The following is a 144,179-nucleotide window of genomic DNA, read 5'->3' as shown; positions in this document are numbered from 1 at the left end:
AACAGCACGACATGCGGCACTTCTTCTAGGCAACAAGGACAATCTTTGGACCTCGGTCGATAGGTCTAAACCCCATCAGGTCACATAATGGATCCCAGCTCCTGAAGGACGACAATGCCATATGTCAATGCTGGAAAGAGCTTTTCGCACAGCTCCTGAACAGGGAAAATCCACCGTGATGGATGAAACCCTCAAAGCCATACCGCAACACCCCACAGAGCACCGCGTCGGCGAGCCACCAACCGTCGGTGAGCTGAGGCGTGCCATCAAGAAGATGAAGTCCAACAGAGCCTGGGATCCCAGCTGAAGTCTTCCGTCTTGGCAGCCACCCGCTCGCTCCAAGGCTCCACAAGCTGATCCTCCAGATCTGGCACGAAGAAGTCCTCCCCGGCGACCTCAGGAGTGTGACCATGGTAACATTCTTCAAGAAGTCTTGCTGTGGAAACTACAGGGGGATCTCCCTCTTGTCCGCAGCAGGAAAGATCCTGGCCCTCATCCTGCTCCTCATCCTGCTCAGACGTCTCAGTCCTGTTCCTGAGAAGGTCCTGCCGGAGACACGGTGCGGATTTCGACCATCCCGGGGCACTGCAGACATTGACTTTGCTGCCCGACAGATTCAAGAAAAGCGTCGAGAGCAACATCAAGAACTGTTCTCGGCATTCACTGACCTAAACCAAGGCATTTGACTTCCTCAACTGGGAAGCCCTTTGGAGTATCCTCCACCGCCTTGGATGTCCAGAGAAGTTTGACACCATCCTGCGGCTCCGACACGACCGCCACCGTGCCGAGTGGGGGGATCTTAAACGGGTGGCTTTCAGATCTGAACGAGTGTCAGACAGGGTTACGTGATCCCCCCCCCCCCCCCGCCACCTTATTCACCATCGATATTATCACGGTCACCCTCCTCGTCCGCGGTCGCCTTCCGTCTGGCGTCAGCATCCAGTACCGTCTGGACGGAAAGCTCTTCAACCTCGGACGTTTTCGGGCAAAGATGAAGCTGAGCACGGGGGACATCCACGACCTGCAGTTTTGAGCGGTGGCTCGCTCTGCGCAGGACATCCAGATGACCCTCGATACATCAAACTCTGCATATAGGGGACTCTGTTTAACCCTGAACATTACCAAATCTAAGGACCTCCACCAACCGCCATCCAACCAGCCAAACGTCCCCCCCCCCCCGACTGTGTCAATGGAGAGGCCCCTGAATACGTGGAGTGTTTCTCCCTTACCTCTGAAGTCATCTCTCCCAAACGGCCACCGTCAACGAGGAGTACCAACGCAGAGTCTGGTGCGCCAGCGCCGCCTTCATTGACAAAGATCTCCGCAGGGCAGCAAAGCTCCGAGTTTTACCGGCGCGCCGTCGTCGTCCCAACACTGTTCGACCGCAGCGAAACGTGGACAGCCAACCGGCGCCACGTCGCCACGCTCGAGCGGCTTCCATCGGCGGCGTTGCCTCCGTCAAATCCGGGGGATCGAGCGGGAAGATCGCTGCACCGATGCGAGTGGCCTCCTCCAAGCTGACGCCGCCAGCATTGAAGCGACACTTCTTTAAAAAAAAAAAAAAACTCCGATGGACCGGCCGCTGGATCCGCAAGCCTTTTCTCCCAGCTCTCAAATGGTCAGCGGAGGAGGGGACGACAGAGGAAGCGGTTCAAAAATACCCTCCCTGAAGCACGGAAAAATTCGCCTTCAAGACTAGGAGGAGCAGGCTGCCGACCGCCCAGTGTGGCGCCGCTGCATCCACCAGGCCGCGGCCCGAATCCGAGACCCAAGGTCTCGATGCCCAAGTGGATCGCTGCCAAAAAATAAAGGAAATGAATACCAACCCGGCACTGTGGTGCCCTGAATGCCCAAAAATCTGCGGTTCCAGAATTGGACTCCTCTGCCGCCTCAAGAGCCACCACTAAACCTGATGGACGTCATATTCAATCCCCGAGGGACTGCCGACGACGAGGTCAATGTATAGTAGTGTAGTGGAAAGTAGTATGTAATCGTGTAGTGTGTAGTGCATAGTAGTTGTTATGTGTGTAAGTTAAACTTCTTTTTGCGCACCGCCTTACGTAGCCAACCGTGCTAATTGGAAGTGCCGGGGGGCAGGGGGGAGGCAGGTGAAAGACAAGAAACTAAACACAACAAGCAGGTTTTTTTATATTTATAAGTGAGTTTGTCAATCTGAATGATGTAAAAGTGCGTAGCTCCGAATGGATTCCTAATATCGGAAGGAAGAGCGTTCCAGACAGCCGTAGAAGAGCGTTCCAGACGTCCGCAGAGCAACGGCTACAGTTTCACATTCATGTGGTCAAGCCCAGACAACCGCGTCAGGAGCAAGCGGGGTAGCGTATCATCATCGCTGTGATGTCTCCCTCGTACTTGTGGATGGGGCCATTGCGTCGTTATACGTTGTGTACGGCCTCTGTTCTGGGTGACCACAGTCGCACCACTACTACTGGAGCGTTTCTAATTTTCCATTTGTGCATCAGGTATCCGCGTCTACTGCCATGTTTTGTATGGATGCGGGTTAGGCGGTGGACCATGAGCGGCTTCGCGGAAGATCAAAACCCCAGGTGGGGGTCTTTTGCTTTGGGTATTTCACACCAACGTGGCGTTTGATTGTTTCTGAGTTAACTTTCAAACCGGTGGTGAGTGCAGCGGTGACAAAGGGCAAGGGTTTTCATTATTTGTCCCGCTGCATTTTAATGGCGATGCAGACTCCCACAAGAGAGAGGAAGAGAGCGGCCACAAAAGGACATCTGAGAGCATCCGCCCGTTTGCCCATGCAAGAAGAGTTAGCTGCTGCCCAAGGTTCTCCTTGGATACTGGCCCGTCACGTAATTTAACACGGGCGATTCGCACACAATGCTACCATAATTTCGACGGTTGTAAGACTGCTCCTGTCGATGTATTCAAAGTCATTAAGCCGGTGTTATTTGCCGCAGAACCGGCAGGCCACCAGCTGTCGACTCGTTGCCCAACTCAAACCGACCGCTACAGCCTGCCCAAGATGACGCACCATTCAGTGAGGTCACGCTCGTCAAACGCGCGAGGTTCTTGCCACAAATTAATCACGACAGCTCGCCGATCTTCTCGTGCAGCGTAAACCATCATCGCGCAAAACCTGCGGCCACGAGAGTTAGCTGCTGCCCAAGGTCCTTATTGGATACTGGCCTGCCTATATCATTGAAAACGACCACCTCATTCAAAGCTACAGTGAGGGAAAAAAGTATTTGATCCCCTGCTGATTTTGTACGTTTGCCCACTGACAATGAAATGATCAGTCTATAATTTTAATGGTAGGTTTATTTGAACAGTGAGAGACAGAATAACAACAAATAAATCCAGAAAAACGCTTGTCAAAAATGTTATAAATTGATTTGCATTTTAATGAGGGAAATAAGTATTTGACCCCTCTGCAAAACATGACTTAGTACTTGGTGGCAAAACCCTTGTTGGCAATCACAGAGGTCAGACGTTTCTTGTAGTTGGCCAACAGGTTTGCACACATCTCAGGAGGGATTTTGTCCCACTCCTCTTTGCAGATCTTCTCCAAGTCATTAAGGTTTCGAGGCTGACGTTTGGCAACTCGAACCTTCAGCTCCCTCCACAGATTTTCTATGGGATTAAGGTCTGGAGACTGGCTAGGCCACTCCAGGACCTTAATGTGCTTCTTCTTGAGCTACTCTTTTGTTGCCTTGGCCGTGTGTTTTGGGTCATTGTCATGCTGGAATACCCATCCACGACCTATTTTCAATGCCCTGGCTGAGAGGAGGTTCTCACCCAAGATGTCATGGTACATGGCCCCGTCCATCGTCCCTTTGATGTTGTGAAATTGTCCTGTCCCCTTAGCAGAAAAACACCCCCAAAGCATAATGTTTCCACTTCTATGTTTGATGGTGGGGATGATGTTCTTGGGGTCATGGGTAGCATTCCTCCTCCTCCAAACACGGCGAGTTGAGTTGATACCAAAGAGCTCCATTTTGGTCTCATCTGACCACAACACTTTCACCCAGTTGTCCTCTGAATCATTCAGATGTTCATTGGCAAACTTCAGACGGGCATGTATATGTGCTTTCTTGAGCAGGGGGACCTTGCGGGCACTGCAGGATTTCAATCGTTCACGGCATAGTGTGTTATCAATTGTTTTCTTGGTGACTATGGTCCCAGCTGCCTTGAGATCATTGACAAGATCCTCCCGTGTAGTTCTGGGCTGATTCCTCACCGTTCTCATGATCATTGCAACTGCACGAGGTGAGATCTTGCATGGAGCCCCAGGCCGAGGGAGATTGACAGTTCTTTTGTGTTTCTTCCATTTGCGAATTATCGCACCAACTGTTGTCACCTTCTCACCAAGCTGCTTGGCAATTCTAGATTTAAAGCTTTCGTGACTGCTAGGATCCATACTCTTTGGTTCTATTGGGTAAAGTCACGTAGGTGAAAATAAAATAATAACAAAAAAAATCACGACGTTTCGGCCACAACACAAGCGGCCTTCATCAGGTGAAGGGACGAGACTGTCTGGAGGACAGCGCTGGAGTGGAAGAAGCCTTTAAGCTGTGTGAGAAGAAAAAAACCTCAAGCGCCTTGACAAAGGAATTAGCATATAATTTAGCATTGAAATGGCTCATTGAAATAGCTAAGTTAAAGTATACACATCCGCAGAGGTACCCCTTGACAAAGGAATTAGCATAGAATTTAGCATTGAAATAACTGAGTGATTAGCTTGTGACTGGTCACAGAAATAGCTATGTTAAAGTTAGAGCATATACATTCACCGAGGCACCTAGTACTCATCAAACAGGAGAATTTAGCGAAACACGACCACGCTCAGACAGCGGACCTTTAAACTGTGTGCGAGCAAACAAGGTGTTCTGACAAAGAAATTAGCATAAAAATTAGCATTTGATTGGCGGATTTTAGGAAAGAGGTGGTGTACGTGCCGGTGGACTTGCCGTTTGGCGCGGGGGGGGGGGGGGGGAAAGGGGGGAGGGGGAGTTTACCTATTGATGGTGTGAAAAGGGAATTTATAAGAGCTGCGAAAGTTTGGGGTACCACTACTTGAAAAATATACTGTACCATTGAAATTAGTTTAATGTTTAGTTCGATTTAGAACATCTTTCCAATGGTTGCTTAATTTGAAACCATCCTCTCGGTTGAAATTGTCTGTGTTTGTAGATCTGAATTGCCTCGTGAACAAATCTCTGATAAAAACCCGTGGGTTTGCAAAGAACCTTGGTATCGGAGAAAATTATATCGTGATCACCCACAGCGTTGTAACAGTGATCAGCTACGGCAGAATAATTCGTTCTGCCGTGTTTCAAATCTGATTTGTGCTCGCGAATTCGGTCAGAGACATGTCGCTTTGTCTCACCGATATAGCAATCACCGCAGGTACAACTCAATTTGTAAACCCCGGGGTACTGTAAATCAGGAATGACATCCTTCACGGATGGGATCAGATCACGAATTTTGTGTACTGTATTGAACCAGACCTGGATCTTGTGTTTGTTTAGAATTTTGGAAATCTTTTTAGTAACGCCTGCTATATATGGAAGTGTGATGGTTTTGACTGGAGTATCAAGTGGTTGTTTCTGTATGGAGGGAGAGACAGCTTGGCGGATGGTACGGTCAGAGTAACCATTCCTTTTGAGGGCCAGGTGTACATGTTTTAATTCACTGGTCAGGTGGTGTTGGTCCGAAATGCAATGAGCCCTATGGTATAAAGTTTTGATGAGAGAATTATTTTGGGCTGGGTGGTGGTGGGAATCAGGTTTCAAGTAGGAATCTGTGTGGGTGGGTTTCCTGTAGACAGAATGCCCCAATGAGCCATCAGGTCTCCTCTCAAACAGAACATCTAAGAATGGTAGCTTGCCATCTTTCTCCACTTCCGTGGTGAATTTGATGGCGGGATGTCTGGAATTGATGTGTAGGAAAAGGTTCAGAGCTGGGAGGCCATGTGGCCAAATGACGAAAGTGTCATCCACATATCTCTTCCACAGGGAAGGTCTGAGGGTGGAAGTCTGGATGGCGTCTGATTTAAATTTCTCCATGAAAATATTGGCTATCACTGGTGATAAGGGGGATCCCATGGGGGTACCCTCATTTTGTTTGTAGAAGGAGCCATTCCAAGTAAAGTAGGTATTGTTGAGGCAGTGCCTAACTAGTGCAGGTGTGTCGGGGTCTAGTCCATGTTGGACCAAATTTTCAATTATTTAAATGGTATCAGGTACTGGGACTTCGGTGAACAAAGAGACCACATCGAAGCTGACAAGGATATCGTCAGGGGACAGTACAATGTCTTTGACCATAGAGACCAATTGGGCTGAGTTTATTACTCGTGAGGCGTTCTTGCCAGTGAAAGGCAGCAAGGTATCTGACAGAATACGGGCTAGTCTATAGGTAGGGGAGTTGATCGTGGATACGATGGGTCGTAGTGGGGTGCCTTCTTTATGAATCTTGGGAAGACCATAGAATCTAGGGAGTCTTGCAGCAGAAGGTTTTAGGGAGGGACGTTTAGTTGGGTCGATTAGGGAGGTCGAACTTGTGATGAGCTTGTTGGTTTTTATCGCTAGGCTATTAGTAGGGTCATTTTTTTATTTTTGAGTAACTTCCATCGTTGAGCAGATTCTGGATTTTGTTGTTGTATGAATCTTTATCCATAATAACAGTAGCGTTGCCTTTATCTGGCTGAGAGGATGACTATATCACTTCTGTTTTTTTAAATTCGCGAGTTCAGAGCGTTAATTTTTGCTGATGTTACTAATGGGTTTCTTAGCATTCTTAAGAATAGTGGCTTGGCAATGGTCTTGTAGCCCATTCCAGCCTTGTGTAGGTCTACAATCTTGTCCCTGACATCCTTGGAGAGCTCTTTGGTCTTGGCCATGGTGGAGAGTTTGGAATCTGATTGATTGCTTCTGTGGACAGGTGTCTTTTATATAGGTAACAAACTGAGATTAGGAGCACTCCCTTTAAGAGTGTGCTCTTAATCTCAGCTCATTACCTGTATTAAAGACACCTGGAAGCCAGAAATCTTTCTGATTGAGATGGGGTCAAATACGTATTTCCCTCATTAAAATGCAAATCAATTTATAACAATTTTGACATGCGTTTTTCTGGATTTTCTTGTTGTTATTCTGTCTCTCACTGTTCAAATAAACCTACCATTAAAATTATAGACTGATCATTTCTTTGTCAGTCGGCAAACGTACGAAATCAGCAGGGGATCAAATACTTTTATCCCTCACTGTACCTCCGATTAACACCCCCAGCACCATCGATTGAGCATGGTCGGCTACGTACGGGTGTGAAAGAAGGTCAATGTATGTACGTATTTTGTGCAGATATTTGGTGTAGTTAGCCGGGCAGTGGTGGCTATGCACCTGGCCTCGTAATCCAGTGCTGTGAAGGTTGGAGGCTCGCACAGATATACTAATAACTAGTAGACTCTCGATTATGCACGCTAATGATGGGGAGGACGGCTGCGGATAATACAAAATCATGAATAATACAAAAATAGAACAATTTTCCAAAATGAAGCACAAATTCGATTATTACTCTTTCGATGTAGAATGAATACTAACAATCGACCGATCGATGATGCGCTTCCTCAGTGGTCATAACACTTTTCTCCTCCCGTCCAGCAGAAGACTCGGCCCACGAAGTGGGTGACAGCAGAGCCACATCCAATCAACGTCAATCAAACTCAGGCCACTGCCGTAAATATATTGCAACTACTGTACTGTAGAGGCGATCACGTGGATTGCAGTTTAAGCACCGTGACTTGGTAATAAACATTTCCAAGAATAGCAATGTAAAGCTGTTTTTAGATTACTAATGTGAGCATAAGGGAAAATCCATGAGTTTTTAATGCATGTCAAAATCTCAGGTGCGCGGTTAATCCGCCATGGATTTTGACTTAACGCTACAAATTGTTGACGTTACTTTACGGCGTTAACGTTATATGTGCACGCGTTGGTTGCCAATTTCGGCCAATCGGAGCGAGTATTTGAATTGTAAATGTTTTGGATTTACTCTCCAACACACCGGTGTGCTGAACTTGTAACTAAATTGGCACGTTTTGTTGACGTGCCAAACCTTTACTAATTGGCCGTGACGGGTGGTGGCGAGTTTAACGACACATTTATATTTACGCGATCTAGCCCAAAGACCTCTTGTAAATAGCACCCAAACAACAACGCGACAGTAGAAATTGGTCCATGAGGTCTACTGCACAACCCAAAGCACACTGCCCCAACTTGAGGAGGGGCAGCGGTGGAGTGGCCAGAAAGTGAACGGCTCATTGTGAAACTCCCCCTTCCACCGGTCGGGGAAAATCCACGGGTTTATTAATTTACATCAAAATGTCAGGCGCGGGGTTTAATCCGCAAATCGGATAAACCGCACGGCGGATCGTCGGGAGTCTACTGTGCTGTAATTTCACGTGCAGGGTGTTTTAAAAAAATGTTAACACTTGCATGGGACCATCGTTTTTGATGGAGATAAGAAGAGATAAGATTCACCAAATGTGATGTTAACAGCTTCAAAAAGTCAACGAGTCTCCACTTGTTCGCCGTCGTTGGTCAACACATGAGCTGGAATCGTATCCAGGTGGTCTCCAGAGCCCCGGAGGCAGCAGCAGCAGCAGCACATTTCTCGTTGTATCGTTGCAAATTCTCAAGTTAACATTTTTTTTTTCAAGCACCCTATACACATACATATATATAAAAAAAAACCCCACATAATTCATGCTTGATAGCATCCCATAATGCTGTACATCAATCGTATAAGAAAATCCAACACGCCGTTCGCACACGTTAGGGGATAGAACAAAAAAACGCTGGCGAGCCCAACCCTCACCGAGTGGCTCACGCCTGAGCTCAGTGCTGCTCTGAGTCTCCGGGTGCTTTCGCCTTGCAGGCTGGGTGTACTCGCGTCTCGCATGGCCGTTGTTGTTCACAGTTGCACCCCCCGAGAAGAAGAGGTACAAAATAATCGCGCGCCACCGATCAACCACGACAGCGCCCCGCGGATCTCGTCGAGGAACCTTAAACCCATCGTCGCGCGAACTCCGTTAGTCTCTCGCGGCGGCGGCTTTTGGCTGGCCGTCGGACGAAGACTTGTCACCGCATCGCGCGCTTTCAGATGCTATATACACTACACTATACACTACTATGCACTACACTATACACTACACTATACACTACACTATACACTACTATGCACTACTACTATACACTACACTATACACTACACTATACACTACTATACACTACACTATACACTACTATACACTACACTATACACTACTATACACTACTACTATACACTACACTATACACTGCTATACACTACACTATACACTCCTATACACTACACTATACACTACACTATACACTACTATACACTACAATATACACTACTATACACTACACTATACACTACTATACACTACACTATACACTACACTATACACTACTATACACTACACTATACACTACTATACACTACACTATACACTACACTATACACTACACTATACACTACTATACACTACACTATACACTACTATACACTACACTATACACTACTATACACTACACTATACACTACACTATACACTACACTATACACTACTATACACTACACTATACACTACACTATACACTACACTATACACTACTATACACTACACTATACACTACTATACACTACACTATACACTACTATACACTACACTATACACTACATTATACACTACTATACACTACACTATACACTACACTATACACTACTATACACTACACTATACACTACACTATACACTGCTATACACTACACTATACACTACTATACACTACACTAGACACTACTATACACTACACTATACACTACTATACACTGCACTATACACTACACTATACGCTACTATACACTGCACTGCACTATACACTACCCTGCACCCTATACTACACTGCACTATACACTAGACTACTACACACTACTATACACTAATTTTCGTTTTAAAGCTTCTGTGACTGCAGGGATTCATACTCTTTGGTTTTTTCGGTAAAGTCACGTAGATATAAAAACAATAAAATAATAAAAATAAAACAATAAAATTCTCACGACGTTTCGATTGCAACACAAGCAATCATCATCAGGTGTGAAAACCACAGGGAGCTATGGCAACTGTTAAAGAATCTCGATTGAAAAACTAATTTATTTATAAATGCTAGCTGTTGTTTAGATTGTCCTTCCCCCCCCCCAGCACCTCGGTGATAGCACAGTTGGATACATACGGTGCGAAAAAGAAGTTCAACATACACACAGCACAGCAAATAAGTTAACTCCACCGGTTTCGTCTACAGGGATAGAGCGTTTCCCCCTCGCCTGTGCGGCTTATCTGAGTGCTCCGGTTATCTCCCGCGTGTAAAGACTGATACACTTTCACGTGATGATATCATCCCACTTCGTTGAGCTATCATTACGTGCGTCCAGTTTCTTCTCACGTGTAAGCACTCATTAATTTCTAAGTGATTGTAAGCCCCATTTCATTGTGTAAACACTCATGAATGTCTACGTGGTGATGATAAGCCGCTTCATGGACGTTTATATGCATACATTAACACCACCCCCCCCCACCTCACAAGTGACGACATCAATTTCACCCATCCCTCTATTTAAGACCGAAACAGGAGGAGGATTTCCCCACAACTCTGTGGCTGTCACCTGATGGTGCTTGTTGCTGTTGTAATTACTGGCAAAATGTCACGGCTACTCGATTTGTAAACGTTGTAGTGGGTTTACTCTCCCAACACAACCCCAACACTGCAAGGATCCATACTCTTTGGTTTTATTGGGTAAAGTCACCACGTAGGTAAAAAAATAAAATAACAAAAATCACGACGTTTCGGCCACAACACAAGCGGCCTTCATCAGGTGAAGGGACGAGACTGTCTGGAGGACAGCGCTGGAGTGAAAAAAAGCCACGCTCAGATCACACAGCTTAAAGGTCGCGATCTGAGCTAGGGCTGTGTTCGCTCCGGCGCTGTCCTACCAGACAGTCTCGTCCCTTCACCTGATGAAGGCCGCTTGTGTTGTGGCCGAAAACGTCGTGATTTTTGTCATTTTATTTTTTTTACCTACGTGGTGACTTTACCCAATAAAACAAAAGGGTATGAAACGTGGACAGCCAACCGGCGCCACGTCGCCACGCTCGAGCGGCTTCCATCGGCGGCGTTGCCTCCGCCAAATCCGGGGGATCGAGCGGGAAGATCGCTGCACCGATTCGAGTGGCCTCCTCCAAGCTGACACCCCCAGCAGTGAAACGACACTTCTTTAAAAAAAAACAACTCCGATGGACCGGCCGCTAGCATCCGCCTGCCTGAGAACCGCCTTCGCCGCCAGATGCTATGTACACTACACTATACACTGCCTTATGATGATGATGCTTGTTGCTGTTGTAATTGCTGGCGAAATGGCACAGCTACTCCAATTGTAAATGCTGTAGTGGGTTTACTCTCCAACACAGCCGGTTGTACTAGTAACTAATTGGCACGATTTGTTTACGTGACAAACCCCTTACTATTCTTAGTTTTTTCGGTAAAGTCACGTTGAAGAGAAACAACAAAATAACAAAATATATATAAAACAATAAAAAATTCTCACGACGTTTCGACCATAACTCAAACCTGATGATGACCGTTTGAGTTATGGTCGAAACGTCGTGAGAATTTTTTATTGTTTTATATATATTTTGTTATTTTGTTGTTTCTCTTCAACGTGACTTTACCGAAAAAACTAAGAATATGAATTACTGCAGTCACGAAAGCTTTAAATCAAAATTTAAACCCCTTACTGATTGGCTGCGCCTCAGTGTGATGGATGCGGGTATAACGACACGTGTATGTTCACGTGATCTAACGTGAATATAAAACTTGATGGATTATAAACGTAATGTTAAACAAAGCCACGTCGAGGTCTCAACCCGCTCACGAATGGGACGTCGCTGATTGGTCTAGGGCACGGTCTCAGCCCCCCGCACTTTACGAGCAGCTCTGATTGGCCGAAATTGACACCACCGCGTGCGCACGACGTCAACGTGTACCCCTTAGTCAACAATTTGGCCACAAATGCTGTCATTTGTGATGGCCAGGTCGCTACTGAAAAAGAGATGCGCAGCTCGGCGAGGCCCTTACCTGGTCAAATAAAAAAACATGTTTAGTTTCTTAAATAGGTTAACAGATTAGTTTAACATCGAATCGAATTCACTTAAACTTGAAAATCACTGAGGTTGCATGCGGCTCACCCCTCCCCCCCCCCCCCCACACTTTACGAGCAGCTCTGATTGGCCGAAACTGCATGCCTCCACGTGAGCATGACGTCAACGCGTGCCGTCACATCAACAAGGCGGCTCACTACGGGAGGCATAGCGGTGGCCCCCGCAAAAAAAAAAGTTCTTTATTTAGCCAATGCTATTTCACGTGGCTTCCGACAGTCAATGACGCCAGATACATTTACTAAATTTAGATAAATAAATCAACGTTCTTTGAGTGGACGTCAGCCACCCCCCCACACATTGCCACGAAACTACTTTGGATCCACCTCCAGCACTTGCATGGCCACCAATCCGCCCGGCACTCCCACACGGCTTTACCGCGTGTTCTTGTACGGGGAAATTGACTGTTCAGCTCCATACGGCGTAACAGCCGTTTCAATACGTGCAAAAAATTAAATGCATATTTGTGTTTCTCCCTTTGTGATGGGACTTTGTGGGATGAACGTTGAGATTTATGAGGGCACAGGGTGACCAATAAGGTCTGAATTGGACTGTAATAAGGTAGGGCGCTGATATGGGGCTGTGTTAGGGAGACTGCCCCCCCCCCCCCCCCCCCCGTCTCCCCGTTCTCCCGTGACCCACCGTCCTCCTGCTCTCTCCCCCCCCCTTCGCGGCTGCTCCTCGGGGCACGATTTAACTGGCTGCGCTAACCCCTTGACAGTCACGGCGAGCTGCGCACGGCTCGCGGGTTAACGTGCCACGTGTGTGAGCGCGCACACGCGGGCGAAATTACACACCCATGCGTGAACACAGAAAACCACAGCGCGCAGGCTCGCCACACCACGCACTCCCCTTCGCACTCACAGGGACAGCACGACACGGTTTGTACCCTACTGACGATTTATTCCCCACGAATAAACAAACCAAACTGCGCGTGTGTCAGTGCGGACCAGCGGGACAGGTCGAACCTATCCCTCTACTGCCTGATACTTAATTTGGCCTGCCCGCCCTCTCTATTTTCTCTCTCAGAATTTCGCCCCTCCGTCTTACCGCTCTCCCTCGTGCTTACGGTCCGACCTCGCTGCGTTGGCGGTCGCGGAAAGGTGATGCTGTGAACGGAATCCGGCTGTTCTCTGACACGTCTCGCGGACGTGCGAGTAACAGCGAGGTGACGGCTCCTCGATCCCTCTCTCCGGTTGATCCCCAGCGAAAACGACCCCGTGCTTTCCCAAATCGTCCCTCTTTATGCTCGGCTTCAAAAGCATGCGCCCCGCCGACCCGTTAGCCTCTTATCCAATCCGATCACCCCCCCCCCACCCCCTCTCCGACGCTCCGCCCCCCCCCCTCCCATTGTTTAACCAAGTGCACCGCTCAATAAGCGAGCCGGTGCCGCTTCATCGCCGTTAACCCGCACTGCATCACGCGCAGGGACGTTAAACCCGTGGTGCATCACGGGTAGAGACGTTTAACCCGTGGTGCATCACGGGTAGAGACGTTAACCCGTGGTGCATCACGGGTAGAGACGCTAACCCGTGGTGCATCACGGGTAGAGACGTTAATCCGTGGTGCATCATGGGTAGAGATGTTAATCCGTGGTGCATCACGGGTAGAGACGCTAACCCGTGGTGCATCACGGGTAGAGACGTTAGTCCGTGGTGCATCACGGGTAGAGACGTTAACCCGTGGTGCATCACGGGTAGAGACGCTAACCCGTGGTGCATCACGGGTAGAGACGTTAACCCGTGGTGCATCACGGGTAGAGACGCTAGCCCGTGGTGCATCACGGGGAGAGACGTTAGTCCGTGGTGCATCACGGGTAGAGACGCTAACCCGTGGTGCATCACGGGTAGAGACGTTAACCCGTGGTGCATCATGGGTAGAGACGTTAACCCGTGGTGCATCACGGGTAGAGACGTTTAAACCGTGGTGCATCATGGGTAGAGACTTTATTCCCGTGGTGCATCACGGGTAGAGACGTTTAACCCGTGGTGCATCATGGGTAGAGACGTTAACCCGTGGTGCACTATGGGTAGAGACGTTAACCCGTGGTGCATCACGGGTAGAGACGCTAACCCATGGTGCATCACGGGTAGAGACGTTAACCCGTGGTGCATCACGGGCAGGGACGTTAACCCGTGGTGCATCTCGGGTAGAGACGTTAACCCGTGGTGCATCACGGGTAGAGACGCTAGCCCGCGGTGCATCACAGGCAGGGACGTTAACCAATGGTGCATCATGGGTAGAGACGTTAATCCGTGGTGCATCACGGGTAGAGACGCTAGCCCGCGGTCCATCACGGGTAGAGACGTTAACCCGTGGTGCATCACGGGTAGAGACGTTAACCCGTGGTGCATCATGGGTAGGGACGTTAACCCGTGGTGCATCACGGGTAGAGACGTTAACCCGTGGTGCATCACGGGTAGAGACGTTAACCCGTGGTGCATCACGGGTAGAGACGTTAACCCGTGGTGCATCATGGGTAGGGACGTTAATCCGTGGTGCATCACGGGTAGAGACGTTAACCCGTGGTGCATCACGGGTAGAGACGTTAATCCGTGGTGCATCACGGGTAGAGACGTTAACCCGTGGTGCATCACGGGTAGAGACTTTAACCCGTGGTGCATCATGGGTAGGGACGTTAATCCGTGGTGCATCACGGGTAGAGACGTTTACCCGTGGTGCATCACGGGTAGAGACGTTAATACGTGGTGCATCACGGGTAGAGACGCTAGCCCGCGGTGCATCACAGGCAGGGACGTTAACCAATGGTGCATCATGGGTAGAGACGTTAATCCGTGGTGCATCACGGGTAGAGACGCTAGCCCGCGGTGCATCACGGGTAGAGACGTTAACCCGTGGTGCATCATGGGTAGGGACGTTAATCCGTGGTGCATCACGGGTAGAGACGTTAGTCCGTGGTGCACCATGGGTAGAGACGTTAACCCGTGGTGCATCACGGGTAGAGACGTTTAACCCGTGGTGCATCATGGGTAGAGACGTTAACCCGTGGTGCATCACGGGTAGAGACGTTAACCCGTGGTGCATCATGGGTAGAGACGCTAACCCGTGGTGCATCATGGGTAGAGACGCTAACCCGTGGTGCATCATGGGTAGAGACGCTAACCCATGGTGCATCACGGGTAGAGACGCTAACCCGTGGTGCATCATGGGTAGAGACGCTAACCCGTGGTGCATCACGGGTAGAGACGTTAACCCGTGGTGCATCATGGGTAGAGACGTTAACCCGTGGTGCATCACGAGTAGAGACGTTAATCCGTGGTGCATCATGGGTAGAGACGTTAACCCGCGGTGCATCACGGGTAGAGACGTTAACCCGCGGTGCATCACGGGTAGAGACGTTAACCCGTGGTGCATCACGGGTAGAGACGTTAACCCGTGGTGCATCATGGGTAGAGACGTTAACCCGTGGTGCACCATGGGTAGAGACGTTAACCCGTGGTGCACCATGGGTAGAGACGTTAATCCGTGGTGCATCACGGGTAGAGACGTTTAACCCGCGCTGCCCCGCTCCTCACCTGCCTGCTGGTCCGCGTGTGTCTTGGGCATCTCCTCACTGCGGTTCTCGCCGTGGTCGTTTTACTTTAAGTTAAGCCACGGTGCCGCAGTGGGGGGGGTGGGTGGGGGCTGCCAATTCCCTGGCCCTGAGAAACCGTGGAGCACCCCCACGAGGGGGTCTCTCGGATAGAAACTCAGGGCAGGTGCCCCCCCCCCCCCCCCACGAGGCCCTTTGTGAGAGTGTGAGTGTGTGTTTATGTGGGGTCGGGAGAGCGCTGTGACGGGAGCCGGGTGGCTTCTCGGTCGCAGCAGCACAGCGACGGCCCCGGTTTCGGCGGAGCGGCTTCGCTGTTGTGGCACCACAGCTGACAGGTATGTAGTACTGTAGTGTAGTGTATAGTGTAGTGTATAGTAGTGTATAGTGTAGTGTATAGTAGTGTAGTGTATAGTGTAGTGTATAGTAGTGTATAGTGTAGTGTATAGTGTAGTGTATAGTGTAGTGTATAGTGTAGTGTATAGTAGTGTAGTGTATAGTAGTGTAGTGTATAGTGTAGTGTATAGTGTAGTGTATAGTAGTGTAGTGTATAGTAGTGTAGTGTATAGTAGTGTAGTGTATAGTAGTGTAGAGTATAGTGTAGTGTATAGTAGAGTATAGTAATGTAGTGTATAGTAGTGTAGTGTATAGTAGTATAGTGATAGTAGTGTAGTGTATAGTAGTGTAGTGTATAGTAGTGTATAGTAATGTAGTGTATAGTAGTGTAGTGTATAGTGTAGTGTATAGTAGTGTATAGTAGTGTAGTGTATAGTGTAGTGTATAGTAGTGTAGTGTATAGTAGTGTAGTGTATAGTATAGTGTATAGTAGTGTAGTGTATAGTGTAGTGTATAGTAGTGTAGTGTATAGTAGTGTAGTATATAGTAGTGTAGTGTAGTAGTGTATTATATAGTAGTGTAGTGTACACTACTATACACTACACTACTATATACTACACTACTATACACTACACTATACACGACTATACACTACACTATTATAGACTAAACTCCTATACACTACACCATTATAATCTTGATTTGAAGCTTTCGTGACTTCTGGAATCCATACTCTTTGGTTCTTTCGGTGAAGTCACTTAGTAGGTATAAAGTAAAATCAATCACCACCACGTTTCAATCGCAACACAAGCGGTCGTCCTCAGGCGAAACAAATAAAATCCAGCAGTCACAACAACAAGGAGGTTATTTACGTGGCGATGGGCAAGCAAGCCGGGCCAGAGCTGGAAAGGAATTCCATCCGCGGACGCTAGCACGTCAGTTGTGTTAATGGGGGAGATTCGGGAGAGAGGGATTAGGGAGGGAGATTAACATGGAATGAGCTTCCGTCGCCGCATAAGAGTATCGTGCCCCCATGTGCGCACAACAGCAGTGTCGATGAGAGACTAGCACCGTGAGAGGTGCAATCCAAAGGACACGTGACCATGAGAGTGCAATCCAAAGGTCATGCGAGCATGGGAGTGCAATACAAAGGTCACGTGAGCATGGGAGTGTAATCCAAAGGTCATGTGAGCATGGGAGTGCAATCCAAAGGTCATGTGGGCATGGGAGTGCAATCCAAAGGTCACGTGAGCATGGGAGTGCAATCCAAAGGTCATGTGAGCATGGGAGTGCAATCAAAAGGTCATGTGAGCATGGGAGTGCAATCCAAAGGTCATGTGAGCATGGGAGTGCAATCCAAAGGTCATGTGAGCATGGGAGTGCAATCCAAATGTCACGTGAGCATGGGAGTGTAATCCAAAGGTCATGTGAGCATGGGAGTGTAATGCAAAGGTCATGTGAGCATGGGAGTGCAATCATACATTATTATACACTACACTATATTACACTACTATACACTACTATACACTAGAGTACTATACACTATACTACGATACACTACACTATACTACACTATATACTACACTACTATACACTATACTACTATACCCTACACTATAAAGTACTACTAAACACTACACTATTATACACTACACCACTATACACTACACTAATATATAGTACACTACACTACTATACACTACACTATTATACACTACTATACACTACACTACTATACACTACACTATTATACACTACTATACACTACACTATACACTACACTAATATACACTACATTACTATACACTACACTGTTATACACTACTATACACTACACTACTATACACTACACTATTATACACTACTATACACTACACTATACACTACACTACTATACACTACACTATTATACACTACTATACACTACACTACTATACACTGCACCACGATACACTACTATACACTGCACTACTATGCACTACACTACTATGCACTACACTACTATACACTACACTACTATACACTACACTATACACTACACTATACACTACTATACACTACACTATACACTACACTATACACTACTATACACTACACTATACACTACACTATACACTACTATACACTACACTATACACTACTATACACTACACTATACACTACTATACACTACACTATACACTACTATACACTACACTATACACTACACTACACACTACTATACACTACACTATACACTACTATACACTACACTATACAGTACACTATACACTACACTATACACTACTATACACTACACTATACACTACACTATACACTACACTATACACTACTATACACTACACTATACACTACTATACACTTCACTATACACTACTATACACTACACTATACACTACTATACACTACACTATACACTACACTATACACTACACTATACACTACTATACACTACACTATAGACTACACTATACACTACTATACACTACACTATACACTACTATACACTAAACACTACTATACACTACACTATACACTACACTATACACTACTATACACTACACTATACACTACACTGTACACTACTATACACTACACTATACACTACACTATACACTACACTATACACTACTATACACTACACTATACACTACACTATACACTACTATACACTACACTATACACTACTATACACTACACTATACACTACTATACACTACACTATACACTACTATACACTACACTATACACTACTATACACTACACTATACACTACACTATACACTACTATACACTACACTACACTATACACTACACTATACACTATACACTACTATACACTACACTATACACTACTATACACTACACTATACACTACACTATACACTACTATACACTGCACTATACACTACACTATACACTACTATACACTGCACTGCACTATACACTACCCTGCACCCTATACTACACTGCACTATACACTAGACTACTACACACTACTATACACTAAATTTCGTTTTAAAGCTTCTGTGACTGCAGGGATTCATACTCTTGGTTCTTTCGGTAAAGTCACGTAGATATAAAAACAATAAAATAGTAAAAATAAAACAATAAAATTCTCACGACGTCTCGATTGCAACACAAGCAATCATCATCAGGTGTGAAAACCACAGGGAGCTATGGCAACTGTTAAAGCATCTCGATTGACAAACTAATTTATTTATAAATGCTAGCTGTTGTTTAGATTGTCCTTCCCCCCCCCCCAGCACCTCGGTGATAGCACAGTTGGATACATACGGTGCGAAAAAGAAGTTCAACATACACACAGCACAGCAAATACGTGAACTCCACCGGTTTCGTCTGCAGGGATAGAGCGTTTCCCCCTCGCCTGTGCGGTTTATCTGAGTGCTCCGGTTATCTCCCGCGTGTAAAGACTGATACACTTTCACGTGATGATATCATCCCACTTCGTTGAGCTATCATTACGTGCGTCCAGTTTCTTCTCACGTGTAAACACTCATTAATTTCTAAGTGATTGTAAGCCCCATTTCATTGTGTAAACACTCATGAATGTCTACGTGGTGATGATAAGCCGCTTCATGGACGTTTATATGCATACATTAACACCCCCCCCCCCCCTCACAAGTGACGACATCAATTTCACCCATCCCTCTATTTAAGACCGAAACAGGAGGAGGATTTCCCCACAACTCTGTGGCTGTCACCTGATGGTGCTTGTTGCTGTTGTAATTACTGACAAAATGTCACGGCTACTCGATTTGTAAACGTTGTAGTGGGTTTACTCTCCCAACACAACCCCAACACTGCAAGGATCCATACTCTTTGGTTTTATTGGGTAAAGTCACCACGTAGGTAAAAAAATAAAATAACAAAAATCACGACGTTTCGGCCACAACACAAGCGGCCTTCATCAGGTGAAGGGACGAGACTGTCTGGAGGACAGCGCTGGAGTGTAAAAAGAGCCACGCTCAGATCACACAGCTTAAAGGTCGCGATCTGAGCTAGGGCTGTGTTCGCTCCAGCGCTGTCCTACCAGACAGTCTCGTCCCTTCACCTGATGAAGGCCGCTTGTGTTGTGGCCAAAAACGTCGTGATTTTTGTCATTTTATTTTTTTTACCTACGTGGTGACTTTACCCAATAAAACCAAAGGGTATGAAACGTGGACAGCCAACCGGCGCCACGTCGCCACGCTCGAGCGGCTTCCATCGGCGGCGTTGCCTCCGTCAAATCCGGGGGATCGAGCGGGAAGATCGCTGCACCGATTCGAGTGGCCTCCTCCAAGCTGACACCGCCAGCAGTGAAGCGACACTTCTTTAAAAAAAAACAACTCCGATGGACCGGCCGCTAGCATCCGCCTGCCTGAGAACCGCCTTCGCCGCCAGATGCTATGTACACTACACTATACACTGCCTTATGATGATGATGATGCTTGTTGCTGTTGTAATTGCTGGCGAAATGGCACAGCTACTCCAATTGTAAATGCTGTAGTGGGTTTACTCTCCAACACAGCCGGTTGTACTAGTAACTAATTGGCACGATTTGTTTACGTGACAAACCCCTTACTGATTGGCTGCGCCTCAGTGTGATGGACGCGGGTATAACGACACGTGTATATTCACGTGATCTAACGTGAATATAAAACTTGATGGATTATAAACGTAATGTTAAACAAAACCACGTCGAGGTCTCAACCCGCTCACGAATGGGACGTCGCTGATTGGTCTAGGGCACGGTCTCAGCCCCCCGCACTTTACGAGCAGCTCTGATTGGCCGAAATTGACACCACCGCGTGCGCACGACGTCAACGTGTACCCCTTAGTCAACAATTTGGCCACAAATGCTGTCATTTGTGATGGCCAGGTCGCTACTGAAAAAGAGATACGCAGCTCGGCGAGGCCCTTACCTGGTCAAATAAAAAAACATGTTTAGTTTCTTAAATAGGTTAACAGATTAGTTTAACTTCGAATCGAATTCACTTAAACTTGAAAATCACTGAGGTTGCATGCGGCTCACCCCCTCCCCCCCCCCCCCACACTTTACGAGCAGCTCTGATTGGCCGAAACTGCATGCCTCCACGTGAGCATGACGTCAACGCGTGCCGTCACATCAACAAGGCGGCTCACTACGGGAGGCATAGCGGTGACCCCCGCAAAAAAAAAAAGTTCTTTATTTAGCCAATGCTATTTCACGTGGCTTCCGACAGTCAATGACGCCAGATACATTTACTAAATTTAGATAAATAAATCAACGTTCTTTGAGTGGACGTCAGCCACCCCCCCACATTGCCACGAAACTACTTTGGATCCACCTCCAGCACTTGCATGGCCACCAATCCGCCCGGCACTCCCACACGGCTTTACCGCGTGTTCTTGTACGGGGAAATTGACTGTTCAGCTCCATACGGCGTAACAGCCGTTTCAATACGTGCAAAAAATTAAATGCATATTTGTGTTTCTCCCTTTGTGATGGGACTTTGTGGGATGAACGTTGAGATTTATGAGGGCACAGGGTGACCAATAAGGTCTGAATTGGACTGTAATAAGGTAGGGCGCTGATATGGGGCTGTGTTAGGGAGACTGCCCCCCCCCCCCCCGTCTCCCCGTTCTCCCGTGACCCACCGTCCTCCTGCTCTCTCCCCCCCCCTTCGCCGCTGCTCCTCGGGGCACGATTTAACTGGCTGCACTAACCCCTTGACAGTCACGGCGAGCTGCGCGCGGCTCACGGGTCAACGTGCGGCGTGTGCGAGCGCGCACACGCGGGCGAAATTACACACCCATGCGTGAACACAGAAAACCACAGCGCGCAGGCTCGCCACTCCACGCACTCCCCTTCGCACTCACAGGGACAGCACGACACGGTTTGTACCCTACTGACGATTTATTCCCCACGAATAAACAAACCAAACTGCGCGTGTGTCAGTGCGGACCAGCGGGACAGGTCGAACCTATCCCTCTACTGCCTGGTACTTAATTTGGCCTGCCCGCCCTCTCTATTTTCTCTCTCAGAATTTCGCCCCTATGTCTTACCGCTCTCCCTCGTGCTTACGGTCCGACCTCGCTGCGTTGGCGGTCGCGGAAAGGTGATGCTGTGAACGGAATCCGGCTGTTCTCTGACCCGTCTCGCGGACGTGCGAGTAACAGCGAGGTGACGGCTCCTCGCTCCCTCTCTCCAGTTGATCCCCAGCGAAAACGACCCCGTGTTTTCCCAAATCGTCCCTCTTTATGCTCGGCTTCAAAAGCATGCGCGCCGCCGACCCGTTGGCCTCTTATCCAATCCGATCACCCCCCACCCACCCCCCCTCTCCGACGCTCCGCCCCCCCCCCCCCCCCCATTGTTTAACCAAGTGCACCGATTCAATAAGCGAGCCGGTGCCGCATCATCGCCGTTAACCCGCACTGCATCACGCGCAGGGACGTTAACCAATGGTGCATCATGGGTAGAGACGTTAGTCCGTGGTGCATCACGGGTAGAGACGTTAACCCGTGGTGCACCATGGGTAGAGACGTTAACCCGTGGTGCATCACGGGTAGAGACGTTAACGCGTGGTGCATCATGGGTAGAGACGCTAACCCGTGGTGCATCACGGGTAGAGACGTTAACCCGTGGTGCATCATGGGTAGAGACGTTAACCCGTGGTGCATCATGGGTAGAGACGTTAACCCGTGGTGCATCACGGGTAGAGACGTTAACGCGTGGTGCATCACGGGTAGAGACGTTAACCCGTGGTGCATCACGGGTAGAGACGTTAACCCGTGGTGCATCATGGGTAGAGACGTTAACCCGTGGTGCATCATGGGTAGAGACGTTAACCCGTGGTGCATCACGGGTAGAGACGTTAACGCGTGGTGCATCATGGGTAGAGACGTTAACCCGTGGTGCATCACGGGTAGAGACGCTAACCCGTGGTGCATCATGGGTAGAGACGTTAACCCGTGGTGCATCATGGGTAGAGACGTTAATCCGTGGTGCATCACGGGTAGAGACGCTAACCCGTGGTGCATCACGGGTAGAGACGTTAACCCGTGGTGCATCACGGGTAGAGACGTTAACCCGTGGTCCATCATGGGTAGAGACGCTAACCCGTGGTGCATCATGGGTAGAGACGTTAACCCATGGTGCATCACGGGTAGAGACGTTAACCCGTGGTGCATCACGGGTAGAGACGTTAACCCGTGGTGCATCATGGGTAGAGACGCTTACCCGTGGTGCATCATGGGTAGAGACGTTAACCCGTGGTGCATCACGGGTAGAGACGCTAACCCGTGGTGCATCACGGGTAGAGACGTTAACCCGTGGTGCATCATGGGTAGAGACGTTAATCCGCGGTGCATCACGGGTAGAGACGCTAACCCGTGGTGCATCATGGGTAGAGACGTTAACCCGTGGTGCATCACGGGTAGAGACGCTAACCCGTGGTGCATCACGGGTAGAGACGTTTAACCCGTGGTGCACCATGGGTAGAGACGTTAACCCGTGGTGCATCACGGGTAGAGATGTTAACCCGTGGTGCATCACGGGTAGAGACGTTAACCCGCGGTGCATCACGGGTAGAGACGCTAACCCGTGGTGCATCACGGGTAGAGACATTAACCCGTGGTGCATCACGGGTAGAGACGTTAACCCGTGGTGCATCATGGGTAGAGACGTTAACCCGTGGTGCACCATGGGTAGAGACGTTAACCCGTGGTGCACCATGGGTAGAGACGTTAATCCGTGGTGCATCATGGGTAGAGACGTTTAACCCGTGGTGCATCATGGGTAGAGACGTTAACCCATGGTGCATCACGGGTAGAGACGTTAACCCGTGGTGCATCACGGGTAGAGACGCTAACCCGTGGTGCATCACGGGTAGAGACGTTAATCCGTGGTGCATCATGGGTAGAGACGTTTAACCCGTGGTGCATCATGGGTAGAGACGTTTAACCCGCGCTGCCCCGCTCCTCACCTGCCTGCTGGTCCGCGTGTGTCTTGGGCATCTCTTCACTGCGGTTCTCGCCGTGGTCGTTTTACTTTAAGTTAAGCCACGGCGCCGCAGTGGGGGGGGGGGGGGGGGGGGGGGGGTGGGTGGGGGCTGCCAATTCCCTGGCCCTGAGAAACCGTGGAGCACCCCCACGAGGGGGTCTCTCGGGTAGAAACTCAGGGCAGGTGCCCCCCCTGCCCACGAGGCCCTACGTGAGAGTGTGAGTGTGTGTTTATGTGGGGGGTGGCTAGGAGAGCGCTGTGACGGGAGCCGGGTGGCTTCTCGGTCGCAGCAGCACAGCGACGGCCCCGGTTTCGGCGGAACGGCTTCGCTGTTGTGGCACCACAGCTGGCAGGTATGTAGTACTGTAGTGTAGTGTATAGTGTAGTATATAGTAGTGTATGGTGTAGTGTATAGTAGTGTAGTGTATAGTGTAGTGTATAGTAGTGTAGTGTATAGTGTAGTGTATAGTAGTGTAGTGTATAGTGTAGTGTATAGTGTAGTGTATAGTAGTGTAGTGTATAGTGTAGTGTATAGTAGTGTAGTGTAGTGTATAGTGTAGTCTATAGTGTAGTGTATAGTAGTGTAGTGTATAGTGTAGTGTATAGTGTAGTGTATAGTAGTGTAGTGTATAGTGTAGTGTATAGTAGTGTAGTGTTTAGTAGTGTAGTGTATAGTGTAGTGTATAGTAGTGTAGTGTATAGTGTAGTGTATAGTAGTGTAGTGTATAGTGTAGTGTATAGTAGTGTAGTGTAAAGTAGTGTAGTGTATAGTAGTGTAGTGTATAGTGTAGTGTATAGTAGTGTAGTGTATAGTGTAGTGTATAGTAGTGTAGTGTATAGTAGTGTAGTGTATAGTGTAATGTATAGTGTAGTGTATAGTAGTGTAGAGTATAGTAGTGTAGTGTATAGTAGTGTATAGTAGTGTAGTGTATAGTGTAGTGTATAGTAGTATAGTGTAGTGTATAGTAGTGTAGTGTATAGTAGTGTAGTGTATAGTGTAGTGTATAGTAGTGTAGTGTATAGTGTAGTGTATAGTAGTGTAGTGTATAGTGTAGTGTATAGTGTAGTGTATAGTAGTGTAGTGTATAGTGTAGTGTATAGTAGTGTAGTGTATAGTGTAGTCTATAGTGTAGTGTATAGTAGTGTAGTGTATAGTGTAGTGTATAGTGTAGTGTATAGTAGTGTAGTGTATAGTGTAGTGTATAGTAGTGTAGTGTATAGTGTAGTGTATAGTGTAGTGTATAGTAGTGTAGTGTATAGTGTAGTGTATAGTGTAGTGTATAGAAGTGTAGTGTATAGTGTAGTGTATATTGTATAGTAGTGTAGTGTACAATGTAGTGTATAGTAGTGTAGTGTATAGTAGTGTAGTGTATAGTGTAGTGTATAGTAGTGTAGTGTTTAGTAGCGTAGTGTATAGTGTAGTGTATAGTAGTGTAGTGTATAGTGTAGTGTATAGTAGTGTAGTGTATAGTGTAGTGTATAGTAGTGTAGTGTAAAGTAGTGTAGTGTATAGTAGTGTAGTGGATAGTGTAGTGTATAGTAGTGTAGTGTATAGTAGTGTAGTGTATAGTAGTGTAGTGTATAGTGTAATGTATAGTGTAGTGTATAGTAGTGTAGAGTATAGTAGTGTAGTGTATAGTAGTGTATAGTAGTGTAGTGTATAGTGTAGTGTATAGTAGTATAGTGTAGTGTATAGTAGTGTAGTGTATAGTAGTGTAGTGTATAGTGTAGTGTATAGTAGTGTATAGTGTAGTGTATAGTAGTGTAGTGTATAGTGTAATGTATAGTAGTGTAGTGTATAGTAGTGTAGTGTATAGTAGTGTAGTGTATAGTGTAGTGTATAGTAGAGTATAGTGTAGTGTATAGTATAGTTGTGTGTATAGTATAGTGTATAGTAATGTAGTGTATAGTAGTGTAGTTTATAGTGGTATAGTGTATAGTAGTGTAGTGCATAGTAGTGTAGTGTATAGTAGTGTAGTGTATAGTGTAGTGTATAGTAGTGTAGTGTATAGTGTAGTGTATAGTGTAGTGTATAGTAGTGTAGTGTATAGTAGTGTAGTGTATAGTGTAGTGTATAGTAGTGTAGTGTATAGTAGTGTAGTGTATAGTAGTGTAGAGTATAGTGTAGTGTATAGTAGAGTATAGTGTAGTGTATAGTATAGTGTATAGCATAGTGTATAGTAATGTAGTGTATAGTAGCGTAGTGTATAGTGGTATAGTGTATAGTAGTGTAGTGCATAGTAGTGTAGTGTATAGTAATGTAGTGTATAGTAATGTAGTGTAGTATAGTAGTGTAGTGTATAGTGTAGTGTATAGTAGTGTAGTGTATAGTGTAGTGTATAGTATAGTGTATAGTGTAGTGTATAGTAGTGTAGTGTATAGTAGTGTAGTATATAGTAGTGTAGTGTATAGTAGTGTAGTGTATAGTAGTGTAGAGTATATTGTGTAGTGTATAGTAGAGTATAGTGTAGTGTATAGTACAGTGTAGTGTATAGTATAGTGTATAGTAATGTAGTGTATAGTAGTGTAGTGTATAGTGTAGTGTATAGTAGTGTAGTGTATAGTGTAGTGTATAGTAGTGTACTGTATAGTAGTGTAGTGTATAGTAATGTAGTGTATAGTAGTGTATAGTGTAGTGTATAGTAGTGTAGTGTGTAGTAGTGTATAGTAGTGTAGTGTATAGGGTGTAGTAGTATAGTATATAGTAGTGTATAGTAGTGTAGTGTATAGTAGTGTAGTGTATATTAGTGTAGTGTATATTAGTGTAGTGTACAGTAGTGTAGTGTATAGTAGTGTAGTGTATAGTAATGTAGTGTATAGTAGTGTAGTGTACAGTAGTGTAGTGTATAGTAGTGTAGTGTATAGTAGTGTAGTGTATAGTAGTGTAGTGTATAGTAATGTAGTGTATAGTAGTATAGTGTATAGTAGTGTAGTGTATAGTAGTGTAGTGTATAGTAGTGTAGTGTATAGTGTAGTGTATAGTAGTGTAGTGTATAGTAATGTAGTGTATAGTAGTATAGTGTATAGTAGTGTGGTGTATAGTAGTGTAGTGTACAGTAGTGTAGTGTATAGTAGTGTAGTGTATAGTAGTGTAGTATATAGTAATGTAGTGTATAGTAGTATAGTGTATAGTAGTGTAGTGTATAGTAATGTAGTGTATAGTAGTGTAGTGTATAGTAGTGTATAGTAGTGTAGTGTATAGTGTAGTGTATAGTAGTGTAGTGTATAGTAATGTAGTGTATAGTAGTATAGTGTATAGTAGTGTAGTGTATAGTAGTGTAGTGTATAGTAGTGTAGTGTATAGTGTAGTGTATAGTAGTGTATAGTAGTGTAGTGTATAGTAGTGTAGTGTATAGTGTAGTGTTTAGTAGTGTATAGTAGTGTAGTATATAGTAGTGTAGTGTATAGTAGTATAGTGTATAGTAGTGTAGTGTATAGTAGTGTAGTGTATAGTAGTGTAGTGTATAGTGTAGTGTATAGTAGTGTAGTTTATAGTAGTGTAGTGTATAGTAGTATAGTGTATAGTAGTGTAGTGTCTAGTAGTGTATAGTAGTGTAGTGTATAGTAGTGTAGTGTATAGTAGTGTATAGTAGTGTAGTGTATAGTGTAGTGTATAGTAGTGTAGTGTATAGTAATGTAGTGTATAGTAGTATAGTGTATAGTAGTGTAGTGTATAGTAGTGTAGTGTATAGTGTAGTATATAGTAGTGTATAGTAGTGTAGTGTATAGTAGTGTAGTGTATAGTGTAGTGTATAGTAGTGTATAGTAGTGTAGTATATAGTAGTGTAGTGTATAGTAGTATAGTGTATAGTAGTGTAGTGTATAGTAGTGTAGTGTATAGTAGTGTAGTGTATAGTGTAGTGTATAGTAGTGTATAGTAGTGTAGTATATAGTAGTGTAGTGTATAGTAGTATAGTGTATAGTAGTGTAGTGTATAGTAGTGTATAGTAGTGTAGTGTATAGTAGTGTAGTGTATAGTAGTGTAGTGTATAGTAGTGTAGTGTATAGTGTAGTGTATAGTAGTGTAGTGTATAGTGTAGTGTATAGTAGTGTAGTGTATAGTAGTGTAGTGTATAGTGTAGTCTATAGTGTAGTGTATAGTAGTGTAGTGTATAGTGTAGTGTATAGTGTAGTGTATAGTGTAGTGTATAGTAGTGTAGTGTATAGTGTAGTGTATAGTAGTGTAGTGTATAGTGTAGTGTATAGTAGTGTAGTGTATAGTGTAGTGTATAGTGTAGTGTATAGAAGTGTAGTGTATAGTGTAGTGTATATTGTATAGTAGTGTAGTGTACAGTGTAGTGTATAGTAGTGTAGTGTATAGTAGTGTAGTGTATAGTGTAGTGTATAGTAGTGTAGTGTTTAGTAGCGTAGTGTATAGTGTAGTGTATAGTAGTGTAGTGTATAGTGTAGTGTATAGTAGTGTAGTGTATAGTGTAGTGTATAGTAGTGTAGTGTAAAGTAGTGTAGTGTATAGTAGTGTAGTGGATAGTGTAGTGTATAGTAGTGTAGTGTATAGTAGTGTAGTGTATAGTAGTGTAGTGTATAGTGTAATGTATAGTGTAGTGTATAGTAGTGTAGAGTATAGTAGTGTAGTGTATAGTAGTGTATAGTAGTGTAGTGTATAGTGTAGTGTATAGTAGTATAGTGTAGTGTATAGTAGTGTAGTGTATAGTAGTGTAGTGTATAGTGTAGTGTATAGTAGTGTAGTGTATAGTGTAGTGTATAGTAGTGTAGTGTATAGTAGTGTAGTGTATAGTGTAATGTATAGTAGTGTAGTGTATAGTAGCGTAGTGTATAGTAGTGTAGTGTATAGTGTAGTGTATAGTAGAGTATAGTGTAGTGTATAGTATAGTTGTGTGTATAGTATAGTGTATAGTAATGTAGTGTATAGTAGTGTAGTTTATAGTGGTATAGTGTATAGTAGTGTAGTGCATAGTAGTGTAGTGTATAGTAGTGTAGTGTATAGTGTAGTGTATAGTAGTGTAGTGTATAGTGTAGTGTATAGTGTAGTGTATAGTAGTGTAGTGTATAGTAGTGTAGTGTATAGTGTAGTGTATAGTAGTGTAGTGTATAGTAGTGTAGTGTATAGTAGTGTAGAGTATAGTGTAGTGTATAGTAGAGTATAGTGTAGTGTATAGTATAGTGTATAGCATAGTGTATAGTAATGTAGTGTATAGTAGCGTAGTGTATAGTGGTATAGTGTATAGTAGTGTAGTGCATAGTAGTGTAGTGTATAGTAATGTAGTGTATAGTAATGTAGTGTAGTATAGTAGTGTAGTGTATAGTGTAGTGTATAGTAGTGTAGTGTATAGTGTAGTGTATAGTATAGTGTATAGTGTAGTGTATAGTAGTGTAGTGTATAGTAGTGTAGTATATAGTAGTGTAGTGTATAGTAGTGTAGTGTATAGTAGTGTAGAGTATATTGTGTAGTGTATAGTAGAGTATAGTGTAGTGTATAGGACAGTGTAGTGTATAGTATAGTGTATAGTAATGTAGTGTATAGTAGTGTAGTGTATAGTGTAGTGTATAGTAGTGTAGTGTATAGTGTAGTGTATAGTAGTGTACTGTATAGTAGTGTAGTGTATAGTAATGTAGTGTATAGTAGTGTATAGTGTAGTGTATAGTAGTGTAGTGTGTAGTAGTGTATAGTAGTGTAGTGTATAGGGTGTAGTAGTATAGTATATAGTAGTGTATAGTAGTGTAGTGTATAGTAGTGTAGTGTATATTAGTGTAGTGTATATTAGTGTAGTGTACAGTAGTGTAGTGTATAGTAGTGTAGTGTATAGTAATGTAGTGTATAGTAGTGTAGTGTACAGTAGTGTAGTGTATAGTAGTGTAGTGTATAGTAGTGTAGTGTATAGTAGTGTAGTGTATAGTAATGTAGTGTATAGTAGTATAGTGTATAGTAGTGTAGTGTATAGTAGTGTAGTGTATAGTAGTGTATAGTAGTGTAGTGTATAGTGTAGTGTATAGTAGTGTAGTGTATAGTAATGTAGTGTATAGTAGTATAGTGTATAGTAGTGTAGTGTATAGTAGTGTAGTGTACAGTAGTGTAGTGTATAGTAGTGTAGTGTATAGTAGTGTAGTATATAGTAATGTAGTGTATAGTAGTATAGTGTATAGTAGTGTAGTGTATAGTAATGTAGTGTATAGTAGTGTAGTGTATAGTAGTGTATAGTAGTGTAGTGTATAGTGTAGTGTATAGTAGTGTAGTGTATAGTAATGTAGTGTATAGTAGTATAGTGTATAGTAGTGTAGTGTATAGTAGTGTAGTGTATAGTGTAGTGTATAGTAGTGTATAGTAGTGTAGTGTATAGTAGTGTAGTGTATAGTGTAGTGTTTAGTAGTGTATAGTAGTGTAGTATATAGTAGTGTAGTGTATAGTAGTATAGTGTATAGTAGTGTAGTGTATAGTAGTGTAGTGTATAGTAGTGTAGTGTATAGTGTAGTGTATAGTAGTGTAGTATATAGTAGTGTAGTGTATAGTAGTATAGTGTATAGTAGTGTAGTGTCTAGTAGTGTATAGTAGTGTAGTGTATAGTAGTGTAGTGTATAGTAGTGTATAGTAGTGTAGTGTATAGTGTAGTGTATAGTAGTGTAGTGTATAGTAATGTAGTGTATAGTAGTATAGTGTATAGTAGTGTAGTGTATAGTAGTGTAGTGTATAGTGTAGTGTATAGTAGTGTATAGTAGTGTAGTGTATAGTAGTGTAGTGTATAGTGTAGTGTATAGTAGTGTATAGTAGTGTAGTATATAGTAGTGTAGTGTATAGTAGTATAGTGTATAGTAGTGTAGTGTATAGTAGTGTAGTGTATAGTAGTGTAGTGTATAGTGTAGTGTATAGTAGTGTATAGTAGTGTAGTATATAGTAGTGTAGTGTATAGTAGTATAGTGTATAGTAGTGTAGTGTATAGTAGTGTAGTGTATAGTAGTGTATAGTAGTGTAGTGTATAGTAGTGTATAGTAGTGTAGTATATTGTAGTGTAATGTATAGTAGTATAGTGTATAGTAGTGTAGTGTATAGTAGTGTAGTGTATAGTAGTGTAGTGTATAGTAGTGTATAGTAGTGTAGTGTATAGTAGTGTAGTGTATAGTAGTGTAGTGTATAGTAGTGTATTGTATAGTAGCATACCTGTAAACCCACACGATTTTACCCCGTATTCTTGTACAGGGAAATCGTTTTCAGGACCATACCGCGTTACAGCCGTTTGTGATGGGACTTTGTAGGATGAACGTTGGGATTCATAAGGTGCACGGGGTGACCAATGAAGTCTCAATTAGTCTGTAATAACGTAGGGGCACTACTACACACTGCACTACTATAAACTACTACATACTACACTACTATACACTACTATATACTATACTACTGCACCCTATACACTACACTACTATATACTACACAACTATACACTACATTATACGCTACTATATATTACACTACTATACACTACACACCACTATACACTACACTATACACGACTATACACTACACTATACACTACACTACTGTACACTACACTATACACGACTATACACTACACTATACACTACACTACTATACACCACACTATTATAGACTACACTACACTATACACTACTATATACTACACTATACACTACTATACACTACACTACTATAAACGACTATACACTATACACGACTATACACTACACTACTATACACTACACTATATACTACACTACTATACACTACACTATACACGACTATACACTACACTACTATACACTACACTATATACTACACTACTATACACTACACTATACACGACTATACACTACACTATTATAGACTAAACTACTCTCACTACACTACTATACATTACACTATACACTACACTATTATAGACTACACTACTCTACACTACACCATTATAATCTTGATTTGAAGCTTTCGTGACTGCAGGAATCCAAACTCTTTAGTTCTTTCGGTGAAGTCACTTCGTAGGTATAAAGTAAAATCAATCACCACCACGTTTCAATCGCAACACAAGCGGTCGTCCTCAGGCGAAACAAATAAAATCCAGCAGCCACAACAACAAGGAGGTTATTTACGTGGCGATGGGCAAGCAAGCCGGGCCAGAGCTGGAAAGGAATTCCATCCACGGAGGCTAGCACGTCAGTTGTGTTAATGGGGGAGATTCGGGAGAGAGGGATTAGGGAGGGAGATTAACATGGAATGAGCTTCCGTCGCCGCATAAGAGTATCGTGCCCCCATGTGCGCACAACAGCAGTGTCGATGAGAGACTAGCACCGTCAGAGGTGCAATCCAAAGGTCATGTGGGCATGGGAGTGCAATCCAAAGGTCATGTGGGCATGGGAGTGCAATCCAAAGGTCATGCGAGCATGGGAGTGCAATCCAAAGGTCACGTGGGCATGGGAGTGCAATCCAAAGGTCATGTGAGCATGCGAGTACAATCCAAAGGTCATGTGAGCATGCGAGTGCAATCCAAAGGTCACGTGGGCATGGGAGTGCAATCCAAAGGTCATGTGAGCATGGGAGTTCAATCTAAAGGTCATGTGAGCATGGGAGTGCAATCCAAAGGTCATGTGAGCATGGGAGTGTAATCCAAAGGTCATGTGAGCATGGGAGTGCAATCCAAAGGTCATGTGAGCATGGGAGTGCAATCAAACATTATTATACACTACACTATATTACACTACTATACACTAGTATACACTAGAGTACTATACACTAGACTACGATACACTGCACTATACTGCACTATATACTACACTACTATACACTATACTACTAAACCCTACACTATACACTACTATACACTATACTGTACTACTAAACACTACACTACTATACACTACACCACTATACACTACACTAATATACAGTACACTACACTACTATACACTACACTATTATACACTACTATACACTGCACCACGATACACTACTATACACTACACTACTAAGCACTACACTACCATACACTACACTACTATACACTACTATACACTACACTACTATACACTACACTATACACTACACTATACACTACACTACTATACACTACACTAATATACACGACACTACTATACACTAAACTACTATACATTGCGTTATGCGCTCCTATACCAGTGTCTAAGTGAGTATCTAAGTGAGCTGGCTTGTTGTATCTCACAGTCCACGGTGTCGAAGTGAGCCAGTCTAAGTGAGTGTCTGAGTGAGCTGGCTTGTTTAATCTTGCAGTCCACAGTATCCAAGTGAGTGTCTGAGTGAGTGTCTGAGTGTGTAAGTGACTCAGTGTCTAAGGCAGTGTCTAAGTGAGCCAGTGTCTAAGTAAGTGTCTAAGTAAGACAGTGTCTAAGTGAGTGTCTAAGTGACCCTGTGTCTAAGTGACCCAGTGTCTAAGTGAGTGTCTAATTGACCCAGTGTCTAAGTGAGTGTCTAAGTGAGCCAGTGTCTAAGTGAGTGTCTAAGTGAGCGTCTAAGTGAGTGTCTAAGTGACCCAGTGTCTAAGTGAGTGTCTAAGTGAGCCAGTATCTAAGTGAGTGTCTAAGTGAGCGTCTAAGTGAGTGTCTAAGTTACCCAGTGTCTAAGTGAGTGTCTAAGTGACCCAGTGTCTAATTGAGTGTCTAAGTGAGTGTCTAAGTGACCCAGTGTCTAAGTGACCCAGTGTCTAAGTGAGTGTCTAATTGACCCAGTGTCTAAGTGAGTGTCTAAGTGAGTGTCTAAGTGACCAAGTGTCTAAGTGAGTGTCTAAGTGAGTGTTTAAGTGAGCCAGTGTTTAAGTAACCCAGTGTCTAAGTGAGTGTTTAAGTGAGCCAGTGTTTAAGTGACCCAGTGTCTAAGTGAGTGTCTAAGTGAGTGTGTAAGTGACCCAGTGTTTAAGTGACCCAGTGTCTAAGTGAGTGTCTGAGTGAGTGTCTAAGTAACACAGTGTCTAAGTGTCTAAGTGAGTGTCTAAGTGACACTGTCTAAGTGACACAGTGTCTAAGTGAGTGTCTAAGTGAGTGTCTAAGTGAGTGTCTAAGTGAGTATCTAAGTGTCTAAGTGAGTGTCTAAGTGTCTAAGTGAGTGTCTAAGTGTCTACACAGTGTCTAAGTGAGTGTCTAAGTGAGTGTCTAAGTGACACAGTGTCTAAGTGTCTAAGTGAGTGTCTAAGTGACCCAGTGTCTAAGTGTCTAAGTGAGTGTCTAAGTGAGTGACACAGTGTCTACACAGTGTCTACACAGTGTCTAAGTGAGTTTCTAAGTGAGTGTCTAAGTGACACAGTGTCTAAGTGACCCAGTGTCTAAGTGAGTGTCTACACAGTGTCTAAGTGACACAGTGTCTAAGTGTCTAAGTGAGTATCTACACAGTGTCTAAGTGTCTATGTGAGTGTCTAAGTGCCTATGTGAGTGTCTATGTGAGTGTCTGAGTGTCTAAGTGAGTGTCTACACAGTGTCTAAGTGTCTGAGTGTCTAAGTGTCTAAGTGAGTGACACAGTGTCTACACAGTGTCTACACAGTGTCTAAGTGTCTATGTGAGTGTCTACACAGTGTCTAAGTGACTGTCTAAGTAACACAGTGTCTAAGTGTCTATGTGAGTGTCTACACAGTGTCTAAGTGACTGTCTAAGTAACACAGTGTCTAAGTAAGTGTCTAAGTGAGTGTCTAAGTGAGTGTCTACACAGTGTCTAAGTGACACAGTGTCTACACAGTGTCTAAGTGACACAGTGTCTACACAGTGTCTAAGTGTCTAAGTGAGTGACACAGTGTCTACACAGTGTCTATGTGAGTGTCTAAGTGTCTAAGTGTCTGAGTGTCTAAGTGACACAGTGTCTAAGTGTCTAAGTGACACAGTGTCTAAGTGTCTAAGTGAGTGTCTAAGTGAGTGACACAGTGTCTACACAGTGTCTATGTGAGTGTCTAAGTGTCTGAGTGTCTAAGTGAGTGACACAGTGTCTACACAGTGTCTATGTGAGTGTCTAAGTGTCTGAGTGTCTAAGTGACACAGTGTCTAAGTGTCTAAGTGACACAGTGTCTAAGTGTCTAAGTGAGTGTCTACGTGAGTGACACAGTGTCTACACAGTGTCTATGTGAGTGTCGAAGTGTCTGAGTGTCTAAGTGAGTGACACAGTGTCTACACAGTGTCTATGTGAGTGTCTAAGTGTCTGAGTGTCTAAGTGAGTGTCACAATGTCTACACAGTGTCTAAGTGTCTGAGTGTCTAAATGTCTAAGTGTCTAAGTGAGTGATACAGTGTCTACACAGTGTCTACACAGTGTCTAAGTGTCTAAGTGAGTGACAGTGTCTACACAGTGTCTATGTGAGTGTCTATGTGAGTGTCTAAGTGTCTAAGTGACCCAGTGTCTAAGTGAGTGTCTAAGTGAGTGACAGTGTCTACACAGTGTCTATGTGAGTGTCTAAATGAGTGACACAGTGTCTACACAATATCTAAGTGTCTATGTGAGTGTCTAAGTGTCTAAGTGACACAGTGTCTAAGTGTCTAAGTGACACAGTGTCTAAGTGTCTAAGTGAGTGTCTAAGTGAGTGTCTAAGTGTCTAAGTGAGTGTCTAAGTGTCTAAGTGAGTGTCTAAGTGTCTAAGTGAGTGTCTAAGTGTCTACACAGTGTCTACACAGTGTCTATGAGTGTCTAAGTGTCTACACAGTGTCTACACAGTGTCTATAATTGTCTAAGTGTCTAAGTGAGTGTCTACACAGTGTCTATGAGTGTCTAAGTGTCTAAGTGAGTGTCTACACAGTGTCTATGAGTGTCTAAGTGTCTAAGTGAGTGTCTACACAGTGTCTACACAGTGTCTATGAGTGTCTAAGTGTCTACACAGTGTTTACACAGTGTCTATGAGTGTCTAAGTGTCTAATTGAGTATCTACACAGTGTCTATGAGTGTCTAAGTGTCTAAGTGAGGCGTCTTGCTTCCTGCTTGCAGTCGCCGCCGTGCAGCCTGAGCTGGCCCCGCGGGGAGGAGGAGGAGAGACACGCCCCTCAGGCTCCTCTGTCGTGGGGCTCCTCCGTCAGGCGGCTCTGTGAGGCTCCTCCGTGAGGCCCCTCAGGCTCCTCCGTCGTGGGGCTCCTCTGTGAGGCTCCTCCGTCAGGCGGCTCTGTGAGGCTCCTCCGTGAGGCTCCTCCGCCGTGGGGCTCCTCCGTGAGGCTCCTCCGTGGGGCTCCTCCGTCAGGCGGCTCTGTGAGGCTCCTCCGTGGGGCTCCTCCGGCAGGCGGCTCTGTGAGGCTCCTCCGTGAGGCGGCTCTGTGAGGCTCCTCCGTCGTGGGGTTCCTCCGTCAGGCGGCTCCGTGAGGCTCCTCCGTGAGGCTCCTCCGTCAGGCGGCTCTGTGAGGCTCCTCCGTGAGGCTCCTCCGTCAGGCGGCTCTGTGAGGCTCCTCTGTGAGGCTCCTCCGTGGGGCTCCTCCGTGAGGCTCCTCCGTGAGGCTCCTCCGTCAGGCGGCTCTGTGAGGTTCCTCCGTGCGGCTCCTCCGTCAGGCGGCTCTGTGAGGCTCCTCTGTGAGGCTCCTCCGTGAGGCTCCTCCGTGAGGCTCCTCCGTCAGGCGGCTCTGTGAGGCTCCTCTGTGAGGCTCCTCCGTGAGGCTCCTCCGTGGGGCTCCTCCCGTCAGCTGCAGGTTTGTGATGTTCTGGGTGACGCTCAAATGAGCTCGCGTCGTCGTAGAGACACCCACAGACTCATAGAGATACATAGAGATACATAGAGACCCATAGAGATACATAGAGATACATAGAGACCCACAGGGATACATAGAGACCCATAGAGATACATAGAGACCCATAGAGACCCATAGAGATACATAGAGACCCACAGAGACCCATAGAGATACATAGAGACTCATAGAGACGCATAGAGATACATAGAGACCCACAGAGACTCACAGAGACCCATAGAGATACATAGAGATACATAGAGACCCATAGAGATACATAGAGACTCATAGAGACCCATAGAGATACATAGAGACCCACAGAGACCCATAGAGATACATAGAGACTCATAGAGATACATAGAGATGCATAGAGACCCATAGAGACCCATAGAGATACATAGAGACCCACAGAGACCCATAGAGATACATAGAGACTCATAGAGACGCATAGAGATACATAGAGACCCACAGAGACTCACAGAGACCCATAGAGATACATAGAGATACATAGAGACCCATAGAGATACATAGAGACTCATAGAGACCCATAGAGATACATAGAGACCCACAGAGACCCATAGAGATACATAGAGACTCATAGAGATACATAGAGATACATAGAGACCCACAGAGATACATAGAGACCCACAGAGACTCACAGAGACGCATAGAGATACATAGAGACTCATAGAGATACACAGAGACCCATAGAGATACATAGAGACCCACAGAGACATAGAGACTCATAGAGACCCACAGAGACATAGAGACTCATAGAGACCCATAGAGACTCATAGAGATACATAGAGACTCATAGAGACCCACAGAGACCCATAGAGACATAGAGACTCATAGAGACATAGAGACCCACAGAGACCCATAGAGATACATAGAGACCCACAGAGACTCATAGAGACCCATAGAGATACATAGAGACCCATAGAGACTCATAGAGACTCATAGAGATACATGGAGACCCACAGAGACTCATAGAGACCCACAGAGATACATAGAGACCCATAGAGACCCATAGAGATACATAGAGACCCACAGAGACCCATAGAGATACATAGAGACCCATAGAGACATAGATACCCACAGAGACCCACAGAGACTCATAGAGACCCACAGAGACATAGAGACTCATAGAGACCCATAGAGACCCACAGAGACCCATAGAGACCCACAGAGACATAGAGACTCATAGAGATACATAGAGACCCACAGAGACCCATAGAGACTCATAGAGACCCATAGAGACTCATAGAGACTCAACACTCATAGAGACCCACAGAGACTCATAGAGACCCACAGACTCATAGAGACCCATAGAGACCCACAGAGACCCATAGAGATACATAGAGATACATAGAGACTCATAGAGACCCATAGAGATACATAGAGACCCACAGAGACTCATAGAGACCCACAGAGACTCATAGAGACCCCTAGAGACCCACAGGGATACATAAGAGACACCCACAGACCCATAGAGATACATAGAGACCCATAGAGACTCATAGAGACTCATAGAGATACATGGAGACCCACAGAGACTCATAGAGACACACAGAGATACATAGAGACCCATAGAGACCCATAGAGATACATAGAGACCCACAGAGACCCATAGAGATACATAGAGACCCATAGAGACATAGATACCCACAGAGACCCACAGAGACTCATAGAGACCCACAGAGACATAGAGACTCATAGAGACCCATAGAGACCCACAGAGACCCATAGAGACCCACAGAGACATAGAGACTCATAGAGATACATAGAGACCCACAGAGACCCATAGAGACTCATAGAGACCCACAGAGACTCATAGAGACCCACAGACTCATAGAGACCCATAGAGACCCACAGAGACCCATAGAGATACATAGAGATACATAGAGATACATAGAGACTCATAGAGACCCATAGAGATACATAGAGACCCACAGAGACTCATAGAGACCCACAGAGACTCATAGAGACCCCTAGAGACCCACAGGGATACATAAGAGACACCCACAGACACATAGAGATACATAGAGACCCACAGAGACCCATAGAGACATAGAGACTCATAGAGACCCACAGAGACCCATAGAGACATAGAGACTCATAGAGACCCACAGAGACCCATAGAGACCCACAGAGACCCACAGAGACCCATAGAGACTCATAGAGACCTATAGAGACCCACAGAGACCCACAGAGACTCACAGAGACTCATAGAGGCCTATAGAGACCCACAGAGACTCACAGAGACTCATAGAGACCCAAAGAGACCTACAGAGACCCACAGAGACACACAGAGACTCATAGAGACCCACTGAGACACACAGAGACTCATAGACACCCACAGAGACACACAGAGACCCAGAAAGACCCATCTAGACTCACAGAGACCCACAGAGACCCATAGAGACTCATAGAGACCCACAGAGACCCACAGAGACCCACAGAGACCCACAGAGACTCATAGAGACCCACAGAGACTCATAGAGACTCATAGAGACCCACAGAGACACACAGAGACTCATAGAGACCCATAGAGACCCACAGAGACCCACAGAGACCCACAGAGACCCATAGAGACTCATAGAGACCCACAAAGACCCACAGAGACTCATAGAGACCCACAGAGACCCACAGAGACCCATAGAGACTCATAGAGACCCACAGAGACCCACAGAGACTCACAGAGACACACAGAGACCCACAGAGACCCACAGAGACTCATAGAGACCCACAGAGACCCAAAGAGACCCACAGAGACCCGCAGAGACCCATAGAGACTCATAGAGACACACAGAGACCCACAGGGATACATAAGAGACACCCACAGACCCATAGAGATACATAGAGACCCATAGAGACTCATAGAGACTCATAGAGATACATGGAGACCCACAGAGACTCATAGAGACCCACAGAGATACATAGAGACCCATAGAGACCCATAGAGATACATAGAGACCCACAGAGACCCATAGAGATACATAGAGACCCATAGAGACATAGATACCCACAGAGACCCACAGAGACTCATAGAGACCCACAGAGACATAGAGACTCATAGAGACCCATAGAGACCCACAGAGACCCATAGAGACCCACAGAGACATAGAGACTCATAGAGATACATAGAGACCCACAGAGACCCATAGAGACTCATAGAGACCCATAGAGACTCATAGAGACTCAACACTCATAGAGACCCACAGAGACTCATAGAGACCCACAGACTCATAGAGACCCATAGAGACCCACAGAGACCCATAGAGATACATAGAGATACATAGAGATACATAGAGACTCATAGAGACCCATAGAGATACATAGAGACCCACAGAGACTCATAGAGACCCACAGAGACTCATAGAGACCCCTAGAGACCCACAGGGATACATAAGAGACACCCACAGACACATAGAGATACATAGAGACCCACAGAGACCCATAGAGACATAGAGACTCATAGAGACCCACAGAGACCCATAGAGACATAGAGACTCATAGAGACCCACAGAGACCCATAGAGACCCACAGAGACCCACAGAGACCCATAGAGACTCATAGAGACCTATAGAGACCCACAGAGACCCACAGAGACTCACAGAGACTCATAGAGGCCTATAGAGACCCACAGAGACTCACAGAGACTCATAGAGACCCAAAGAGACCTACAGAGACCCACAGAGACACACAGAGACTCATAGAGACCCACTGAGACACACAGAGACTCATAGACACCCACAGAGACACACAGAGACCCAGAAAGACCCATCTAGACTCACAGAGACCCACAGAGACCCATAGAGACTCATAGAGACCCACAGAGACCCACAGAGACCCACAGAGACCCACAGAGACTCATAGAGACCCACAGAGACTCATAGAGACTCATAGAGACCCACAGAGACACACAGAGACTCATAGAGACCCATAGAGACCCACAGAGACCCACAGAGACCCACAGAGACCCATAGAGACTCATAGAGACCCACAAAGACCCACAGAGACTCATAGAGACCCACAGAGACCCACAGAGACCCATAGAGACTCATAGAGACCCACAGAGACCCACAGAGACTCACAGAGACACACAGAGACCCACAGAGACCCACAGAGACTCATAGAGACCCACAGAGACCCGCAGAGACCCACAGAGACCCGCAGAGACCCATAGAGACTCATAGAGACACACAGAGACCCACAGAGACTCATAGAGACCCACATAGACCCACAGAGACTCATAGAGACCCACAGAGACCCATAGAGACCGACAGAGACCCACAGAGACCCATAGACACTCATAGAGACTCATAGAGACCCACAGAGACCCACAGAAACCCACAGAGACCCACACAGACCCATAGAGACCCACAGAGACCCATAGAGACGCATAGAGACGCACAGAGACCCACAGAGATCCACAGAGACTCATAGAGACCCACAGAGACCCACAGAGACTCATAGAGACTCATAGAGACTCATAGAGACCCACAGAGACTCAGAGACTCATAGAGACCCACAGAGACTCACAGAGACCCACAGAGACACACAGAGACCCAGAAAGACCCATAGAGACTCACAGAGACCCACAGAGACCCATAGAGACTCATAGAGACCCACAGAGACCCACAGAGACTCATAGAGATCCACAGAGACCCACAGAGACGCACAGAGACTCATAGAGAACCACAGAGACCCATAGAGACCCACAGAGACCCGCAGAGACCCATGGAGACTCATAGAGACGCACAGAGACCCACAGAGACTCATAGAGACCCACAGAGACCCACAGAGACTCATAGAAACCCACAGAGACCCATAGAGACCCACAGAGACCCACAGACAATCACAGAGACCCACAGAGACTCACAGAGACCCATAGAGACTCATAGAGACCCACAGACACCCACAGAGACCCACAGACACTCATAGAGACCCACAGAGACCCACAGAAACCCACAGAGACTCATAGAGACCCACAGGGACCCATAGAGACCCACAGAGACCCACAGAGATCCATAGAGACGCACAGAGACCCACAGAGACCCACAGAGACCCACAGAGACTCATAGAGACCCACGGAGACCCACAGAGACTCATAGAGACCCACAGAGACCCACAGAGACTCATAGAGACCCACAGAGACCCACAGAGTCTCATAGAGACCCACAGAGACCCATAGAGACCGACAGAGACCCACAGAGACCCATAGACCCTCACAGAGACCCACAGAGACTCACAGAGACCCATAGAGACTCATAGAGACTCATAGAGACCCACAGAGACCCACAGAAACCCACAGAGACCCACAGAGACCCATAGAGACCCACAGAGATCCATAGAGACGCATAGAGACGCACAGAGACCCACAGAGACCCACAGAGACCCATAGAGACTCATAGAGACCCACAGAGACCCACAGAGACTCAGAGACTCATAGAGACTCATAGAGACCCACAGAGACCCACAGAGATCCACAGAGACTCATAGAAACTCGTAGAGACTCATAGAGACTCACAGAGATCCATAGAGACGCATAGAGACGCACAGAGACCCACAGAGACACACAGAGACCCATAGAGACTCATAGAGACCCACAGAGACACACAGACACTCATAGAGACTCATAGAGACTCAACACTCATAGAGACCCACAGAGACTCACAGAGAACCATAGAGACCCACCGCGACCCAAAGAGACCCACAGAGACACACAGAGACTTATAGAGACACACAGAGACACACAGAGACTCATAGACACCCACAGAGACACACAGAGAGCCAGAAAGACCCATAGAGACTCACAGAGACCCACAGAGACCCACAGAGACCCATAGAGACTCATAGAGACCCACAGAGACCCACAGAGACTCATAGAGACCCACAGAGACTCATAGAGACTCATAGAGACTCATAGAGACCCACAGAGACACACAGAGACTCATAGAGACCCACAGACCCATAGAGACCCACAGAGACCCATAGAGACCCACAGAGACCCACAGAGACCCATAGAGACCCACAGAGACCCACAGAGACTCATAGAGACCCACAGAGACCCACAGAGACCCACAGAGACCCATAGAGACTCAGAGACCCACAGAGACCCACAGAGTCTCATAGAGAACCACAGAGACCCATAGAGACCCACAGAGACCCGCAGAGACCCATAGAGACTCATAGAGACCCACAGAGACCCACAGAGACTCATAGAGACCCACAGAGACCCATAGAGACCCACAGAGACCCACAGAGACCCACAGACACTCACAGAGACCCACAGAGACTCACAGAGACCCATAGAGACTCATAGAGACTCATAGAGACCCACAGAGACCCACAGAAACCCACAGAGACCCACAGGGACCCATAGAGACCCACAGAGACCCATAGAGACGCATAGAGACGCACAGAGACCCACAGAGACCCACAGAGACTCATAGAGACCCACGGAGACCCAAAGAGACCCACAGAGACCCATAGAGACTTATAGAGACCCACAAAGACCCACAGAGACTCATAGAGACTCATAGAGACTCATAGAGACCCACAGAGACCCACAGAGACTCATAGAGTCTCATAGAGACCCACAGAGACCCATAGAGACCCACAGAGACCCAAAGAGACCCATAGAGACTCAGAGACCCACAGAGACCCACAGAGACTCATAGAGACTCGTAGAGACCCACAGAGACACACAGAGACCCACAGAGACCCATAGAGACCCACAGAGACCCATAGAGACTCATAGAGACTCATAGAGACCCACAGAGACCCACAGAGACCCATAGAGACTCGTAGAGACCCACAGAGACCCACAGAGACTCACAGAGACCCACAGAGACCCATAGAGACCCACAGAGACCCACAGAGACTCATAGAGAATCGTAGAGACTCACAGAGACTCATAGAGACCCATAGAGACCCATAGAGACCCACAGAGACACACAGCGACCCATAGAGACCCATAGAGACGCACAGAGACTCACAGAGTCCCAGAGAGACCCACAGAGACCCATAGAGACCCACAGAGACTCATAGAGACCCACAGAGACACCCACAGAGACCCACAGAGACTCATAGAGACCCACAGAGACCCATAGAGACCCACAGAGACCCACAGAGACTCACAGAGACCCACAGAGACCCATAGAGACCCACAGAGACTCATAGAGACCCACAGAGACCCACAGAGATTCATAGAGACCCATAGAGACTCATAGAGACCCACAGAGACTCATAGAGACCCACAGAGACCCACAGAGATTCATAGAGACCCATAGAGACCCATAGAGACTCATAGAGACCCACAGAGACCCACAGAGACTCACAGAGACCCACAGAGACTCACAGAGACTCATAGAGACCCATAGAGACCCATAGAGACCCACAGAGACCCACAGAGACTCACAGAGACCCACAGAGACCCGTAGAGACCCACAGAGACTCATAGAGACCACAGAGACACCCACAGAGACCCACAGAGACTCTTAGAGACCCACAGAGACTCATAGAGACCCACAGAGACCCACAGAGACTCATAGAGACCCATAGAGACCCATAGAGAATCATAGAGACCCACAGAGACCCACAGCACTCACAGAGACCCACAGAGACTCATAGAGACCCATAGAGACCCATAGAGAATCATAGAGACCCACAGAGACCCACAGCACTCACAGAGACCCACAGAGACCCATAGAGACCCATAGAGACCCACAGAGACTCATAGAGACCCACAGAGACCCACAGAGACTCATAGAGACCCATAGAGACCCATAGAGACCCATAGAGACCCACAGAGACCCTCAGAGACCCATAGAGACTCATAGAGACCTATAGAGACCCATAGAGACCCATAGAGACTCATAGAGACCCACAGAGACCCATAGAGACTCATAGAGACCCACAGAGACCCACAGAGAATCATAGAGACTCGTAGAGACCCACAGAGACACACAGAGACCCACAGAGACCCATAGAGACCCACAGAGACCCATAGAGACTCATAGAGACTCATAGAGACCCACAGAGACCCACAGAGACCCATAGAGACTCGTAGAGACCCACATAGACCCACAGAGACTCACAGAGACCCACAGAGACCCATAGAGACCCACAGAGACCCACAGAGACCCACAGAGACTCATAGAGACTCGTAGAGACCCACAGAGACACACAGAGACCCATAGAGACCCATAGAGACACACAGAGACTCACAGAGTCCCAGAGAGACCCACAGAGACCCATAGAGACCCACAGAGACCCATAGAGACCCACAGAGACCCACAGAGATTAATAGAGACCCATAGAGACCCATAGAGACTCATAGAGACCCACAGAGACTCATAGAGACCCACAGAGACCCACAGAGATTCATAGAGACCCATAGAGACTCATAGAGACCCACAGAGACCCACAGAGACTCACAGAGACCCACAGAGACTCACAGAGACTCATAGAGACCCACAGAGACCCACAGAGACTCACAGAGACCCACAGAGACCCGTAGAGACCCACAGAGACCCGTAGAGACCCACAGAGACTCATAGAGACCACAGAGACACCCACAGAGACCCACAGAGACTCTTAGAGACCCACAGAGACCCATAGATACCCACAGAGACCCACAGAGACTCAATGAGACCCACAGAGACCCATAGAGACCCACAGAGACTCATAGAGACCCACAGAGACCCACAGAGACTCATAGAGACCCATAGAGACCCATAGAGAATCATAGAGACCCACAGAGACCCACAGCACTCACAGAGACCCACAGAGACCCATAGAGACCCATAGAGACCCACAGAGACTCATAGAGACCCACAGAGACCTACAGAGACTCATAGAGACCCATAGAGACCCATAGAGACCCATAGAGACCCACAGAGACCCTCTGAGACCCATAGAGACCCATAGAGACCCATAGAGACTCATAGAGACCTACAGAGACCCACAGAGACTCACAGAGACCCACAGAGACTCATAGAGACCCATAGAGACTCATAGAGACCCACAGAGACCCATAGAGACTCATAGAGACCCACAGAGACTCACAGAGACTCACAGAGACCCACAGAGACTCATAGAGACCCATAGAGACCCATAGAGACTCATATAGACCCATAAAGACCCATAGAGACACACAGAGACTCATAGAGACCCACAGAGACCCACAGAGACCCACAGAGACTCATAGAGACCCATAGAGACCCATAGAGATCCATAGAGACCCACAGAGACCCACAGAGACCCATATAGACCCACAGAGACCCAGAGAGACCCAGAGAGACCCATATAGACCCATAGAGACCCACAGAGACCCACAGAGACCCACAGAGACCCACAGAGACTCATAGAGACCCATAGAGACCCATAGAGACCCACAGAGATCCATAGAGACCCACAGAGACCCACAGAGACCCATATAGACCCACAGAGACCCAGAGAGACCCATATAGACCCACAGACACCCACATAGACCCATAGAGACCCATATAGACCCACAGACACCCACAGAGACCCATAGAGACCCACAGAGACCCATATAGACCCACAGAGAATCATACTAAAAATAAGCTAGGTTTATGTTACTTGATGTAAGGCCCCACTGAGCGACTGTGTAGCTCCTGTTTTAGAAGCGACGTTGCCATCATCGCAACAGCAGCAGCTCACACACGCACACAGTCCAATGGAATCTACGGTTGAAATCCACCACTTTACAAATAGTAATATTATTCATTATGCCTGCGTTCTCAGGCGTGGGATGAGCGAGGAAGCTCTTCCACCGTCGTCGTCGTCACGCTAAGAGGAGGAGGAGAAGTCTCCATCATCATCGCCGTCGCCCGTCCAGCGAGGAGTCGCATTGGACCGCGGGGGCCGTGAGATGTCTCACAGAGGGGACGCTCGGAGTGGAGACGAAGACACCGCTGGGGGTGAGGACTCCATAGACTCAGCACTGCCATAGACTCAGCACTCTCATAGACTCAGCACTGCCATAGACTCAACACTGTCATAGACTCAGCACTGTCACCATAGACTCAGCACTGCCATAGACTCAGCACTGCCTATAGACTCAGCACTGCCACCATAGACTCAGCACTGCCACCCATAGACTCAGCACTGCCATAGACTCAGCACTGCCATAGACTCAGCACTGCCATAGACTCAGCACTGTCATAGACTCAGCAATGTCATAGACTCAGCACTGCCATAGACTCAGCACTGTCATAGACTCAGCACTGTCATAAACTCAACACTACCACCCATAGACTCAGCACTGCCACCCATTGACTCAGCACTGCCACCCATAGACTCAACACTGCCACCCATAGACTCAACACTGCCGCCCATAGACTCAGCACTGCCACCCATAGACTCAGCACTGCCACCTATAGACTCAACACTGCCGTAGACTCAACACTGCCACCCATAGACTCAACACTGTCACCCATACACTCAGCACTGCCACCCATAGAATCAGCACTGCCACTCATAGACTCAGCACTGCCACCCATTGACTCAGCACTGCCACCTATAGACTCAACACTGCCATAGATTCAACACTGCCACCCATAGACTCAACACTGCCACCCATACACTCAGCACTGCCACCCATAGACTCAACACTGCCACCCATACACTCAGCACTGCCACCCATAGAATAAGCACTGCCACTCATAGACTCAGCACTGCCACCCATTGACTCAGCACTGCCACCCATAGACTCAACACTGCCACCCATAGACTCAGCACTGCCACCCATAGACTCAGCACTGCCACCCATAGACTCAACACTGCCGCCCATAGACTCAGCACTGCCACCCATAGACTCAGCGCTGCCACCCATAGACTCAGCACTGCCATAGACTCAGCACTGCCACCCATAGACTCAGCACTGCCACCCATAGACTCAGCATTGCCACCCATAGACTCAGCACTGCCACCCATAGACTCAGCACTGCCACCCATAGACTCAGCACTGCCATACACTCAGCACTGCCACCCATAGACTCAGCACTGCCACCTATAGACTCAACACTGCCATAGACTCAACACTGCCACCCATAGACTCAACACTGCCACCCATACACTCAGCACTACCACCCATAGACTCAGTACTGTCACCCATAGACTCAGTACTGCCACCCATAGACTCAGCACTGCCACCCATAGACTCAGGACTGCCACCCATAGACTCAGCACTGCCACCCATAGACTCAGCACTGCCACCCATAGACTCAGGACTGCCACCCATAGACTCAACACTGCTACCCATAGACTCAGGACTGCCACCCATAGACTCAACACTGCTACCCATAGAATTAGCACTTCCATAGAATCAACACTGCCACCCAGACTCAGGACTGCCACCAATAGACTCAGCACTGTCACCCATAGACTCAGCACTGCCACCCATAGACTCAACACTGCCACCCATACACTCAGCACTACCACCCATAGACTCAGCACTGCCACCCATAGACTCAACACTGCCACCCATAGACTCAGCACTGCCACCCATAGACTCAACACTGCCACCCATAGACTCAGCACTGCCACTCAAAGACTCAGCACACCGAAGCCACGTGCTTTACTGGAGGCTTGGGCTGATCTACAGTGAGAGAGACATCATCATGAGCAGCATCAGCAGCAGCAGCAGTGTGAGTCTCTCTCTCCTGCGCTGCGTTTCGCTCGGCACAGGCGACGTGAAGGAGGTGGGGGGGGAGGAGGAGGAGGTCGCCCTTCACCTGCCCATGGAGCCGCTCGTCCGGCGGGAAGGCACGGGCGAGGAGCGCGGGCGTGAGACGTTCCTCAGGGTGAAAGAGGAGAGAGAGGAGCAAGATACCGGTGAGTGGCAGTAGTGGCGGTAGTGGCGGTGGTGGTGGTGGTGGTGACGATAACGATAACGTAGAGCGCTGTGCGTTGGTGTCACTGGGGAGTGCCGGCTTGGGACTTTTTTAATCGGCGGGATTTGGCAGCTTTCGGTTCCCACGTTTGGTCATGTGCAGCTCCTCCTCACCTCCATCGCATCCCCATGCCACCTACGACACCGCCACCAGCATCTCCATGCCACCTACTATACACTACACTACTATACACTACACTATTGTACGCTACACTATACACTACACTACTATACACTACACACTACACTATTATACACTATACACTACACTACTATACACTACAATACTATACACTACACTATACACTACACTAATATACACTACACTACTATACACTACACTATACACTACTCTACTATACACTAAACCATACACTACACTATTATACACCACACTACACTATACACTACACTATACACTACACTACTATACACTACGCTACTATACACTACTATACACTATACTACTATATACTCTTAAAGGGAGTGCTCCTAATCTCAGCTTGTTACCTGTATAAAAGACACCTGTCCACAGAAGCAATCAATCAATCAGATTCCAAACTCTCCACCATGGCCAAGACCAAAGAGCTCTCCAAGGATGTCAGGGACAAGATTGTAGACCTACACAAGGCTGGAATGGGCTACAAGACCATTGCCAAGCAGCTTGGTGAGAAGCTGACAACAGTTGGTGCGAATATTCGCAAATGGAAGAAACACAAAAGAACTGTCAATCTCCCTCGGCCTGGGGCTCCATGCAAGATCTCACCTCGTGGAGTTGCAATGATCATGAGAACGGTGAGGAATCAGCCCAGAACTACACGGGAGGATCTTGTCAATGATCTCAAGGCAGCTGGGACCATAGTCACCAAGAAAACAATTGGTAACACACTACGCCGTGAAGGACTGAAATCCTGCAGTGCCCGCAAGGTCCCCCTGCTCAAGAAACCACATACATGCCCGTCTGAAGTTTGCCAATGAACATCTGAATGATTCAGAGGACAACTGGGTGAAAGTGTTGTGGTCAGATGAGACCAAAATGGAGCTCTTTGGCATCAACTCAACTCGCTGTGTTTGGAGGAGAAGGAATGCTGCCTATGACCCCAAGAACACCATCCCCACCATCAAACATGGAGGTGGAAACATTATGCTTTGGGGGTGTTTTTCTTCTAAGGGGACAGGACAACTTCACCGCATCAAAGGGCCGATGGACGGGGCCATGTACCGTCAAATCTTGGGTGAAAACCTCCTTCCCTCAGCCAGGGCATTGAAAATGGGTCGTGGATGGGTATTCCACCATGACAATGACCCAAAACACACGGCCAAGGCAACAAAGGAGTGGCTCAAAAAGAAGCACATTAAGGTCCTGGAGTGGCCTAGCCAGTCTCCAGACCTTAATCCCATAGAAAATCTGTGCAGGGAGCTGAAGGTTCGAGTTGCCAAACGTCAGCCTCGAAACCTTAATGACTTGCAGAAGATCTGCAAAGAGGAGTGGGACAAAATCCCTCCTGAGATGTGTGCAAACCTGGTGGCCAACTACAAGAAACGTCTGACCTCTGTGATTGCCAACAAGAGTTTTGCCACCAAGTACTAAGTCATGTTTTGCAGAGGGGTCAAATACTTATTTCCCTCATTAAAATGCAAATCAATTTATAACATTTTTTACATACGTTTTTCTGGATTTTGTTGTTGTTAGTCTGTCTTTCACTGTTCAAATAAACCTGCCATTAAATTATAGACTGATAATTTCTTTGTCAGTGGGCAAACGTACAAAATCAGCAGGGTATCTAATACTTTTTTCCCTCACTGTACACTACACTACTATACACCACACTACTATACACTACACTATACACTACACTATATACACTACACTACTATACACTACACTACTATATACCACAATACTATACACTGCACTATACACCAATACTATACATTACACTCCACACTAAATATAGTTTAGTTGGATTTGTGTTTATATTTGTTGTGATTTACCTTTCCTATACTTTGCACTCCCATCGTGTTTGTGAGTATCGTGTTTCATCTTCTTTGGTTCTTTCGGTAAAGTCACGTAGAATGAGAATAAAATAATAAATTGATAAAATAAAATAACAATAATATTCTCACGACGTTTCGGCCACAACACAAGCGGCCTTCATCAGGTGAAGGGACGAGACTGTCTGGTAGGACAGCGCTGGAGTGAAAGAGCCACGTTCAGATCACGACCTTTAAGCTGTGTGAGAGGAAACAAAGCGCCTTGACAAAGGAATTAGCATATAATTTTGCATTGAAATGGCTGAGTGATTAGCTTGTGACTGGTCACAGAAATAGCTATGTTAAAAGTTAAAGCATACACATCCGCAGAGGCACCCCTTGATAAAGGAATTAGCATAGAATTTAGCATTGAAATAGCTAAGTTAAAGCATACACATCCGCAGAGGCACCCCTTGACAAAGGAATTAGCATAGAATTTAGCATTGAAATAGCTGAGTGATTAGCTTGTAACTGGTCACAGAAATAGCTACGTTAAAGTCAGAGCATACACATTCACCGAGGCACTTAGTACAAATCAAACAGGAGAATTTAGCATTGAAATGACTAGGCGAATTTAGCATTGAAATAACTGAGTGATTAGCTAGTGACTGGTCACAGAAATGACTATGTTGAAGTCAAGGCCTACACATCTGAGCTATTCACAGTACTATATAGTGAACCAATAAAAAAATAAAATATAAATTACCTTCATGTTATCAATAAACTCTATATTCTCCAATCAGCTAAGCTACCAACAATAAGTCGTTATATATCACAATGCTATATGGCGAAAAAATGGGTGGATTCTTACCCTCAACTTTAGCACCACGGATAGCTACGGGCCCCGTTCAGACGGACGAGTTCATCCATGGTCAGAACAGAGGAGGGGGAGAGAGACAGCTGCGAGGCGCTATTATACTCCATGTTGTAAACCATACCATTAACCGTGGTGTGAGAGGTATTAAGAGTCAATGCTGGCGAAAGAGCTGCGGTCTGAAGGTCATCGTAAAATACAATAAATTAAGAACAGAAATGGTTTAAAACATCTTTCCAATGGTTACTAAGCCAGAATCCATCTTCTCGGTTGAAATTGTCTCTGTGCTTGTATATGTGAATGGCCTCATGAACGAATCTCTCATGGTAGCCGGTTGGTTTGCAAAGAACCTCCGTCTTGGAGAAGTCAATGTCATGTGAGCCCACTGAATTATAACAGTGATCTGCCACGGCAGAGGAGTTCGTCCTACCGTGTTTCAAGTCTGCTTTATGTTCGCGGATGCGGTCCGAGATATGTCGTTTGGTTTCTCCAATGTAGCTACTACCACAGAGGCACTTTAGTTTGTAAACGCCCGGGTACTGTGTCTGGAACAGCATCTTTTACAAATGGAACTAAATCACGGATTTTATGTACTGTGTTTAATCGGACCTGGATCTTGTGTTTATTCAGGATTTTGGAGATCTTTTTAGTGACCCCTGCAATGTAGGGTAAGGTGATGGTTTTGAGTGGCTCCACAAGAGGATCCTTCTTCATGACTGGAGTGATGGCTTTGCGGATTGTGTAGTCGGAGTAACCATTAGCCCTGAGAGCCTGGTGTACGTGCTTGAGTTCACTGGTAATGTGTTCCTGGTCGGAAATGCATTGGGCTCTATGGTATAGAGTCTTGATGAGGGAGTTCTTCTGGGATGGATGGTGGTGGGAATCCGGTTTCAAGTAAGCATCTGTATGGGTAGCTTTCCTGTAGACAGAGTGGCTCATTGAACCATCATGTCTCCTTTTAATTAAGACATCCAAAAAGGGTAGTTTGCCATCTTTTTCGACCTCCATGGTAAATCTGATGGCTGGGTGTATGGAATTGATGTGGTCGCGGAATTGATCTAGAGCAGGCTGGCCATGTGGCCAGATGACAAAGGTGTCATCAACGTACCTCTTCCATAAGGTCGGGCGTAGAGTGGCAGTCTGGATGGCGTCAGTTTCAAATTTTTCCATGAATACGTTGGCTACAACCGGAGATAGGGGGGAGCCCATTGGGGTGCCCTCAGTTTGTTTGTAGAAAGTTCCATTCCAGGTGAAGTATGTGTTGGTTAAGCAATGTCTCACCAGGGGGGGTACATCAGTATGCAGTCCTTGATGAACCAGGTCTTCAAGGATAGCGATGGTGTCAGGTACCGGGACTTTGGTGAACAAGGACACCACGTCAAAACTGACAAGCAGGTCGTCTGGGGACAGGGAAATGCCTTTGATTGTCGATACCAGGTGAGTAGAACACACAAAGAGGATACACCCCTTCGTCCCATCGTGTATACACAAAGAAGATACACCCCTTCGTCCCATCGCCTCTACTATCAACTCCCCCACCTACAAACTGGCACGTTTTCTTGCTGATATACTGCGACCTTTCAGTGGAAAAACCACCTCTGCGGTACTAAATTCTACTCACCTGGTATCGACAATCAAAGGCATTTCCCTGTCCCCAGACGACCTGCTTGTCAGTTTTGATGTGGTGTCCTTGTTCACCAAAGTCCCGGTACCTGACACCATCGCTATCATTGAAGACCTGGTTCATCAAGGACTGCATACTGATGTACCCCCCCTGGTGAGACATTGCTTAACCAACACATACTTCACCTGGAATGGAACTTTCTACAAACAAACTGAGGGCACCCCAATGGGCTCCCCCCTATCTCCGGTTGTAGCCAACGTATTCATGGAAAAATTTGAAACTGACGCCATCCAGACTGCCACTCTACGCCCGACCTTATGGAAGAGGTACGTTGATGACACCTTTGTCATCTGGCCACATGGCCAGCCTGCTCTAGACCAATTCCGCGACCACATCAATTCCATACACCCAGCCATCAGATTTACCATGGAGGTCGAAAAAGATGGCAAACTACCCTTTTTGGATGTCTTAATTAAAAGGAGACATGATGGTTCAATGAGCCACTCTGTCTACAGGAAAGCTACCCATACAGATGCTTACTTGAAACCGGATTCCCACCACCATCCATCCCAGAAGAACTCCCTCATCAAGACTCTATACCATCGAGCCCAATGCATTTCCGACCAGGAACACATTACCAGTGAACTCAAGCACGTACACCAGGCTCTCAGGGCTAATGGTTACTCCGACTACACAATCCGCAAAGCCATCACTCCAGTCATGAAGAAGGATCCTCTTGTGGAGCCACTCAAAACCATCACCTTACCCTACATTGCAGGGGTCACTAAAAAGATCTCCAAAATCCTGAATAAACACAAGATCCAGGTCCGATTCAACACAGTACATAAAATCCGTGATTTAGTTCCATCTGTAAAAGATGCTGTTCCAGACATACAGTACCCGGGCGTTTAGAAACTAAAGTGCCTCTGTGGTAGTAGCTACATTGGAGAAACCAAACGACATATCTCGGACCGCATCCGCGAACATAAAGCAGACTTGAAACACGGTAGGACGAGCTCCTCTGCCGTGGCAGATCACTGTTATAATTCAGTGGGCTCACATGACATTGACTTCTCCAAGACGGAGGTTCTTTGCAAACCAACCGGCTACCATGAGAGATTCGTTCATGAGGCCATTCACATATACAAGCACAGAGACAATTTCAACCGAGAAGATGGATTCTGGCTTAGTAACCATTGGAAAGATGTTTTAAACCATTTCTGTTCTTAATTTATTGTATTTTACGATGACCTTCAGAACGCAGCTCTTTCGCCAGCATTGACTCTTAATACCCCTCACACCACGGTTAATGGTATGGTTTACAACATGGAGTATAATAGCGCCTCGCAGCTGTCTCTCTCCCCCTCCTCTGTTCCGACCATGGATGAACTCGTCCGTCTGAACGGGGCCCGTAGCTATCCGTGGTGCTAAAGTTGAGGGTAAGAATCCACCCATTTTTTCGCCATATAGCATTGTGATATATAACGACTTATTGTTGGTAGCTTAGCTGATTGGAGAATATAGAGTTTATTGATAACATTAAGGTAATTTATATTTTATTTTTTTATTGGTTCACTATATAGTACTGTGAATAGCTCAGATGTGTAGGCCTTGACTTCAACATAGTCATTTCTGTGACCAGTCACTAGCTAATCACTCAGTTATTTCAATGCTAAATTCGCCTAGTTATTTCAATGCTAAATTCTCCTGTTTGATTTGTACTAAGTGCCTCGGTAAATGTGTATGCTCTGACTTTAACGTAGCTATTTCTGTGACCAGTTACAAGCTAATCACTCAGCTATTTCAATGCTAAATTCTATGCTAATTCCTTTGTCAAGGGGTGCCTCTGCGGATGTGTATGCTTTAACTTAGCTATTTCAATGCTAAATTCTATGCTAATTCCTTTATCAAGGGGTGCCTCTGCGGATGTGTATGCTTTAACTTTTAACATAGCTATTTCTGTGACCAGTCACAAGCTCATCACTCAGCCATTTCAATGCAAAATTATATGCTAATTCTTTTGTCAAGGCGCTTTGTTTCCTCTCACACAGCTTAAAGGTCGTGATCTGAACGTGGCTCTTTCACTCCAGCGCTGTCCTACCAGACAGTCTCGTCCCTTCACCTGATGAAGGCCGCTTGTGTTGTGGCCGAAACGTCGTGAGAATATTATTGTGTTATTTTATTTTATCAATTTATTATTTTATTCTCATTCTACGTGACTTTACCGAAAGAACCAAAGAAGATGAATCATTGCAGTCACGAAAGCTTTAAATCGAAATTTAGTATCGTGTTTGTTAATGTTGTTGTGGTTGTTGTTGTGGTTGTTGTTGTTGCAACCTCCCCTCCCCCCCCCCCCCCCCGTGCCTCCCTACTGGACCATCTGTGACAAACAAGGAGCTTCATAGCTCATCAGATTCCCTCCTGCCGTCTTAACGTAAACCTTCCGATTGGTTGCGATCTCTCCCAGCTCACGGAGGCGACATTCAGATCAAAGAAGAGGACACGCAGAGCGATGCAGGTGATGGAGGAGGAGGTGATGATGGTGATGGAGATGAAGGAGGAGGTGATGATGGTGATGATGGTTATGGAGATGATGATGGAAGAGGAGGAGGTGATGATGTCCTTTACATCAAAGAAGAGGACACGCAGAGCGATGGAGGTGACGGAGGAGGAGGTGATGGAGGCAATGATGGAGGAGATGATGATGATGATGATGGAGGAGGAGGTGATAGCGATGGACGTGGTGGTGGTGATGATGGTGATGATGGTTGTGGAGATGATGATGGAGGAGGAGGAGGAGGTGATGATGTCCTCTACATCAAAGAAGAGGACATGGAGACAGACTGCGACGATGATGACGACGATGCTTTGGAGGGCCGCATTTTGCACGACGGCTCCACCGTGAGGTCCGGGCCGGCCGTGGCCTCCTGGCGAGGGCGAGGAGCCACGCCGGGCGTCGCCGAGATCGAGGTGGAGGTGGAGAGCGACGACGGCGACGACGGTACGGGAGGGAGGGAGATGGGGGGAGGGGAAGGAGATGGAGGGAGGGAGATGGGGGGGGGGGAGATGGGGGGGGAGAGAGATGGGGGGGGCAGGGAGATTGAAATGGAGGGAGGAAGGACAACCTGGACATTGGCCATTCGATTCCATGAAACATATCTACGGCATCACACACACACAAGGACACACACACACACACGGACACACAACAACAACCGCCATTCGTCACTAAGTGGCGGTGTCGTCACCACGACGCTTGTGCCAGGGCATAGGCACCTTGAGGCCACGTGGAGTGTCGATCGCCCGCTGGCAGGAGGTCACGGGGCAGACCCAGGTGCCACGGGTCGACTGACTGAGATGACTGGCTGATGCACCACCTGTGCCCCCTACTGTGCCAACCTGCTGTGCTTTATCCACCCGGCGCTCCGCTCATTGTTGTGAGCATCGCTCCTCCGCCCTCCGTTGTTGTTGGAGGGCGACTACCTCCAACTGCCCAGTAGCGTTCTTCACGAGCCTCCTCCACAGAGGCCGATCCTGGTACCAGTCATCGGCAAGTCCACTCAGCTCCACGTCCTCCTGCCGCGCCCGTTTAGCCCCCTAGATCCGGCCGAACAAAAGCTGTTTCGGCATGCGGTGGCTAGGCATGCGGGCTACATGACCCAGCCATCGCAGCCTTGCCCGCCGGAGGAGATCACCGATGGAACCTTGACCAGATCATTCAAGGATTTGTGAGCTCCTCACACAATCCAGTCTGGTTAAACCCAGGATGGATCGTAGGCAGGCCAGCCTAAATGTTTCTAACCAGCGAAGATGTTCCATTAGGGGGGTCCACGTTTCGCAAGCGTAGACAAGGGAGGGAATGACCGTGGCCGAGAGGACCTGAAGCTTAGTGCGGAGCGACAGACCAGGTAGCTTCCACACAGCGTTACGCAACCGATGAAAAGATATTGCCGCTCGACTGATTCGGCGTGAGACCTCTGCTGTTAAACTGGAGCCAGTCATAAGCACACTTCCCAGGTATGGGAAACTCTCCACTCTCTCCACAACTGCCACATCACCGATTGGGAGTTGTGGGGGTGGAGTGTCGATGGTACAAAATACCCAGGCAGGTGCTTAGTTTTGGTGGGGCTGATGGTAAGGCCCCATCTCTTCGTGGCACACTCCAGTCTCAGCAGCAGCGTCTCCAACTCCACCTCTGAATGAGCAGCTATTACCAAATCATCAGCATACATAACGTGGTTGAGCAATAGGGAGCCATCCCTTGACCGCACCCGTGCATCGATCAGCCTCCTATTATATCTGTACCATATGGAGATTCCCCCGATACAGCTATTGAAGGCTTCACGAACTACGTGGTCGAAATAGATGTTAAATAATGTGAGGGCCAGAGGACATCCCTGTCACACCCCAAGGTGTACAGGGAAAGGCTCGGACTCACGGCCACGTAGTTTTACCCGGGCCCGCTCACCATCATGAAGGTCCTTAATGATCGTGAGCAGAGGGTCAGGTACTCCAAAAGCACGAAGAACAACCCAGAGCCCAGGCCTATTGATGGTATCATAGGCCTTGACCAGGTCAATAAAGCAGAGATGTAGGTCTTGCTGGAATTCCCTACACCTCTGCTGTAGCACACAGACAGAAAATATGGCATTTGTGCAGGACCGCCCTTTCCTGAAACCGCATTGGGGCTCCGCAAGCCTCTCCTCAGCGTGCCTGGCAAGGCGATGTTGAATAATCCTTGCCAGGACCTTTCCCGGCACACTGAGGAGTGAGATGCCCCTGCAGTTGTTACAGTCTGTGCGGTCCCCCTTCTTAAAGAGGGGGACCACCAGGGCATCCTTCCAATCCTGCGGAACCCGTCCATTGGTCCAGACTGTTGTTATGATGTCATATAGGGCAGTCTGTGCACAAACTCCACCCTCCCTCAGAATTTTGCGTGGGAGATCATCTCTGCCCGCTGCCTTTCCTGGTCTCAGACTCCGAATCGCCCTCAGTACTTCCTCAACAGATGGCACTTCAGCCAGCCACTCACAGGGGGTGACGTCTTCCAATATTTGAGGCACCGCAGCCTCAGCAGGGTCATCCTCACTTTGTGCCACGATGTTTTCCTGGCTGAGGGATTTTACCTCCCCCAGGACCTCACAGAAATGCTCAGTAAATCTGCAAACCTGTTCCTGGGGGTCGGAGATTGGATCACCATTTTTTCCCCTAATGATGATAATAGGTGTGGCGCTGCAGGTTACTTTTTTGATGGAGTTAAATAGAGATTTGTGATCGCGGGCCACTGAGGCAGACTCCATCTCCTCAGCAACCCGCGACCACCACCCATCCTTGCAGCGCCTCACGGCTCTCCGAATCTCCGAGCGAAGGTTGCGGTAAGCCTCCTCATTCTCTGACGTGGGATTCTGTAGCCGATGACAGTGGGCCTGTCGCTTTTTCTCAACAATCCTGAACACCTCCTCTGTCAGCCAGGGTCTCTGGGGAGGTCCTGACCGCGTACCCAAAGCAGACATTGCAGCCGCATGAGTCATAGTTCTAAACCTCGCCCATTTACCCTCGACATCAGGAGGAGTGGGGGACGATGCCAACCCCAGCCGCAGGCGATGATGAAATTCTCGCTTGCAACTTTCATCAGATAACCGAGACCAGGCCACTTTTGGTTGGAATGGGGTCCTGGGTGTACACCCACCACCGGAGCGGAAGAATGGGCAGCGCATCTTACAGATGACTAGTCGATGGTCAGAGGGCAGATCAGCTCCACGGTAGGTCCTGGTGTCAAGGATATGGGCTCGCATCCGCTGGTCCGTCACTATGTAGTTCAGGAGATGTTCTTGCTTGGACTCGGCATGCATCCATGATGTTGTGTGGATGTGCCGATGCGGAACAGCGTGTTGGTAATTACAAGTCCATGGGCTGCACAAAAATCTAGCAGCCTCCTACCGTTGTTATTAAGCTGATCCGGCCCATGCCCTCCAATCACTCCAGGCCAGGTGCCAGCATCATGACCAACTCGGGCATTGAAGTCACCCAACAAGATGACTATCCCGAGGGGCCACTTTAGCCAGCACCTGTGGCAGGAGGTCATAGAAGGCATCTGACTCATCGGCTTTGCCTGCATCCCTCCACGGATGTTCATCTTCAGTGGGGACAGAAGTAACCACGACCACCATTCCTCGCCTCCAGTTGATGGGAAGGCGAGCCCAAAGTAGCCTGAGACTTACAGCTTCCCACACCTCACCGCCATGCTCCCACGCCCCCTTCATTCTTTTGTTCAAAAGAAGAGCCACACCCTGTTGTTTGGCAGTCTGCTGCCCCGAGTAGAGGACTGTCCACCCCTCATGGTGGCAGGAGCCAGAGCCGGTCCACCGGACCTCCTGAATGCCACACAGATCCAGGTGGTACCGGTCCAGCTCCCGACAGAGGAGTGGCAGCCTCTCCTCCGCAGTGAGCGTTCGAACATTCCACGTGGCCACCCCTAGTGGCTTTTCGTTGTTTCTGGAGGAGCCCCGAGGGTAGATATTCAATCTCCTGGCTCCGCCAATTGGGGTTTGGGCAGGAGACGTCATAGACGCCTGGCCCCCCGGGGCCTCCGGCACAAGCTTATTAGTTACATATTTCAGTTTAACTCGTGGTTTAGTGGTAATTAATTGAAGGTGGAGGGGTTATCAGCCCCTCGCACCCGTCCAGAGCCCCCGTTTAGCCCCTGTGGTGGTCACAGACGCCATGAGGGGAGGAGCCAATCAAAATTGGACCTCCCACTACAGCACTGGCCACGACAGAGTTGCCCTTCCGGCACCGTGAGGAGGTAGGGGGTTGTTTTGCCGGACCACGGACACACACACACACGGACACACGGGCACACACACGCACACACACACGTACATACGGACACACACACGTACACAGGCACACACACACGCACGGACACACACGGACACACACACACACGAACACACGCGAGCGAGCGTCAAAAATCGCTTTCTCTCGAGAACGTAAAACCTTTGCAAGTTTTAAAGTTTATTTTTGTTGTTATTTTTAACGCCTCGCTTTCGTCTGCCCGGCCGGCGCCCAACGACCGCAGGCGCCGCGCTCGGCAGCGGCGGCGGCGGCGACCTCACGGGACGAGAGAGCGAGGAGGTCTACCGCAGCGAACTTGCCAGGGAGTTTGGCCTCCAGCCACACATGCGGCTGCGGTCGATGCGGACGAACGCCGGCAAGGGCCGCCGACGGCGGCGGCGGCAGCAGCAGCAGCAGCAGCAGCAGGTCCTGGGCGACCCCTGCGCCTACGGAGCGGACGACGGCGACGGTGACGGCGACGGCGACGGCGACGGTAACGGTGACGCCGATAACGCCGACGCGTCGGATCCCCGGCCTCCGCTGAAACCGCAGCACCACCACCACCAGCACCAGCACCAGCACGCCTGCCCCGACTGCGGCAAGGAGTTCGCGACGCCCAAGAGCCTCCGGCGCCACCGCAAGATCCACATGGACGTGAAGCCCTACCAGTGCCCGGCGTGCGACAAGGGCTTCGTGCGCCCCTCCACCCTACGCAGCCACATGTGGATCCACACAGGCGAGAAGCTCTTCAAGTGCCCCGCGTGCGGCAAGAGCTTCACGCAGTCCTCCTCGCTGCAGTACCACGCGCGGACGCACGCCGCCGAGGAGGAGGAGGAGGAGCGGCGGCGGCGGCGTCGGCAGCTCCGCGCCCGCGGCTCCCCCCCGGCGGACGAGGCCGCCTCGGCCGACGACGCCGACGCGCGGGCGGCGGCGGCCGCGGCGGCCAGGCCGTACGCGTGCTTCGTGTGCGGCAAGGGCTTCACCCTCCCCAAGGTCCTCAAGGACCACATGATGACGCACACCGGCGAGAAGCCGCACGGCTGCCCCGTGTGCGGCAAGCGCTTCATCCAGTCGTCGGCGCTGCAGAGGCACGCGTGGACGCACACGGACGAGCGGCCCCACCTGTGCCCCGTGTGCGGCAAGGGCTTCACCGTGCCCAAGTTCCTCAAGGACCACCTGATGACGCACACGGGCGAGCGGCCCTACGCGTGCTCCTTCTGCGGCAAGGGCTTCATCAAGCAGCTCAACCTGGTGTGCCACGTGAGGTCGCACACGGGCGAGAGGCCGCACGCGTGCGCCGTGTGCGGCAAGGGCTTCGCCTACAAGTCGGTGCTCAAGCGTCACATGGAGACGCACGCCGGGGAGGAGGAGGAAGAGGAGGAGGAGGAGGAGGGTGAGGGCGGGGAGGGAGTGGAGGAGGAAGAGGAGGTGGTGGAGGAAAAGGAGGAGGGTGTAACTGCTTCTTGAAGGATCTGTGTAAGGGTGTTTGCTTGTGAGGGTTGGCATCTGTGTGCAGACTGCCCTACGTGACATCATCGCAAATGTCCGGACCACAGGACGGGTTTCCGCAGGATTTTGACGGATGCCCTGGTGTAACAACTATAGGGGCATGTCACTCCTCACTGTGCCCGGGGAAAGGTTCTGGCAAGGATTATTCAACACCGCCTTGCCAGGCACGCTGAGGAGAGGCTTGCGGAGCCCCAATGCGGTTTTAGACCAGGGCGGTCATACACGGATGACATATTGTCTGTCCGTCTGCTACAGCAGAGGTGTAGGGAATTCCAACAAGACCTACATCCGTGGATTGTTTCCGTGCTTTCGGAGTCCCTGATTCTCCGTGCAAAATCTCTGCTCACGATCATTAAGGACCTTCATGATGTTGGGGAGACCCGGGTAAAGCTATGTGGCCAGGATTCGGAGCCATTCCATGTTCGCCTTGGCGACAGTAGATGTCCTCTGGCTCCCATATTATTTAACATCAGCTTTGACCACGTAGTTCGAGAAGCTTTCTATGGCTGTACCGAAGGAATTTCCATCTGTTATACAGATGCAATGGGAGGCTGATCGATGCCCGGGGGCGGTCAAGGATGACTTCCTATTGGTTAACCATGCTGTCTCTGCTGATGATCTGGTGATTGCTGCTCACTCAGAGGAGGAGTTGGAGGTGCTGTTGCTGAACCTGGAGGGTCCCACTAAGTGGTGGGGACTTTCCAACTGCCCCAGTAAACCTAAGCACCTGCCTGGATGTTTTGTGTCATCAAACACTCCACAAGCTCAGCTCCACATTTGTTGTGGAGCAGTTGTGGAGAGAGTGGAGAGTTGCCCATACCTGGGCATTGTTCTTATGACCAGCTCCGGTTTCACTCCGAATCAATCGGCATTATTTTTTCAATGGGTGCGTAATGCTGTGTGCAAACTTACCTGGTTTTTCGCTCCCCTCAAAGCTTCGGGTCTTCTTAGCCACATTCATGCCCTCTCTTCTGTATGCTTGTAAAATTTGGACCCCTCTAATGCAACATCTGTGCCGGTTAGAAATATTCAGGTTGGCCTGCCTACGATTCATCCTGGGTTTAACCAGGCTGGATTGTGAGGAGCTCACAAATCCTTGAAAGATCTGGACAAAGTCCCATCAGTGAGCTCCTCTGGCAGGCAAGGCTGCGTTGGATGGGTCATGTAGCCTGCATGGCCAGCGACCACATATTCAAGCAGCTTCTGTTTGGCCGAATAGAGGGTGCTTAATGGGCACGGCACGGGCTAGAGAAGAGATGGAGTGATGTTGGAGCTGAGTGCACTTGCCGAAGACTGGTACCAGCGGTGTCAAGATCGGCCTCTGTGGAGGAGGATCGTAAAGGACGCTACTGGCCAGTTGGAGGCAGTCGCCCTCCAACTTTCTGTATTTTAGCCAGGCGGCTAAAATGCAGCAAGTTGGTACAGTAGTGGGTACAGCTGGTGGTGCATCTGCGAATCATCTCAGTCAGCCAACCCATGGCACCTGCTGGGTCTGTCCCATGACCTCCTGTCAGCGAGCCTTTCGACACTTCACGGGCCTCAAAGTGCACCTGGCCTGGCACAAGAACCATGGTGATGTCACCGTAATTTAATGGCGAATGGCAGGTATTGGTATTGACGTAAGGATGTATGTAAGGATTTATGTATTTGTGCAAGGATGTACGTGTGTATGTAAGGATGAATGTGTGTGTGTAAGGGTGTATGTGTGTAAGGGTGTATGTATATGTAAGGATATATGTGTGTATGTTTGAATGTATGTATGTAAGGATGCATGTGTGTATGTATGTAAGGACGCATATGTGTATGTATCTAAGGATGTATGTTAGGATGTATGTGTGTATGTAAGGATGTATGTTTGAATGTAAGGATGCATGTGTGTATGTAAGGATGCATGTGTGTATGTAAGGATGCATGTGAAAAGGACTTCGGACGAGGTTAAGTATAGCTCAACTGTGTGGTTTATTCGCTGATAATGTGCAGACATAGAGACCATACTTATAGAGGCTTCACTCCAGAATGCGCCTCGAGATCTCTCTCGGGCTCTTCATATATATATCCTGTACCTCACTTTCTAGCAGGTTCTCTATCTTCTACTCCCCATTCTCCTTTTCCAACCGACCAAGTCAGTGACTGTGCTACTTTTAAACTTGGCCTGCCTGTGAAGTCCTTAAGACTTCTGGTATTGGGCTGGCCGCCAGGCCTAACTGTTACATATGTAGGGATGTATGTAATACCGGTGACGATTATATGAAACGGTCCTAGGCCTCCCCTAGGTCAACTCGGCCTCGAATGAGTACCTGGTGCGGTGTGTAAACATCGCCACTGGGGAGACAAAGGTGGCCGGGCGTCGTGTTGACCACCCACCCCCTCGTGTGCTGTGCCGGCCTTCATAGGTGCTCGCTAACAGCGCTTGCCCCAACAGTCTGTTAAGGCTACACGGGGGGGATCTTTGTCTTTGTGTGCGTAAGCACGAATGTAATGATGGTGTAAGGATGTGTGTGTAGCCGGTCCGCCACATGCCCTCTCTCCTCCGGTCGTGAATCCTGGCGAGGGGGGGGGGAGACAGGTCGGCTACATAGATAATAATAAGTAATATTTAAAAATACCTTTTTAAAAACACGCTTTAATGAAATGTACCGTACGAGTAGTCGCAGAACTCCACGACTCTAGGAAGTGGCCCCGAGGCTTGCCATAACGTAAGGGGCCCGTGGTGATTTACAGCCAACGTGAGTTGAGCATGGACAATTAGACCCAAGCCTAAACGTAACGTATAAAAATGAATGTTTAAAAATATATTTTTAATTTTTAACGATAGAATATAGTATTGTCATCAGTATGACATAAGTATACCAAGTTTGTAGTCGATACCACATTGGGAAGTGGGTTAACGTTGAGTTACAAGATTTGAGGATACGACAACAACAACAACACACAGAGTGAGTTAAATAAAAGCGTGTAATAATAAAAATAACGTTCAGAGACTACGATGAGTAAGATTTACTCTTCTTTGTGTTTATGTCCCTCCGGAGAAGTTGGGGGGGGGGCACTCCACAACAGCTGAGCACCAGGGGAGGGGCGGTTTTTGAAATGGCAAATTTTTTTTCGTTATTTCAAAGTCTCCTTCCGAAAGGAGCGATTGCATCCACCTGCAATAGTCACCAGACTACCCGATACCAATACAGCCGCCATTCGCCACTAAGCGACGGTGACGTCACAACGGCGTCTGATGCAAGGCCCAGGTGCACTTTGAGACGATCACTTCAAGCGTTGAAGGTTCCGATACCAATACAGCCGCCATTCGCCACTAAGCGACGGTGACGTCACCGCGGCGTCTGATGCCAGGCCCAGGTGCACTTTGAGGTTATCGCACGATGTGTCGAAGGCTGGCTGTCGAAGACCAGACTATCCCCCCCTCCCCTCCACGTCACAAATCTAAATTCATGATAACGTTGAACATACAAACATCTCTACAAAGAAACAACTGCCCAAAAACATCTGTTGTGTCTCCTGAACTGCCCACAGTCCCGGATAATGTTGCGTAAGTGAAACAACATGTGCTTATATCATGAATAACAAAGCGATATTTAAACATCGAACTACATTAATTTCAAATTTGCAAAATTCTACTTTACCGGCAATGAACGTATATTGAACAATTATTCTTTGTTACGTGATATAACCTTTCGAAAAAATCCGCCTATTCTGCTCACCCCATTGGCTCAACGTTAAATTACTGCTACATAGTGGCCAGTCTGTACATTCCCAATGGACCGCAACAACACAACCGACAACGCTAAATGTTATCCGCCTTCACCATACCTGTCAACCCACACGGTTTTACCCCTTATTTTTGTACGTGGGAAATAGAGTTTTCGGGTCCATATGGCCTCCAGGCGTTTGTGATGGGACTTTGTAGGATGAACGTTGAGATTTATCACGGCACGAGGTGACCAATCGGGTCTGAATTTGTCTGTAATAAAGTAGGGCACTGATAAGGGGTTGACAGGTATGTAGTAGTGTAGTGTATAGTACTGTAGTATATAGTGTAGTGTATAGTAGTGTAGTATTTAGTGTAGTGTATTGTAGTGTAGTGTATAGTAGTGTAGTGTATAGTAGTGTAGTATATAGTGTAGTGTATAGTAGTGTAGTGTATAGTGAAGTGTATAGCAGTATAGTGTGTAGTGTAGTGTATAGTAGTGTAGTGTATAGTAGTGTAGTATATAGTGTAGTGTATAGTAGTGTAGTGTATAGTGAAGTGTATAGCAGTATAGTGTGTAGTGTAGTGTATAGTAGTGTAGTGTATAGTAGCGTAGTTTATAGCAGTGTATTGTAGTATACCTGTCAACCCGTATAGCTTCCCGTATTTTTGTGCAGGGAAATCGAGTTTTGAGGTCCACACGGCGTACAGCCGTTTCAGTTCGGGCAAAAAATGTGTCTTTGTGTTTCTCTCTCTTGATGGGACTTTGTAGGGTGAACGTTGAGATTTATAAAGGGCATGGGGGTGACCAACAATGTCTGAATTTGTAATAAAGTACGGTACTGATAAGGGGTTGACAGGTACGTATCACTAAAAAATATCTACATATATTTTGCATCACCAAAACACTCCACAATCATCTTCCGACTCGGCTATGTCCTTCGATTCGAGTTGGATTGATGCAAACGAACGAGTTACTAATGCTCAATGGTCGTAGTAATACTAATCAACTTGCCATGAGGGGCCCAACGCCGTCTTATTAGTAAGATTCGACCGGCAAAAATACGGCAAACTAACGTAGTGCGACTCAAGAAATAAGTGGAGATCTCACGCCTGCAATAGCGACCAGAGACACCATCCATAACACAGGTTGTCTTGGGGTTAGATCGCGTAAATATATATGAAAGTGTCGTTAAACCCGCCAACACCCGACACAGCCAATAAGTAAGGTGTGTCACGTAAACAGAGCATGGCAATTCGTTACTAGTACAGCACTAGTGTGTAGTGTATAGTGTAGTGTAGTATATAGTGTAGTGTGTGTAGTGCATATTCTAGTGCGTAGTGTATAGCATAGTGTATAGTAGTGTAGTGTATAGTAGTGTAGTGTATAGTGTAGTGTATAGTAGTGTAGTATATAGTGTAGTGTATAGTAGTGTAGTATAGTACTGTAGTGTATAGTGTAGTGTATAGTAGTGTAGTGTATAGTGTAGTGTATAGTAGTGTAGCGTATAGTGTAGTATACTAGTACAGCACACCGGTGTGTTGAAGAGCTAAACCACAGCATTTACAATCTTGAGTACGACGCTTCGCCAGTAATTGCATCTAGCTTCATCAGGTGACAGATTTTGTAGAGAAACCGTCCTGTTTCGATCCTTACATAGGGGGTTGATGTGATGACAACGCTTGTGTGCTCTTCTTGTGCGGCTGGGTGGCGATTAACGAATGCGTATAAATGACTACGGGTTTCAATTGTCGTTTGGGTTATTTATATGCCGTCACATTATGGGACCTAACCCAAAGAAACCCGTATTATGGATATTGGTCGTGAAAACCTTCGTGTTAAAGAGACGCCCTCCAACGCCAAAACACCGCGGCTTAAAATTCCTCCGGCGGGGATTGAGCGGCGCCAGCGTTCAATATGATATGTATTTATATATATGTATCTTGAAATGAACTTTAATATCAAAAGTCTTTATTGGTGCGTGTCTTCATCGCCGCCGATAACTCGACCGACAGTCAATTGACATCGCCAATCTCATGTCGGTCGATTGCCATTCACGTAATATCCATTTAACGTTTATTTATTAATCGGAGCTGATGTAGTACGTGTTACCTATACGGAGTTGTTCGGGAGGGAGAAGTGCCTCCTGCACTCGGCTGGGCACGTGGGGGTTCGGGGTTCAATCGCTGATCGCCGTTGCCTCCTTCACTTAAATCATAAATAATCGGCACGCCTGGCTACATGCAAGCTGCCTTACGGCTGTGTGAAATGCAAGGCGACCCGTGATTCCTCGGGCTCCCACATGCTGCAGAGTGCACAATTGTACGCACGATTCGTCGAAAGGTAAGCTCGCACCGGCTACACATGCAAGGGTGTAAGGACGTGTGTGTAAAGATGTATGTGAGGATGTATGGATGATGGAAGGATGTGTCTACGTAAAGATGTAAGGATATGTGGGTATGGATGGATGTATGTATGCATGTAAGGATAAATATACAGTGGTACCACGGTATACATCGTTAATTCGTTCCAGAAGGTAGGAGGACTTGTGCCGAAAATGACGAACACCAAACTAATTTTTCCCATAAGAAATAAAAGGACAGGAAATAATCCGTTCCAGAGTATAAGAAATTATATTTTATATGGCATATACATTAATGGGGTTGTATTACATAATGTAGACACTACTTAGTACTAAAATTCATACATTAAAATTCCTAAATTAAAATAAATTAAAACAAATATATCAAGGGTTGTGCACTGAACGAGATCTACAGGCAGACTGAGGAGCGGCGCTTTGTTTCAGTCGTGAACGGGGTAAACGCAGTGACGTGGTGACTCATCCCGACCCATACAAGTTCTAGCAAGTGCGTCGTGTCCCAAGCAAGACGTATCCCAAGACATTTTTTCTCGTCAAAACACGACGTATACCAAATTCTACGTATTCCAAAGCAGTCGTATACCGAGGTTCCACTGTATAGTAGTGTAGTGTATAGTAGTGTAGTGTATAGTAGTGTATAGTAGTATAGTGTATAGTCTAGTGTATAGTTTAGTGTATAGTAGTATAGTGTATAGTAGTGTAGTGTATAGTGTAGTGTATAGTAGTGTAGTGTATATTAGTGTATAGTATAGTGTATAGTAGTATAGTGTAGTGTATAGTGTAGTGTATAGTAGTGTATAGTAGTGTAGTGTATAGTAGTGTAGTGTACAGTGTAGTGTATAGTAGTGTATAGTGTAGTGTATAGTAGTGTAGTGTATATTAGTTTAGTGTAATGACGACTTGACACACTTCTCTTGAGATGGCACTTTATTGAAGAGACGTTCACTTGACATCAGGCGGAGGTCCCACCGCAACAACCCAGAGTCTCCCTGTGCATCTCCCCCTTATATATCAACACGAAGTGGCGCCCCCTTTCTCGATCATTCTCACTGACTCTGGACGCTCGCTCTACCGGCAGACTCCACCGTCCTCTTCCGTCTCCTGACCACGCTCCCTGCTCGAACATTCCCGTAGCCACCAGTCCCTTTGCAGTCAAAACTCATAACCCTGTCATGACCTCCCATGCCCATTAGTCCATTCGCACTGCAGGCTGACTCCCTTGTCATCACCTCCTGTGGCCACTAGTCCACTCACACTGCAGGCAGACTCTCCTGTCATTACCTCCTGTGGCCACGAGTCCACTCACACTGCAGGCTGACTCCCCTGTCATTACCCCCGTGGACAATCGTGCATTCGTACTGCAGGCTGACTTCCCTGTCATTACCTCCGGTGGCCACTAGTCCACTCACACTGCAGGCTGACTCCCCTCTCATTACCTCCCATGGCCACTAGTCCATTCACACTGCAGGCTGACTCCCCTGTCAATAACACCCATAGCCACTAGTCCACTCACACTGCAGGCTGACTCCCCTGTCATTACCCCGTGGCCACTAGTCCACTCACACTGCAGGCTGACTCCCCTGTCATCACCCCCGTGGCCACTAGTCCACTCACACTGCAGGCTGACTCCCCTGTCATTACCTCCCGTGGCCACTAGTCCACTCACACTGCAGGCTGACTCCCCTGTCATTACCTCCCGCGGCCACTAGTCCACTCATACAGCAGGCTGACTCCCCTCTCATTACCCCCGTGGCCACTAGTTCATTCACACTGCAGGCTGACTCCCCTGTCATTACCTCCTGTGGCCATTAGTCCACTCACACTGCAGGCTGACTCCCCTGTCATCACCCCCCGTGGCCACCAGTCCACTCACACTGCAGGCTGACTCCCCTGTCATTACCTCCCGTGGCCACTAGTCCACTCACACTGCAGGCTGACTCCGCTCTCATCACCTCCCGTGGCCACGAGTCCACTCACACTGCAGGCTGACTCCCCTGTCATTACCTCCCGTGGCCACTGGTCCACTCACACCGTCACTACACACGCATTGCTACTTTTACTTCGAGCGCTTGCTCAATCCTGCTGCCACGTGCACAAACGCTCGTGCGTTAGCCTCTTCCATTCTGCACGGCTGCTGATGTCGATGCAGAGCGACAGCGATCGCTGTGATGCCTCAATGAGTCGATGGGTCTCTGTGGGTCTCTGTGAGTCTCTATGAGTCTCTGTGCATCTCTCTGACTCACTGGATCTCCATGCGTCTGCCGATTCTCTATGAGTCTCTGTTAGTCTCTGTGGGTATGCATCTCCATGGGTCTCTGTGTATCTCAATGGGTATCTATGAGCTTCTGCGCGTATCTCTGGGTCTGGATGTCAATGGGTGTATCTATGAGTCTCTGTTAGTCTCTGTGGTTAAGGATCGCTATGGGTCTCTGTGTATCTCAATGGGTGTATCTATGATTCTCTCCTTCTTCCTCCTCCGTACGGCTGCTGATGTCGACTAGGGCTGAACAATTTGGGGAAAATATCTCATTGCGATTTTCCTGACAGACATTGCGACTAAAATGTTCAAAGTCAAGCTTCAGTTCAATATTCATTGTGTAATATATTTGAAACACGTGATGGAGCATCACCACATTATACCATCAAAATATTAACTGCTCTATATTTTCTAATGCAAGGAGGTGTGGGAAGCTATAAGTCCCAGGCTACTTTGGGATCGCCTTACCATCAACCAGAGGCGAGGAGTGGTGGTCGTGGTTGTTTATGCCCCCACTGAAGACGAACATCCGTGGATGGGTGCAGGCAATGCCGTTGAGTCAGCTGCCTTCTATGACCTGTCACAGGTTCTGGCTAAAGTGGCCCCTCGGGATAGAGTCATCCTGTTGGGTGACTTCGATGCCTGTGTTGGTCACGATGCTGGCACCTGGTCTGGAGTAATTGGAAGACATGGGCCAGATCAGCTCAATAACAACGGCAGGAGACTGCTAGATTTTTGTGCAGCCCATGGGCTCGTAATTACCAACACGTTGTTCCGGCATCAGCGCATCCACACATCATGGATGCATGCCAGGTCCAAGCAAGAACATCTTCTGGACTGCATAGTGACGGAACAGCGGATGCGCGCCCATGTCCTTGACACCAGGACCTACCGTGGAGCTGATCTGCCCTCTGACCATCGACTAGTCATCTGTAAGATGCGCCTGCCATTCTTCCACTCCGGTGGTGGGTGTACACCCAGGACCCCATTCTAACCTAAGGTGGCCTGGTCTCAGCTAGCTGATGGAAGTTGCAAGCGATAATTTCATAATCGCTTGCAGCTGGGGTTGGCATCGTCGCCCACTCCTCCTGATGTCGAGGGGAAATGAGCGACGTTTAGGACTATGACTCATGCAGCTGCAATGACTGCTTTGGGTACGCGGTCCAGACCTCCGCAGAGACCCTGGCTCACAGAGGAGGTGTTCAGGATGGTTGAGAAAAAGCGACAGGCCCACTCTCATCGGCTACAGCATCCCACGTCAGAGAATGAGGAGGCTTACCGCAGCCTTCGCTCGGAGGTTCGGAGAGCCGTGAGGCGCTGCAAGGATGGGTGGTGGTCGCTGGTTGCTGAGGAGATGGAGTCTGCATCAATGGCCCGCAATCACAAATCCCTATTTAACTCCATCAAAAAAATAACCTGCAGCGCCACACCTATTACCATCATTAATGGAAAGAACGGTGATCCAATCTCCGACCCCCAGGAACAGGTTTGCAGATTTCTGTGAGGTCCTGGGGAAAGGGGAATCCCTCAGCCTGGAAAACATCATGGGACAAAGTGGGGATGACCCTACTGAGGCTGCGGTGCCTCAGATATTGGAGGAGGAAGTCACCCCCTGTGAGTGGCTGGCTGAGGCGCCATCCGTTGAAGAAGTACTGAAGGCGATCCAAAGTCTGAGACCAGGAAAGGCACCGGGCAGACTTCTGACTTTACCGAAAGAACGGGATTACATTATCCTAAGTAGCAAAAGTAGCTACGTAAAACATTTCGACTTCAAACCTTCGTGACTGCCGGAATTCACATCATCTTGTTTCTTTCGGCAAAGTCACGTAGATAGAAAATAAAAAATTAAATTAAATTTACAGAGAAATACAAAAAAATTACTTTTTCTCCACTTGATGAAGACCACTTGTGTTGCGATTTTCAATTTGTTATTTTTATTTTATTAATTTTATTATCTTATTGTTTTTTTATATTTAACTTTCATCTTTTGATTTTCTTTTCGTTTTCTATTTACGTGACATTACCGAAAGGACCAATACTTTGAATTCCTGCAGTCACGAAAGTTTTAAGTCTAAACTACACTAAACACTCCACTATACACGCCGCTATACTCAACACCACACCACCAGATACATGCCAATCCCTTGTCAGTGGCCCACCTTATCACAGACCAATTCAGACCGTATCGGTCACCCCGTGCACCCCTTATAAATATCAACGTTCATCCTACAAAAGTACCATCACGTGGGGAGAAACACAAATGGACGAAAAGAGGATTTTGTTTACTCAATGACCCTGCGCGAGAACATTCGCGTGTAGTGCTGTAGATGGGCCACACTTACCGGCAGTGGCAGACAGGGCCCACCTGTAGGGGTGCCTCGTGCCGCCAGGGGAGGGGCTGCAGTGCCAGCCCAAGAGGGGAGGGGCTGCTGGGGACTCAGGATCCCCCGCAGCCCCACCCCTCGAAGGGGCGAGGGGTATAAAAGGGGACCTCCCCAGCCGATCTGGGCCAGTCGCAGCCGAAAAACGAGGACCCAGCCAGCTTACGACCCTGGACCCCCTCGCCCCGCTGCCCTTATAAGGGCGTGAGCGCTGTGCGGGCCGGGGGTGGGACTCTGGGACTCCCGGCCCCGCGCCCTTGTAAGGGCGTGGATGCTGTGCGGGCCGGTGGTGGGACTCTGGGACCGCCTCGCCCCACTGCCCTTATAAGGGCGTGAGCGCTGTGCGGGCCGGTAGTGGGACTCTGGGACTCCCGGCCCCGCTGCCCTTGTAAGGGCGGCGGGGCCGAGGAAGCCAGAGGTCTAGACCCGCACCTTGGCTGGGTCTTGTCAGGGCAGCCTCCCCTAGGGTTGTTATAGCCGGAGGCACCGACAGCGTAGCCAGTGTCACGGCCCGCCAGGGGTAGGCTGTGTGCCCGGGCCAGGGGCGGGCAAATTGTTTTGACTCGCGGGCCACAATGGGTCCTAAAATTTGACAGAGGGGCCGGGCCAGGAACAAATGGATTGAGTGTGTGAACTAACATAAATGACGCGTAAAAATCATTACATGAAAGGATTTGGCCTTCAACAAGTAGCAAAGCATTTATTTGCAAGGTAATTTAACAAATTGCACGAACATGAATACAAAAACATGTCGTAACTCCCGGTCAAAGTGCGCCGTCTAATGGGGAAATGGGGGCATTACAGGAGAAAGGTAAAATGTTATGTTATAATATTTGGACAAATTTTGTTGTGGTTTTCACACCTGATGAGGATTGCTTCTTGCGTTGCAGTCGAAACGTCGTGAGAATTTTATCGTTTAATATTTTCATTATTTTATTGTTTCCCTTCTACGTGGTGACTTTACCGAAAGAACCAAGAATTTAATATTTTGACAAGTTCGGCAGGCCAGATTAAAAAGCCCAACGGGCCGTATCTGGCCCCGGGGGGCCCTACTTTGCCCACGTCTGGCCTAGGCTGTGTACGGGGTGTTGACGTGGTGCGTTCTAATAAAGGAGTCGCCTCTACAAGTGTCTCCAGAACGCATTACACGGGTAAAGCGTGCGGGTTTGACAGGCATGCTAATGGGACATCTGTGCCAGGCGTGGTTGCTGGCCACCCACCCCCTCGTGTGCCAGGGTGGCCGCTAACAGCGCTTGCCCCCAAACAGTTTGTTTCAAGGCTACAAAGGGGATCTTTGTTGTTGTTTTGTTGTTGTTGTGTTGTTGTGTTGTTGTTGTTGTGTTGTTGTTGTGTTGTTGTTGTGTTGTTGTTGTTGTGTTGTTGTTTTGTTGTTGTTGTTGTTGTTGTGTTGTTGTTGTTGTGTTGTTGTTGTTGTGTTGTTGTTTTGTTGTTGTTGTGTTGTTGTTGTTGTGTTGCAAGAGTGGGGACTCATTACGCCCCCACCCAACAAGCAAGCAATTCGTAGCAGGCGTCAAGGTAAGCGAAGATTTAAATAACAAGAAAACCGCGCGGATAATTTTTGTTGTTTTTTGAAAGTTTCACGTAAATTTATTTAACACTTTATGTACATACTCTTTTGTTCTTTCGGTAAAGTAACGTAAAAAGAAAGTAAAGTAAAGAATAGAAAACGACGTTTCGATTGCAACACAAGCAATCGTCAGCAGGTAGGACTAAATTTGAGAGAGAGACAAAAAACATACACGGAGACACAGAGAGACACACAAGCAGAGAGAGAGACAACAGACACACAGAGACAACACAGAGACATACAGAGAGACACAAGCAGAGAGAGAGACAACATAGACACACAGAGACAACACGGAGACACAGAGAGACACACAAGCAGAGAGAGAGACAACAGACACACAGAGACAACACAGAGACATACAGAGAGACACAAGCAGAGAGACAACACAAAGACACACAGACGGACACACAACATAGCCACACAGAGACAACACAGAGACAGAGAGACACATAAGCAGAGAGACAACACAGAGACACACAGAGAGAGACACACAACATAGACACACAGAGACAACACAGACACACAACATAGACACACATACACACAAGCAGAGAGAGACAACACAGAGACACAGAGACACACAACATAGACACACAGACAACACAGACACACAACATAGACACACAGACACACGAGCAGAGAGAGACAACACAGAGACACAGACAGAGACACACAACATAGACACGTGTCTGTGTCGCCGTGTCTGTATTTTGTCTCTCAAATTTAGCTCGACCTGATGACGACTGCTTGTGGTGCAATCGAAACGTCGGCTTCTATCACTTCATTTGCTTTCTTTTGACGCGGCTTTACCGCCGAAAGAACCGAAGATTAAATATATTTGACACTTTATTATTTACAACACGCCGCTCACAGCAGCGGCGACGACGGCGACACGCGTCGCCCCAAACGTACACCGGCCACGTTCATCGTGCCGATGACCGGTTCGAGCAACGCCCCCTCCCACTCCCCCCCCTCCACGCTGTCCGAGCGACACCGTCACGAGCGGCGGCGTCGTCCGAGAGCCTCAGCATTCAGTCCGGTGGCAGCGGAGGCGGCGGAGGCGGTGGAGGCGCCGCCCGTTCCCAGGCGGTGAAACTGAAGGCCCCTCCCAGCGCGCCGCTTCGCCACGATGGAGCGCAGCACGCGGACGACGGCGTCCGTCAGGCCCATGGGAGGCTCCTCCCCCTCCGCCACCTCGCGGCGCGTCGCCCCGATGGAGCGCAGCACGCGGACGGCGGCGTCCGCCGTGCCGGTGGAAGGCTCCTCCGGCCCCGCAGCCTCCCTGGGCCCGCGCACCTTCGGCCACCGGCGGATCGCGGCCCACCGCCGGTGGCCCCGTGGCGGTGAGCGCGCCGTGGCCCCGGCGGTGCCGACGCCGCCGACGCCGGTGGCCGTTGTTGTCGCCGCTCGCTCCCTGTTCCGGCTCCGGACGTTCGCGACGCTCTTGCGCCTGCCGGGAGGCCTCCGCGTCTGTGAACGAAGACGACGATCACCCCGCCCCCCTCACGTTTAGCGTTAACATGGCCGTGGGTGCGAGCGCAGTTCGCGAGTAAGAGCACCCGTGAAGGCCGGCACAGGGGTCCAGTAATTTTCACAGACGCCCCAGTAGTTTCACAGACGTCCCACTAGTTTCACAGATGTCTCAGTAGTTTCACAGACGTCACAATCGTTTCACAGATGTTCCAGTAGTTTCACAGATGTCCCAGTAGTTTCACAGATGTCCCAGTAGTTTTACAGATGTCCCACTAGTTTCACAGAAGTCACAATCGTTTCACAGACGTCCCAATAGTTTCACAGTTGTCCCAGTAGTTTCACAGATGTCCCATTAGTTTCACAGATGTCCCAATAGTTTCACAGATGTCCCAGTAGTTTTACAGATGTCCCAGTAGTTTTACAGATGTCCCAATAGTTTCACAGATGTCCCAATAGTTTCACAGATGTCCCACTAGTTTTAGAGATGGCCCAGTAGTTTCACAGATGTCCCAGTAGTTTCACAGATGTCCCAGTAGTTTCACAGATGTCACAGTAGTTTCACAGATGTCCCAGTAGTTTCACAGATGTCACAGTAGTTTCACAGATGTCTCAGTATAGGAATAGGTTTTACCCTTTTGACTGGCACATAAACTGACACCTTTATTCAAGGAATCATTTTTGCAATAACCACAACACAAGCAGTAAAAATGCAAACGAAAAAAAGTCAACTATGATAATAATAATAATATGCACTGTCCTAGAATTTGATTGGTCCACACCCGAGATGGCTTTTCTTAGAGCCCAGTCTCCACTGGTGTTGGACCAGAAGACGCCAAAAGGCGTACAACTCAAAAGCAGCACACTATCAGAGTATTGAGGCCTCGGGGTGAGCATTTACATTATGAGACCTCCTTTGCCAGCAACAAGATATAGGAATAGGTTTTACCCTTTTAACTGACACAAAAACTGACACCTTTATTCAAGGCATCATGTTTGTAATAACCACAACACAAGCAGTCAAAATGCAAACAAAAAAAGACAACTCTGATAATAATATGCACTGTTCTTTTATTTGATTGGTCCACACCCGAGACGGCTTTTCTTAGAGCCTAGTCTCCATTGGTGTTGGACCAGAAGACGCCAAAAGGCGTACAACTCAAAAACAGCGCACTATCAGAGTATTGAGGGCTCGGGGTGAGCATTTACATTATGAGACCTCCTTTGCCAGTAACAAGATATAGGAATAGGTTTTACCCTTTCAACTGGCTCCCTCATCCTGCTCCTGACATCCGAGATGCTCTTGCTGACAGCAGGAGGCTTTGGCGTCTGTGGATAAAGACAAATATCCCCCCCCCCCCCCCCCGTATAGAGTTAGCATGGCTGCCGGTGCTTGCACTGTTGGTGAGTAGCAGCATCCATGAAGGCTGGCACAGCGTGCGCATAAAAAAAAAAGCTATATTGTGGACGATGTTGGTCACGAAAGCCTACGTGTTAAATCTGTGAAACTACCTGGACATCTGTGAAACTATCTGCGAATCTGCGGTGACTGTGATTGTCACTGCGTGGTTGCAGGCTTACGAAGCCACGGCGGATAACGTGTTGGCATCATGTGCAGCCCGCTTACTGATCGTAGTACCACCGGCCCTAGCGGGGCCTGGGTTGAGCGCCGGTCAGCAGCGGGGGCACCGCGAGCGGCGTGCGCTGCGGGCTCCCGGTGAGGGAGCCAGAGCGAGCGTCGGCCAGCCAGGGTTACGTTGGGGCACGATACGCCAGTTGACCTGCCGACACGTGACCGGATTATATTGGTGGGTGGCCACTGGTGGACTGGGGGCCGCTGGGCGGTCACGTGGTCTAAAGGAGCTCACGGGGAGCCTTTGGGAAAGAGCCGGAGAGATCTAGAAGGTGGCCGGGGCGAGGGGCGGAGACAGGCCCAGCCCCAGGCCGATGTAACGGGGGCCCCATGAAGGGGCTCGGGGGTTCTTCGTGTTGCTGGTGATGAAGATCCACGGTCGGGTAAACGAAGCCTCTAGCCACGCGATCCGGGACCCGGCTCGCGGTCCGGGCCAGGGATAGGGAACCTTGTCCAGTTCTGTCGTGGCGTGGCCAGATGAGCATTCAACACGCAAGTGTAGGTGGTGTTTTGTTATGTTAATTTATTGAATAGTGTTGCTCCCAAGACAACGTCTGCGATTCAGTTGGACTCACTACCAACCTATTGGGATGTCTTTCAAACGATTGGCCAGCAATACACCCGGCAGTCTTTGCCACACCAGTAGCGACGTTTCCAAACCAGACCAAGTAGTTATTTGACGATCTGTTGTGCAATCTCGTGTGAATCTTTACCAATGAAAGTTCGACCGGAAGCTATCCCAAGGCCACATTCGTCAGCACGGCCTGTGGTAGAATCATCGCTGTGCACCGTGGCACTGCAGCCAGAATCAGAATCTTTATATATACTGGAGGAATCCGATGAGCTATGAAGCTCTTTTTCACAGATGTAAAATCATTATAACAGGTGTCCAATAGTTTCAGAGATATCCAATAGTTTCAGAGATGTCCAATAGTTTCACAGATGCCCAATAGTTTCAGAGATGCCCAATAGTTTCAGAGATGTCCAATAGTTTTACAGATGTCCAATAGTTTCGGAGATGTCCAACAGTTTTACAGATATCCAATAGTTTCAGAGATGTCCAATAGTTTCAGAGATTATATATATTATATATTTTATTATTTTATTGTTTCCCTTCAACGTGACTTTACCAAAAGAGCTAAGAATATCAATTACTGCAGTCACGAAAGTTTTAAATCAAAAGATGCCCAATAGTTTTACAGATGCCCAATAGTTTTACTGATGCCCAATAGTTTTACAGATGCCCATTAGTTTTACAGATGCCCAATAGTTTTACAGATGCCCAATAGTTTTACAGATCTTCTTTGGTTCTTTCGGTAAAGTCACGTAGAATGAGAATAAAATAATAAATTGATAAAATAAAATAACAATAATATTCTCACGACGTTTCGGCCACAACACAAGCGGCCTTCATCAGGTGAAGGGAGCGAGACTGTCTGGTAGGACAGCGCTGGAGTGGATTTTTTTCCACTCCAGCGCTGTCCTACCAGACAGTCTCGCTCCCTTCACCTGATGAAGGCCGCTTGTGTTGTGGCCGAAACGTCGTGAGAATATTATTGTTATTTTATTTTATCAATTTATTATTTTATTCTCATTCTACGTGACTTTACCGAAAGAACCAAAGAAGATGAATCATTGCAGTCACGAAAGCTTTAAATCGAAGTTTTACAGATGTCCAATAGTTTAATTCATGTCCAGTCGCCTTCCTCTAGTGCAGTCCCCAACGTAAACACGAGCCGTGAGGTTAACACACAGGTCACCAGTACCGAGATCTTGGTGGAAGCCGAGCAGAACGATGATCGCCTGTCGGTAGTCTCGGCCGTGCGCCTCACTTCCCTCCCCGGAATCCCCACGGCCACCGTCGCTTTGTCAGCGGGGGGTGGTCGTAGTCGCCGCACCGTCATCCCAATGGTGTCGCGGTCGGGCGGGCTGATGCCGTCCTTGCTGCTGTTGCCGCCACTGCTGCTGCAGATCCTCCTCGCGTGCAGGGCGCTCTTGCTCACAGCGGGACCGATTGGCATCTGTGCGCGCGGGAAGGCAACAATCCCCCGCATAGCATTAGCGGACTGTTGGGGCAAGTGAAGTTAGGGAGGAGCACCGATGAACACCGGCAAAGCTCCGCACCGCACAAGCGGGCGGAGTTTGCAGCACCGCCTCCTAGTGGCCATGATGATGCACCGCACCAGGTAGTCATTGCGACCGAGTCTCAGGAACACGCCGGATATCCGCCGCTGATATCGAACTCGGGTCGCCGATTTCATAGGGCAGCGGACCAACCGCCCATACCGTTACTACCACTCACCGGAATTTATTATTTACCAGGTAAAGCCCCGAATGAGCTATCGGCTCATGTTCAGAGGCGACCTGGGCGCACGTGACAGCTCGCCGCAGTGGCTTTGCCATCACCACACGTGGGAATCATTCATAGCCGCAGCCCAGCGATCTCAACGCGTGTCTCTAAAGGTGGAGGTGTGCAGAACCGGAGGAGGAGCCTGCAGGAGAAAGGTCCTCGAACAGATGACACTGAAGCAGATGAATGGGGAATAATATAATTTCAAAAGTAGTAACTTTGCATTATTTAAATATTCGCCATGTGCCGGACACCTCCAATCACCGGATTGGTTCCCACGCCACTCAGTCTCGTCTTGCAGAGATTCCACAGAACCATCTGTCTGTGTTTCTACAAACATCCCGCATGCGTACGCACCGTGCGCTACCGCAGCAACTCCTGGCACAATCGAGCACACTCGCGCACCATTGCACTCGTGAAGATTCCCCCGGGCAGTTATGCCCACCCGGGCAACGATGATCACTGTTACATTGCTTTAATAGCTTTATTTCCGTGATTTCGAAAACGTTTTTGGCTTAGCCGTATTTTTGTTGTCGTAGTAAAGGGTTAGACCGATAACTTTAACGTGAATTGTCTTGTGGTTTGTTATTGTCTGACTCGCGTCGCGCTGGGATTGCTGCACACAGCGTTGATGCACGGTGCTTTTTCTGGAAGACTTTGCTGTTTTTTCCTGGATTTTTCTGTTTGCGCGTCGTCACTTTACGACGCATTTCTTGTTCGTGTTTCTGTTTGTTGCGGTTGCAACACGATTCGAGAGCCGAACGGCTTACAGGCGCACAACCAAATAAATGGAACTGAAAAATAGAAAGACGATCGTCAGCACAGCCTCTCCCTTGGTAGAGAATCGTCTGCAGCCATCACCCCTGGCGCGGCGACCCGAACCTGAGCGCGAGCCACGAGGCCCAAACACAACTCACCGGCGCCGCCGCCTTAACGGATGCCGAGATGTTGGCGAGCTTCGCCGTGAGCCCCGATCCTCTCTCCTCAGTCGCCACCGCCAGTTTCGCTCTTTTAGCAGGCCGCGGCCGTAGTTGTGGTCGCGGCGGTGGTGGTGGCGGTGGCGGTGGTGGCGGTGGTGGTGGTGGCGGTGGTGGCCGCGCCGAGACCCTGAAGGGGCCGCCACGGTCGCCTGGACAGGCGCTGCTGTTGCTGGTGGCCTTGGTTAGGACCCCCTCCCTGATCCTCCTCACGTGCGTCACAATGCTCTTGCAGGCGACGGGGGAGATTTGCATCTGAGTGGACAAAGGCAAAGATGCCCCCCCCCCCCCCCGTAGAGCATTAACAGGCTGTTGGAGCCAGCGCTGTTGGTGAGTGCATACTATACACTATACACTACACTATACACTATACTCTACACTACACTATACACTACACTATACACTACACTCTACACTATACTCTACACTATACAATACTCTACACTACATTCTACACTATACTCTACACTATACACTACACTACTATACACTACACTATACACTACACTATTACATACCTGTCAACCCCTTATCAGTGTCCTACCATATTACAGACCAATTCAGACCTCATACACAGCACTATACTATACACTATACTCTACACTATACGCTACACTATACTCTACACTATATTCTACACTATACACTGCACTATTACCTGCCAACCCCTTATCAGTGTCCTATCATATTACAGACCAATTCAGACCTCATACACAGCACTATACTATACACTATACTCTACGCTGTACGAGACTCTACACTCTACTCTACACTCTACACTATACACTACACTATTACATACCTGTCAACCCCTTATCAGTGTCCTACCATATTACAGACCAATTCAGACCTCATACACAACACTATACACTACACTATACTCTACACTATACGATACACTACACTCTACACTCTACACTACACTATACACTACACTATTACACACCTGTAAACCCCTTATCAGTGTCCTACCTTAGTACAGTCCAATTCAGACCTTATACACAGCACTATACTCTAGACTATACTCTACACTATACGATACTCTACACTATACACTACACTATACACTGCACTCCTACATACCTGTCAACCCCTTATCAGTGCCCTCCCTTAGTACAGTCCCATTCAGACCTTATTGGTCACACCGTGCTCCCCTTATAAATCTCAACGTTCATCCTACAAAGTCCCATCACAGGTGAGCAACACAAATGTACACTGAATTTTTGCCCGTATTGAAACGGCTGTAACGCCGTATGGACCTGCAAACTCAATTTCCCCGTACAGGAGAACGGGGTAAACCGTGCGGGTTGACCAGGTATGTGAGAGGCACCTATGAAGGCCGCCGGCACGGCACCACGATGGGGGGTGGTAGGTGGCCTACACAAAAGCTGCCCAGGCCACCTTTTTGTTTGCCAAGTGCCGACGATTTGAGGCTAAGTCGGCCTAGGATCGGTTCAGGCGTCCGCTGCTGATATTTGTCATTGAGCAGGAACCAAAAGTCGAATCGCCGGGTTCGAAGCGCAGCCCGCTGACTGCTGCACCACCGCTCACGCTATCGCTGCTTTTATTTTACAAGTTTCTTCCTTCATCGGGTAAAAGCCAACCGAGCCACATGACCTCTTGCCCGGAGGTGTCCTGGCCGCACGCGATGGCTCATCTCATCTGTTTCATTGCCGCACGCGGGGTGAATCGTTCGCGGTGTCACCCCAAGTCTGCGGTGGAATTCCCGCACGGCGCGGTCGCGACATTCACGCGCGGCTCGGCCACATCGTGAGGCACCCCCCCCGCCCCCCGCCCCCCAAGTGAGGGCAGCGGGCTGATGGGGCAGCGCTACGACCATTGCCGGTTCGAGAAAAGCCGGCCGCCTCCTTCCGGTTTCCTGGCCTCGCTGTGGCCCAAACTGCTCGCGACGACGAACGCGATTCCGTGGGATCGTTCCTACCGGAAACTTGGGAGGACGCTGAGCAGGAGGGGAACGCGAACACTCCACGCTGTACACACTCACGCCCTGCAAGACAGGGGGACAGCACGTGCGAACGTCACTCGCTCAAGCTCTACAGAAATGGGGGGCGCAGGACGTGCAGATTTCCACGCGACTCACACACCCACAGAGACACACAGACACACACACAGATTCACACACCCACGGAATGGAATGGAATGCATTGAACGAGGATCTCGCACGGTGGATGTTTGGCCCAATGGCATTGCTGGACGCTGGGAGTTTGTTTACCTTCGAGTCTCCGATCAAGCCGTAGGTTCTTGGGCGAGAAGCTCCTCCTCCTCCTGCCTCCATCTCGAAACCGATCCGGGAATCTGAGGGCAGACGTGGAACAGCCATTAGCGCGTGGCTGTGCGTCACCGCGTGGGAGGGGGGAGTGGCGGGGTAGCGGCTGGGGCTGATGCTGCACTACGGAGGAGCCGGTGACCCAAGTTTGATTCCCGCTCACGGCCAAACACCGCCAGTGACGACTATCTGAATCGGTCCCGGGCCTCCTTTAGGTCAACTCGGCCTCAAATGAGAACCTGGTGCGGTGTGTAAACCATCGCCAATGGGGTTGAGGATAGTGTCCACAAGTGGTGCTGCCCAGACACCCACGCGTGTGCCGTGCCGGCCTTCATAGTTACTGTCTAACACCACTTGCCCCAACAGTTTGTTAAGGCTACAGTGGGTGGGTGAGATGGTGAGATGGTGAGTGGGTGGGTGAGTAAGAGTAGGGGAGAATGTGAGTGAGCGGGTGCGTGTGTGAGTCGGTGGGTGAGTATATGGGTGAGTGAGATGGTGGGTGAGTTAGTGGGTGAGTGAGTGAGATTGTGCGTGAGATGTTGAGTGGGTGAGTGAGAGGGTGAGTGAGGAGGTAGGTGTGTGAGTGAGTGCATGGATGAGTGAGGGAGTTAGTGGGTGAGTGAGATGGTGGTGAGTGAGCGGGTGAGTGAGTGTGTGGGTGAGTGAGGTGGTTAGTGAGATGGTGGGTGAGTGGGTGAGTGAGGTGGTTAGTGAGATGGTGGGTGAGTGGGTGAGTAGGTGAGTGAGATGGTTAGTGAGATGGTGGGTGAGTGGGTGAGTCAGATGGTGGGTGGATGAATGAGATTTTGGGTGAGTGAATGGGTGATTGAGATGGTTGGTGAGTGGGTGAGATGGATAATGAGATGGTAGGTGGGTGAGTGATTAGTGAGTGCGTGAGTGAGGAGGTGGGTGGTCATTGGGTGATTTAGTGGGGGAAAGAGAGGGTGAGGGAGATGGTGAGCGAGTGGGTGAATGAGTGGGTGAGTGAGTGGGTGGGTGAGTGGGTGGGTGAGCGGGTGGGTGAGTGGGTGAGTGAGTGGGTGGGTGAGTGAGTGAGTGGGTGGGTGAGTGAGTGGGGGAGTGAGTGAGTAGGTGAGTGAGTGGGTGAGTGAGTGAGTGGGTGAGTGAGTGAGTGAGTGGGTGAGTGGGTGAGTGAGCGAGTGGGTGAGTGGGTGTGTGGGTGAGTGAGTGAGTGGGTGAGTGAGCGAGTGGGTGAGTGGGTGTGCGAGTGAGATGGACCGCTCCCCCCACACACCACCCCCAAAACAAGGAAGAGAAACATTCTTGGTTCTTTCGGTAAAGTCACGTAGACAAAAATAAAAAATAAAATGAAATAAAAAATAAAAATGAAAGTACTAACATTAAAAATATCAATAAAAGTAATATAATCTAATTTAAATTACAAACTAAAAAGAATAAAATTTAATTGAAATTTAAAATTAAAATACAAGTTATAGTATAAAATAAAAAAAAATAAAAGTTACAGAATAAAGTTGAAATAAAAAAAAAGAATTTAAAAAAAGTTATATAATAAAATTTTGATAAATAAATTAAAATAAATTTAAAGTAAAAGCAAAACACACGACCCTGATGAAGGCCGCTTCTGTTGCTTTAATTTTCAAAAAATTTTAGTTTGTATTTAAACAAAATTAAAATTAAATTTCAAAATTTTCATTTCATTTATTTTATTAGAGATAAAAATTCCTACCTAAGTGACTTTTCTCCCGAAAGAGGCGAAGAATAATAATAATGAAGTCCCCCACAGGCCACCAAAGGCTCAAGTCTAAGAGACGAGAATCTCACCACCACAAACTCCTCTGCCGCTTCTCTGCGCTTCCACCACTCGCTCTCGACACCTGTCACGTGGCGCGTCGCGTGACATCGAATGACGTCACGCGAGCGGAAGTCGGCCACGTGACCGCGGCTGGCCCCGCCCACTTGGAGGGGCGGGGCAAGGGAGGTGACGTCATGGAGGGGGTTGGGCTTAGCCGAGGGGCGAGGGGGGAGGGGCGAAGTCGACTAACTCAGAGTCACTCAGTCACTCACACAGTCACTCACAGTCACTCATAGTCACTCATAGTCACTCAAACAGTTACACAGTCACTCACAGTCACTCACACAGTTATTCACAGTCACTCATAGTCACTCACACAGTCACTCATAGTCACTCACAGTCACTCATAGTCACTCATAGTCACTCACACAGTCACTCACAGTCACTCACAGTCACTCACACAGTTACACAGTCACTCACACAGTCATACACAGTCACTCACAGTCACTCAGTCACTCACACAGTCACTCATAGTCACTCATAGTCACTCACACAGTTACTCACAGTCACTCACACAGTTACTCACAGTCACTCACAGTCACTCACACAGTTACACAGTCACTCACACAGTCATACACAGTCACTCACAGTCACTCAGTCACTCAAACAGTCACTCATAGTCATTCAGAGTCACTCACACAGTCACTCGCACAGTCATTCATAGTCACTCAGAGTCACTCACACAGTCACTCACACAGTCAATTACACAGTCACTCACACAGTCACTCATTGTCACTCACACAGTCACTCATAGTCACTCACAGTCACTCACAGTCACTCACACAGCACTCACATAGTCACTCACACAGTCACTCAGAGTCACTCACGGTCACTCACAGTCAATGACAGAGTCACTCACAGTCACTCACAGTCAATTACAGTCACTCATCGTCACTCATAGTCACTCATAGTCAATTACAGTCACTCATAGTCACTCACAGTCACTCACAGTCATTCACACAGTCACTCAGTCACTCACAGTCACTCACAGTCACTCAAACACTCAATTACCGTCACTCAGAGTCACTCAGAGTCACTCACAGTCACTCACACAGTCAATTACAGTCACTCACAGTCACTCACACAGTCACACAGAGTCACTCACAGTCACTCACACAGTCACTCATAGTCACTCATAGTCACTTACAGTCACTCACACAGTCACTCACAGTTACTCAGAGTCACTCACAGTCACTCATAGTCACTCAGAGTCACTCATAGTCACTCATTGTCACTCACAGTCATTCATAGTCACTCACATGGTCAATCACTCAGAGTCACTCAGATTCACTCAGTCACTCACACAGTCACTCACACAGCCACTGATACAGTCACTCATAGTCACTCATAGTCACTCGCACAGTCACTCACACAGTCCGTAGTTCCATTTATTTGGAATAGCCCTGTGAGCCATTCGGTTCTTGAATCGGGTGCAACCGCAACAAACAAAAAACAAAAACACGAACAAGAAAACATCTTAAAGTGACTTTGTGACTGTGCAAAGAGAAAATCCAGGAAAAAAAACATTAAAATATTCCTGAAATAGCACCGTACACCAACGCTGTGTGCAAAAATCCCAGTGGGATGCAAGTCAAACAACAACAACCACAAGACAACTAAGATTTAGGCCATCAGTTTAACTCCGTACTACAATAAACAAAAACATGGCCAAACCAAAAAAAACGTTTTCGAAATCACCAAAATAAAAGCCATAAATGCAATGTAACAGTGATCATAGGGACTGTGACCGATTTTTTTACAATAAACTACATAAATAAATAATAACACCAAACCCGAGAGCCATATTTTAGGCCACTGAATAGCAGTGGCAGCTAGGGGTGTACAATTCCTCTAGAGCAGTTTTGAGTGAAGATCTCATAGGTAGTGATTCAAGTTGCAGTTTATTGGCAATAGCATTCCAGACCCTGGGGGCATCAATAGCAAAGGCCCTTCCTCCGGTTTTTGTACGGCAATAGGGAATGTGAAACTGGTAGATGAGCGAAGACCTGAGGTCAAATTTGTTCTTTGAAACAGAGAGGAGATCCAGTAGGTAGTCTGCAGATTTATATGTAAGTACATCGTGAATAAATAAGATCTGGTGCACAAGCCGTCGAACATTAAGATATGTTAAGTTTGACCCAATGTAGAGATCACAGTGGTGAGTCCTATATGGGCAGTTCAATGCAAATCTTAAGGCCGAGTGATAGATGGAATCAAGCTTCTTCAGTACAGTACTTAGGGCTGATTTATACACGATGTTACAGTAGTCAAGTAGAGGCAGTATGGTAGCTTTTATCAATTCCAAACGGAACATTTGGGGGAAGCAATGCTTGTGTCGATACAGAAAACCAATTTTTATTTTTGTCTTTTCACCAATATAATCAATGTGATTTTTTAAATTAAGTTTTGACTCCAGGATTGACCCCAAGATAGTTATAGATCTTGACTTTCTCTATTTGACAATTATTCAAGGAATGTAATTGGGGAAAAATAACTTCCTGCTTTAGTCCCGGTGAGAAGCATAGCACCTTAGTTTTGGATGTATTCAGGACTAGTTTAAGAGAAACTAGCTGATGTTGTAGTTTTTTTAAATCACCCTGGAGCTTAGCAATCACGTCATCCGGAGAGCGACCAGCAGTAATCAGTATCGTGTCATCTGCAAAAAGATTTACCCTGGAATGATCCAGGTCAGTGCCCAAGTCATTGACATAAAGAGAGAACAAGAGGGGGCCGAGGATGGAACCCTGTGGAACCCCTTTTGTTATCTTAACACTGTTTGACCTCCAACCATCTGTGAATACAGTTTGGGTGCGAGAAAAGAGGTAATTTTTTAACCATTGTACTGTGTTCTCGGAAAAACCGAGTCAACTTAGTTTAGTAAGAAGGGTGTTGTGGTATACTGTATCAAAAGCTTAGGACAGGTCAAGAGAAAGACAGGCAGAGTACTGCTTATTACGAAGGCTATTGTAAATTTGATTCAAAGAGTCTAATGCAGCAGATGTGGTGCTGTAATTTTTTTCGGAACGCAAATTGTTTTAGATGTAGTAGATTGTTGGTGGACAGGAAACTGCTAATTTGGTAGTTCAATAATTTTTTTAAAAAAATTCAGCAATGGGGACAAAATTGAGATAGGTCGGTAGTTATTGGGATCATCTTTAGGGCCCCCTTTGTGAAGTGGACGGACATAGGAATGTTTCCATTCTAGAGGAACTGATGCTTCTTTGATGGACAGGTTGAAAATATGGGCTATATGTTTGTATATTAGGTGACCAACAGTTAGTAGAGCAAAGACGGGAAAACTATTTGCTCCGGTAGAGGAGGACCCTTTGAGGTAGGACAGTTGTTTCAGAATATTACTTTCGTGGATTGGTTGGAAACTAAATTCGTTTAATGTTTGGACAGGAGTGTAGGAATTTGCAGGAACAGGGGTGACTCCAAATACATTATCAAAAAGATTACCAGCTTCAGAAAAATGAAGGTTAAAATTGTCAACTATTTTTTGGGAATCTTAAAATATTCCCCATTTCGGTTAAGCTCAACGGGCAAATTGTCTGTTTTGGATGCCTTTACGATAGATTTGATTGTTTAGCAAAAAATCCTGGCATTTCCATGTGATTCCAGGAGAGTGGAGGAAAAGTAGGCATTTTTTGCATGCCGTATTTTTTTTACGCATCTATTCCTTAAAATCCTGTATTCTAGCCAGTCATTTACCAAATTACTTTTCTGAGCACATGCCCAAGCCTTGTCCCTCGTTTTCATGAGCTTTATAATCAAAGGATCATACCATGGTGGGCGGTTGCCTTTAGTTTTAAATCTAACCAACGGAGCATGTTTGTTAAGAATTTGGAGAAACGTATACCTGAAAGTCTCCCAAGCCGTAGTCAGGTTGGGGATATAACAGACCTTATCAATATCTGAGTGAAGCACATCATTTGTAAATGCCTGTGTGCTGAAGTGCCTCAAAGAGTGCTTCTCAACAATTTTATGGGGGGCTTTGGGTCTGGCTGATGATCTCACCCCAAAAATGAAGGAGTGATCACTAAGGTTTTTACCCAGAACACCAGCCAGTGCGAAATTGTGAGGGGTATTTGTCACGGCCAAGGCAACAAAGGAGTGGCTCAAGAAGAAGCACATTAAGGTCCTGGAGTGGCCTAGCCAGTCTCCAGACCTTAATCCCATAGAAAATCTGTGCAGGGAGCTGAAGGTTCGAGTTACTAAACGTCAGCCTCGAAACCTTAAATGACTTGCAGAAGATCTGCAAAGAGGAGTGGGACAAAATCCCTCCTGAGATGTGTGCAAACCTGGTGGCCAACTACAAGAAACGTCTGACCACTGTGATTGCCAACAAGGGTTTTGCCACCAAGTACTAAGTCATGTTTTGCAGAGGGGTTAAATACTTAGTTCCCTCATTAAAATGCAAATCAAGTTATAACATTTTTTACATGCGTTTTTTTGGATTTTGTTGTTGTTATTCTGTCTGTCACTGTTCAAATAAACCTACCATTAAAATTATAGACTGATCATTTCTTTGTCAGTGGGCAAACGTACAAAATCAGCAGAGTATCAAATACTTTTTCCCTCACTGTACACTGCACTACTATACACTACACTACTATACACCACACTACTATACACTACACTACTATACACTATACACTACACTACTATACACTACACTACTATGCACCGCAATACTATACACTGCACTATACACCAATACTATACACTACACTCCACACTAAATATAGTTTAGTTGTATTTGTGTTCATATTTGTTGTGATTTACCTTTCCTAGACTTTGCGCTCCCATCGTGTTTGTGAGTATCGTGTTTGTTAATGTTGTTGTGGTTATTGTTGTGGTTGTTGTTGTTGCAACCTCCCCCCCCCCGTGCCTCCCTACTGGACCATCTGTGACAAACAAGGAGCTTCATAGCTCATCAGATTCCTTCCTCCTGCCGTCTTAACGTAAACCTTCCGATTGGTTGCGATCTCTCCCAGCTCACGGAGGCGACATCCAGATCAAAGAAGAGGACACGCAGAGCGATGCAGGTGATGGAGGAGGAGGTGATGATGGTGATGGAGATGAAGGAGGAAGTGGTGATGATGATGATGATGGAGGAGGAGGAGGTGATAGCGATGGACGTGGTGGTGGTGATGATGGTGATGATGGTTGTGGAGATGATGATGGAGGAAGAGGAGGTGATGATGTCCTCTACATCAAAGAAGAGGACATGGAGACAGACTGCGACGATGATGATGATGATGACGATGCTTTGGAGGACCGCATCTTGCACGATGGCTCCACCGTGAGGTCCGGGCCGGCCGTGGCCTCCTGGTGAGGGCGAGGAGCCACGCCGCGCGTCGCCGAGATCGAGGTGGAGATGGAGAGCGACGACGGCGACGACGGAACGGGAGGGAGGGAGATGGGGAGAGGGAGATGGGGGGCGGCAGGGAGATTGAAATGGAGGGAAGAAGGACAACCTGGACATTGGCCATTGGATTCCATGAAACATAACTACGGCATCACACACACACACACGGACACACACACACGGACACGGACACACACAACAACAACCGCCATTCGCCACTAAGCGGCGGTGACGTCACCACGACGCTTGTGCCAGGACATGTGCACCTTGAGGCCACGTGGAGTGTCGAACGCCCGTTGGCAGGAGGTCACGGGGCAGACCCAGGTGCCACGGGTCGACTGACTGAGATGACTGGCTGATGCACCACCTGTGCCCCCTACTGTGCCAGCCTGCTGTGCTTTAGCCACCCGGCGTTCCGCTCGTTGTTGTGAGCGTCGCTCCTCCGCCCTCCGTTGTTGCTGGAGGGCAAACTGCCTCCAACTGCCCAGTAGCGTCCTTCACGAGCCTCCTACACAGAGGCCGATCTTGACACCGCTGGTACCAGTCATCGGCAAGTCCACTCAGCTCCACGTCCTCCTGTAGCACATCACTCCATCTCTTCTCTAGCCCGTGCCGCGCCCATTTAGCCCCCTCGATCTCGCCGAACAAAAGCTGTTTTGGCATGCGGTGGCTGGGCATGCGGGCTACATGACCCAGCCATCGCAGCCTTGCCCGCCGGAGGAGCTCACCAATGGGACCTTGACCAGATCTTTCAAGGATTTGTGAGCTCCTCACACAATCCAGTCTGGTTAAACCCAGGATGGATCGTAGGCAGGCCAGCCTAAATGTTTCTAACCGGCGAAGATGTTCCATTAGGGGGGTCCACGTTTCGCAGCATAGAGAAGGGAGGGAATGACCGTGGCCGAGAAGACCTGAAGCTTAGTGCGGAGCGACAGACCAGGTAGCTTCCACACAGCGTTACGCAACCGATGAAAAGATATTGCTGCTCGACTGATTCGGAGTGAGACCTCTGCTGTTAAACTGGAGCCGGTCATAAGCACACTTCCCAGGTATGGGAAACTCTCCACTCTCTCCACAACTGCCCCATCACCGATTGGGAGTTGTGGGGGTGGAGTGTCCGATGGTACAAAATACCCAGGCAGGTGCTTAGTTTTGGTGGGGCTGATGGTATGGCCCCAATCTCTTCGTGGCACACTCCAGTCTAAGCAGCAGCGTCTCCAACTCCACCTCTGAATGAGCAGCTATTACCAAATCATCAGCATACATAACGTGGTTGACCAATAGGGAGCCATCCCTTGACCGCACCCGTGCATCGATCAGCCTCCCATTATATTTGTACCATATGGAGATTCCCCCGGTACAGCTATTGAAGGCTTCACGAACTACGTGGTCGAAATAGATGTTAAATAATGTGGGGGCCAGAAGACATCCCTGTCGCACCCCAAGGTGTACAGGGAAAGGCTCGGACTCCCGGCCACATAGTTTTACCCGGGCCCGCTCACCATCATGAAGGTCCTTAATGATCGTGAGCAGAGGGTCAGGTACTCCAAAAGCACGAAGAACGACCAGAGCCTAGGCCTATTGATGGTATCATAGGCCTTGACTAGGTCAATAAAGCAGAGATGTAGGTCTTGCTGGAATTCCCTACACCTCTGCTGTAGCAGACAGACAGAAAATATGGCATCTGTGCAGGACCGCCCTTTCCTGAAACCGCATTAGGACTCCGCAAGCCTCTCCTCAGCGTGCCTAGCAAGGCAATGTTGAATAATTCTTGCCAGGACCTTTCCCGGCACACTGAGGAGTGAGATGCCCCTGCAGTTGTTACAGTCTGTGCGGTCCCCCTTCTTAAAGAGGGGGACCACCAGGGCATCCTTCCAATCCTGCGGAACCCGTCCAGTGGTCCAGAATGTTGTTATGATGTCATATAGGGCAATCTGTGCACAAACTCCACCCTCCCTCAGCATATCATTTGGGAGATCATCTCTGCCCGCTGCCTTTCCTGGTCTCAGACTCCGGATCGCCCTCAGTACTTCCTCAACAGATGGCAGTTCAGCCAGCCACTCACAGGGGGTGACTTATTCCAATATTTGAGGCACCGCAGCCTCAGAAGGGTCATCCTCACTTTGTGCCACGATGTTTTCCTGGCTGAGGGATTTTACCTCCCCCAGGACCTCACAGAAATGCTCAACAAATCTGCAAACTCATTCCTGGGGGTCGGAGATTGGATCACCGTTTTTTCCCCTAATGATGGTGATAGGTGTGGCGCTGCAAGTTACTTTTTTGATGGAGTTAAATAGAGATTTGTGATCGCGGGCCACTGAGGCAGACTCCATCTCCTCAGCAACCCACGAACACCACCCATCCTTGCAGCGCCTCACGGCTCTCCGAACCTCCGAGCGAAGGTTGCTGTAAGCCTCCTCAATCTCTGATGTGGGATTCTGTAGCCGATGACAGTGGGCCTGTCGCTTTTTCTCAACCATCCTGAACATCTCCTCTGTCAGCCAGGGTCTCTGGGGAGGTCCTGACCGCGTACCCAAAGCAGACATTCCAGCCGCATGAGTAACAGTTCTAAACCTCGCCCATTTACCCTCGACATCAGGAGGAGTGGGGGACGATGCCAACCCAAGCCGCAGGCGATGATGAAATTCTCGCTTGCAACTTTCATCAGATAACGGAGACCAGGCCACTTTTGGTTGGAAAGGGGTCCTGGGTGTACAACCACCACCGGAGCGGAAGAATGGGCGGCGCATCTTACAGATGACAAGTCGATGGTCAGAGGGCAGATCAGCTCCACGGTAGGTCCTGGTGTCAAGGACATGGGCTCGCATCCGCTGGTCCGTCACTATGTAGTCCAGCAGATGTTCTTGCTTGGACTCGGCATGCATCCATGATGTTGTGTGGATGCGCCGATGCCGGAACAGCGTGTTGGTAATTACAAGTCCATGGGCTGCACAAAAATCTAGCAGCCTCCTACCATTGTTATTAAGCTGATCCGGCCCATGCCCTCCAATCACTCCAGGCCAGGTGCCAGCATCATGACCAACTCGGGCATTGAAGTCACCCAACAAGATGACTCTATCCCGAAGGGGCCACTTTAGCCAGCACCTGTGACAGGAGGTACATAAAAGGTATCTGACTCATCGGCTTTGCCTGCATCCCTCCACGGATGTTCGTCTTCAGTGGGGGCATAAGTAACCACGACCACCAATCCTCGCCTCCGATTGATGGGAAGGCGAGCCCAAAGTAGCCTGGGACTTACAGCTTCCCACACCTCCTTGCATTAGAAAATATAGAGCAGTTCATATTTTGATGGTATAATGTGGTGATGCTCCATCACGTGTTTCAGATCTGTTACACAATGAATATTGAACTGAAGCTTGACTTTGAACATTTTAGTCGCAATGTCTGTCAGAAAAATCGCAATGAGATATTTTCCCCAAATTGTTCAGCCCTAGTCGACATCAGCAGCCGTACGGAGGAGGAAGAAGGAGAGACTCATAAATACACCCATTGAGATACACAGAGACTCATAGAGATCCATACCCACAGAGACTAACAGAGACTCATAGATACACCCATTGACATCCAGACCCATAGATACGCGCAGAAGCTCATAGATACCCATTGAGATACACTGAGACCCATAGAGGTGCATACTCACAGAGACTAACAGAGACTCATAGAGAATCGTCAGACGCATAGAGATCCAGTGAGTCACAGCGATGCACAGAGACTCATCGACTCATTGAGGCATCACAGCGATCGTTGTCGCTCTGCATCGACATCAGCAGCCGTGCGGAATGGAAGAGGCTAACGCACGAGCGTTTGTGCACGTGGCAGGAGGATAGAGCAAGTGCTCAAAGTAAAAGTAGCAATGCGTGTGTAGTGACGGTGTGAGTGGAATCGTGGCCACGGGAGGTAATGACAGGTGAGTCAGCCTGCAGTGTGAGTGGACTCGTGGCCACGGGAGGTGACGAGAGGGGAGTCAGCATGCAGTGTGAGTGGACTGGTGGGCATGGGAGGTGATGGAGGGGAGTCAGCCTGCGGTGTGAGAGGACTGGTGGCCACGGGAGGTGATGAGAGGGGAGTCAGCCTGCAATGTGAGTGGACTGGTGGCCACGGGAGGTAATGAGAGGAGAGTCAGCCTGCAGTGTGAGTGGACAAGTGGCTATGGGAGGTAATGACAGGAGAGTCAGCCTGCAGTGTGAGTGGACAAGTGGCTATGGGAGGTAATGACAGGGGAGTCAGCCTGCAGTGTGAATGGACAAGTGGCTATGGGAGGTAATGACAGGAGAGTCAGCCTGCAGTGTGAGTGGACTAGTGGCTATGAGAGGTAATGACAGGGGAGTCAGCATGCAGTGTGAGTGGACTAGTGGCCAAGGGAGGTAATGACAGGGGAGTCAGCCTGCAGTGTGAGTAGACTAGTGGCCACAGGGGGGTGATGACAGGGGAGTCAGCCTGCAGTGTGAGTGGACTAGTGGCCACGGGAGGTATTGACAGGGGAGTCAGCCTGCAGTGTGAATGGACTAGTGGCCACAGGAGGTACTGACAGGGGAGTGTTTGCTCGCCTCGACGATAACGTAGCGCCCGATTCCTTGACAACTTCAGGCTCCATCGCAACCTGAAATTGGACATCAGAGTTCTCATTCATGGTCTGGATAATCGTTCGACTTTATGGCTGCTTTAGCACGATTCTCCCTGAAGAACAATGGATCATTGTAAAGAGTAATTACTTGCACAAACGGAGGGGAAGTCAGACACATGCGTGAGCATTATGTGCACCGCGAAGCTGACGAGCAACAATGGCTACCTATAGGCTGAAAGAGCGTACCTATGAATAAGCTCACTCGCTGTTGGTGGAGGGAGACGAATGACGTCAGACGTACCTCCTGACGCGGCAGGTGAGAGGTCAGAAGGTCCGCGCAGCAAATGGGCGATGAGAAGAGTTTGTGACGAGGGACGGGAGGAGAGAAGTGATTGGATGGAGATAGATGAGAGAGAAAGAGCGGGAAATAGAAAGAGAGGAGGAGAGGATCGGGGAAGTCCCGGGGCACTTTTGATGGTGGAAGTTGACATGAACGCACGCTGCAGAAGATGATCAATCTTCTTGCACCTTTTCTACAACCAACGTGTTGGATTCATTACAATTGTAGCCGAAATGCATTTTTGTAAACGTACATTGTCAATAATATCTTCAAGATTCTGCATTATTCATACAGTAAACAACTGACCTTTGACATTTACAGCATGTCACGTTTAGGTATTTTGACGCACGTACCACTCCAATGCCTATGTTACAAAATACTTCTCCTTAATGTGACATTTCGTAACATGCAACAGCAATAATATATCTCTTGTTGCACTACTCCAGATCCGGACGCAGAATTTTTATAACTCCTTGTGTCAGCCAAGGCGTTTGTGTTTTTTTTCCTTCCCCCTGCCCACCGCATCTCTGAAGACCACGATTGGCTACGTACGGTGGGAAAGAAGTTCAAAACACACGCATACACACTACTATATACTACACAATACACTACTATACAGTAGACTGTACACTGGACGATACACTACTACCCTATACACTACTATGTATCTACTACATTACACAAGTGTAGTGTCTTCAAAATGTCTCACACCGACACGTTGTAACAAGTCACCTGCTTACACTTTATTTCACCTGTTCTCGCACCAGTTGTAGGCACTCCGACAGCTATCTGTACGGTCACATACAATTGACTTCTCCCCGCTCTTATCTACTCTGCACCTCACTTATCCTGCACTCAGCAACTCTGCTCTCAGCGACTCTGCACACAGCAGCTCCACACTCAGCGACTGTTCACACAGCAGCTCCGCACTCCGCGACTTTGCACACAGCAGCTCCACACTCAGCGACTCCGCACACAGCAGCTCCACACTCAGCGACTCCACACACAGCAGCTCCGCACTCAGCGAATCTGCACACAGCAGCTCCCTACTCAACGTGACTTTACCGAAAGAACTAAGAATATGAATTACTGCAGTGACGAAAGCTTTAAATCAAAATGTTGATAGATGTTTTGTTTCATAATGACGCTGAAGATTGTACTCTTTCAAAACGGCAACAATTTAGCTGCATATTACGCAACTATCTTTCTGGTCCTTTGTTTCCACAAAGAAGTACTTTGCTCCCCATTCTTCATTGAAAACGCGACATTCGGCGTCCACTTTTCTTTTCTTAGTAGCCATAATAAAGGGTGAAGAAAACGGGATCTGAAAATGAAAAAGACATTGAATTGTTTCTTATTGAAACACAAGAAAAGCAGAGGATTCAGGGGTCACTGGTGAAGCTACGGCTCACCAAAGGTACATATCAAGTTTATAGGTACCTTTGGTAATAGAATATATCACATAATAAGGTTTACTAAATATATAAATAGGGCGGGCCTAAATAAACAGCCTAGAGACCAGCTCGATTAACACCTTGACTGGGGAATTTTTCTGAGCTGGGGATAATATTTTCGTAATAACACGAGGCTTCTGTGGCATTGTTATTCTATGAATGTTACTTTATGACCTCTAATCACACTTGTAGTTCACTTACCTATCACTGTCAAACAAAGAAATCCTTGTTACATACCTATAAAATGGATGACAGGCAAAAAGAAGTAAATATTTCTGGAGCGTCGGACCTGTGTTGACAGCCGGAAAATCTGGGGGCGGGAAAGATGCGTGTTTGTGTGTGTTACCATGAAAACCATGGTAACGTGTTGCCATGACGTTGCCATGGAAACCATGGTAACGTCAGAGCGAAGGCGGAGCTACCACGAGCCGGGGAAGGACTTGCGATGGCGCAAAATAAGCAAACATTAAACAAGAAAATCTAGATACAATAATTATAAATTTAAAATAGTAAATTTAAGGTACATAGCAGTCTGGAGGTCTCTGCACGCGTGGAGATCTCCTAGTATTCTAAACATAATATTTGAATTTAAATTGTATCACAACGTCTCGTGTTCCATACGTTTTATCAACCAAATTCAAGAACCGTCGGCGGGCCTGATGGACTGACGTCGCGGGCCGGATCCAACCCGCGGCCCGTAGTTTGGTGACCCCTGCCCTAGGGTAACCCCCTCGGCTGGTAATGCATCTCTAGACTCCGCCACAACCTGTGGCGACCCAGCCACAGGTGGTTTATATCAGGCAGCACCTGGTGAGCACGCATATCGCTCACCTGGCGGCAAGCGGGACAGTGCATCTGCATTGCAGACCTTTTCAGTAACTACCCTGAATGAGTACTCTTGCAGTATTTCCAGCCAGCGTGAAAGCTGGCCGGAAGGCTGGTCGACTCGCAAGGAGTACTGGGGGGCCGCGTGGTCTGGGCGAACTACAAAGGCCCTGCCATAAAGATATGGCCTAAACTGCTGTATAAAATATACCATGGCCAAAAGCTCCCCTGCGGGTTAAACAATAGCGCTGCTCTGCAGTAGACAGGACGCAACTACTATATGCGACCACCCTTTAAATGCCACTCTTTAACTGGGACAAGACATCGCCTATGCCGATATCACTGGCATTAGCAAGGTGATCATGAAGTGCGGCGAATGCATCCTCCTCCCATCAAAACCTTTGGTTTTTAGCGGTCAAAGCATTAAGCGGTTTGGCAATCGTCGCGAATTCAGGAATAAACCGTCATTAATAGGACGCGAACCCAATAAAACTGCGAACTTCACCCACCGACTGATTTGAGAGTTGACCAATCACAAACGCACGCCGTTTAGTCTGGATCCCTGGCTATTCCGGAAGCGCTGACAATGTGACCCAAATACTGCACAGAGGTTTGTAATAAATGGCATTTCTTTGGTTTAAACTTGAGATTAGCTGACCTTATCCTGACGAACATAGAATACAACTGCTGCAAATGCTCATCAAAAGTGTGCCCGGACACAATGACGTCGTTGAGATGAATAAGGCATGAGTCCCATTGTAGACCTGCCAAGACCATTTACATTAGCCTTTGGAACATGGCTGGAGCCGAATGCAACCCCATAGGAAGGCAGTTAAACAGAAATACTTCCTGGGGAGTTCAAAATGCAGTCTTTGGTTTGGAATCCTCGTCAAGGGGTAGGACTATGGGTCTTGGTTGATACGCGTTCCTCAGCTACCATCATTTTGGATGTGATTTATTATATTCTGCACTCAAATAACCGTTGTATTAGGCCGGTCACAAATGCGTGTGTTGCTGCCAACGTGGGGAGCATGGAGATTGTTGGACAAATAGAGGCGCACATCAGGATCTGTAAGATCACGATGTCCAGTCCTGTAATGGTTTCGGGGACGTTGGCAGTGCCTTGCCTCCTGGATTACGACTTTTTCGGCAAAATGCCCCTGAATTTTTTTATGGACCAGGGCTGTGTCGAGATGCCGTCAGGAGGGTGGTTACCCTTTTTGCGTTCTCCAGGTAGGGTGACTGTGGCCAATGGCATGTTCCAAGCACTGGCGAGGGAATCTGTTGAAATCCCACCGGGTGCACAGATGTTGTTTCCTCTGCACTACCGTAAGTGGCTACAGTTCGCCGATTCTGAGGCGTGAGTCCTCTAAACCCCCTTGAACACAGCGACCCGGGGCCTCATGCTGGTGGGTGCTCAGACGGTCCTGAGGACAGACCGGAAGCCATTCCTGCAATTGTTTAAATTTCGGTTGGGATTCAGCTATTGTGCTGGCTGGCAGTCTTGGCTTACACGATGACTGCGGGCTGCGGAGCTGTCGACCCAGCTGCAGCAAGGGTCATGGCCGCAGTGAAATAGGGAGGTGAGTAGGATAGCACATGGGCAGACAAGTTGTGCGCATAGAAATTGGACTTGTCTCGAGAGCAACGGGACAAGTTGCGTACCTTGTTGTGGGAATTCGCTGATATTTTCAGACAGGGAAAATGGTATTTTGGCCACATCCCTTTAGTGCAACACCGTATTGACACTGGTGATGTAGCTCCCATTAGGCAAAACTCGTATAGGCTGAGCCCAAGGGAGAAAGAACATGTTCAGCAGGCGGTGGAGGAGACGTTGGCCGCTGACATTATTTTTCCCTCTACCAGCCCTTGGGGCGCCCCCATGGTGCTAGTTAAACAACGGGATGGGAGCCTGCAGTTTTGCGTCGCTTTTTACAAACTAAATAAGGTCTCAGTAGCAGATGCATATCCGCTCCCCGGGATGGACAATTCGCTGGACGTGTTGTCGGGTGCATTGTTCTTCTTGACTCTTGATTGTTGTCGGGCTTTTGGCAGATACCCCCTTGATGAGGGCGACTTCCACAGCGAGATGACCCTGATTCCCACGGACAGCCTCGAGCTCCCTCTCTCGCCCCCTTTTATGCTTGCAGCGGGGCCCAGACCCGCCCTGACCACGCCCCCGTTTCTCGAACCTTATAGCTGCTTCTGGGGGCTCAAAGATGGATCCCTTCTATGACCCTTGGCACAGTTCTTCCCCTTGGGTAGGTACACCCGCAATTGCTACTCCTTGTCACCAGTCGGCGCTTCTACACTACATTTACATTATTATCGGAGCACGTTCTGTGTCGCATGTTTTACAACGAGCCTGATGTGTGGTTAATGCCAACTCTGATGACTTGCAATAATAGGCATGTGTGTCCATTTGGTGTTTGAACATCTTGACACAACTCTGGTGGTATTAACGAGGGAAATAAGTATTTGACCCCTCTGCAAACCATGACTTAGTACTTGGTGGCAAAACCCTTGTTGGCAATCACAGAGGTCAGACGTTTCTTGTAGTTGGCCACCAGGTTTGCACAAATCTCAGGAGGGATTTTTTCCCACTCCTCTTTGCAGATCTTCTCCAAGTCATTAAGGTTTCGAGGCTGACGTTTGGCGACACGAACCTTCACCTCCCTCCACAGATTTTCTATGGGATTAAGGTCTGGAGACTGGCTAGGCCACTCCAGGACCTTAATGTGCTTCTTCTTGAGCCACTCCTTTGTTGCCTTGGCCGTGTGTTTTGGGTCATTGTCATGCTGGAATACCCATCCACGACCCATTTTCAATGCCCTGGCTGAGGGAAGGAGGTTCTCACCCAAGATTTGACGGTACATGGCCCCGTCCATCGCCCCTTTGATGCGGCGAAGTTGTCCTGTCCCCTTAGCAGAAAAACACCCCCAAAGCATAATGTTTCCACCTCCATGTTTGACGGTGGGGATGGTGTTCTTGGAGTCATAGGCAGCATTCCTCCTCCTCCAAACACGGCGAGTTGAGTTGATGCCAAAAAGCTCCATTTTGGTCTCATCTGACCACAACACTTTCACCCAGTTGTCCTCTGAATCATTCAGATATTCATTATCAAACTTCAGATGGGCATGTATATGTGCTTTCTTGAGCGGATGGACCTTGCGGGCGCAACAGGATTTCAGTCCTTCACGGCGTAGTGTGTTACCAATTGTTTTCTTGGTGACTATGGTCCCATCTGCCTTTAGATCATTGACAAGATCCTCCCGTGTAGTTCTGGGTTGATTCCTCACCGTTCTCATGATTATTGCAACTCCACGAGGTGAGATCTTGCATGGAGCCCCAGGCCGAGGGAGACTGACAGTTCTTTTGTGTTTCTTCCATTTGCGAATAATCGCACCACCTGTTGTCACCTTCTCACCAAACTGCTTGGCAATGGTCTTGTAGCCCATTCCACCCTTGTGTACGTCTACAATCTTGTCCCTGACATCTTTGGAGAGCTCTTTGGTCTTGGCCATGGTGGAGAGTTTGGAATCTGATTGATTTATTGCTTCTGTGGACAGGTGTCTTTTATACAGGTAACAAGCTGAGATTAGGAGCACTCCCTTTAAGAGTGTGCTCCCAATCTCAGCCCGTTCCCTGTATAAAAGACACATGGGAGCCAGAAATCTTTCTGATTGAGAGGGGGTCAAATACTTATTTTTCTCATTAAAATGCAAATCAATTTATAAAAAAATTTACATGCGTTTTTCTGGATTTTGTTGTTGTTATTTTGTCTCTCACTGTTCAAATAAACCTACCATTAAAATTATAGACTGATCATTTCTTTTTCAGTGGGCAAACGTACAAAATCAGCAGAGGATCAAATACTTTATTCCCTCACTGTATTTTCTGATCCCCTGCTCTGCACTCATTTCTGCTCCATTCCTCTGCTCTCCTATCCTATCATCGCATCTCCTCTCCAGGCAATGACAAGTGTTTTGACTTGCCATTCTTCAAGCAAATGATCCAAAGGCCTTTTTGCGCTTATCGTGGACACCGATGAAAGACTGACATATTCCTTCAATGTAGAGTGTCCTATTTGATAGGGTTTGACTAGATATGACATTAACATTTGGCTGATTTGGGCGAGGTCCAAGCTCCTCCCCTCCCTCTCCTGCACCTTCATCTTCGCTTGCCTGCCTGCTGTCTCTCTCCGCCATCCTGAAACTCACTCTCCCTGTTTGATTGTGTATTGAGTCCAACTGAGTCGCAGACGTTGTCTTAGGGAGCAACACATTTATTCAACTATTAGCACAACATACTCCAGGGCTATAAACGCAACAAACCCTCGTGTGTTGACCACCAAACTAACGACGCTACGGTGGAACTAGACACGGTTTCCGCTATCCCGGTCCGGACCACAAGCTGGGTCCCGGACCGCGTGGCTGCATGCTTCAAGCTTGACGTGGATCTCCTGCCTCTCCAACATTAAGAACCCCGAACCCCTCACAGGGCCCCCCCCCCCCCCCTTATATGGGGCTGTGCTGGGGCTGGCTCCGCCTCTCGCCCCGCCCACCTTCTCGATCTCTCTCGCCCTTGCCCTAAAGGCTCTCGAGAGTTCTTTCCGGACCACGTGATCACCGATTGGCCCCCTCCGCCGGTGGCCCCCCCGCCAGCATCATCCGGCCACGTGTCCCCACGTCAGCCAGAGTATCATGCCCCCAATGTAACCCCAGCTGGCTGCCACTCTCTCGCTCTCTCTCAACGGGAGCCCGCAACGCACGCTGTGCGTGGTGCCACCGCGCTGAACCAGCGCTCAGCCAAGCCCCACTAGGGCTGGTACTACACCCTGTGTCCGGGATGTACACGCAACAGAAGACATCTCGCCCGTGGCCTCACAGGCCCGGCACCACACAGTGACGTTCCCAGTCACTGCAATTGTATCATCTGAAATGCACATGAGAAGACATACTTATAGGAATATCTCAGCTTAAATCATAATTAGGATTCGCCTGCTGTGATGTCATTATTCGGTCTTAACCATCAATATTTGCTCCTTTTTTCACTCGCCTCCATGTCACCTGCTCTCCCTGCCCTGTCGGCTTCCTCATGCTCTCTCTCTCTCCCTCTCTCTCTTTACTTTGAATGCACCAGTGAACATTTGTAATAAGAGAGCGCCATCTTCTGCATTATGGTGGGGATTACATTACATTGATACAGTCCACGTATTATCAATAGTGGGGATTCTATCTGGGGGAAAGGTGAATGGGAGGAGCTAGCAGGCAGCCCTCCGGAACATTCTCGAAGGTTCCAGGAGGGGCGTGGCCAGAGGCGGGGCTTAGTCTCCGAGTAGGGGATATAAGCAGGGGGTACAGCAACCCCCTGCGAGCGGGGTGAGCGCAACGTGGCGCGGGGCAGCGCAGCCATCCCGCGAAGAGAGGTGGCTGTCCGAAGATTTAATAAATAATACTTTGAAGTTACTTACTGTGTCGGAGCCACTTATTACACATAAAATAAATATTATCAGTAAACAAGTGGTGTTTCTTGCCATGATGTTAAGGAATGGATCTGAATGGCAATTTTTATTATATCGAGAAACATTGACTCATCTCTTGTATTACTGTATACTTTTATCATCTGACTGATACTCATTTTCTCACTGCTCTCAAATCACTTTTCTTCTTTTCTGAGGCTGCCCAAAAAACTGACGAATGTCACTGCCACCCATCCTCTTGCTCATGATGACACTCACTGTGAATGAAAGCTGACTGTAATAAAACTGCTTGCACTTTAATCAAAGAAACACTCTTAATGATACTTATCATAAGCGAGTACAGCTATACACTATACTATACGTATATGCAATATATGAAAGCTACTACTGTCTACAAATATTACACATGCAGCGCAACATAAATGAATGACACTTCACGTGGACTTTCTGACAAATATAACGTAATAAAGACATTAACCGATCTTGATTTGAAGCTTCGTGACTGCAGGAATCTATACTCTTTGGTTCTTTCGGTAAAGTCACGTAGGTAGACGGCAAGCGGTCGTCCTCAGGCATAAAAAATAATCCAGCAGTGGAACTGCTGAACCAGCGAGAGAGCTGTCACAACAAGAGGATATTTACGTGGCAATGGGCAAGCAAACGGGGTCTGAGCTAGAAAGGAATTCCATCCCCGGACGCAAGCACGTCAGTTGTGTTAATGGGGAAGATTATGAAGAGAGATATTAGAAAGAGAGATTGAGCACCGTCCCTGCATATGCGCACAACAGCAGTGTTAATGGGAGATTAGCACTATGTTGATTGGAGAGATTAGGCAGGGAGATTAGGGGGATTAGTCAGTTAATGTCATGTCTATGTGTAACACAAGCTGCGGTGCTGCCAACTGCGCTGTGAGCCAAGGGCGTCCACGCAGGAGAACCACCGCAATGGTGGTCGCACCAGTGAGACACAAAGCCCATCACACAGCCAGAACCATCTATACATCGAGGCTAAGAGAGCAGAGGTGGCCATGTTAGTGAAACCCCAGCCCATTAATGCAGAGGCACCTAAGAGGGCAATGCAACTCAGAGAGTTGGAGATAACAGCCAAACGGCAGGGAAGAATGGATGCAACCACAGCAAGTTACGACTTTGCTTGGTTAATAACGTCCTTCTAATGATTACTCAGCTTATACCCATCTTCTCGGTTGAAATTGTCTCCGTGTTTATACATCTGGATGGCTTCATGGACAAATCTTTTATGGTAGCCCAAAGGTTTGCAGAGTACCTTGGTCTCGGAAAAAGCAATATTGTGTGAGCCCACTGTGCTTTAAGAATGATCAGCCACTGCAGAGGTATTGGTTCTGCCGTGTTTCAAATCTGCCTTGTGTTCGCGAACACGGTCCGAGACATGTCGTTTCGTTTCCACAAAGTAACTGCTGCCGCAGACACAACTTAGTTTGTAGACACCAGGGTATCGCACGTCAGGAATGATATCCTTCACAGATGGGATCAAATCACGGATTTTGTGTATTGTATTGAATTGGACCTGGATCTTGTGTTTGTTGAAGATTTTGGAAATATTTTTGGTAACCCCTGCTATGTATGGCAAGGTTATGGTTTTGATTGGGTCCTCAGAATGTTGTCTCCCCATGGTTGGGGCTACAGCTTTGCGGATTGTGCGGTCTGGGTATCCATTCATCTTGAGGGCTTGGTGTATGTTCACTGGCTAGGTGGCGCTGGTCGGAGATGCAGCGGGCACTATGGTGTAGTGTTTTGATGAGGGAATTCTTCTGGGCCGGATGGTGGTGGGAGTCAGACTTTATATAGGAATCCGTGTGGGTGGCTTTCCTGTAGACGGAATGTCCCAACGAGCCATCAGGCCTCTTCTTGATCAAAACATCCAGGAATGGTAGCTTGCCATCATTTTCTACTTCCATGGTGAATTTGATGGATGGGTGTATGAAATTGATGTGATTGAAAAACTGGTTCAGTGCTGGATGGCCATGTGGCCACATGACAAAAGTGTCATCCACGAATCTCTTCCACAGGGAAGGACGTAGGGTGGATGTCAGGATGGCATCTGTTTCAAATTTCTCCATGAAAACATTCGCTACCACTGGTGATAAGGGAGAACCCATAGGGGTACCTGCATTTTGTTTGTAGAATGTACCATTCCAGATGAAGTAAGTGTTGGTAAGGCAGTGCCTCACCAAAGTTGGTATATCAGGATTCAGTCCTTGTTGGACCAAGTCTTCAACGATTGCTATGGTGTCAGGTACAGGTACCTTGGTTAACCGAGAGACTACATCGAAGCTGACAAGCATATCATTATCAGGAGACAGTGAAATGTCCTTGATTAGAGAAACCAAGTGAGCTGAATTAAGTACTGCTGAGGTCTTCTTGCACGTGAATGGAAGCAGGGTCTCAGACAGAAACCGGGCCAGTTTGTAGGTAGGTGAGTTTATGGTAGAAACGATTTGACAGAGTGGTGTACCTTCTTTGTGTTTTTTTGGAAGACTATAAAATCTGGGTGGTCTAGCAGCCGAAGGTTTTAGAAAGAGCTGCTTGGTCGATTCGATTATAGAAGTCGAATTAGTGATGATATTGTTGGTTTTTGTAGCCAGGCGGTTGGTAGGATCTTTGTTGATTTTGACATAACTGCCATCATTAAGGTCCTGGATTTTGTTGTTGTATGTGGTTTTATCCATGATGACCGTGGTATTGCCCTTGTCGGCTGAAAGGATGACAGTGTCATCTCTACTCTTTGGTTTTTTCGGTAAAGTTACGTAGGTAAAATAAAAATAAAATAAAAATAAATTAAATCACGACGTTTTATTTTATTTTCATTTTACCTACGTGACTTTACTGAAAAAACCAAAGAGTATGAATCCTTGCAGTCACGAAAGCTTCAAATCTAGAATGTCATCTCTCTTTTTCAATTGAGCGAGTTGAGAGCACTAGTCCCTGCTGATGTTACTAATGGGTTTCTTAGCGTTTTTGATGGCAGCGATTTCAGATCTTACGACATCTGCTGGGATGTGACCTAAACCTTTGTGGGCTACGTCAACCTGGGCAAGGATATCATCCAATGGGTTGTGTTTGGGGGTGACTGCAAACTTCAGCCCTCCAGCTAGTACCGATTTTAGACTATCGTTAATTGGGCTGTTACTCTGATTGAAGACAATCTTGTTAACATCTAACTTTTTTAACGTGTGGATCTGGCTTCTTTTTTGACAAGATGTTGAATTTAGCAATCAGTTTAACTTTACATTTGGCTGACATTGTCGCGGCAGAAGAAACAGTCACATTATCTACAAGGTCCCAATCAGATGTGAACATTTTTTTCTGTTAATGCTAAGTGTGATTGAATGTTCAAAACGGAGCAGCCTTATCCTTTCATGCTAATCTCTATCCCTAATCTCTCTCCCTAATCTCCCCCATTAACACAACTGACGTGGAAGTCCTTTCCAGCTCAGACCCCGCTTGCTTGCCCATCGCCACGTAAATATCCTCTTGTTGTAACAGCTCTCTCGCTGGTTCAGCAGTTCCACTGCTGGATTATTTTTCCCGCCTGAGGACGACCGCTTGTGTTGCGATCGAAACGTCGTGATATATTATTTTTTTCTTTTTTTCTTTTTCTACCTACGTGACTTTACCGAAAGGACCAAAGAGTAAAGACATTAACGTTCGTTGAATACGCCCGTGAGCGCCATTGTTTGTCGTCGGGTGAATGTGTGGCTAATTCACTTTCCAAGTAACTTACTTAGCTATGATAGCTAACGTTAGTGATGGTTGATTGCTTAGCAATCGCAAATCGGCCAGTTTTCACCAAAAACGATTGTTTACACTCGATAGTGATATAGCCTACGTAACACTCATTAATTCTTTTTTTCCACTTTTTTTTTTATAAATTTGAAAGGAATGAAATGGAGAGACAGGACAGTGTTTGACATTGATTGTACCTACCCACAGCAGTCGGTCAAGCAGCGGCTTCTGCTGGGGTACGGCAACGCCACTTGGACAAACCACACGCAGAACTGCAGTACACAGTAATACTAGAACTGGTCGTAATAATAATGCTAATTTGTTAAGTTTAGTTATGGTTATGGTTACATTTGCTAATGACTATTTCGGACGGCGGTGCGTGGTTTCCTGTCGCATTGCAATTGCCCCAATATATATTATAATTATGGCCTTGGTTGAAAGTAAAAAAATATATACTGGAGGCTAGGTCAGGACACTGTGGTTGTAAACTCACTTCACCCAATTCTAGTGGCTAACTGTTGAGTAAATCACGTTCGAGTGAGTATAAAAATTGTTTCTGTCTTCCGATGTGCTGGTTATGTGTTCCACCCGCACTGTATCGTATGTGATCGGAGTCTCCCTCGCAACCTGTGGAATGGACACACAGAAGTAAATGCCGGAAGTGAGAACAAAAACCGTGGGCATTTTCCACGCTCACCGTACCACGGGTGGAGGTCGGTCAATGCAAGTTCACTTTAACAACAACATGCTGCCATGCCAACGGTGCCTCTTCAAGGCAAAACGACAATGCGCCAGATAGGCCCTGGGACGAGGATCCTCCGACAACATTGAGGGACTCTCCCAGGTGAAGTGCGAAAGCCATACCCTGACTTGCCAGGAAAAGGCGAGACACCAATAATGTTTCCCCCCCACCTGGTCTGTCTGTATAGGATCGAGTGTTACCCCTCGCACACAGGTGGGCTTTTCTCCGGGTGCTCCGGTATCCTCGCGGATATAATCACTCATCCGTTGGCCGACGAATGAGCCGTCTAAATGTGCGACCTCACGACGCATTCGTTCGCGACCGCAATCCAATGCGGCTCGGCGGGGGACTGGGCGGATACGGTCGGACCTTGAAGCGCCCGTCACGACGCGCACCAGAGGAGTTTTTGTACGCGAGATGCGGGAGTTTGACAAGCAGCATGAGCTCTCCTTCAAAGGATTCTCACCATAGCCAATGACGATCTCTTCAAAGCTGAGAACGAAAGAACAGAAAATAAACATTGTGTAGCAAGTCAACTGCTGTCCGTTTTCCCCATAACTGTGCGTATGCGTGCTGTTGTTATTGTTTTCATAACGCACATTGGATATACAGTTGATCATTCATTATCTTGCGTGCGATTATTCAGCTTCCAGCTTTAGCCGATGGTCCCGAGCCGATTCGGCGAGATGGGCAAAACCGCTAGAAAAAGGCTGTGACCTAGTCCAGCAATTAGCACCGTGTGTGTAACAAAAAAGTAGCAATTAGCACCGTGTGTGTGACAAAAAAGTAGCTATGCTTGATTGCAGTGTCAAATATATATGTAACATGATACACTACATACAAAAGCTTAAACAATGAACATACTGCAGTCTTCTAGATTGGAGTGATAAGTACGGTACAGTAAATACAGTCACATTTTTAAGTAGGATGTTTATTTTGTCTATTTGTATTTTTATTTATATCAATTTCACATAGTAAACAAATTTTAAACACTAAAAATCCATGTACACAGCACCTAAACATAATGTTATGCAAGAACGTGCAAAAATGATCTACTTTAAATAAAGACGACGTGGTGATTATGGGGCGTTTGTAAAATCCGTCGTGCCCTTACCCCCCGAAGCCACCGGAAAATTGATGATCGACTGCGTAACATGATCGAGAGACATCTCTGCCACTGACGTTGGTGCCAGTGTTATTGAGTTTTTGCATCAGCTCCAGGTTGATTAAAACTCAAGACGGCAGACCAGGGAGAATGGGCTGCCTTCGAGTTCAACATAACAAGGACTGAAATACAGCACCTGTTCAACGCCATGAGGAGATCGTCTGCCATGCAAATCAGGGCGAACTCAGTTGCACAATCGGCCCTGAAGCCTGATTGAGTTACATCAAAGAAGCATTCGGTCTCAAGACACGACTCCAACTGGGAGGAGGCCACCATTTCTATAATCTTCCCATAAAATTGAAGATTGGCGATTGGGTGATAGTCAGCCAGGATATCAACAACCAGTCCTGTTTCCTTTACAAGTTGTCACACTAAAGCCTATTTCAGGGTCCCGGGAACATTCCTTCTGAGAGGGAAGAGTTTACCAATTCGCTCACCATTGGGATCACTGGCTGAAAGGCCTCCTTAAGAAGACAAGAGGGACAGGGATCTAAATCACACGTGGTCCATTTTATCCCCGCAGTAGTTTGTATGGCAGGACCAGTAAAAAGGCCTCAAAGACGAGAGGAGCACTTGGGTCCAAGCAAGGATCAGGACTAATTGCTGGGCAGATACCCTCTCTAATGCGATTGATCTTATTAGCAAAGAACTAATGAAAATCTTTGAATTTCTCTTCAGAAGATGCAACGTTTATGGACGTAGAGTTTGGTGAATCATCCTGTTATTGTGTAATGTGCCATATTTTATTTGGTGTTTAGTGAAGAAGGGGCTAGTTAGTTAAGCTACGAGAGGTCTGACCCACGGCCATGGTTCCTCCCAACTTACCAAATGGCCACTATACTTCACCACTGCTAATTTGCCTACCCGCGGCATTTCCCAGGAACCTAACACGACAATCCCCCGCGGGTTTTGCGAGCGAATTTCGTGTAGAAAGTTTGTTGTTGTTCACCCCTCACATCAGCGAAAGCGTTCACCTCTGGCTCGGAGTGCCCTCTGCACAACGCACACGATGACGGCACCCAGAGAGATGGAGCCGATGGATATCACGGAAACCATGAAAGAAGATGTTGAGTTAGATGCAGTAGTCAGATTGGCGTCCACGGGGACATCTGCGCAATGGAGGTCACGTGACACATTGTGGTTAGACGACTGGATCCGCACTGTGTAAGGTTGCAACTTCATATCCTGCTTGTGTGACAAATCAGCCGATGTAGGTGTTTTTAAGAGACATGGCCAGATTTCTGATCACAGTGGAGGTGTTTTTAAGAGACATGGCCAGATTTCTGATCACAATGGAGGTGTTTTTAAGTAACATGGCCAGATTTCTGATCACAATGGAGGTGTTTTTAAGAGACATGGCCAGATTTCTAATAATAATAATAATGCACTTTGAGTGGCGCTAAATCCATTATGTAGCAGGACCAGACTGTATTCGGGAAGACATTGCCAAGAATTGTCACCAGAAATGGTTTTCGTGCCAATTTTTTATTCTGAAATAAATACAAAACCTGATCATCGCTCCCCCTAGTGGATAACAAGCGATGGGAATTTCTATCATATCAAGGACGGAAGACGTGCGTCTGCAAGGAAATGGTCTTTTAAATTAAACACACATTTTATCGAGCATTTTCTTTTTTGTCTGATGAACGAATTTCCATTTCCTTAGCCATGGCTGATCATAATGAATGCATTGCAATTGACGATTGTCCTTAAGTTGACCCTGTGCTCCGTGGCGAACAAAAAGGTCCGTGTAAATGGAATGTTGAGACGAGTGACTGTGCATTAGAGGGTCGCCTGTGTACACGCAGGCTTGAACGTATGGCCCACTTACCGTCGACGACCAGGAGGGTTCCAAGTTGGTCAGCGTAATTGTACTCGCTGTTTCCCTGTTGGTTCATTTTCAACTCTTTGATGTGACAGAGGTAGACATTTGTGTCACTACAGTTCAGGTTGGTGATGCTGATGCTCGCCTCCCCCTTGGTTGGGTCTCCCACCAGTCTGAGTCGATCCTGGAAATTCCCTTCGGTGTAGTTATTTGAACTGTTGAATATGAGCAGTCCCTTGTTGACCTCCTGGAGTCTCCACTCCACGTGGACTTGGTGTGAGAGAGAATGATGCGACAAGGTGCAGGGCAAGAGGGCAGATCCGCCCGCCACGCCCATGACGATCCTCTCGGTGCACACACTCACCATGTCGCTGAAGTTGGAGCACTGAAGACTCTCGTCTCCCTCAGAGGCTGCACCAGAAAAGGAATGCGAACGATTTGGCAGCATGAGTCTGTGATAGAGTGCTCATAGGAGGTAGATTGGGGTTGCACTGAGAGCACAATGTACATGGTCCCTGATAAACTACATGGCTATGAAGGTGTAGTGACGTATATTGGGTCACTTTGGCGCCCAGCGCCAGTTACTGATACAGAGGAGAACTGGATTGAAATTAGCCCTCTCTGCCAGCAGGGTGTGCTTTGCCATGGTAAATGGTCCCTAAGGAGCATGGTTTTAGTGGCGGGCAGAGAGAGCATGTGAGGACGTAGCAGCCCGATTAGCAGGAAAGGGCACGTGACAGGACAGGGTAAGGATGTGGGCCAAATGTTACAGAAGGGACATGTGATGGAAGGCCCAGAGTCTTCTAGTGAGTTCTAGAAGGGTGGGGTGGCCGTGGCGGAGCCAAGCAACGCTGAGTGGCATAAAAGGGAGGTCCCGACATACGATCCGGGCTCTCTACTGGAATGGAACCTGCTGTGCCACGTCTCTTCGCTCTTCACGCTCGGCATCGTGGGTCAGGCAGTGTGTTAACTGACCTAATCTGGTTATGTAGTTACCCCGTGGTGGTGACCGCTATATAGTTATCCCGTTGTTACATTAATGTAGTTACCCCATTCTGGTCATAGAATCAACGTGTTGCCTCCTAAGTCAAGTGTGTCTCTCAAGTGAACCCACTATATCTGGCAAGCACATTAACCCTTTCCCATTGTGACGACGTACGTTATGTCATCAGTTTTTCTTCTGATTCCGTAACGTAAGATGTACTGAGGCTCCCACAAGGCCATGCGGTGGAGGGTTGTGTTCTGCCCCACGGCAGATATGTCACCTGGGATCGGGCTGTCTCCATCGCCTGCAAGTTGTCTGGAGCTTGGAAGCTAGATTGACTCCGAGTAGGGTTGTGTCTCATCACCTGAGTGTACGGAGTCACTCGTGTTATGTGATGAGTTGTTATTGGAATTAATTCTTAATAAACAAACAGAAGAGAAGATGGCGTCTCTGAGAGCTACATTACACTGGGAATGCTGCAATAATGTTGGGATTGACGTTATAATGCTGTAAATGCCTTGTTTTTTCCGAGAGCAAGGTACTCTACAAACCTTCGGGCTACTATCAAAGGTTTGTTTGTGAAGCCATCCAGATATATAAACAGACATAACTTCAACCGAGAAGATGTTATTAACCAGGTAAAAACTTAATTGTTTATGGTTGTTCCATCATATCTGCCGGGTACTAGTCTATTTTTCCAAGTGAATCCCCAGATTAAAACACTACACCATAGGGCCCACTGCATTTCCGACCAACACTACCTAGCCAGTGAACTGGAACACGTACACCAGGCACTCAAGTTGAATGGGTACTCGCAAAGCTGTTTCTCCAACCACGAAGAAACAACCCCCTGAGAAGACGATCAAAACCATGACGTTACCATACATAGCAGGTGTTACCAAAAAATTTCAAAAATCTTAAACAAACACAAGATCCAGGTCCGATTCAATACAGTACACAAAATCCGTGATCTAAACCCATCTGTGAAGGATGTCATTCCTGACGTGCAATATCCCGGAGTCTACAAACTGAGTTGTACCTGCAGTCGCAGTTACATTAGGGAAACGAAACGACATGTTTCGGACCGTGTTCGCGAACAGAAGGCAGATCTGAAACACGGCAGAATCAATACCTCTGCCGTGGCTGACCATTGTTGTAACGCTGTGGGCTCGGATTACATTGTTTTTTTCCGAGACCAAGGTACCCTGCAAACCTTCGGGCTACTATCAGAGGTTTGGTCATGAAGCCAGTCAGATTTATAAACATAGACATAACTTCAACCGAGAAGATGGATACAAATTGAGCAATCATTGGAAGTATGTTATTAACCAGCTAAAACCTTAACTGTTTATGGTTGTTCCATCATATCTGCCGGGTATTAGTCTATTTTTAAGAGTTAATTTCCCCTGCATCCCCAGCATTCATTCCCAGCCTCCCACTTCCCCCCCCCCTGCCCCCCCCCCCAGCTTCACGTCCTCTCTACCCCTAGCGCTCACGCAGGGCCCCTCCATCCCCCTACCCCCACTCTCTCTCTCCCCTTGCTCCTCCCCCCTGTTCTGACTTATATAACCTCTTGCCACGGCAGCTCTCTCGCCCACTGCATTGGCATTGATGCTGCATTGGCATTGATGCTACATTGGCATTGTTGCTGCATTGGCATTGTTGCTGCATTGGCACTCGTGCACCGCCCATGCTCCTGGTGCTGTTGATACACTTGAGCTACGCCCATCCCCAAACCTTTATAAACAGTTTGCCTTTAGAGGCTGACTCTTTTGCCTGATGACGACCGCTTGTGTTGCGATCAAAACGTCGTGATTTGTTTATTTCATTATATTTCTAACTACGTGACTTTACCGAAAGAACCAAAGAGTATGGATTCCTACTTGTGTACAGTTACGTGGATTAAGTTGCTGGTAGAGTGCATTAGATGTACCTGTAGTGTAGGGGTGTTGTTCGGATAAGGTTAAGAGACTTGTGGAGTGAGTGAGGCGGTTATGTAGTTAACGTTGTCTTGAGGCCACCACGTGGCCAAGATAGCGGCCTATCGTCTCAAACATTTCCCAATGTTAATTTGTATAAGGAATATATCACGCTGGCGAGTCGTATGTAACATCTTTACCAACGTTTTAAAAAGCTCCTGGTGTAGCACAAAATGTTGAATACTTTGCATTACTTCCTGATGTCATAAACGTCCCTACTTGTTTTAAACAAATTCATGAATTTATACAAATCGAAATCACTTATCCCCCCTACCAGATAATGATGATGGCAATTTACAATCAGATCACAGACAGATGTCACGTAATTCCTCTCATTCACTCTTTGAAATTCTCGTAGCCAGAGATTCTCAAAGACAATGCAACACTCTTGATGATTTCCCTAAATTTTCCTAAAGCTAGCCGTGCATGAGTCATTGCCACAATGGAGACGCAGGGGTCCTGAAATATTTGTTACCTGAACCGGATCTCAATACCGAGACAACACGTACCTTTGACGAGCAGGCGGGTTCCATGATGACCATAGTAAATATGTTCTTTGATTCTTTGTTCACTCATTTCCCATTCTTTGATTCGGCAGAAGTAGGTGTTTATGTCCGTATGTTTCAGGTTGACGATGAGGATGCTTGCCTCACCCATGCGTGGGTCTCCCAGCAGTCTGAGTCGATCTCTAAAATTGTTGGCAGAGTAATTGTTATTCGAACTGTTGAATATGACTGCTCCCTTATTGACCTCCCTGAGTCTCCACTCCACGCTGACTTGGTTCGAGGGAGAACGAAGCAAGACGGTGCAGGGCAGGAGCACGGAGCCACCAACCACACCGATGACGAACCTCTTGGTACACACGCTCACCGTGGGACCATATTTGGAGCACTGAAGACTCGCGTCTCCTTCAGAGGTTGCACCTGAAAAGAATGCAGACAGGACTAAGTAAGTGCTCGGTCCTGCAACGCCTATGATGCAGTGATTATAGGAGGTGAGGTTATCACGTTTAATTCATATGACTGTTCGATTCGCTTCCAGAGCCGCCATCAGATCTCTCAACCAACTCATTGTTGCGTCATCTCACAGATCATTCTATGCTCTGCGCATTAATAAGTCGGTTCAGGACCCCCGTGCTCTGTGTTGCGTCATGAAGAGTCCTGCTACACTCCAACCACCCATCAACCAATCAAAGCGGTCTTTGCGCAGTACAGGGACTCATCTACTTACACAAATTCGACTTAAGAACTTTCAGAGATATAAATTAAGCTGTCCGTATGGTCCAGTTACCTGTTCAAACCTAGAGTCGTTAGTTCAACCACCGAAAAATAGATGGCGGTAGTGGCATCTACATCTGTGAAACGTGAACAACCAGTGCCATCTACATCTATAGGAGACTATTCAACTTCTAAAGGCATTCCCCGTGTTTAATGTCCATGCCATACAACATGTTTAAAATCGAACAAATCGACTTACAAACAGATTTCTGGAACCTAACTAGTTCCTAAGTAGAACAGTCCCTGTACTTGCGTCGTTCTTCAATTAAAAAAAGGGACAATCGAGACAGCAGTTTCTAACTTGAAGGCAATGCATTCTCTCGGTCTGCAATTTGAGTTTGATCAACCTGGAACCAATGAAAAATTCGATAAGCTTGTCACCAACGTTGTTTGCAGAGGTATCGTCGCTTGACGAGATTCCGCACGTTGATTCTCAAATTACGCTCGAATGTGCTTGCACCTCCGATTATTCACATTGCAAATGTTTCCTTCAGCGAGTGCTGTTTCCCAGACTGGTTAAAAATGGCGCAGGTAACCCAACTCCTGACAAAGCATTAGCTTGCACCATAGTGAACCCATAACCTATCGCCCGGACTCAAACCGAAGCACGATTTCAAAGGTCATAGAGCGCCTGTGGTTGGAGTGTTTACTTCCCCAGGTCGCTGCAACAGGCAGATTTAGCCCATTGCAGTCGTCATACCGGATGTTCCACAGCGCTGAGATGGCATTACCAAAGATCACCAATGACCTCTACAAGATCACGGATGACAGGTTGGTTGAACTCGATGTCTCCACCGCCTTTGACACCATCGACCGTGAGATACTGATCGGGCGGCTAAGGTCAATGTTTTGTGTATTGGGTACACCACTGGGGTGGATTTAGTTATACCCACATGGTGGATCACAGTTCGCCAAGTTGAGGACGAACAGTCATCACTCATGCCATGCCAAGTACCACAGCGGTCCGTCCTCAGGCTCTTCCTGTTTTCAAGTTACGTGTCTCTGATCGTCGATGTCATCTCGTCACATGCCATCAAGTTTCATTAATTTGCTGACGATGCACAATTGTAAACTGCAGTGAAGTGAAAGTAAGATATGCAGAGCCTCTGTAACCTTGAACATTGCTTGCAAGCGGCGCACGCGTAATTAGCGCGAAAGAAAATGCTGCTTAATCCATAAAAATCTGAGGTTCTGCTGGTTGCACTCAGGCTCAGGCTAAAACAATTGTGGGAGGATCAGGTGTGGGTGTTCGCAGACTCCAGGATTCAGTTTTCTACTCATATAAAGAGCCTCGGCACCATACTTGAACAGAATGTCGTTTGATCACCGCGTGCAACAACATAGTAAGGTCCTGCAATTTTCACATCAGGGTTCGATGGGGCACATTAGACACAGCCAACATGATGGCGTGTAGCATAGTTTTTACAAGGATTGATTATTGCAACTCACTACTCTCACGGGACATCTGGAGAAAAAAAAAACATTACCAAGCTGCAGAGTGTACAACATTCTTTGGCACGCGTTGTGACGGGTACTGCAAGATTTGTCCAAGTTCGTCCAGTGGTCGCCGAGCTGCATTGGCTTCGGTTGCTGAACGAACACATTATGAGGTCGTTTTCATCGCACACAAATTGCTTGCCACAAATGAACCGCAATACCTTGCTGATCTCGTCAAGGAGCAAACATCATCACACAATCTCCGGTCATCCTCGCAGATACCAGAGAGCAGTCACCGCTGATGTAAGCCATGGCATAGAATTTAACTCAGGTAACCTGGTTTGTAAGAAAGTGCTATGCATAGCCATGAACATCTGTACAGTCAGCGTGGGATGGCAGGTTACTGAAAGGACAAAGCATTTTAAAAAATGCAATAAACATTTTCCACTTGCATATGCTCACATTTCCTGGAGAAGCTAGGTCACTGAGATAAGCATCAGTGCCATCCAGGGGTCGGCTACAAAACCAAAATCCAGGTGGTGGAAAAGTTTTTAGGAGCGAACATTTGAAGGTCAGACGTCAACTGCAAAAATTTCTGAAAGAAAGTGGTGGCAATGTGTCGTACCATGTACGACACTCGATGCAATGACCTCCAGAAATTGCGTCTATCTCGCCATCGCATGGCATCGCCGTGGCTAGGAGATGTTAACTATCTCACTTGGTATACAGGAGGTCGTGGGTTTTATCCCGACCCTGACACCTGCTGTATAATTGGAGTTTGCATGTTCTCTCTCCCCGTGGTCGCGTGGATTTTTTTCGGGTCCTTAGATTTTTCCCTCCACATTTATAATCAACACGCATTTAGAGTATTTGGCTGCTGCTATAAATGTCCACATGATGAGCCCACTTCGCTGCGCTATAATTTATGGTAACCAGGTCGCTTCTGAAAAAATAACTCTATAGCTCGGTGAGCCTTACCTTGTAAAATAAAACAGTTTCTTTTTTAGTTTATCTGGTCGCACTCATTACACACAAAGTGCTTACCACAAATGAACATCAATGCCTTTACTGATCTCGTTAAGGAGCATAAACCATCATCACGCAAATTCCGCTCATCCTCGCAACAGCGGCTTTTAGTTAACCATAATACAAAGATGGTCATCGCATTGTGTGCTTTGTAATGCGCTTTCTGCGAGCGTCTTGTACGCTCTTCCTTGCGATATTAGGAAGCCACTGGGAGTGGGAGCTATGCACTTTTAAATCGTCTAGGTTGAAAACTCTTTTATTAAACTGGTTGTTGTGTTTAGTTTGTTGTCCTTCTCCCTGCACCTCTGATTATCTACGGTTGGCTACGTACGGTATGAAATAAGTTCTACATACATTCAAAATGGTGGTGATGGTGGTGATGATGTTGATCACGCGGCCTTTCATGTCGAAATTTATAGCAGCCAAATACTCGAAACGCATGTTTTTAAATGTGGACAGAAAAGCCGGAGGACCCGGAGAAAAATGCACACGAACACGGCGAGATAGAACATGCAAACTCCAGATATAGAGCAGACGTCAGGGTTGAAATTGAACTCGCGACTTTCTACATACCAAGCGAGGCAGTTAAAATCTCCTAGCTACCATGGCGCCCATAAAGCATCTGTCGCCCGACTTGGCAAGGCAAATCGTACGATGATAAATACACCGTCCGGTAAGGCGGCTTGAGACGTGGTTGAAGGCAATCGCTACGTAGCACGCACACCTACACACACGTGTGCGGGTGTACACGACTGTGTGCTTGTGTGAGCCGTGGGAATCCACTCACCCAGTGCCCCGTTCACCCAGAGCCCCAGCACCAAACACGCACGAGCGGCGAGAGCGACCATCTCGGACTCACACTCAAAATCTTGTGCCGTCTTTGTCCAGGCCAAGGGCCGATTTTATATCACAAGGGTAGTGGTGACGGTGGGGGTAGTGGTGACGGTGGGGGGTGGTGGTGACGGTGGGGGGTTGGGGGTGGGTGACGGTGGGGTGGTGGTGACGGTGGGGGATTGGGGGTGGGTGACGGTGGGGGTGGTGGTGACGGTGGGGGTGGGTGACGGTGGGGGTAGTGGTGGTGACGGTGGGGGGTTGGGGGTGAGTGACGGTTGGGGGTGTTGGTGACGGTGGGGGGTTGGGGGTGGGTGACGGTGGGGGTAGTGGTGACGGTGGGGGGTGGTGGTGACGGTGGGGGGTTGGGGGTGGTGGTGACGGTGGGGGGTGGTGGTGACTGTGGGGGATTGGGGGTGGGTGATGGTGGGGGTGGTGGTGACGGTGGGGGATTGGGGGTGAGTGACGGTGGGGGTAGTGACGGTGAGGAGGAGGTGATGGTGGGAGTGGTGGTTGGGGGGGTTGACGTGGAGGGAGGTGTGACTCTGGGGGGGGGGTGACGGTGGGGGGTGACGGTGGGGGGCATGAAGGTGGGAGGGGGTAGGGGGGTGACGGTGGGGGGGGGGGCTCCACACGAACCTCTCCAACAAAGTGAAAAGCAAGAAGGGTGTCATCATATTTTACTCTGCTCCAGCTGTTGAGTCACACACACGTAGCGGGAGGGTGATTAGCACCACACCCCTGGCTGCCTTTGTCTCCCCAGCCACGAGTATACATCATCGCAGCAGGCACTCGCTTGAGGCCGAGTCGACCTAGGGGAGGCCCAACATCGGTTCCTGATAATGGCAACTGGTGTTGGCCATTAGTAGGAATCGACTATACTGTGTATCGATGTATTTAAAAATGCATCTTGTCTAATAATACGCTGAGAAACGTTTTACCCGGTAACATTCCGCCCCTCTGATTGGTTGCTTTGTCGTGGCGACGTCACGCCCTGCAACCAATCGGCGAGCGCGACTCAGCGCCATATTGTTTAACTTAGCGCCGTCACACAGGCTGGGTGGCTGCTTGCTGAGCGTCGCCTCGCCTAGAACTTTGCCTGTAATCGTGACGATACAAACCACCAATAATAAAATAACGGTGCGGTGCGTAAAACACGCTGCAAAAAATGCAACGTTATCTTGCAACTCGCCGTCAAAACACTTTAACGTGCTGTCCCCCCAGCCTACGAATTGGCTGCGTTCCTGAGGCCCGTCCATCCGTCCAACAGATGTCGTGCGTCGACAAACTGATTGTACGAAAGCTCCACTTGCGACGACACGGAGATAAGAAATTCCGTGCAAAACAACTCTTTCAATTCAACTTTCAAATGCCTACTCGCAACTGGCGATTCCACAGGTCACCGCTGGGGAGTGTGTGTGGGTGAGTGTGTGTATATACGCGAGCGCGTGTCTAGCGGTTAGTGAGCTGCGCTATGAACCCGGCAACCCGGGTTCGATTCCTGCTCACGGCCAACACTCGTGACGATTATCTAAACCGATCCAGGGCCTCCTCCTGGGTCAACTCAACCTCTAAGTACTTGGTGCGGTGCGTAAACATGGACACCCACCCTCTTGTGTGCCGTGCCAGCCTTCATTCGATGCTACTCGCTGGTAGCACTTGCCCCAACAGTCTGCTAAGGCTATATAGGGGATCTGTGTGTGTTAAAGTGATTGTATGTACCTTAACATCTTTGACGATTATCCCCGAGCACCTGGGTCTACTTAACCTCAAATCCCTACCTGCTGCGGTGTGTAAACATCGCTACTGGGGAGACAAAGGTGGCCGGGCATGGTGTTGGCCACCCACCCCCTCGTCTGCCGTTCGGCCTTTCAGATGTGCTGCTTGCTAACAGTACTTGGCCCAACAGTCTGTTAAGGTAATATGGGGATCTTTGTCTTTGTATGAGCGTGTGAAAGGCTGTGTGTGTATGTGTGTATATGTGTGTATGTCTTCGAAACAGACCCCCTTCGTAAATCGTGGGTTCCTGCTAGTAAATTAATACTATAATCTAATTCGTAATTGTTATTATATGTAAATATTTACAACAAACAATGAAATCGACATTACGTTACTATTTATTATTTCCTTAGTCTGCTGTACTGTTCATCATCAGGCGTGTGATCGGCCACGTGCATCCAGTAACATTGATAATTATTATTCATACTCAACCACACAGTATTGCTCATGTGGTTGGGCTGAGATCGACAAGTATTTATCCATAAGTCTCGTGACAAGAATGGGACATTCGGTTAAAAGCATTTTATTTTTGACGAATCGCCAAGAAACGCACGTACGATTGTCCAAAAATCATTCATTAATATCGTGTTAACAACAGGGATAGAATTAGAAAAATGTATAGAGAGGAAAGATCCAGGAGTAAAGAAGAGAGTTAAAGGCTTAAAATAGGCAGAGAAGCCTCACACTCGACCAACTCCCAACTGCAGCACACAGAGCGACCATCGTCACTATAACAACAGCAACAGCCTGCAGTTTCCGTACCTCCATTAGACTACAACTTCTTCTCCTTCCCTAGCCCAGAGGTTCGGCAACCTGCGGCTCCCAAACCGCGCGTGGCGCGGCTCTTTAAGGGACAGCTGCTTCGTGACGTCATTTGTCAAGGACCACCCCCATCTCGTATTCACCAGACAGTGCACCGCGGCTCTTGACATTCAGATTTTTTTTTACTGAATTTGAAAGAATTAACGGCACCTCTTGTTATTTTGGTTTCCGACCCCTGACCTAGCCCATCCTGCCCCAGCTACGAACACCCCTATAACTATCACTAACCCTATCATTATCACTACCCCTATCATTATCACTACCTCTATCATTACCACTATCACTACTCCTATCATTATCACTACCCCTATCATTATCACTACCCCTATCATTAAAACTACCCCTATTATTATCACTACTCCTATCACTACCCCTATAATTTCACTACCCATATCACTAACTCTACGCCTATCACTACCCATATCCCTACACCTATCAATGTAACTACCCCTATCACAACCCATATCACTGTAACTACCCCTATCACTACCATTATCAATACCCTTATTCTATCTGTAACCCTATCGCTACCCCAACCGCAATCCCTCCTTAACCTCTGCAACCTATTTTCCTGACACTTTTTAAAGCTCCACTACTCTATTATTTCAACCCCTGTAATCTTAGGTACAATTGTATAATTGTTGGAGAGCGCCTTGCATTAAGGCGTTATGTCCATTCATACAAGATAATAAATGTGCCCATTTTCACGAGTGTAGAAATGACGAGTGCTCTCGATCAGTGGCTTGGGAACCGAGACTAAAAAGTTATTATAGGCCAATAGTACTAAACCCGGGATAAGCGGACCCCTGGGGGTACGTGGCAATGTCGCAGGGGGGCGTTATGTAGGGAGGTGATATATGATCGTGTGAAATAATATTATACTTCAGAGTTATTCTATAAAGACTACACTTCTGCACACTACACTACTATACAATACACAATACAATACACTTTGCAATAATATACTATATACCACACTACTATACAATACATTATACACTACACCAATGTGGTTCTGAATCGGAGGCACACGGACCCTTGGGTATACGTGGCAATATCCCAGGGTGTTACATACGGAGGTGATTTATGAACGTGTGTGAAATTATATCATGCATGAGAGTCATTGGTGAATAATCATGTGTTATGAATCTATATGGTAACCTATAACGATATAAAATACCTTTCGAATCCTCATTGATCATAAACAATGTGGTGGTTTCCAAGCATATCCAGCTAGCGTGAACAAATTACAGTGTGAAAAGCAGTTACTTACGAACAAAAAGGCCAATCGGTTAAAATATAGACGTTCAATATCCATATTGCATGTATTTCTAAGTACCATGTTGGGTCGGGCAAGGCGGGGGGGGTTATTCGGTGGAAACAAATTTCAGCAAGGAGGGTAAAACACAGTAGTCGCCAGCACAAGGATGAGAACCACTGCATGTAGGCAGTGGTTAACAACATTGAGCCATGGATGGACTATGTTCCAATTCAAGTGATACTAAACATAAATAAGTTTCTTCAAACGCCATCATTGCTTTTTGTTGTTTTTCACGTCAGGCCACCAAAGATTCCATCTCTCCCCCTCACTGCGACTGGTTATCACAAACGATCGCTCAACGAAGTGGGCTTATCATCATCATCATGTGGACATTTATAGCTGCAGGAAAATACTCTGAACGCGTGATGTTGATTCTAAATGTGGAGGGGAAAACCCGGAGGACCAGGATAAAATCCACGCGACCACAGGGAGAGAGAGACACGCAAACTCCAAATATGCAGCAGGCTTCGTCACAGTCAGGATATAACCCATGACCTTCTGTATAGCAGACGAGATAGTTAACATCTCGCCATACACATCCTTCACAGCTTCTGCCTGTTAAAAAATAGGGTAAAGGTCATTCTTCAATGCTTGTAAATTCGACAACAGAAGTCTACTGAGGAGTGCATATTGTACTGGTTTCTATGAATGTCGATTCTTCAAAGGATGCTGTGTCTCCTCGCCTCGACGATAACGTAGCGCCCGATTCCTTGAAGACTTCAGGCTCCATCGCAACCTGAAATTGGACATCAGAGTTCTCATTCATGCTCCGGATAATCATTCAACTTTATAGCGGCTTTAGCACGATTCTCCCTGAAGGCCAATGGATCATTGTAAAGAGTAATTACTTGCACAAACGGAGGGGCAGTCAGACACATGCGTGAGCATTATGTGCACCGCGAAGCCAACGAGCAACAATGGTTACCTCTAGGCTGAAAGAGCGTACCTATGAATAAGCTCACTCGCCGTTGGTGGAGGGAGACGAATTACGTCAGACGTACCTCCTGACGTGGCAGGTGAGAGGTCAGAAGGTTCGAGCAGCAAATGGGCGATGAGAAGAGTTTGTGACGAGGGACGGGAGGATAGAAGTGATTGGATGGAGATAAATGGGAGAGAAAGAGCAGGAAATAGAAAGAGAGGAGGAGAGGATCGGGGAAATCCTGGGGCACTTTATATGGTGGAAGTTGACATGAACGCATGCTGCGGAAGATGATCAATCTTCTTGCACCTTGTCTACAACCACCGTGTTGGAGTCATTACAATTGTAACCTAAAGGCATTGTTTGTAAACGTACATTGTCAATAATTTCTTCAAGATTCTGCATTATTCATACAGCAAACAACTGACCTTTGACATTTGACAGCATCTCACGTTTAGGTATTTTGACGCGCGTACCACTCCAATGCCTATGTTACAAAATACTTCTCCTTAATGTGACATTTCGTAACATGCAACAGCAGTAATATATCTCGTGTTGCACTACTCCAGATCCGGACGCAGAATTTTTATGACTCCTTGTGACAGCCAAGGCCTTTGTGTTTTTTTTTCCTTCCCCCTGCCCACCGCATCTCTGAAGACCACGATTGGCTACGTACGGTGGGAAAGAAGTTCAACACACACGCATACACACTACTATATACTACACAATACACTACTATACAGTAGACTGTACACTGGACGATACACTACTACCCTATACACTACTATGTATCTACTACATTACACAAGTGTAGTGTCTTCAAAATTTCTCACACCGACATGTTGTACCAAGTCACCTGCTTACACTTTATTTCACCTGTTCTCGCACCAGTTGTAGGCACTCCTACAACCATATGTACGGTCACATACAATTGACTTCTCCACGCTCTTATCTACTCTGCACCTCACTTATCCTGCACTCAGCAACTCTGCACTCAGCGACTCCACACACAGCAGCTCCACACTCAGCGACTCCGCACACAGCAGCTCCACACTCAGCGACTCCGCACACAGCAGCTCCACACTCAGCGACTTCGCACTCAGCAACTCTGCATCTCCACCGCTGCCCTCACCTACGCTCCCTCGAAGCCGCTCACCCGTCTGTCCCGGGCGGGGGCTTCATCCAATACCCATCCGGAGACAACGTGAGGGTTGAGGTCCCATTCACGGCTGGAGCGGCAGCCGGGAGATGTTTTCATTCTTGGTCCCCGGGCAACAACAACTCCCTTCGCTTACACAGACTCCCCTTATATATCCCTCCTCATTCTGGGTCCTCACGTGCTCCCCCTCAAGCTGCCACCAGCCCGGCAACTGTTGTCCCTTTAATGCCTTATCATAACCCCCCATCTCCCACTCACCGTTGCCCCCAGCACTCCACCATCTCCCGTGATGTCACTACACAAGTATACACTACACCAATATACAACTACACTACCATACACTACACCACTATACTACATAGAAAACCAATTTCTTTAGAACTGCTTCTTGTTGTTTGCAGTTTGTTGTCCTTCCCCGTATCTCCAATTATCACGGTTGGCTAGGTACGGTGCAAAAATAACAACTTCAACGTACACACATACATACCGTGTTGTGCTGTGTTCTCAATACGATCCAGCAGATATAAGACAGAGGTACCGCCAATAGGGAGATGGAGCAGCAGAATATTGCGATTACATTTCTCTTGCACCCATTCCAACCAGTAGTGACATTGGCGAGGATGGTGGTATGGCTGGAATCTGTCAATAACACAGAAACACATTGCAACGCGAAGGTCAGGTGGTCACACTGGTGAATTACAAGTTCACATCCTATTCGTGTGTCAGGTTAATGTACGGCAGTCAATGTTTAAGGGAAGCGGCCTTCACCATCGGAGAATGTGAAGTTTAAGTCGAGGGTTGAGTCCCACCTCACTGAATGTTTGAGTGTCAGAGACACCATGAATGTGCACCTTGAGTTTTACCCCCTCGTATGTTTGGGTTTTCATCAGGGTACTCCAGTATTCACACAACTGGTTCAACATAATATATGGAAATGTTACGAAGTGAAGGAGCCTGCCAGGCCTGCCCCCAGCACTCCACCATCGGAGCCTTCCAGGCTTGCCCACAGCATCTCTACCATCAGAGCCTGCCATGCCTGTCCCTAGCGTCTCTTCTTGACATCAGCCAGTCTGGATTTCGACCCTTGCATACCAATGACATAGCTACCCTTTCTGTTGTTTATGGGTTACTGGACGTGCTAGACAAGGAAGGATTGGCTATGTTAGGCTTGTTGGACCTCTCAGTCTGCTTATCTGTTGGAACTTGCTGAAACTCAATCAGCCAAATGTGAATATTTGCTGGATGGCATTTTTCAGCATTTTTTACTTTGATTGGAATGGCACCCAAACTGGAAAATATGACTCAGAGTGTGACGAAGGTTCTATGTGGCTTGTTTCGAAAGGGAGGGTGAACAATACAGCATGGGCTAGGATATTAAGGTTGCAACTGGTTAAGCGAGATGGGCGGTATGACCAGTTTTGGGACCAGTCTAGGTGGGGTTGACGGGGGTTGTGTCCCCCTGGATTAACACAAAAGGCAGTGCTCAGAGCGATTCAGGCAGAGGGCATTCTCTCAGCACCTCAACAACCCGAACAATACTGGAGGAAGGAGGGCTTCTAGCCAGAAGCAGGAGAGGGGACTGGACATGGGAGACTTCCTGAGCCGCAAGTAGAATTGTCTACACGCAAGCTTGAACGTACCTTCGACGACCAGGAGGGTTCCAATTTGGTCAGCGTAATTGTACTCGCTGTTTCCCTGTTGGTTCATTTTCAACTCTTTGATGTGACAGAGGTAGACATTTGTGTCACTACAGTTCAGGTTGGTGATGCTGATGCTCGCCTCCCCCTTGGTTGGGTCTCCCACCAGTCTGAGTCGATCCTGGAAATTCCTTTCGATGTAGTTATTTGAACTGTTGAATATGAGCAGTCCCTTGTTGACCTCCTGGAGTCTCCACTCCACGTGGACTTGGTGTGAGAGAGAATGAAGCGACAAGGTGCAGGGCAAGAGGGCAGAGCCGCCTGCCACGCCCATGACGATTCTCTTGGTGCATACACTCGCCATGTCGCTGAAGTTGGAGCAATGAAGACTCTCGTCTCCCTCAGAGGCTGCACCAGAAAAGGAATGCGAACGATTTGGCACCATGAGTCTGTGATAGAGTGCTCATAGGTGGTAGATTGGGGTTGCACTGAGAGCACAATGTACATGGTCCCTGATAAACTACATGGCTATGAAGGTGTAGTGATGTATATTGGGTCACTTTGTCGCCCAGAGCCAGTATTTAGCCCTCTCTGCTAGCAGGGTGTGCTTTGCCATGGTAATTGGTCCCTAAGGAGCATGGTTCTAGCGGCGGGCAGAGAGAGCATGTGAGGACGTAGGAGCCCGATTGGCAGGCAAGGGCACGTGACAGGACAGGGTAAGGATGTGGGCCAAATGTTACAGAAGGGACATGTGATGGAAGGCCCAGAATCTTCTAGTGAGTTCTAGGAGGGGGCGTGGCCGTGGCGGAGCCAAGCCACGCTGAGTGGCTTAAAAGGGATGTCCCGAGGTACGATTTCTGGCTCTCTACTGGAATGGAACCCGCTGTGCTACGTCTCTTCGCTCTTCACACTCGGCATCGTGGGTCAGGCAGTGTGTTAACTGACCTAATTCGGTTATCTAGTTACCCCGTGGTGGTTACCGCTATATAGTTATCCGTTGTTACATTTATGTAGTTACCCCATTGTGGTCGTAGAATAAACGTGTTGCCCCCTAAGTAAAGTGTGTCTCTCAAGTGAACCCACTATATCTGGCAAGCACATTAACCCTTTCCCATTGTGACGACGTACGTTATGTCATCAGTTTTTCTTCTGATTCCGTAACGGAAGATGTACTGAGGCTCCCACAAGGCCATGCGGTGGAGGGTTGTGTTCTGCCCCACGGCAGATATGTCACCTGGGATCGGGCTGTCTCCATCGCCTGCAAGTTGTCTGGAGCTTGGAAGCTAGATTGTCTCCGAGTAGGGTTGTGTCTCAACACCTGAGTGTACGGAGTCACTCGTGTTGTGTGTTGAGTTGTTATTGGTCTTTATTTTTAATAAACATACAGAAGAGAAGATGGCGTCCCTGAGAGCTACATTACACTGGGAATGCTGCAATAATGTTGGGATTGACGTTATAATGCTGTAAATGCCTTGTTTTTTTCCGAGAGCAAGGTACTCTACAAACCTTCGGGCTACTATCAAAGGTTTGTTCATGAAGCCATCCAGATATATAAACAGACATAACTTCAACCGAGAAGATGTTATTAACCAGGTAAAAAACTTAATTGTTTATGGTTGTTCCATCATATCTGCCGGGTACTAGTCTATTTTTCCAGGTGAATCCCCAGATTAAAACACTACACCATAGGGCCCACTGCATTTCCGACCAACACCACCTAGCCATTGAACTGGAACAAGTACACCAGGCCCTCAAGATGAATGGGTACTCGCAAAGCTGTTTCTCCAACCACGGAGAAACAACCCCCTGAGAAGCCGATCAAAACCATCACGTTACCATACATAGCAGGTGTTACCAAAAATAATTCCAAAATCTTAAACAAACACAAGATCCAGGTCCGATTCAATACAGTACACAAAATCCGTGATCTAAACCCATCTGTGCAGGATGTCATTCCTGACGTGCAATATCCTGGAGTCTCCAAACTGAGATGTACCTGCAGTCACAGTTAGATTAGGGAAACGAAACGACATGTCTCGGACCGTGTTCGCGAACAGAAGGCAGATCTGAAACACGGCAGAATCAATACCTCTGCCGTTGCTGACCATTGTTGTAACGCTGTGGGCTCGCATTATATTGTTTTTTTCCGAGACCAAGGTACTCTGCAAACCTTCGGGCTACTATCAAAGGTTTGGTCATGAAGCCATCCAGATATATAAACATTGGCATAACTTCAACCGAGAAGATGGATACAAATTGAGCAATCATTGGAAGTATGTTATTAACCAGCTTAAACCTTAACTGTTTATGGTTGTTCCATTATATCTGCCGGGTACTAGTCTATTTTTACGAGTTAATTTCCCCCGCATCCCAGCGTTCCCAGCCTCCCACTTCCAGCCCTGCCCACTACCCTACCCTTCCCCCCCCCACATTCAAGTCCTCTCTCCCCCTAGCGCTCACGCAGGGCCCCTCCATCCCCCTACCCCCCCCCCCCTCTCTCTCTCCCCCCTTGCTCCTCCCCCCCGTTGTGACTTATATAACCTCTTGCAACGGCAGCTCTCTCGCCCACTTCATTGGCATTGTTGCTGCATTGGCATTTCTGCTACATTGGCAATGTTGCTGCATTGGCATTGCTGCTACATTGGCATTGCTGTTACATTGGCATTGTTGCTGCATTGGCACTCGTGCACTACCCATGCTCCTGGTGCTGTTTTAGAGGCTGACTCCTTTGCCTGATGATGACCGCTTGTGTTGCGATCAAAATGTCGTGATTTGTTTTATTTCATTACATTTCTAACTACGTGACTTTACCAAAAAAAACAAAGAGTATGGATTCCTACTTGTGTACAGTTACGTGCATTAAGTTGCTGGTAGAGTGAATTAGATGTACCTGTGATGTAGGGGTGTTGTTCGGATAAGGTTAAGAGACTTGTGGAGTGAGTGAGGCGGTTATGTAGTTAAAATTGTCTTGAGGCCACCACGTGGCCAAGATAGCAGCCTATCGTCTCAAACTTTTCCCAGTGTTTATTTTTATAAGGAATATATCACGCCGGTGAGTCGTATGTAACATCTTTACCAACTTTTTAAAAAGCATCTGGTGAAGCACCAAATGGTGAATACTTTGCATCACTTCCTGATGTCATAAACGTCCCTACTTGTTTTATACACTTTCATGAATTTATACAAATGGAAATCACTTATCCCCCCTACCAGATAATGATGATGGCAATTTACAATCAGATGTCACGTAATTGCTCTCATTCACTCTTTGATATTGTCGTAGCCAGAGATTATCAAAGACAATGCAACACTCTTGATGATTTCCCTGAATTTTCCTAAAGCTAGACCTGCATGAGTCATTGCCACAATGGAAAGGCAGGGGTCCTGAAATGTTTGTTACCTGAACCGGATCTCAATACCGAGACAACACGTACCTTTGACGAGCAGGCGGGTTCCATGATGACCATAGTAAATATATCCTTTGATTCTTTGTTCACTCATTTCCCACTCTTTGATTCGGCAGAAGTAGGTGTTTATGTCCGCATTTTTCAGGTTGACGATGAGGATGCTTGCCTCACCCTTGCCTGGGTCTCCCAGCAGTCTGAGTCGATCCCTAAAATTGTCGTCAGTGTAATTGTTATTCGAACTGTTGAATATGACTGCTCCCTTATTGACCTCCCTGAGTCTCCACTCCACGCTATATTGGCTCGAGGCAGAATGAAGCGAGAAGGTGCATGGCAGGAGTACGGAGCCACCAACCACACCGATGACGAACCTCTTGGCACAGACGCTCACCATGGAACCAAATTTGGAGCACTGAAGACTCGCGTCTCCCTCAGAGGTTGCACCTGAAAAGAATGCAGACAGGACTAAGTAAGTGCCCGGTCATGCAACGCCTCTGATGCAGTGATTTTCGGAGGTGGGGTTGTCACGTTAAATTCATATGACTGTTCGATTCGCTTCCAGAGCCGCCATCAGATCTCTCAACCAACTCATTGTTGAGTCATCTCACAGATCAGTCTATGCTCTGCGCATTAATAATTCGGCTCAGGACCCCCGTGCTCTGTGTTGCGTCATGAAGGGTCCTGCTGCACTCCAACCACTCATCAACCAATCAAAGGGGTCTTTGCGCAGTACAGGGACTCATCTTCTTACACAAATTCGACTTACTTTCAGAGATATAAATAAAGCTGTCCGTATGGTCCAGTTGCCTGTTCAAACCGAGAGTCGTTAGTTCAACCACCAAAAAATATATGGCGGTGGTGGCATCTACATCTGTGATACGTGAAAAACCAGTGCCATCTACATCTATAGGAGACTATTCAACTTCTATAGGCATTCCCGGTGTTTAGTGTCCATGCCATACAACATGTTTAAAATCGAACAAATCGACTTACAAACATATTTCTGGAACCAAACTAGTTCCTAAGTAGAGCAGTCCCTGTACTTGCGTCGTTCTTCAATTTTAAAAAGTGGCAATCGAGACAGCAGTTTCTAACTTGAAGGCAATGCATTCTTTCCGTCTGCAATTTGAGTTTGACCAACCTGGAACCAATGAAAAACTCGATAAGCTTGTCACCAACGTTGTTTGCAGAGGTATCGTCGCTTGACTACATTCCGCACGTTGATTCTCAAATTTCGTTTGCATGTGCTCGCGCCGCCAATTATTCACATTGCAAATGTTTTCTTCAGCGAGGGCTGTTTCCCAGACTGGTTAAAAATGGCGCAGGTAACACAGCTCCAGAAAAAGCATTAGCTTGCGCCATAGTGAACCCACAACCTATCGCCCGGACTCAAACCAGAGCACGATTTCAAAGGTCATAGAGCGCCTGTGGTTGAAGTGGTTACTTCCCCAGGTCGCTGCAACAGGCAGATTTAACCCATTGTATTCGTCATACCGGATGTTCCACAGCACTGAGATGGCATTACCAAAGATCACCAATGACCTCTACAAGATCACGGATGACAGCTTGGTTGGACTCGATGTCTCCACCGCCTTTGACACCATCGACCATGAGATACTCATCGGGCGGCTAAGGTCAATGTTTCGTGTATTGGGTATACCACTGGGGTGGATTTAGTTTTACCCGCATGGTCGATCACAGTTCGTTAAGTTGAGGACGAACAGTCATCACCCATGCCATGCCAAGTAACACAGCGGTCCGTCCTCAGGCTCTTCCTGTTTTCAAGATACGTGTCTCCGATCGTCGATGTCATCTCGTCACATGCCATCAAATTTCATTAATTTGATGACGATGCACAATTGTAAACTGTGGTGAAGTCAAAGTAAGATATGCAGAGCCTCTGTAACCTTGAACATTGCTTGCAAGCGGCGCACGTGTAGTTAGCGCGAAAAAAAATGCTGTTTAATCCATAAAAATCTGAGGTTCTGCTGGTTGCACTCAGGCTCAGGCTAAAACAATTGTGGGAGGATCAGGTGTGGGTGGTCGCAGACTCCAGGTTTCAGTTTTCTACTCATATAAAGAGCCTCGACACCATACTCGAACAGAATGTCGTTTGATCACCGCGTTCAACAACATAGTAAGGTCCTGCAATTTTCATATAAGGGTTCGATGGCACATTAGACACAGCCAACATGATGGTGTGTAGCCTAGTTTTTACAAGGATTGATTATTGCCACTCACTACTCTCACGGGACGTCTGGAAAAAAACATTACCAAGCTGCAGAGTGTCCAACATTCTTTGGCACGTGTCGTGACGGGTACTGCAAGATTTGACCAAGTTCGTCCAGTGGTCGCCGAGCTGCATTGGCTTCGCTTGCTGAACGAACACATTATGAGGTCGTTCTCATCGCACACAAATTGCTTGCCACAAATGAACCGCAATACCTTGCTGATCTCGTCAAGGAGCATACATCATCACACAATCTCCGGTCATCCTCGCAGATACCAGATAGCAGTCACCGCTGATGTAAGCCATGGCCTAGAATTTAACTCAGGTAACCTGGTCTGTAAGAAAGTGCTATGCATAGCCATGAACATCTGTACAGTCAGCGTGGGATGGCAGGTTACTGAAAGGACAAAGCATTTAAAAAAATGCAATAAACATTTTCCACTTGCATATGCTCACATTTCCTGGAGAAGCTAGGTCACTGAGATACGCTTCAGTGCCATCCAGGGGTCGGCTACAAAACCAAAATCCAGGTGGTGGAAAAGTTTTTAGGAGCGAACATTTGAAGGTCAGACGTCAACTGCAAAAATGCTGAAAGAAAGTGGTGGCAATGTGTCGTATCACGTACGACACTGGACGCAATGACCTCCAGAAATTGCGCCTATCTCGCCATCGCATGGCATCGCCGTGGCTAGGAGATGTTAACTATCTCACCTGGTATACAGGAGGTCGTGGGTTTTATCCCGACCCTGACACCTGCTGTATAATTGGAGTTTGCATGTTCTCTCTCCCCGTGGTCGCGTGGATTTTTTTCGGGTCCTTCGGTTTTTCCCTCCACATTTATAATCAACGCACATTTAGAGTATTTGGCTGCTGCTATAAATGTCCACATGATGAGCCCACTTCGTTGCGCTATAATTTACGGTAACCAGGTCGCCTCTAAAAAAAATAACTCTATAGCTCGGTGAGCCTTACCTTGTAAAATAAAAACAGTTTCGTTTTTAGTTTATCTGGTCGCACTCATTACACACAAAGTGCTTACCACAAATGAACATCAATACCTTTACTGATCTCGTTAAGGAGCATAAACCATCATCACGCAAATTCCGCTCATCCTCGCAGCAGCGGCTTTTAGTTAACCATAATACAAAGACGGTCATCGCATTGTGCGCTTTGTGATGTGCTTTCTGGGAGCGTCTTGTACGCTCTTCCTTGCGATATTATGAAGCCACTGGGAGTGGGAGCTATGCACTTTTAAATCGTCTAAAGTTGAAAACTCTTTTATTAAACTGGTTGTTGTGTTTAGTTTGTTGTCCTTCTCCCTGCATCTCTGATTATTTACGGTTGGCTACGTACGGTACGAAATAAGTTCTACAGACATCCAAAATGGTGGTGATGGTGGTGATGATGTTGATCATGCGGCCTTTCATGTCGAAATTTATAGCAGCCAAATACTCGAAACGCATGTTTTTAAATGTGGACAGAAAAGCCGGAGGAGCCGGAGAAAAATTGCACACGAACACGGCGAGATAGAACATGCAAACTCCAAATATAGAGCAGACGTCAGGGTTGAAATTGAACTCGCGACTTTCTACATACCAAGCGAGGCAGTTAAAATCTCCTAGCTACCATGCCGCCCATAAAGCATCTGTCGCCCGACTTGGCAAGGCAATTCGCGCGATGATAAATACACCGTCCGGTAAGGCGTCTTGAGACGTGGTTGAAGTCAATCGCTACGTAGCACGCACACCTACACACACGTGTGCGGGTGTACACGACTGTGTGCTTGTGTGAGCTGTGGGAATCCACTCACCCCGTGCCCCGTTCACCCAGAGCCCCAGCACCAAACACGCACGAGCGGCGAGAGCGACCATCTCGGACTCGCACTCAAAATCTTGTGCCGTCTTTGCCCAGGCCAAGGGCCGATTTTATATCACGGGGGGTGGGTGACGGTGGGGGTAGTGGTGACGGTGGGGGTGGTGGTGACGCTGGGGGATTGGGGGTGGGTGACGGTGGGGGTAGTGACGGTGGGGTGGTAGCGGGGGGGTAACGGTGAGGGGGAGGTGATGGTGGGGGTGGTGGCTGGGGGGGTTGACGGTGAGGGAGGTGTGACTCTGGGGGGGGTGATGGTGGGTGGGGGGGTGACGGTGGGTGGGGGGGGGTGATGGTGGGGGGGGCTCCACACGAACCACTCCAACAAAGTGAAAAGCAAGAAGGGTGTCGTCATATTTTACTCTGCTCCAGCTGTTGAGTCACACACACGTAGGGGGTGGGTGATTAGCACCACACCCCTGGCTGCCTTTGTCTCCCCAGCCACGAGTATACATCATCGCACCAGGCACTCGCTTGAGGCCGAGTCGACCTAGGGGAGGCCCAAGATCGGTTCCTGATAATGGAAACTGGTGTTGGCCATTAGTAGGAATCGACTATACTGTGTATCGATGTATTTAAAAATGCATCTTGTCTAATAATAATAATACGCTGAGAAACGTTTTACCCGGTAACATTCCGCCCCTCTGATTGGCTGCTTTGTCGTGGCGACGTCACGCGCCGCAACCAATCGGCGAGCGCGACCCAGTGCCATATTGTTTAACTTAGCGCCGTCACACAGGCTGGGTGGCTGCTTGCTGAGCGTCGCCTCGCCTAGAACTTTGCCTATGAACGTGACGATACAAACCTCCAATAATAAAATAACGGTGCGGTGCGTAAAACACGCTGCAAAAAATGCAACGTTATCTTGCAACTAGCCGTCAAAACGCTTTAACGTGCTGTCCCCCCAGCCTACGAATTGGCTGCGTTCCTGAGGCCCGTCCATCGGTCCAACAGATGTCGTGCGTCGACAAACTGATTGTACAAAAGCTCCACTTGCGAAGACACGGAGATAAGAAATTCCGTGCGAAACAACTCTTTCAATACAACTTTCAAATGCCTACTCGCACTGGCGAGTCCACACGTCACCGCTGGGGAGTGTGTGTGATTGTGTGTATATATGTGCCCGTGTCTAGCGGTTAGTGAGCTGCGCTATAAACCCGGCGACCCGGGTTAGATACCTGCTCACGGCCAACACTCGTGAAGATTATCTAAACCGATCCAGGGCCTCCTCCTAGGTCAACTCAACCTCTAAGTACTTGGTGCGGTGTGTAAACATGGACACCCACCCTCTTGTGTGCCGTGCCAGTCTTCATTCGATGCTACTCGCTGGTAGCACTTGCCCCAACAGTCTGCTAAGGCTATATGGGGGATCTGTGAGTGTTAAAGTGATTGTATGTACCTTAACATCTTTGACGATTATCCCCGATCACCTGGGTCTACTTAACCTCAAATCCCTACCTGCTGCGGTGTGTAAACATCGCTACTGGGGAGACAAAGGTGGCCGGGCGTGGTGTTGGCCACCCACCCCCTCGTCTGCCGTTCGGCCTCTCAGATGTGCTGCTTGCTAACAGTACTTGGCCCAACAGTCTGTTAAGGTAATATGGGGATCTTTGTCTTTGTATGAGCGTGTGAAAGGCTGTGTGTACATGTGTGTATGTCTTCGAAACAGACCCCCTTCGTAAATCGTGGGTTCCTGCTAGTAAATTAATACTATAATCTAATTCGTAAATGTTATTGTATGTAAATATTTACAACAAACAATGAAATCGACATTACGTTACTATTTATTATTTCCTTAGTCTGCTGTACTGTTCATCATCAGGCGTGTGATCGGCCACGTGCATCCAGTAACATTTCGATTTAAAGCTTTCGTGACTGCAAGGATTAATCTTCTTTGGTTCTTTCGGTAAAGTCACGTAGAATGAGAATGAAATAATAAATTGATCAAATAAAATAACACAATAAAATTCTCACGAAGTTTCGGCCACAACACAAGCGGCCTTCATCAGGTGAAGGGACGAGACTGTCTGGAGGACAGCGCTGGAGCGAAAAAGCCACCCTCAGATCGTGACCTTTAAGCTGTGTGAGAAGAAACAAAGCGTCTTGACAAAGGAATTAGCATATAATTTAGCATTGAAATAGCTGAGTGATTAGCTTGTGACTGGTCACAGAAATGGCTATGTTAAAGTCAGAGCATCCACATCCACAAAGGCACCCCTTGACAAAGGAATTAGCATAGAATTTAGCATTGAAATAGCTGAGAGATTAGCTTGTGACTGGTCGCAGAAATAGCTATGTTAAAGTCAGAGCCAACACATTCACAGAGGCACCTAGTACAAATCAAACAGGAGAATTTAGCATTGAAATAACTAGGAGAATTTAGCATTGAAATGACTGAGTGATTAGCTTGTGACTGGTCACAGAAATGGCTATGTTGAAGTCAAAGCCTACACATCTGAGCTATTCACAGTAACTGGGTATACACTACACTATATAATGAATACTATATAGTAAACCAATAAAAAACTAAAATATAAATTACCTCAATGTTATCAATAAACTCTATATATTCTCCAATCAGCTAAGCTACCAACAATAAGTCGTTATATATCACAATGCTATATGGCGAAAAAATGGGTGGATTCTTACCCTCAACTTTAGCACCACGGATAGCTATGGGCCCTGTTCAGACGGACGAGTTCATCCATGGTCGGAACAGAGGAGGGGGAGAGAGACAGCTGCGAGGCGCTATTATACTCCATGTTGTAAACCATACCATTAACCGTGGTGTGACAGGTATTAAGAGTCAATGCCAGCGAAAGAGCTGCGGTCTGAAGGTCATCGTAAAATACAATTAATTAAGAACGGAAATGGTTTGAAACATCTTTCCAATGGTTACTAAGCCAGAATCCATCTTCTCGGTTGAAATTGTCTCTGTGCATGTATATGTGAATGGCCTCATGAACGAATCTCTCATGGTAGCCGGTTGGTTTGCAAAGAACCTCCATCTTGGAGAAGTCAATGTCATGTGAGCCCACTGAATTATAACAGTGATCTGCCATGGCAGAGGAGTTCGTTTTATCGTGTTTCAAGTCTGTTTTATGTTCGCGGATGCGGTCCGAGATATGTCGTTTGGTTTCTCCAATGTAGCTACTACCACAGAGGCACTTTAGTTTGTAAACGCACGGGTACTGTATGTCTGGAACAGCATCTTTTACGGATGGAACCAGATCACGGATTTTATGCACTGTGTTGAATCGGACCTGGATCTTGTGAACTAACATAAATGACGCGTAAAAAATCATTACGTGAAAGTATTTGGCCTTCAACAGTTAGCAAAGCATTCATTTGCAAGTCAATTTAACAAATTGCACCAACATGAATACAAAAACATGTCGTAACTCCCGGTCAAAGAGCGCCATCTAATGGGGAAATGGGGGCATTACAGGAGAAAGGTAAAATGTTATGTAATAATAATACTACTTGGACAAATTTTGTTGTGTTTTTAACACCTGATGAGGATTTTGTTGTAGTTTTCACACCTGATGAGGATTGCTTCTTGCGTTGCAGTCGAAACGTCGTGAGAATTTTATCGTTTTATATTTTCATTATTTTATTGTTTCCCTTCTACGTGGTGACTCTACCGAAAGAACCAAGAATTTAATATTTGGACAAGTTCGGCAGGCCGGATTAAAAATCCCAACGGGCCGTATACGACCCCTGGGGGCCCTACTTTGCCCACGTCTGGCCTAGGCTGTGTACGGGGTGTTGACGTGGTGCGTTCTAATAAAGAGTCGCCTCTACAAGTGTCTCCAGAACGCATTACACGGGTAAAGCGTGCGGGTTTCACAGGCATGCTAATGGGACATCTGTGCCAGGCGTGGTTGCTGGCCACCCACCCCCTCGTGTGCCAGGGTGTCCGCTAACAGCGCTTGCCCCCAAACAGTTTGTTTCAAGGCTACAAAGGGGATCTTTGTTGTTGTTGTGTTGTTGTTGTTTTGTTGTTGTTGTTGTGTTGTTGTTGTGTTGTTGTTGTTTTGTTGTTGTTGTGTGCAAGAGTGGGGACTCATTACACCCCCACCCGACAAGCAAGCACCTCGTAGCAGGCCTCAAGGTAAGCGAAGATTTAAATAACAAGCGAACCGCGCGGATAATTTTTGTTGTTTTTTGAAAGTTTCACGTAAATTTATTTAACACTTTATGTACACACTCTTTTGTTCTTTCGGTAAAGTAACGTAAAAAGAAAGTAAAGTAAAGAATAGAAAACGACGTTTCGATTGCAACACAAGCAACCGTCAGCAGGTAGAACTAAATTTGAGAGAGAGACAAAAAACATACACGGAGACACAGAGAGACACACAAGCAGAGAGAGAGACAACATAGACACACAGAGACAACACAGAGACATACAGAGAGACACACAAGCAGAGAGAGAACATAAAGACACACAGAGACAACACAGAGACATACAGAGAGACACACAAGCAGAGAGACAACACAAAGACACACAGACGGACACACAACATAGCCACACAGAGACAACACAGAGACAGAGAGACACACAAGCAGAGAGAGAGACAACATAGACACACAGAGACAACACAGAGACATACAGAGAGACACACAAGCAGAGAGAGACAACATAGACACACAGTGACAACACAGAGACATACAGAGAGACACACAAGCAGAGAGAGAACATAAAGACACACAGAGACAACACAGAGACACAGAGAGACACACAAGCAGAGAGAGAGACAACAGAGACACACAGAGACAACACAGAGACATACAGAGAGACACACAAGCAGAGAGAGAGACAACAGACACACAGAGACAACACGGAGACATACAGAGAGAGACACAAGCAGAGAGACAACACAAAGACACACAGAGACAACACAGAGACATACAGAGAGACACAAGCAGAGAGACAACACAAAGACACACAGACGGACACACAACATAGCCACACAGAGACAATACAGAGACAGAGAGACACACAAGCAGAGAGAAAACATAAAGATACACAGAAACAACACAGAGACATACAGAGAGACACACAAGCAGAGAGAGAACATAAAGACACACAGAGACAACACAGAGACATACAGAGAGACACACAAGCAGAGAGAGAGACAACATAGACACACAGAGACAACACAGAGACATACAGAGAGACACACAAGCAGAGAGAGAACATAAAGATACACAGAGACAACACAGAGACATACAGAGAGACACACAAGCAGAGAGAGAACATAAAGACACACAGAGACAACACGGAGACATACAGAGAGACACACAAGCAGAGAGAGAGACAACATAGACACACAGAGACAACACAGAGACATACAGAGAGACACACAAGCAAAGAGAGAACATAAAGACACACAGAGACAACACAGAGACATACAGAGAGACACACAAGCAGAGAGAGAACATAAAGACACACAGAGACAACACAGAGACATACAGAGAGACACACAAGCAGAGAGAGAGACAACATAGACACACAGAGACAACACAGAGACATACAGAGAGACACACAAGCAGAGAGAGAACATAAAGACACACAGAGACAACACAGAGACATACAGAGAGACACACAAGCAGAGAGAGAACATAAAGACACACAGACAGACACAACCTAGACACACAGAGACAACACAGAGACATACAGAGAGAGACACACAACATAGAAACACATACACACAAGCAGAGAAAGACAACACAGAGACACACAACATAGACACAGAGACAACACAGACACACAACATAGACACACATACACACAAGCAGAGAAAGACAACACAGAGACACACAACATAGACACAGAGACAACACAGACACACAACACACACAGACACACAAGCAGAGAGAGACAACACAGAGACACAGACAGAGACACACAACATAGACACACAGAGACAACACAGAGACAGATAGACACATAAGCAGAGAGACAACACAGAGACACACAGAGAGAGACACACAACATATACACACAAAGACAACACAGATACACAACATAGACACACACAAGCAGAGAGAGACAACACAGAGACACAGACAGAGACACACAACATAGACACGTGTCTGTGTGTCTCCGTGTCTGTATTTTGTCTCTCAAATTTAGCTCGACCTCGACCTGATGACGACTGCTTGTGGCGCAATCGAAACGTCGGCTTCTATCACTTCATTGACTTTCTCTCGACGCGGCTTTACCGCCGAAAGAACCGAAGATTAAAAATATTTGACGCTTTGTTATTTACAACACGCCGCTCACAGCAGCGGCGACGACGACACGCGTCGCCCCAAACGTGCACCGGCCACGTTCATCGTGCCGATGACCGGTTCGAGCAACGCCCCCCCCACCCCTCCACGCTGTCCAAGCGACACCATCACGAGCGGCGGCGGCGTCGTCCGAGAGCCTCAGCATTCAGTCCGGTGGCAGCGGAGGCGGCGGAGGCGCCGCACGTCCCCAGGCGGTGAAACCCGAAGGCTCCCTCCCAGCGCGCCGCTTCGCCACGATGGAGCGCAGCACGCGGACGACGGCGTCCGTCAGGCCCATGGGAGGCTCCTCCCCCTCCGCCACCTCGCGGCGCGTCGCCCCGATGGAGCGCAGCACGCGGACGGCGGCGTCCGCCGTGCCGGTGGAAGGCTCCTCCGGCCCCGCAGCCTCCCTGGGCCCGCGCACCTTCGGCCACCGGCGGATCGCGGCCCACCGCCGGCGGCCCCCTGGCGGTGAGCGCGCAGCGGCCCCGGCGGTGCCGACGCCGCCGACGCCGGTGGCCGTCGTTGTCGCCGCTCGCTCCCTGTTCCGGCTCCGGACGTTCGCGACGCTCTTGCGCCTGCCGGGAGGCCTCCGCGTCTGTGAACGAAGAACGACGATCACCCCGCCCCCCTCACGTTTAGCGTTAACATGGCCGTGGGTGCGAGCGCAGTTCGCGAGTAAGAGCACCCGTGAAGGCCGGCACAGGGGTCCAGTAATTTTCACAGACGCCCCAGTAGTTTCACAGACGTCCCACTAGTTTCACAGATGTCTCAGTAGTTTCACAGACGTCACAATCGTTTCACAGATGTTCCAGTAGTTTCACAGATGTCCCAGTAGTTTCACAGATGTCCCAGTAGTTTTACAGATGTCCCACTAGTTTCACAGATGTCACAATCGTTTCACAGACGTCCCAATAGTTTCACAGATGTCCCAGTAGTTTCACAGATGTCCCATTAGTTTCACAGATGTCCCAATAGTTTCACAGATGTCCCAGTAGTTTTACAGATGTCCCAGTAGTTTTACAGATGTCCCAATAGTTTCACAGATGTCCCAATAGTTTCACAGATGTCCCACTAGTTTTAGAGATGGCCCAGTAGTTTCACAGATGTCCCAGTAGTTTCACAGATGTCCCAGTAGTTTCACAGATGTCACAGTAGTTTCACAGATGTCCCAGTAGTTTCACAGATGTCACAGTAGTTTCACAGATGTCTCAGTATAGGAATAGGTTTTACCCTTTTGACTGGCACATAAACTGACACCTTTATTCAAGGAATCATTTTTGCAATAACCACAACACAAGCAGTCAAAATGCAAACGAAAAAAAGTCAACTATGATAATAATAATAATATGCACTGTCCTAGAATTTGATTGGTCCACACCCGAGATGGCTTTTCTTAGAGCCCAGTCTCCACTGGTGTTGGACCAGAAGACGCCAAAAGGCGTACAACTCAAAAGCAGCACACTATCAGAGTATTGAGGCCTCGGGGTGAGCATTTACATTATGAGACCTCCTTTGCCAGTAACAAGATATAGGAATAGGTTTTACCCTTTTAACTGACACAAAAACTGACACCTTTATTCAAGGCATCATGTTTGTAATAACCACAACACAAGCAGTCAAAATGCAAACAAAAAAAGACAACTCTGATAATAATATGCACTGTTCTTTTATTTGATTGGTCCACACCCGAGACGGCTTTTCTTAGAGCCTAGTCTCCATTGGTGTTGGACCAGAAGACGCCAAAAGGCGTACAACTCAAAAACAGCGCACTATCAGAGTATTGAGGGCTCGGGGTGAGCATTTACATTATGAGACCTCCTTTGCCAGTAACAAGATATAGGAATAGGTTTTACCCTTTCAACTGGCTCCCTCATTCTGCTCCTGACATCCGAGATGCTCTTGCTGACAGCAGGAGGCTTTGGCGTCTGTGGATAAAGACAAATATCCCCCCCCCCCCCCCGTATAGAGTTAGCATGGCTGCCGGTGCTTGCACTGTTGGTGAGTAGCAGCATCCATGAAGGCTGGCACAGCGTGCGCATAAAAAAAAAAGCTATATTGTGGACGATGTTGGTCACGAAAGCCTACGTGTTAAATCTGTGAAACTACCTGGACATCTGTGAAACTATCTGCGAATCTGCGGTGACTGTGATTGTCACTGCATGGTGCCGGGCTTACGAAGCCACGGCGGATAACGTGTTGGCATCATGTGCAGCCTGCTTACTGATCGTAGTACCACCGGCCCTAGCGGGGCCTGGGTTGAGCGCCGGTCAGCAGCGGGGGCACCGCGAGCGGCGTGCGCTGCGGGCTCCCGGCGAGGGAGCCAGAGCGAGCGTCGGCCAGCCAGGGTTACGTTGGGGCACGATACGCCGGTTGACCTGCCGACACGTGACCGGATTATATTGGTGGGTGGCCACTGGTGGACTGGGGGCCGCTGGGCGGTCACGTGGTCTAAAGGAGCTCACAGGGAGCCTTTGGGAAAGAGCCGGAGAGATCTAGAAGGTGGGCGGGGCGAGGGGCGGAGACAGGCCCAGCCCCAGGCCGATGTAACGGGGGCCCCGTGAAGGGGCTCGGGGGTTCTTCGTGTTGCTGGTGATGAAGATCCACGGTCGGGTAAACGAAGCCTCTAGCCACGCGATCCGGGACCCGGCTCGCGGTCCGGGCCAGGGATAGGGAACCTTGTCCAGTTCTGTCGTGGCGTGGCCAGATGAGCATTCAACACGCAAGTGTAGGTGGTGTTTTGTTATGTTAATTTATTGAATAGTGTTGCTCCCAAGACAACTTCTGCGATTCAGTTGGACTCACTACCAACCTATTGGGATGTCTTTCAAACGATTGGCCAGCAATACACCCGGCAGTCTTTGCCACACCAGAACCGACGTTTCCAAAACAGACCAGGTAGTTATTTGACGACCTGTTGTGCAATCTCGTGTGAATCTTTACCAATGAAAGTTCGACCGGAAGCTATCCCAAGGCCACATTCGTCAGCACGGCCTGTGGTAGAATCATCGCTGTGCACCGTGGCACTGCAGCCAGAATCAGAATCTTTATATATACTGGAGGAATCCGATGAGCTATGAAGCTATTTTTCACAGATGTAAAATCATTATAACAGGTGTCCAATAGTTTCAGAGATATCCAATAGTTTCAGAGATGTCCAATAGTTTCACAGATGCCCAATAGTTTCAGAGATGCCCAATAGTTTTACAGATGCCCAATAGTTTCAGAGATGTCCAATAGTTTTACAGATGTCCAATAGTTTCGGAGATGTCCAACAGTTTTACAGATATCCAATAGTTTCAGAGATGTCCAATAGTTTCAGAGATTATATATATTATATATATTTTATTATTTTATTGTTTCCCTTCAACGTGACTTTACCAAAAGAGCTAAGAATATCAATTACTGCAGTCACGAAAGTTTTAAATCAAAAGATGCCCAATAGTTTTACAGACGCCCAATAGTTTTACTGATGCCCAATAGTTTTACAGATGTCCAATAGTTTAATTCATGTCCAGTCGCCTTCCCCTAGTGCAGCCCCCAACGTAAACACGAGCCGTGAGGTTGACACACAGCTCACCCGTACCGAGATCTTGGTGGAAGCCGAGCAGAACGATGATCGCCTGTCGGTAGTCTCGGCCGTGCGCCTCGCCCCTCTCCCCGGAGTCCCCACGGCCACCGTCGCTTTGTCAGCGGGGGGTGGTCGTAGTCGCCGCACCGTCATCCCAATGGTGTCGCGGTCGGGCGGGCTGATGCCGTTCTTGCTGCTGTTGCCGCCACTGCTGCTGCAGATCCTCCTCGCGTGCAGGGCGCTCTTGCTCACAGCGGGACCGATTGGCATCTGTGCGCGCGGGAAGGCAACAATCCCCCGCATAGCATTAGCGGACTGTTGGGGCAAGTGAAGTTAGGGAGGAGCACCGATGAACACCGGCAAAGCTCCGCACCGCACAAGCGGGCGGAGTTTGCAGCACCGCCTCCTAGTGGCCATGATGATGCACCGCACCAGGTAGTCATTGCGACTGAGTCTCAGGAACACGCCGGATATCCGCCGCTGATATCGAACTCGGGTCGCCGATTTCATAGGGCAGCGGACCAACCGCCCATACCGTTACTACTACTCACCGGAATTTATTATGTACCAGGTAAAGCCCCGAATGAGCTATCGGCTCGTGTTCAGAGGCGACCTGGGCGCACGTGACAGCTCGCCGCAGTGGCTTTGCCATCACCACACGTGGGAATCATTCATAGCCGCAGCCCAGCGATCTCAACGCGTGTCTATAAAGGTGGAGGTGTGCAGAACCGGAGGAGGAGCCTGCAGGAGAAAGGTCCTCGAACAGATGACAGTGAAGCAGATGAATGGGGAATAATATAATTTCAAAAGTAGTAACTTTGCATTATTTAAATATTCGCCATGTGCCGGACACCTCCAATCACCGGATTGGTTCCCACGCCACTCAGTCTCGTCTTGCAGAGATTCCACAGAACCATCTGTCTGTGTTTCTACAAACATCCCGCATGCGTACGCACCGTGCGCTACCGCAGTAACTCCTGGCACAATCGAGCACGCTCGCGCACCATTGCACTCGTAAAGATTCCCCCGGGCAGTTATGCCCACCCGGGCTGCGATGATCACTGTTACATTGCCTTTAATAACTTTATTTCCGTGATTTCAAAAACGTTTTTGGCTTAGCCGTATTTTTGTTGTCTTTGTAAAGAGTTAGATCGATAACTTTAACGTGAATTGTCTTGTGGTTTGTTATTTTTTGACTCGCGTCGCACTGGGATTGCTGCACACAGCGTTGACGCACGGTGCTTTTTCTGGAAGACTTTGCTGTTTTTTCCTGGATTTTTCTGTTTGCGCGTCGTCACTTTACAATGCATTTCTTGTTCGTGTTTCTGTTTGTTGCGGTTGCAACATGATTCGAGAGCCGAACGGCTTACAGGCGCACAACCAAATAAATGGAACTGAAAAATAGAAAGATGATCATCAGCACAGCCTCTCCCTTGGTAGAGAATCGACTGCAGCCATCACCCCTGGCGCGGCGACCCGAACCTGAGCGCGAGCCACGAGGCCCAAACACAACTCACCGGCGCCGCCGCCTTAACGGATGCCGAGATGTTGGCGGGCTTCGCCGTGAGCCCCGATCCTCTCTCCTCAGTCGTCACCGCCAGTTTCGCTCTTTTAGCAGGCCGCGGCCGTAGCTGTGGTCGCGGCGGCGGTGGTGGCGGTGGTGGTGGTGGTGGCGGTGGCGGTGGTGGTGGTGGGGGTGGTGGCCGCGCCGAGACCCTGAAGGGGCCGCCA

The 144,179-nt window shown here is 47.6% G+C and overlaps 2 protein-coding genes across 2 annotated transcripts; one reads left to right on the top strand and one right to left on the bottom strand.

The window, feature by feature from the left end:
• Positions 1 to 33,355: 33,355 nt before the first annotated feature.
• On the top strand, positions 33,356 to 64,502 carry LOC116957616 (uncharacterized). Its single transcript, XM_076057141.1, has 6 exons — positions 33,356 to 33,460; positions 36,053 to 36,738; positions 46,552 to 46,727; positions 48,496 to 48,642; positions 55,640 to 56,173; positions 60,254 to 64,502. Exons 3-6 carry the CDS (start codon positions 46,679 to 46,681, stop codon positions 61,474 to 61,476), a joined length of 1,953 nt encoding a protein of 650 aa, XP_075913256.1. The 5' UTR covers positions 33,356 to 33,460; positions 36,053 to 36,738; positions 46,552 to 46,678; the 3' UTR covers positions 61,477 to 64,502.
• Positions 64,503 to 73,868: 9,366 nt separating this feature from the next.
• LOC142907509 (uncharacterized) lies at positions 73,869 to 78,979 on the bottom strand. The gene is made up of 3 exons (XM_076057094.1): positions 78,692 to 78,979; positions 76,550 to 76,621; positions 73,869 to 75,292 (listed from the first exon to the last, which is right to left on the bottom strand). The coding sequence occupies exons 1-3, from the start codon at positions 78,977 to 78,979 to the stop codon at positions 74,819 to 74,821; spliced, it is 834 nt and encodes a 277-aa protein (XP_075913209.1). The 3' UTR covers positions 73,869 to 74,818.
• Positions 78,980 to 144,179: the final 65,200 nt, after the last annotated feature.

This window comes from Petromyzon marinus, chromosome 79 (assembly GCF_048934315.1).
Source record: "Petromyzon marinus isolate PM22_M1 ecotype Great Lakes invasive population chromosome 79, UKy_Petmar_22M1.pri1.0, whole genome shotgun sequence".
Taxonomy (NCBI): Eukaryota; Metazoa; Chordata; class Hyperoartia; order Petromyzontiformes; family Petromyzontidae; genus Petromyzon; species Petromyzon marinus.
The sequence above is the reverse complement of the archived record's forward strand: the minus strand, read 5'-3'. Positions and strand labels throughout refer to the sequence as shown.

What these genes read in the sequence shown, in the direction of transcription:
- LOC116957616 (XM_076057141.1), top strand. Translation starts at nt 46,679, where the DNA reads ATGTCTCACAGAGGGGACGCTCGGAGTGGAGACGAAGACACCGCTGGG. An exon ending in AGACGAAGACACCGCTGGGG is followed by an intron (nt 46,728 to 48,495) that starts GTGAGGACTCCA and finishes CGCTCGGCACAG; the next exon opens with GCGACGTGAAGGAGGTGGGG. An exon ending in GAGAGAGGAGCAAGATACCG is followed by an intron (nt 48,643 to 55,639) that starts GTGAGTGGCAGT and finishes GATCTCTCCCAG; the next exon opens with CTCACGGAGGCGACATTCAG.
- LOC142907509 (XM_076057094.1), bottom strand. Translation starts at nt 78,979, where the DNA reads ATGCGGGGGATTGTTGCCTTCCCGCGCGCACAGATGCCAATCGGTCCC. An exon ending in CGGCTTCCACCAAGATCTCG is followed by an intron (nt 76,622 to 78,691) that starts GTACTGGTGACC and finishes CTTTATCCACAG; the next exon opens with ACGCCAAAGCCTCCTGCTGT. An exon ending in TGAGGGAGCCAGTTGAAAGG is followed by an intron (nt 75,293 to 76,549) that starts GTAAAACCTATT and finishes CTTCGTTCACAG; the next exon opens with ACGCGGAGGCCTCCCGGCAG.